Below are 144,179 nucleotides of genomic sequence, written 5' to 3'. Positions count from 1 at the left end.
CGTACAAACACGGTAGTAATTAAAAGTGAAATCAAGTTGTGGCGGTGGGGTGTGTGTTTCTCTCTGTGCATGTGTGTAGATAGTTTGTGTGTTTGTGTTTGTGTGTTTGTGTGTGTGTGTGTGTGTGTGTGTGTGTGTGTGTGTGTGCGTGTGCGTGCATGTATTTGGGCAGCTTGAGGGACAAAAGACATGAGGAGGTTCTGGTGTCTGTGCCAAGGCCATAATAATAAGGCATGTTTCTTTAAAGAAGGGGGAGACAGACCTTTAGCTGAATTATATCTCCAGGGTATGTGTGTGTGTGTGTGTGTGTGTGTGTGTGTGTGTGTGTGTGTGTGTGTGTTAGACAGTCTGGTGACACAAGGGGGGTTAATGGCAATCCAGGATCTCTGCCCCTTTTCATGGTCGATGGGTCTCAATTTGGCGTGCAGGGGTGGAGAGGAGGAGGAGAAAGGGAAGAAGAGGAGGAGGAGAAAAGAGCTGAGGAGGAGTGCAAAAATGAAGTGGAGGTTGTCAGACGTGGCAGCTGCTCGGAGGCCCTGATAAATATAAGCCCTTATTGATCGGTTGAAAATGAAAGATCCCCGAGTGGCGTGCAGTATTTAGCTTCTTGTCTGCCTCACGTCAGCGGTGGCCTTGCCTTGGAGGGATAGATTTTCAGCTGTGCCTCCGGGCACCACAGCGAGCCAGCTTTGATTTCATCTTTAACCTTTTTCTGGCTGCATTCCCTTGACCTCTGCAGTGTCGCTTGCTGAATTTGTTAGATTTTCATCTCGACATTGACCCCCTGCCCCACCTCATCTTCCTCTTCCTCCCCACCCTTCACTGTCTTCTCCATCCAGTCCACTCTTCGCGTCTATATTTCATTATCACCTCTGTTTCTAATCCTTCCCCTCCACTGTTTCTGCTTCTAGGTGGTTCCAGTAAGCAGTAGTCAGTAGGGAGTGACAGCGAGAGGCCAGTTGATCCTGACAGACACGTTGGACTCCATTATGCAGTTGGGGTTTTAAGGTAAGCTCACACACAATTCATACCTTAACCCGCAGCAAATTGTTCTCGACTTGAAGATTTTTCTCATTTTACAAAACCCTGTATGATATTTGCTTCTCACACTGTAAGGATAAGGGAACAAGACACATACACATGAATAAAAGCACACAAACACTCACACACTCCAACTGTTCGTCATTCACTCACCATTTAGTCTTATACCCAAAGGCACTCTGTCTTAAACCAAAACACACACACACGCACACAGAGACAGTCACACAGCTACAGTACACTGCTTGCTATGTGCACAGACAGAACTTGTAACAATCTGGATTGTGATAATCTATGATAATCATCCACCACATGCCACCTAAAAACGCACATGGGTGGCATTCAACACCCACATTGGCACATTGCTTCCACGCATCTTGCCTCCCTCTGCTGCTCTCCCCAATGTCACTACCTCCAGCGTCAATGTCACTACTTTGTTCCTTATTTCTTTTTTATGTATGAGGAGGCTTGCACTATAACACACGGGAGTGGGAAATAGGAACGAATCTTGAACAATTTATGTTTGGCATTAGTGTAATTGAATCCCACTCATATATCAAAGAAAGAAAGTTGCGAGGTGTGGGTGATATAAATGCAAGCTAGGGATCCATGAAAACACAGATCTGTCCCTCCTCTTTTCCTCATCTTCGGAACAATGTCCCCCATCTCTTTTTTTATTCTCTCCCTCTCTCCCCTCCTTTAGCTAGATGGATGATAAATTCCCAGCCAGAGAGCCAGCAACAGCTGTTGGCAGACAGGCCTGATATGAGAATAGCAGCATAGGATGAGCAGGCATTAAAAATTAATATGCTATTTAGCCTAGGTGTATTTTAGGTATTTGACATTTTCATGTCCGGGACAGACAAAATTTATTCATAGTACAGAAAAAAATAATAAAATAAAAATAGGTAGAGAGGAAAAGGTGGAGGGAGGGGGAGGAGGAGGGGATAAGGGACACGTAAGGAGGATGCAGGGAACACTAAGTGGGGTGGAGGGAGGATTTGGCAACACCCTTTATGTGGGTAGAAAACTAGAAGGCTGTTAAAGTGGAAACTGTTGTCCAGCAAAACTCCTTTATTTCTAACTAATAATGGAGGATCCCCTGAAAGATGAGCGGATGAAGGTTCCATATCCACCCTAACACTCACATGTTGAAGACATGTTGATACGATATCCTCAGCCGAACCTGTGTTGTTCTGCCTTGCTGTGCCCATGTTTCATGACTTCAGTACTTAAATAATTGCTAATGGTGCATTCAAACCAAACACAAAGCAAATTTGTCACGTGATGAGATTTCATACAAAGTCAATGCAAAGATGTAAATTTCCCGTCACTCGCCCCAAATTGGAAATATTCTGTCTCGAATGAAAAATGTGCGTGACACCAAAGGGATTCAGCGCTGTGGATGAAAATCACCAAACGCAGGTCCCGGCACTGACCCAAGCTAGCAGGCTATCAAAACGGCCACTGTTCAGCCTGAGGTAACGCTGGAGTCATCCAGACTTAGCTCACTTCAGCCGGTAGTTGCCATCTTTTCTGGAGGAGAACGGGGAAATAGTTTTGGGTTGTGTTTACTCATGTTGCCTACGTGAGTACCCCGTGTAAACACAAATGATCCTGCGACCCAAACATTCGCTTTGCATTTGGTGTGAACACAGCATAATACCCATATGGCAAATAATGTGTACCGAGACGTTGCCATCACAAGGTCCACTGATGTTGTGTTTCTGAAGCTCCATACACATCTCCTGGCCTTTCTCCATGGATGGAGTTGCCCAGTTGTCATGGAGATGGTTTAGGTTTGATGGAAGTATATAATTTAGTCACTTGATAATAGGTAGTTGTACATGGGGGAAGGGGTGACAGCCTGCATTATCTCTGACCAACATCCCACACCTGGTTATGTGATAGTAAAGTAAGTGGAGCCTGTGATGAGATTTTCTTGTCAAACCTTAATTTATAGTTTACCAAGGGGCAAGCTCTTGAATGTGGTGAGACTTGACACCGAAAAACCTCTGCGGAAGAAGGTCAACTAACTGAATTGCTCAACCAAGCTTGTGACACAGGAGACTGATGCACGCGTTTTCCTCTTTTGAGTTACAGTCAATATTGGTTTATTTTAAAGGTAGAGAAAGCTATTCTGAAAAAGAAAGTTCAGAAAAATCCACCCCACCCTTCAATGCTCATTCAGAATCTCGCAGTTTAACTCTGCTGTCTCACTTCTGCAGTCAATTCTTGTCCTTCATAGCAGTATTAGAACATTTTTATTCTTCCGACCTCCTCTTTGGACATTTCTCTGCCACCTCTCCTTGACAGTGCAGCTATATCGTGTAGTATACGATAGAGTTTAACTCCATGCACTCGTGGCACTTACCATTGCTGCTGCTTTCTGGTCTGCCCTTCCAATCATTACTGACAACTCTATAGGTGTGGTGACTGGAGGGTGTGGAATATTACAAAAATGATGACGGTTTGGTTTAAGATGATTTATCAAGGGTTTTGGAGGCTGATGTTAGAACAACTCTCTTTGTAGACATTTCAATACAAAGAAGAAGACTTGAAGACTATGTTTGTTCTGGTTGATACTGGACCTCTAGCAAGATAACAAAATGGTTGCTAATGACTCAAAGTCCGTCCAAGAACAAATAGCCCATAACTCAAGCCCAAATCAGAAATATTTATTCCGTATTGAATCAAATTTTACAACAATTTGCTCAACAATATAAAGTTTACATTCTGTTCAGTCATAAACATCATTAAATATATCTTCCAAAATACACCACACATGCAGAAATGTTGGCATTAATTGAAACCATGGGTTTTTATGTTGTATGTACTCTGGTCCTGAATCTCTGACTGCCAGGATTAAGAAGGCCCTGTACGGATATTGAGCCACTCTTCTGCCGTCAAACACAAGACCCCTGGTGGTCCAGACAGTAAAATGTACAAGTCCCATGCTGAGCCAGGCTAGGACCTCTGTTTCTTTATCACTCCCTCTCTGCCTCTCTCACTGTCTCTGTCTCTCCCTCTCTCTCACTCCTTGGTGATTAATGGCTAATGCTGCTCTAGTACATCTCTATATCCCTCCTCATCCCTCCCTCGCTAATCGTTGTGAAATCTTAGACATGGCCTGGATTTGGCCTCCTGGAGAAAAAAATGGGGATTGAATGAGATTGCAGGAAGGGACGATTTCCACCTCCCACAGCATCCATATCTTCTGTTTTTTTTACTTCTGAATTTCTACTGCCACATATCTTTAAACCTTTACTACTTTTTCATCAAAAGGAAGATTTGGGTCAGTCTGGTTGGGTAGAGACATTCTCATCCTCTTTACGACATCTGGGTGCAATACAACTCTATTACAGTTTATGACACAATTTTCTACAAATCACAATTAATGTCATGTCTAGGAGCAGCGTGTAATGAGTAGATTGTACAATGTTTTCTTGTGAAAATGGACAACAATTCATATTTCATTAAAGTAAACTCTGACATCATATGATGGAAAAATATACATTTGGGCTACTCTTTATACTGATTTAAGGTATAAAATGTAAAAAAATATTCAAACAGTCACCTGACATAATATACAACATTGATTTTTCCGTATATATGGTCAGTGCAGGACCACTGTGAAGGGAAGATGTGGTTGAACTGACCATACTCTGCATGTTCAGTCAAATTGAAGCTGTTTGACATAACCATCCTAACTCAATCTCCACTTAGCTGTGAATGTGATTGGCCTCTGGGATCTTCCGGCAGCCTTCCACTGATTTCATGGCAACCCTAATGCTATGAGTCAACTTCAATTAGAAGATACAGATCCTGAGATGTGGTAAAAACCTAAAGAAAAGACAGTAGATGGAACTTGAGTTAAAGTGACTTTGTCAAACCACTGTTTACAAGGTCAAGAATTGTTTTCTCACTCAAATTGATTTAATATTCGTATAGCCTAGTGTATAGAAAACAGGAGTGGATAAATAGATTAAATGGCTGACAGGCCTAAAATGTGGTCTAATCACAAGCTCATTGCAACCAAATAATTGTTGTGACAGCATCACAACAGAACAACATTAGTATCACTTTCCCGTCTTTATTCATACCTCTGGTTCAGCAATTAGCCCTCTACCAGCTCTTTCCTGTTGCACCCTCATTGTCTGCTAATTATTTTTATTTTACTTCAAATTTTCTTCCTCTTTCACATCTTTCCCCCTCAGTCCCCACTGCTTCCACACTCAGCTGAAACTTCCTGTCGCCATATAGCGCAGCGCTTCATATACGCTGACTGTTATTACCTTGGGGAACGTTTAGCAGCTTCGTGTTTAACACCATAACCTCCGCTACATCGGCATTGGCAATGGAGAGAAAAACCTGGGAGGTGGAAACTAGAGACGGCTTGTGTTAGGCGAGCATTCCACGGATCAGTACGATAAAAATGACGAGAGAGAGAAAAAGAGTATGTGACAAGACTGCTTGATTTCAACCTATTGGATGATCAATGATTCTTAAGGGGAAGGATAATTTCTTGCGATATGTCTCACTACAAAGTAAACAGAAATCAAAGCCCTTCAAGCTCTGAGACAAAAGCACTATATGAAAGAAACTATCTTAACAACACCTTCATTTCTGCTCTTTTTTCCCCCTCAGTATGTCCCATTGATTTCACGTAACTGGTGTTAAGTGAAACTATTTGAAAAACAATGGATCCACTTGACTTTCTGTCTCAGATTGTCTCCCAGTATAGTCAAATAAAACCTCTAACAAACCTCTCCTTTGCAGTACTTGTGTTTTTACGATTCCTAATTATCTTATCTGATTCTTTTTGATAAGCACTCAACACATTGAAAGTTAAATTGAGGCATCAAGTTAAGTTTTCTCCCCCTCTTCCTGGGAGTTCACAGTTTGTGTCGGAGTGTGGTTTTTAATGTTTTCCAACGGCCAATATGCCTTTGGCTCTGCAGCCTCTTGGTAGATTACTATCAGTCCCGATCATTCAAATACACCCGCCCTCCCCTGACTAATATATTTTACACAACAGCGAGCCCCGCCTTGCCCCAGCAACCCTCACCGCTCCACACTCATTCCCCTTCTCCCTGATAGGGATCTGTGGACATTGATGTCTGTCTCATAGCAGTTTTAGAGGCGCAGGGGGCACAACTTGACAGATAACAGGACGACTATCAAAGGAGTCAAAATCGAGTCATGTCCATGTCCATCACTGTGCTGTGATGAGCGTGCACGGGAGAAGAAGTGCACACACGTGGACAAAACCCTGACAGCAGCTCAGGGAGAGACGGGGAAGGACTGTTAGATGATTACCAGAAGAAAAAAAAAAGAAGTGTGTTCAGGGGTATTGGGCTCTGAAGACAGGAGCGCTTTCTCACACACACAAGCACACACACACACACACACACACACACACACACACACACACACACACACACACACACACACACACACACACACACACACACACACACACACACACACACACACACACACACACACACACACACATCCATCCATTCAGGGAGGTTCTTTCTCCGTCCCATCCTCCTCCCAGGATATCAAGTTGTAATTGATATACGGGCCTGGCTGTCTCTCCCCTCCTCACTCACTCATATACGTGTGTGTGTGTTTAGGGCGACTTATCTAGATTTCACCCGTGATTCTTCCTATTGCCCACTAACCAGCGACTTCCCCCAGCGGGATGGACAGAGATGGATGAGCTGAGGAGAAAAAAAGGAAAAAAAAAGGTCCATCATTCCTCAAAAGGCCTAATGTGTTATCAAAGTAACTTCCAGCGTATTAGCAACAAGAAGCCCCAACCCCCTCATATCCTCTGCCCCCCCTCCTAGCGCCCTCCACCTCCCTCTCCTCCTTTGTGGCGTTGCTCGCCCGCCTCGGCAAGCTTCCTGAATTAAACTGCCGGTTTCCTGTTCTTTTATATGCACGGCCACATCTGGGGCGCCCGCTCGCAGGGCCCCGCCGCTTAATAACAATCACCTTCCCTTTCACTCGGCCCTGATTGTTTCTAATTCGCCCTGACAGATAGTAGCTGACAAGCCGCCCGCACCTCCCTCCCTCCGTGACCCGAGCTCACTCAGCACACTTATAAGGCCTGTCATTTTTAATATTTGATTTTCACTTCGTAAAAAGTTATGTGTTTTAGAGCTGCCACAGCCACCATCGCCGCCCCCACCCCCTTCTCCCCAGTTGTATGATGAAATCTGTATTTAACTGAAACCACGTAGAGCGACCATTCCTCCCATCCCTCTCCTTTCTCTGTCCTTTCATCCGTTTTTTGAGCCTCATGCTCTCCGTCTTTCTCCCTTTTTCATTAAGCGTCCTTCTTTCTTTATCTCTTTCTGCCATCATTATTTCCAACTTCTCCTGTCTTTCTGTCTCTTTTACTCAATCTCTTGCTCTTTCTTACTTGTTTTAAAGACAAGTGGTGGGATTGTACAGACTAATATGTAAGCCACTCTCTAACCCACAGTGAGCCACCTTTACAGTCACATTCATCCAGGCGTATATAGGACAAAGCCACACGGTTAAGAACAGAGCTGTGTGTATTGACAAATAACTGGCGTCCACATCCATCCGTCAGACATGCAGCTTACTGGCTTCCAGCTTTATTTGCTTTCCATTGATTCCCATTATAGGTATATGGAGCCATGTAAAATGCATATCAGGTAGACTGATCATTAAATGAAAGAATAGATTCATCGACAGGTTGATGGATGACATTTTGCCGAGCGATCCCTATAGACTTTCAATAAAAACACAATTTGGAGCTTAAGACAAAGGAAAAGAGAGGCGTTAAGCCATCTAAGACGGAGAAGGCGAAAAAGCAATGATTAGAAGATAGATTTACAAATGCATGGCAGCACGAAACCCATCTGCACTACCAATGGGCATTAACACAACATTGACACGATATAATAAAATACATAATCCCAGAACTAGAGGATAAATTAAATATGCACCGTCATTCATATTCCTCCATAATTGTTTTGTCCTTAAAGATATTTTTTTGGCATTTTGCTTTTATTTGACATTTGATATAGATTGAAAAATGATAGGAGACAGTTTTAATTTGGCTGGGAATCAAACCAATTTTCAGTGTCAGACCGTGCACAAAGTCTTCCGAAGGTGCTGAATGGGCCTTTAGGCCTGAAGGGGCCTCTTCCTCTTACAGGCTTGTAGTTTTTTGAGCTGTAGTTACAATTTTCATCTTAAACTTAACAAAGTGTTTTGGTTCCTTAACCATAACTGCACCTTAAGCCAGTAGCAGCTGGTTGTGATAAGGTTTTCCAACATCTACTGTAGAGAGTTTAATTCAAATGCTTAATACATTGTTATTAAATATTTGAAATTAGCAAATTAATAAGTTTGGGCTTTTAAAATCATCGTTATATTACTTGAAATTAAGTTTTACTTTATAAATTCAACTGCAAAAATGAACCCATTTTCTAATCTCATACCTAATGGGTGCCATCCAAGCTGTGTAATACACACTACTTCCTCACCAGCTTCCCCCTGGTCCTGCTTCCATCTATAACAAGTAAATGGGTGTAAAAAGGGCACAGAGGACAGAGCATAAAACCAATTAAACAATAAGATCCATGAGTGACTTGCTGAGTAGCCAATCAGGAGCTCACACAAGGGAATCTGTGGGTGCACAAAGAGCACGACTCTCACGCCACAAACCAGGGATTGTGTCCAGACTGTTGTCTGTGGTTCGGTTCAGGCAACAAAAGCTCTTAGTTTAAAGTTTTGGAAAAATTGTGGTTTCGATTGAATGTGAATAAACACAATGTAAAGACGAGAACTTTGCTGTTGTTGCTTTGTTGCACAGAAACATTTTAGGAGACAGGTTTATGGCATTGGCCTTTCTCCCTTAAAACAAACCAAGAGTGATCATATTTCAGTAACAAACAACTTGTGCTGCCATGTCTCTTATCTCAAACACTGCCTCAACGGTCATGTCATATTCACAGCACAACAAATAAAATATCATCGAATCACTTTATCATCCACCAACTCTGCAATCACTTTTTCCCTGTCATTGCAATCAGCCTTGTGCACCCAAACACTTTCTAACAAACACACTCCCCCCCTAACCCAGCCATCAAGACATACTTCCATTTTGGGACACCGAGGTGCCTGGGGCGTACCCACTGCCATTCTCCGTCTTTACCCGACGACAAAAACACAACTAATTGGAGTACCACTGCATGTTTTCACTAAAGGCACAATTTAATTACATTTGAGCTGGGAATGAGTATTTTGGGAATGTCTGTATGTTCATTCAAACAAATGGAGCGAATGAAAAGCAATATTTGTTTTGCTTTGATTAGCAAATGGGCAGGGTAATTTGTTAAGGAGAAAAAGAGTGAGGGCAGAAAATCTCTGTTTAACCCCCAGCTTTCCAGCGGTGGACTGCTCGCACACACTCACCCGCACACACACACACGCACGCACGCACGCACATACACAGACACATTTCATACCCTCCCTAAAAATGCCCCTTCCACCCTAAACATTAATGAACTTTTGCTCCTGGCTTTTTGACTATGACGTCCCTCTGCTGCTCTCTTTTTTTTGTCTCTTCCCCTCTTTTTGTCTGCCTTTCTTTCTCCATGTTTCTCAGTCTCTGTCCTGTGGTCCTCCTGTTCATAAATCCTTTATTAATAACTCGGTGAATAATGTAAAGAGTATTGTTTTCTCCAAGGTTGTATTAATAAACATGAATGAATTTATTTGTCTTCACCAAAGCATGATTAATGCACATTAATGCCTGGATATAGCTCACTCTGCCCTGCATCATCAAGCACACATCACCCACCCCCACGCTGTCACTCCTACAAAAAAAAGACCTATCAACATTAAATATTTATGGCATAATATTAATGGTTTGTAAAGAAAATAACAAGTTATTAATCCTCTGATTAACAACTGATTAACCTTTTTTATTAAACACGTGATCCGTGCATCATCGACTCTGGATATGTCGACTGACTGCACTGCAGAATAATTATTTTTGTGTCTTTTCTAATTGCAAAAATCGCCTGGCTGAACTATATGTGTGAGCGTTTCTTCCTCTCGCTCTTTTGCTTTGCAAAGACACACCACTCACACTTGTTCAAACAACATAAGATGTATGTAGCCCGAGATCACGGTGAAGGATAAAGGAAAGGAAGAAAATAAAACACACAAACATAACTGGCACATTCTTTCACATCGCGGGAGTACAAGAACTGCTCCTAAATTTAGCAGCAAATCTTTTTTAAAACAATGGGGTTTAATTCACATATCCGTTTATTCTGCAGTCACTGGCATGGGGTGGGAAATTGGAGTGAAAACACAGCTGAAGGACAAAACATTTTCTCTCCTCCTTTTTTGCCTCTGTTCATCTCAAAGCTATTGTCTGTATTTTTAGTTCTTGTCAACTGAAAGACAATTATGTTATGTTTTCTGACATAATGGTACTGACTTCAGATTGGAGACAACTGAATTAAACACAATATGAATCTCTCGTGTGAATCTCTAGTTCAAATCCAAATTATTTTCAGTAGTGTTTTGAAAACAGTACAGTGAGTGTTTAGTCAAAAGTTAAAGTGCTCATAATTCAAATGTTTGGATTAGATTTTAAATTATTTTAGCTTATTTCAGTTTTAGTGTGCTGTTATAATTTGTAAAAACACGTCGTATTTAAGGAATTAAAAATATTTGTTAATGGTAACTACATCTATAACACAACTGTAGTTAAATAAAAAGAACAGAAGAAATATAAGTGCAAATACTGGTTGGTACTTATATGTCCATACCGTAGGTTTTGAATATTTAAACCAAATGACGACTGACTTGCACATTCTGTTAGTGCCAGTCATTTCTTAAAACATACAGCCATATTTCAGCTCCTTTTTTTCCAAAGTAACACCCACCTTAAAATCATCCCTTGGAAACCTAGTAGCTGAAAAGGAGGTTCCACTACTGTGCACTGCGCTGACCTCAGGACGGCTTGTTGTCAGACATGTAGTGTAGTTCCGCTGCGTTACTGTCATGCTCTGATTTTTACAAAAGCAGTCCAAAACTAGCAGAAGCACCAAGAGTTCATAGGTTGCATGTCTCACACACAGCTTGCTGCCATCTGTTGGCTCCAGAGTCAGGTTGATCTGGTAATATAACAGCAGTGTCCCCTGTTCTTGACCTTTCACTCCAGCTCTTATTATCCACTGAGTGTGCACACCTGAATAAGATGAATGGTGGGTTTCTGTGCCGTAACTATTAAAATAAAAAATTCAGTGAGTTTAAAAAACCATTGTGGATTTTTGTTTCATTATTATGCATTAGCTATAATGAGCAAGTTTCAAATCTCTCCACTTGCATGAATTGGGAACTGCTTGTCATTAGTGATTAAAATTGTTAGAACATGGATAGAACATTTTCTGGACAGACAGTTGAAAATCCCTGGTATTGCCCTTTAAGTGCTGTAGTTTCAATCAATCAAATTTTATTTTTATAGCCCACAAATCACAATTTGTCTCATAGAGCTTATCAAGGTATCCCCTGTCCTTAACCCTCAACAAGATGAAGGAAAACTTAACCAAAATACACCTTTATCACAGGAATAAACATAGAGACCTCAGAGAGAGCCACATGTGAGGGTTCCCTCTCCCAGGACGGACACAAGTGAAATAGATGCCGCTTGAAATTCTATCAACCACTGTTATTTTAACTTCATGAGTTTAAATCTCAGGCCCTATTTTCCCCCAATATCCATCACATTGTCATTTGGCCGGACGGACTTCACAACATAAAGGTTTTTGTTTGTTGTACTTATGTGGAGTTGGTTGTTTGTTGAAGTTATGGGACTCCATTTCTAAGCTATAATGAGCTTGTTTTGCACACTCAATATTTGAATTCTTCCTGAACATTTGTCCTAAGCTCTGTACATAGAAATCAGTCCGTCGACTGTTCAGGGCAACAGAGTCTATTGTCGTTCTGTTTTTTTTATACTTTATTTTGGGACACACCTGTTCTCGCTTTGTCAGTTGAAACACAATTAATACATGTAAATTACTTAACACTCTTCCATGTTTTACCTTCAAGATATGTCTTTGTTTAAGCTTCCCATCCCTGCCATGATTTTTCCTTTCTTTTTTTGCTGCCCTGTACGAAGGGATACGTGTGTTGGCTAACACTTGTTGTGAATTCTGTGTATTTTTTTTCATGCTTTGCCTTATAGTGCCTTGCCTCAGTTCTGTCTCTCAAAGAACACACTCTCTGTGTCTTTCCATTTCCTCTTCTTTCTCTTTTTTAATTGTCTCTTTCAACTCCTGCCATCCTGGGAATCCTCACAAAGCAGTAACGCAACCGAACTGAAAAGAGAAAGAAAAAAAAGTACCTCTGAACTTGCTTTTAGTGCTATTTGTCCTAATTACAGATCATTTTATCACTGTCAAAAAAAGATTCTAGTCTTAGTGTTATGTTGCCCTGGATGCTGATCCTGTTAAAGTTCAACCCTATTTTACTGTTCTGGAACTCCTCCTAAGACCTGGATTCATCACATCTATTCCCCATGGCACTCTACTCTGTCTCTTCTGTTCTCTACTCTCTTCAAATTTCCTCTTTTTCTCTCCCTTTTTTCTGAAGACATCATTTTTTATGCTATCATCAAAATGAATTAGTCTGATCCCAAAATATGCAGAAGGACATATGGTTTGGCCCAGTTTCTGAGAAGTGCCGGGTTCAGTTTTTGGTCATCCCTGCAAAAATGGTGTCTGTGTGTGTGTGCGCACGTGTATGTGCACGTGTACGTGCACGCATGTGTGTGGATATGTGTGTGTGTGTGTGTGTGTGTGTGTGTGTGTGTGTGTGTGTGTGTGCTCAACCATTCAGGGCCATTTTGGGAGGGTATTTATAGTCTGCTCACACAGAGGTGGACTTCAGTAATTAAGAAAGCAGTAAAGGTGGCTAATTCTACTTTTCCAATCAGTTTTTTTAATCTGTCTGTTCTTGAAACACAGACACACGTAGACACACTTATAGAGCGACAGGTACATGAGCTTTAAGCCTCTTATAGCTTCTTGCCTCCATGCTGTGCAGACACAACACTGTGTCAGTAAAGAGGTTTAGACATGGTGCGGGCCTTCCTTAATTACTGGGGGATTGCTAAGTAGATATGGCTGTGCTTTCACTGCAGTAGGTGCTGGGTCAGTGGCAGACTATGGGATTAGCTGCACTGTCTAGCTTCACAAAAAAGTGAGCAATATTTTTCCTAAAGAAAAGGAAGAGCTTCAGTAAAGTTGTAGATTAGAGAGAGTACAGGAGAGAGTTTACCAAGTGCACCGGGCCACTGACTCCTCGTTGATTGCCTTTCATTGATCCCATGTTATAGGATTGGTATGGGAAACAACTTTTACATTTGTGTCTTTTTTCTGTTGTATCCAATGAGGAGAAAGCATTAGCAGCCATAATCGACCACTGTGAGCAAAGAGTGTGGCACCCAGGAGTTTAGTGGAAAAAAAACTGATAAAAATTGCACTCTATTCATTCAGTAAATACGTAGCTTCAGAACACAATAGCCAGCTATAATGTTTACACTAATACATTTTATTCTCACAGTGACATGTAATACAAAGGCCACTCAGTAGTTCTGAAAAAAGTTTAAAAAAATACATATAAGTACATGAGACTGGTGGGGGCAAAGAAAGGAGGAAAAGGGTCATTAAATGGTTTCACGAGCATGAGGTTGTGAAATATGAATCATATGCTTTGGGTCATAACTCTTGAATAGCACCTCTTCTCTAAGAAGGTAGAGAAGAAGTGTATATTTTGCCCTCACTCTGGAGCTCAGTGGTCTTCACTCCGCTGTGCACACTTTAGATTTGTCACAGAACAAATAGAGATGCGTTGAGTGCATTCAAAACACTCCAAACTGTGGTGGGTTTTTGGTGGGAGGAAGACATTTTGCCTCCTTGTCACCAACGTGAGTTTGGACGCACCATCACAGGAGTTTCGTGACAGCCCAGTGAAGGCTGCTTTGTTTGCCTAAGTCGTCTCCATTCCCTTTAATGAGCCATTATGGTTATGTTTTGTCTCAGTCGTGTTCATTGGCTGGTTGGGTTTCTGAGACGGTGAGACAGAGGAGACAATGGATAGGAGGGCAGCAGTGGTGGGGGTAGACCCGTCTTCAAAACCTCCTAGAAGTGTTCAAGGAAAGGAAAGTGAATGGAGAGATGAAGAATTGTTCAGGAAATGTACAAGTAACAGCTTAAGCACCACTTCAAGATAAAAGTGAGATTCAAGGGAGAGTATTTGGGCTCTGACAATGCACCAGTAATGATGCATATAGTGGACTTAGTAATACCATCAACCAACAAGTATAAGGACCAGTTAAATCAACGTGGCCTTACTGTGGCATTCTAATCTGGATATCTATGCTTTGTATTTCCACTGGCTCTCAAGAACTGTTGATCAAGTCGAGCGAAAGAGCAGTAGATAGCTCCTTTTAACGCTTTACCTCGACTGAAGACCTTTCTATCATCTGTCTTGTTGCTCCTAAACGTTTTCCAAATCAAAGCCACAGTTTTGAAGCCAACTTTTCCAGCACCTTCCCCCTCTTCCTCTTCATCCTCCTTATGTCTCCCTCATTTGCCTGGAGGTGCGAGCAGCTTCCTCTCCCCAGCACGTGGTAAACTGTAACAGAGCGGGATGGAACGTGATGGGATGTTGAAGGGGGGAAGATGAGGGGAGTTGGGTGGCTAAGCAGACACTATGACAACCCACCTGTCAGCAGGTACTCAGTATAATTGGTGAACGAAGGCCGCGGGATAGTAGCGGGGGCCCTTCTCTTCTCTCTGTCTGCTGCTCTGTTGTTTGTTTGATGGGTATTTGAAGTTGCCAGGTAGTCGTTGGAAGCTTGTTCCTTCCGTGTTTGGTTCGCAGAAAGACAGAGGCTAACCAGGAGAGAAGAAAAAAAAGAGAAGGAAAGAACACATTTTAAATATGAATCACTACCCAGGTAAGTTCCCTGAAAGTGATTCGTCAAGGAGTTGACAGTGCTGCGTGTACTTTTCATTTTGGATTGTGAATGGATGAATGTATTTTTCATCCATAGTAGACTCTTCCTCCTCTCTCAATGCCAATTCCAGCCATCAGGCTCTGTTTGCCCTCTAATGAAACATATTCATCTTCATCTTGCGCTCTCGCGGTTCTCAAACTCACTTTACAGCATAGTCAATTAAACCCTTAGGGGCCACTCTGTGCATAAAAGGATATATAATGCTTTGACATTTCAGTGAGTCCACATTAGGCACACCCATAGAGCATTCTGCTATGAGCTCGATGAGAAAGAGTCAAAGCCAAGCCTAGAGGTAGAGTAAAGCCAGTCAGAGGGATTGGGTCTCTTATAAGCTAGTTATCTCTTAGGATTCAGTTACTTATGCTGATGTAATAGGGCAATTGTAAGCTGATACTGAAGTCTTTCTGTGACCCCTACACTGGCTCTTGTTCTCATATTAGGCTACCTAATATATATTAATGCATATAAAGTGTAACAATAGCCTTATTAATAAATAACTCAAATGGTCTCAACTCTAAGAGCAGTCTATCAGTGTTGTAGATCATTAGAACTTTTGAATTTCAAGAATGTCCTTTAGGGAGAGTTTTTCATCTTGTGTTTTATCTAAATCTGTGATTCTTTGCTTGAGCTGGTCCCCATTAGATGTTCGTACAGTCATTGGAACAACTAGGGTCAGCAGTTTAACAACGCAAAGCCAGCTTCAGGGCTCTGTATGTGTAAGTGTGTCTGCTACAGGCTTAGTTGATCCTGCATCTCAGTGGCATGAAACAGCTTGACAGGGCCAACTTGTCCTTCAGGCTGAACTTCACCCCCCCCCATCCTCCCTTACTTGTGTGTATTCAAGTGCAAACATCACATGCCTCTCTTGAAGGCAACTCTGTACTTAGGTCAAGTGTTCACTGAAATCAGTTTAGATTGTAGTTTTGAAATTATTGTTGCATCAAATTTCATTGCAGGAGCTTTTATTTTAAGTGTGTTGACAAAGAGTTTGTCTGTGTATACTTACAAAGAATGTGTTGTATTTAGGTCATCTAGATTTACACTGGTCACATTTTCCTGAGTGTACCAGCGAAGATATGACGGTGTAAGGAGTAAAAGATCAAGGAGACTGTTGCCAATGAATCCTTAAACAGAGAAAGGGGTTACAAACATGGTCGTGATTCTAATCACAATGAATTACATCCATGTTGTTGATTGATTGATGATATAATGCTACAATCCATGATTGACATCTAATGCCAACCCTGTCTCCTACATTTAAATCTTTCAAATTAGTTTTTCAATTGTGTTGAGGTGGGAAATGTAATCTCTGCCTGCATTAAGTTCACTGGTCGCTCCTTTTGTTTGTGTGAAGCTCACTTTTAATGTAGGTTTGAAAGAATTTTTATGAAATTTTCTTCAGAGACTGTTTTTTTTAACCTAGTGTTTTATCTCATTCTGTGATCATCTGCCTTGTTTGCCTGAGCTGGTCCCTCCTATATGTTCATACAGTCTTACTTGCAGTGTAATGACGCAAAGCCAGCTCCAGGGCTCTGTGTCTAAGTGTGTGTGTAAGTGTGTCTGCTAGGCTTGCAGTTGATCCTGTGTTTCGATGGCATGAAACAACTTGACAGGGCCAACTTCTCCTCAAGGGCTGAACGTCACCCCTTCCCCCTGCTAAAGCTGCTCTGACCTGGGGGTGCTCACTTGTGTGTTTATTCAAGTGCACACATCACATGCTTCTCTTGGATTCAACTATGTACCCAGTTAGGTCAAAAGTGTGAACTGGAGTCAGTGATTTTGATTTTCGTGTTCTTGTTTTAGCATCACATCAAATTGCTTTCGTTTTTAAGAGGGTGATGACACAGTGTTTGCCTGTTTTTGTGTTACTCTGGAGATTTTTCAATTTGGATTGGTTCTTGTAGAATTACAGTGGGGAAATGTTTGTCAGTGTACCATTAGATATGCAAAGGTGTATGGGGTAAAGGATCAAGGAGAGTGTCTACATCTGACGCCAGTGAATCTTTAAATTGAGACGGGCTAGAGACATTATCATAACTCACATCAATATGATTTTAATCCATGTTGGCAATTCCACTCAATGCCTACTCTCTCTACTCTATTTGTTTTTCGCAATTTTGTGGTGAGGAGCATAATCTGTTTGTGTGTGAAGATCTCCATTTATGTGTGTTATGTTATATTTATATAGGTGTACAGAGTGCATGACTGGGATTTCGGAGATCAGGGTGCTTATCGTGAGTCCCAATTGTGGTTAGTAATACACAAGAAAAACTTCTTGTGGTTTTTATTAAACGTCAGTACTAAATATGTCCTTTCTTGTGATTTTGTCCCATTTAAAACAAAAGACGAACATGCTGAACCTCAGTAACCACCTAAAAGTGAAAATGACAATAGAAAGTGTGAAAGGAAATTTATTTATATATTTAAGATTAAAATTTAACTCATATTGAGGGATGATTTGAAATGCACTGCATATTTTTGTATGAAAACAGGGCCAGAGTGGTTTATTGTGTTTGTGTAAGTGAGAGAGCAAATTAATATGCAAACGGTCTAGTGGTTCCTCAACGTCATCACGACTCAGAATCCTTAATTTCTGAAGTATCTCCCGAAATCAGTAGAAATACTGTGTGCACAATAGGGTGCAATATAAGTTGATTGTATTGTTAGTAAATCAAATAACCAGTCAGATTAAATCGAAACAGTATTTTCCAATCTTTTTAACTATTAGCCTTCCAGATCCCCCAATGATTCCAACGGTCAGGAAATAAAATGTGTAAATGCTTTAAATTTACACAAGTAGGAAAAACAGTAATGTAATTTGTATTTTTTTATTGTAAAGTACACAATTTAAACACAACTCTTTCATTTAACAACATGATTTAAAAATCTAAATGTGCCTTCCACTTCTGCCTTGCCTTCTCAGTTGGCCATGATGTTTACGGAACATTGTTCATTTGGGTGCAGTCAGGGGACAGAAATTATAGTTTCATACATTCTATAAAAGGTGTGTCTATAGTTATGATCAAGGGACTAAATGATCGTTACCATTATAATGACTGGGGGAGCAAAAAATCTTAACTATGTCCACAAGTATAACAGAAAAAAAAGATAATTGTGCTTTTGTTCAGACAAATTGTTGGAAAAAAACCTTAATATGTTGAAAATGTTTTCGTATCCTGAAGTTGTCATATCAAGATATTTTGAAATATAAAATAGAAACTTAGGGTTTTACAGAACTATTAACTGTTGACATCCTGCCTCACAATAGGGTAGTATACAAAGCTTTCATTCTTTGTGAGCGGCACTACGGAGGCCTGAGAATGACATATTGTCTTACAACCAAATTTGTTGTCATTACAGCGACAACAAAATCCACCAAAAGCAGTTTTGAAAAGTCCTGCAAACGTCTTTCATTGTGCTTAGACATTTGCAGGACTTCTCTCTAATGGTTTATGAAACACAAGAGGTGTTGGGACTTGACTTTGTGGATTTTCTGTTCAATTCAAGCTACATGGTTTTCAACTTCATTAATATTGTATTCCTGCAACTATGTCCTGCTGTCACATTGGATGAGAAAGCTTTTAATTCACAGCGAGCCATCTAAGAAATTCTATTGATAGAGGAATAATGCAGTCGTGTGTTTGTCGAGGATACTAATGTGGACTGGTTTTTATGGTGGACTGTAAGTGATTCCTTTTTGTTGATTGTGTTTGTTTGCATCGGTAGATCTGTGTGTGTGTGAGTGTGTAAAGATGGGTAAACTCTGTTTGGTATGCCCAGCCACCAGTATGTAGAACAACAGTGCTAGGCCTCTATTGTCTTTTGCTGCTCTGTAGGGCTTAGTTGGCACTGCATATGAACAGATGTGTTTCAAATCATTGTTGTTATTTACCAGTGATAGGGTAGCTCAAGAACATATCCCACCCCACATTCTGATTTATTCATTCGGACAATGAATGTATGCAGATATGCTGGAAACCTGGATCTTTTCTGCATGGATTGACAGGGAAATTTATTATTCATAAAAGCTAATGCATTGTTTCTGTTGCTTTAAATCTCTTTTTGTTCTTTCACCCTGTTTTCCTTTTTTCTTTCTCGCATGCTTCTTGATGGTGCACTGAATTCTCTTAGGCAAAGGTTGGCAGTTAAATGTCTGTGTTGAAATGAGAAGTTTGAAAGACGAAATGCTATCTCTGTATATATGTGTGTGTGTGTGTGTGTGCTTGTAAACTGATTTAAATCGCTCTTTGAGCCCTACAGAATGGCGCTTTAAATGTTAAATGGGGGTTGAAGCCTGCCTGAACTAATTTGTAGGGCTTTGCACCGTGTTGACATTTAAATGTGATAAGAATAGCAAACTGTACCGCCGACCTATTTGGAAGATGCTTTCGGAATACATTCACATCAGCTGCGGCCTATAATTAATAAAAAAAGACAGGCCTCCCTCGCTCCAGATTTGATTATAATACAACCTTATAAACACACCAGGGATAGATGAGAGGAGACGAAGAAGAAGAAGAACTAGGGGAGGGAAGAAAAGAGAAGAATAACTGGAATAAAAAACAAGAGAAATGATGGGGGCAGGAATTAAGAGGGAGGTGGATTGCGAACACCTGGTCTTTGAGGCAGATTGCGTTGGCTGGCTGCTGTGCTATCACATTACTCTGATCCTGCCTCTCTTGTTTGTCAGAGAATTAAGGAGAGAGAGAGAGGGAGAGAGACAGAGAGAGACAGAGAGAGGGAGCGGGTGGGGGTCCGCGAAATCAGCATGCAAATAACACCACATTGTTAACTTAATCAGATGCAGGGGGAGAAAATATGGAGAGGGATGGGAGAAGTGTGGTGGGGGTTAGGGGCGAGGTGGTGCTGGTGGTGGTGGGGTGGGGTGGGGTGGGGGTGGGTGAGTGGGGGGGCAGTTGCCAGCGAGGTGAGGCAGAAAGGAAGAGGGGTTTTGCGGTGATGGGAGATGGCAGAGGGCATGCAGATTATAACCACCCACACCCCACATCCACCTCCCACCACTGCCCACATCCAACACCCTGAGGCGGCTCTGGAACTTATGGACTACATGCTGTATGTGTGTGTGTGTGTGTGTGAGTGTGTGTGTGTGTGTGTGTGTGTGTGGAGAGAGGGAATTTCAGCGAGACTGAATTTGAGCAAGGCTGATGCAGCCTCTTGAGCGCTCCATCAAGTGGCCGGCATAGCAGCTGGCTCCCGAGCTAGCTTGTCTCAGGCCGACCACTGGTGTCAGAAATGATGCTCCTGTACACGTAAAGATAATTCTTCCACAAACAACAAAGGTTTAGAGGGACAATCCTGATCAAGCAGACGCTGATGACGTCGGTCATGCCTCCCCTAAATACCTACAGGCCTAAACTGGTTTTGATTTTAGTAATTTAATCTGTCAGCTCTTGATTAATTGGAAAAACATATAGAAAACCTTCACTGTGCAGCATTTTGATTTATTCGCTTCACAGCATAGCATATCACTACATCATCACATAATCCACATAACCCAGAGTCCACATGTGTGAGTTAGGTCAGTGTAAAGGGACAGTTACAGAAGAGTCTCTTTTGTGAAAGTAAGTAAGTACAGAAGTGTGTGTATGTGTGTATGTGTGTGTGTGTGTGTGTGTGTGGGGGGGGGGGGATGTCTCAAGGGACACATTCATACAGTGTATTTCAAAGAGGTCATTTTTCATTATAAACATCCACTGCCTTAATGAACTTAGCCCCGCACCAGAGAACCCACTTACAAAGTTGTGTGTTTGTGTGTGTTTGTGTGTGTGTGCATGCGGGCGTGTGCGCTCTGTCTTTTAATGAGTGTGTGTACTGTAACCTTTGTTGTGGAAGATAAGTCAGTTGTGATGCTGAAGGTCAGAGATGAGGAAAATCCAGTGTTGTCCGGTACAGACTCCTCCAGATTTAGGATGTGGTGCAGACAGAAGCAAGGAGTCGTGGGACAAAGCAAGCACATACCTCCACAGACTGACACATTCACATCACACACTGGTGCTACTATACTTGTGATTATCTTTATTTACTATTTACTGGATTTATTTAGAATACAACTTCATTTACGTGTATGCTTCATTCTAATCTCAACTATCATCCAAACATCCTAATTTGTCCCGTTATAGAAAAGAGAGCTGGCAATCTCTTTTTAAGTGATGTGAGGAGAAATCATTCACACCAAAAAATACAGACCAATGGGCTGGTTTCTGATTACGGTTTAGCATATGTATGAATTGTGTGCGAAAACACTACAGAGTTACCTAATGCAAGTGCCCAGGTGTATCTGCATATAAGTTGTACACTGACAGTGTGTGTGTGTGTGTGTGTGTGTGTGTGTGTGCGTGTGTGTGTAGCAGTCTGTTTTGTAGTCCGGTTCACAGAGAGGCCTGCAGGGGGGAAAAAAACTGCTCCTCTGAGGTTTCACCCAACTTCTCCCTGCTGCTTTAATCACGGCTGCCTTTCACCGAGTCTTTGGCACTGATGCAAATGCCGCCTCACTGGCATGTTTCTTCCTCTTTTTACTATTTTTTCCGCTTCATCCATCTTTCGTTTCTTTTTATTTTGTCCTGTAAATCTTTTCATCTCCACCCACCACCCCCACCCAACACACACACACACACACACACATGCTCCCCCACACATGCTCCCCCAAGCCCCATCTCTGATCTTAAGAGCAGTCACCACTGTGTTTTTCTGATAAACTCTGATAGATAAACATGCTCTCTTATGTCCTCGAGGCCCCTCCGCCCTCTCTCCCGAGAGCACACCCCTGTAAAGCACTTCCTCTGCTACAATTAGTCTGTAATAAATACACCCTGGCCTTAAAGTAGATAATGCCCTCTCACTCTCTTTCCTTTTATATCAAGTGCCACATTTGCTCGCCGTTTATATTTGACTTTGAAACGAAAGGAGAGAAAGAAGAGCAAGTGGAGATTTTCTTCTTTTTTCTTTAGTCTTTCTCTTCTTTCACAGTTATGGCTAAAGTGCGTGAGAACAATAGTGGTTGTAAGGCCTCTATGAGATATTGTAACATATGCAGAGAATCGCAAGCATTTCCACTCAAGTCTCAGCTTCCTGATGGCTTTTACAAGATTAGTTAGCTTTCTTAAACAGGAAGCGTGCTGCTTAAAAAAAAAAAAAAAAAGACACGGTGTGGTTACATCATAAGTTTGACTACTTCTCAGAGAGCTAAAGTTCCCTTCAAACTCCTCAGATTAAAAGAGGAGACGCAGGAAGTGGGAGAGGGGAGAGATAGAAGGGGGGGAGTTTATCAAAGTGATGGAATAAAGAGAGATTTAACATGGTCATATTAAAAAGACATGCGGCAGTTTCAATATTTAAAAATCCCATTTGCTTCGACAGAGGAGCTTTTTCACTCAAGAGCATATGGCAGAAGTACCTGTATTCAGCAGCGCTCTTATCTTCCTCAAAGACAAAGACAAAGAGTGGGTAAAAGGGGTGAGGGGGGGGGGCTGAAGAGAAAGAGATACTTTCAAACAGACATTCAGACATTGAAGAATCATTCAATTATCGGCAGCATGATGTAAAATAATTACCTGACTCACTTCCCGTAATGAGGGCTGCTAATTAGCAATAGACTTTTGTTTTAGTTGAAAAAAGAAAGAGAAAGTCCCAAACTCCCCACAGCAGAGAAGCTGTGAAAAGATATTTTGTATGTTGAGGTAACACCCCATCTTTTCTCTAAATACACACACACAAGAAACACACACACTGTGATTCTACTATAGGCACACTTGGCTTGAAGTCACAATTTGCCTCCCGATGTATGCACACACACCTCTCAGTAAATAGTCGAGAGTGCACAAAAGAACCTTCTTCTCTTAATTAGCTGTGTAACAATTAAAGTCCCCTCTTAGTAAATTGAACCTTTGTCTCTCTCGCCTCCCTAGTTTGATTTCAGCACCTGTCACAACAACCCCTCCCTTTACCACCACCTCCACCGCTGCCACACACCCACCACTGTTACCTCCACCACCATCACCCCCCCCTCGACTGTAGTCATTATGCAAAACTCTTCCAGAATGCTCCCAGCATGAGTGGAAGAAAACAGCAATTATTTCTGATATTCTCTTATTTAGGCCATATTGACATTCAACTACTTTTTCTCTCACTGCCGGAGAAACGGAGTGAGGCTGATCTCGACTTTGCTTTTCTCTCGGTCTAGAATCTGACATGTCGTCACTGCAGTCACTCGACAAGAGACATGTAGGCAGCACCGCTCCATAATGTGACCTACAGATTTCTGTGCGTGTGCGTGCATGCATGTGTGTGTGTGTCAATGTGTGTGTGTGCAGCATTGACATGCAGTGCAGAGAGTGACCAGTGATGTAAGCCATGACAGATACACTGTAGTCATTGTCTCTGTGGCCTCTTTCTTCCTGCAGTCTAACCATGCGTGAGCCCTCTACACTACCATGTTTGTTGTCTCACACACACACACACACACACACGCAGAGAGAGAGAGAGATAGTATTGTGTCCTGGCTTTCTGTCTAAAATGATCTGAGAAATCATATCAGCACCTGACAGAGCAGACCAAACGACATCGGTCCATAACAAAACATCAGCATCACATTTTGAACACGGGCTGAGGAGAAAGTTGACTTAACTTGAATTTAGTTTTTGCCAATTAAGAGTAATGCCCAGTGGAAATAACACCACGAATTGACCCATTCAGAGACTGTATTTAAGGATTAGAAAACAACAAATAACAGTATACAGATTTTTTTTAAACTGTTTAGATTTGGGGCAGTCATTTTAAATTTTTAGCCGTCAAGAGAAAATGATCTCATTCATCCTATGCCAGCTTATTAATTAGTAAAAGGGCCCAACATATGTTTTTGTATGGTTCATATTTAATAAACTTTTCTTTTAATTCATAATGTTTTAGCGATTCAGATATTAACATATATGTCAAAAGTCACTTTTTTTTATATAATGTCCATTAATCTTACTACAGTGGAAATCAGTGTGCAGATATTTGAAGCTGATTTGTTTGTCAATTTAACCCTTATTTTTAAAGCAAACATTTTATCATTCACTGTTTTTCGTAGAGCATATAAACCAGCTTAACATCTTTTATTGTAGGTTTGTGGGTTAACTCTGCAACACTCTTGAATCTGCAGAGTGAGGAAAACATTTCTTTCATATCTGCTTTTAAAGGCTGATAATGAAATGTTTCCCTAAAGGACAAGCTCCTATGATTTTGATTTAGTTTTTGCCTTTCACTCCTGTCACTGCAGCCCACTAAAGAGACACTGCTTTACAAATGTTTGGCACTATTAATCCTGTGCTCTTCGCTGCGCTTTATTCGTTGCTGCAGGGGTCTGTCCTCACCACTGTGACCACTATTGTAGCACACACAGGAGGGGAGAGGTGTTCACAGATGTACATGCACACACACACAAGCACGCTCGCACACACATGCACACACACACACACACACACACATAGAGACAGAGACATCTGCAGGTCATCATCATCATCATAGTGGGAATAATACCAGGGATGGTTATCATAAAGGGAAGCTTTGAGCTCCCGGCCGTCTTGGGAAGATGATTTGGCTGGCCCAGAACAATGAACTGTGGGAATCCGCTTGTCCTGCATTGATCTTCCTCCCATGGCATCCCCTGCAAGGCTGTCAGAGCCGACGGACGGATAAAAAGACCGAAAACATTTTTCTTTCTCTCTCTCCTGCTCTCTCCCGGTGTCTTTCTTTTCTCGCTGTCAGGAAGGCTCCCACTGATCAGCAGGGATGAGCTGAAAGTTGAACTACCTGTTGACAGGACCTCTTAAACAGCCCTCAATGACATATTGTTCAAGAGACAGAGGGAGAGGCAGAGGCTCCTGTTCATCCACTCATTTGTCACAGATCTATTGAGTCCGTGCTCTCATCAAATCCCGGATCCCTTGCTGTTATTTTCTGTGTGTAAAAAACGAGTGCGGGGGTTATGTTAATTTAGTGTCATTCACAAGTTTTAACTTGTTGGATGTCCTGTCTTCATTTAAAATGTTATCCCTATATTTTGGAATTGTCAGTGTTGTGTATTTGATGGTTTAAAAATCAGTTTATATGAATGTGTTTTACGTGAGGAAACACATTCCTAAGGATCCAGTATTCCTTTGAGAAACTTGGGACTAGGCACACATATTTCCTTTTTTTTATTGTACATGCATGTAATGCATCAATTTTCATTTCAAGTAAAGCTGAAAGTGTTTGCATTTATTTGGAAGACAAACAAAACAACATCCCCATATTTCAAATCAAATCTGATTTCTTATCTTGGTCATGTCTGAAACTTTATTTCCTCACCTTCAAAATAGAACAATCAATTTTTGAAACTTCACCTCAGTTTGAGAGCGCAGAGTTATGAGTTTTGATCAAGAAGCTGGAGGCATGGGATGGAGTCAGGATTGAATCTGGTCTGGGTTGTGTGACTGCCTTCCATGCACAGTTCAGAGTGTTTTCGCCTCATTACAGAAAGTAATAATGCAGCGAAGTCAAAGAGAGAGCGAGCGAGAGGAAGAAAAACATTGCAGGATTTTTCATTGGATTAATTAAATGCCTTGCAAAGACCACCTGCAACAGAACAAAAACACAAGCCAGGAGGAAATGTGTGTCTGGTCTGTTTTACCTGCTAATCTCTAATTCTGACTAAACCAACTTTTCCCCAAAAGATAATTGATCTTTGAAAGGCTGAGGAAGCTCTGTTTGTACTTTGAAAGCATATTTACAGCTCTTGAATGGATCCCCGCAACTCTGAGTACATGTAACATATGGTAAATGTCCCCATTGTCCCCTCAACATTAGTTTGCTGTGGCTGCGTCACAGTCGTCTCATTAATGATTTGGTGCAAATATGATGGAATTCAACACATTGTTAATAATGATTGATTTGTTTAACGCAATGAGTTTGTTCATTAGGACTTAATGAGGTATTGCATTGTGATTAATCGATGGCTTTTGTGTCGATACATGCCAAAATAACAAAGTAAAGTCCAACTAATGGCGTTTCGATCCTTCAGCTTCCCCACATCTTGTCTTAAATGCCAGAGGAAAGTTTTATGACAAAACTCAGACCTGTAAAATTCATGTTAAGTAAAATTCAACACGCACATTCAGAATAATTTCAATATGAATTCATAATAGGTGTCTATTTCTAATATTGAAATTGCTTTTCATATACTTCAGTCATTTATGTGGTTACAATTAGAGAGGATCACAAAAAAATCCCATATGCATTTATGATGCTTGCTACTATTGATAAAGACAGAAATGAACCGAGCACATTCAAATGCTGAAATACACTTCCATTGTATTACAGATACCACTTATAATTAAGCTGAGGCTTGAAGAGAAAAAGAGCAGAGAAGAAAAATACATTAAGAGAAGCATAGTGACATCAGTTTCACTCTCTCTCGTTCTCTGTGTGTGTGAGAGTGTTTATGGGTGCTCGTAGTGCTTCGCTGAATATTAAACCACATACTATAAAGAAAACAACTGAGCCATCGTGTGAAAATGCTAAAGGAAGTCTTTGTGGTTTTAGAGGAACCAGAGGAGCCAATAGGTTTAATGAGATAGCACTGCTGTACACACCAGGAAATAATAAGGTTTCACAGGTTAGAGTAACGGCATAACTCTGAGATACAGTAGGAGTATGAAGCAGAGTGGATGTAAGGCTCTTAACGGAGTCTTGGCAAAGTGGCCCACGGTCTTTGCTTAATACAACCGGTAAGAATGACAACTTTGAGCGTCGATCTTCTTAAAGCACAATAATGCTACCTTAACAGCGTTGTTTTCTTCTGTACATTTGAAGATATTTTGCACCAGATTTGTAAGAGTAACAGTCACGATGATGTCAAAATAGAAAAGTTGGTGACGCCATTACTGTGAGCCGTCATTTGATAGTGCGGGCTGGTTTGCAACGTACTCGCTGTATCTGTTAGAGGGCATTCGCATATTGAATTGTTGTTGTCAAAAGGCTGTGTCTGAATGTGTGTTTTTGCCTGTGCGTGTGTCTGTGTGTGTTGCTACTTTTACACCACCCTCAAATTCCCTCGCATGTGTGTGCTGATATGAGCAGAGGGGGGATGTCACATAAGAAATGTCCTTTTTAATCAGGGGAAAAAATATAAAATGACTCGGGAGCAAAGCAAGCATATTAATGTGCCTCATTTGCATACGCTCGTCAGCCAGGATACGTTTATAAAAAACACAAACTGGATTCGTCAGTTCATTTCACATTATTCCATTGTCTATCTGCCTTTGTTATATGTTAAAGATAAAGGCAGAAATCAAATTGAAGAAAAGGGCAAGCTGCTATCTCCCCAAATGAGCAACAGCTCATCAGCCTAGTTTAAATCACAGATTTCTATTCCAAAAGGCAGCCGCCTCTGTAAAAAAGGCCCATTCAAATAAGGTATTTTCTGATATAAGCACGCCTGTGTGTGATGGAAGCTGGGGTGTCACATAAATAGAATTTAAAACCTAAGTCATTCAAAGCCGTCTAACAAAGTTTTATCCTTACTAGCAGTTCTCGCCTAATATTATTCTCACAATAAATGTACACATATACCTTACAGTATAACATACTAATGATTTATTTGTTATAGGTTTTATTTCTTAGTAGAAAACACAGTCATATGATCGGTCATATATTTGAGTAGGCGTCGACAGGAGCATATCAAGCTGTTAGACGAAAGCCTGCAGAACATAGCATGGCCATTATATTCTTGATGAATTCAGTAGAATCGCTTTATGATACTTGTGGGGAGAATTGAAAAGGCAGCCCACTCACATTCCTTTAAACACCAAGTGGAAGCTGGTCACAGTCTCTTAATTCATGTCCTCTAGATAAGAATCCACCATCAACAGTGTGTTGGAGGGCCCAGTCGCAAAAAGAACAGGCACCCCCTATGTCTACTTACGTCCTACTGACAGGACAGAGAGTGGACAAAAGAGAGAAACAATTCAAACGATTGAGAAAACAAATGAGCCAGGCAGAGCTCTCTGTGCTTTAGAAACATACTGTAGGTGGAGAACAAGAAAAAGAAAGACAGAGTCTAGCAGGACTTTGGTTGCCCTCCATGACTATAAAGTGTATACTGAACATGTGTGACCGTGTTTTATGTGGGTGAGGCTCATTGCTGCCAGATTGGGTCCATAAGCCGTCTAAAATGATGCCACTTTCCCTTAAAAAAAGCGAACTTACCTAATGCCACTGCTTTACATGGCCTTTCGATGAAAGGATTTTTTTTTGATGATTATAATAATGTGTAACAGCACAGTGGCTTCCACTGTTACCAGGCAGCATACTAATCAGTGTAAGTGACATTATACAATATTTTGTTGACCAAAGCAGAACCATGGTTATTGTTTCTGAGGTTTTGACCCCTGCCAGCAGCCAGAGGAAGTGTGCAGATAGATGTTTATACCTCACCATCTGGGAAGCAGATGGATCTGCATTAAAATTAATGTTATTGTTTTTTTTTTATTGTTTATTCACTGATGTTCAACATATGAAATGAAAACACTTAAAGTGATAATTGATAATACAGCATGGTCAGAAACTCAAGATATATTTTTGTTATGTGCCATGCAGTAGGTAGAACAAATACAGCAAAGTAATATATAGACTGGAGGGTGTGCTTATATATTCAAGTTCTTTCTTGTTTTTATAGAGTAACCGCTGTTTTTCTTCCACCATGAAAACTGTGAAAGACTTAGATGGAGAGAGGAGGACATACGGAAAGATAATTCAGGGATAGAAAAAAAAGCAGGGATTCAGATATAGTGTCATTGTTTGATGGAATATTGCGTCAAGACAAGTGTCATTGCACCGAGATAAGAGTGTTGTGTTTACTGGAGTAACCCCTTGGTTTTAAGTGCTATTGTTAATGTCATAATTGTAGTATTGCGGTGGCTTCCTGACATTGTCGTCGCTCCATTTCATTAAGGCTTGTAATTGGAAAATTCTGATAGGATGGGCACAAGTAGCTTAATTATATACTGCTCACTGTGTTTACAGAGTAATTATTCCTTCCAAAATGGTGTTACATTTTGAAAAAGTTCTTAGGAGTCACAGCTTTCCCCAAGCCCTTGGTACTGATAATCCATGACGTGATCTGTGCATGAAAGACAATATCATTTTTTTTCCAGTACTGGGAGATGCGACACAGGTGTTGTTTGCCTAAATGAAGTAAAACCTTCAGTCTGACCGTGTGATTGAACAACAATCCATTTGTAATCTAGATAGTAACCATGAGCACATTACCACTGAATAGTACTTTTTGTTTTGTTTTCTAAAACCTACTGTGTTTTGAAATAGTTGTAATTTTGCAACTGTTTCATTTCTAATATGATTTGTTCTTTCTCTCCTGGTTTGCAGGATGGAGGATTCAAGTTTGTGTCTTGGTGTGTCGTCAGCAGTGGCTGATGCTGATGCCCATCTGAGTAGTGCAGTCTTGAATGGTCGCTACCCCATAAGTCAAAAGCTTCACCAGCTTACTGCCCAGCTAGGACACGCCTTTCCTGACCTGCACCGCCCACAACAGATACCTGAAGAGAAAGCAGCAACACCTTTGGACGAGAAGACCCACCACGCAGCCCTGGCTAGTCAACCCATCAGCAGCCAGATGGCCCTCCTCGCCAATCAGCTCAACCGAGACATTGACGCAGGGGCACTGAGTGGGCTGAACGGGCGTGTTGACCTGCAGCAGTTTCTCAATGGCCAGAACTTGGGCATCATGTCCCAGATGAATGATATTGAAGATGATGCCCGCAAGAATAGGAAGTATCCCTGTCCATTGTGTGGCAAGCGCTTCCGTTTTAACAGCATCTTGTCTTTGCACATGCGCACACACACAGGAGAGAAACCTTTCAAGTGCCCCTACTGTGACCACCGAGCAGCTCAAAAGGGCAACTTGAAGATCCACCTCCGCACCCATAAGCTGGGAAATCTTGGTAAGGGCCGCGGCCGTGTCAGAGAGGAAAATAGGCTGCTTCATGAGCTGGAGGAGAGGGCCATTTTGAGGGATAAGCAGATGAGAGGCAGTGTCAGTATCATCCAGACGGCTCAAACACCCCAGCTCAGCCTCAATAGCAGCTCAAACTCCCATCAGCAGCAATTAGGCTCAGCCTGTGGTCTCCTTCCCCCTTCTGGCCTTGCCACTCCAGAAACAATTTCTCAGCCTTCCTCTTCACCCAAGCCAGCCGGCACCCAGGATGAACAGTCCCTGAACCCAACTACAGGCTTCCGTTGTACCTTCTGCAAAGGGAAGTTTAAGAAGCGTGAGGAACTGGACCGTCACATTCGTATACTTCACAAGCCCTACAAATGTACTCTGTGTGAATTTGCCGCCTCCCATGAAGAGGATCTGATAAGTCATGTGGAGAAGGCTCATATCACAGCCGAGACCACACTGGGCCAGGGTGCTGGTGGCGCCGGTGGCACACAGGTGGCCAACGAATTCCGTTGTGAGGTATGTGGGCAAGTGTTCAGCCAGGCTTGGTTCCTCAAGGGTCACATGCGCAAGCACAAGGACTCCTTTGAACACTGCTGCCAAATCTGTGGCCGTCGCTTCAAGGAACCCTGGTTCCTCAAGAACCATATGAAGGTTCATCTCAACAAGTTGGCCATCAAGAACAAACCACCCCAGCCCACTGAGCAGGACATGTCTGTCGTCAATAGTATGAGCAGTCTGGCTCAGGAAGCTCATGCCAACCTTTATTCCCGCTACATCTCCTGTCTTCAGGGGGGCTTCCTTTCACCAGACAAACAAGGACTGAGTGAGCAGCACCAGATGTTGGCTAAAGCTGGTATTGCCATGAAGGAGAAAGAGATGTTAGGGAAGCTGTTGGGGCCAATGGCAGGGGGTATGGGCCATGTACTGGGCGAAAATGAGAAACGATCACTCCTTGGTTGTTTAAACCTTGTTCCACCACTCAAGTCAAGCTGCATGGAGCGCCTCCAGGCCGCTGCAAAGGTGGCAGAGATGGATTCCCTCAGTAGCTATCAAGCCTGGCAGATTATGGCTCGTGGCATGGCTATGGACAGGGCATTCATGCCTAAAGAGCAGCAGCAGCACCATATACCCCCAGGGCACGAAGATGAGATGGGTGGTGCTGGGGCTTTGGCTTCTTTCTCAAAAGATAAACAAGACTACTCCTTGATTCCTTCCAATGATAGCTCCAAGCAGAAGCAACTCTCAGAAGCCTTACAGGGATCCAAGGCCTCTAGCGGAGCCCTGATGTCCATGAAGGAAGATGGAAGAGGCTTTGACATTCACTGTGACTTAATGTCACACCATAGTGCTGAGGGTCCTGGAGCCCTGGCTGGCCTGGGAAGCCCAAACATTAACTACAGCCTCTCAGGCCTAAAGGAGAAGCCCTCAGAGTGCCCTGACTGTGGCCGAATCTTCAGAACCTACCATCAGATGGTTGTTCACTCCCGTATCCATGGCAAAGACAGGAGAGGCATTGAAGAAGTGATCCAGCAACAAGGTCTGGACGAACGCCGGGGTTCAGCCAGTGACCCAGAGTCCCAGTCCATTAGCCGCTCCACCACTCCTGGTTCATCCAATGTGACAGAAGAGAGTGGAGCTGGAGGTGGACACTCCCAGACAGGAAGCGTCCAGGATGACAGCCCACATCCATCTTCACCATCTTCAGGTTAGACCAAAATCACAGATAATGAAAAGTACCAACTTTTTTGGTTGAGACATGCACATAGTAGACTTGGGAATTATAACCGATACTTTGGTTCAGTTTTTAATGTATTAGTTTTCTACAGTTCTTCATTGTTACCACGGAGAATGTCTTTCATTTTAGGTGCACGTAGAGTATGTATTGTGTCACATATATCCATGTAAAAGGGGAGGCAAAATAACCCAAATACCTACCAAATAATCCGAAATTACAGATATATATAGACAGTTTTACCCAAGATAACACATTTTACTGTACATATCATATTCAGATATGTCCATGTAAATGCTGTCTAACTTGGAAGTTCCTTTGTTGTAGTTAGTAACAATTGTCCCCTGACACAACTGTGTGGTTGCTACAATTCACATTAAGTCAAACACAAGACTCCAGGACAATCCAGGAAGAGATCTGCTTTACCATTGCATCCACGTTTGCAGGTTAGCAGTCTAGATCCCTGTGGAACATGAGTAAAGACTGGGAGCGTAGGGACGAACTTGTTTTAACCACAGCGATTAATAAATGTCTTTAATAAACACGTTGGAGACAACTATACCCCTCCCCTCTCCCTTCCCAGCAAATACAGGCCGGCCGGGGCTAGATAAGTGTATGTTTAGTGGGATTAAGGGAGGCTCGTTGCTAATGATTACACAAGTTTTTAAAGGTAACTTTCGCTTGCTCCTCAGGGCACTGTTCTGGCGTTAAGTATGTGCGTGGTAATTAGGTCACGACTATGCGATAATCAGTCGGTTTAAGCTAAACAAGACACTAATTAAAGTTATACATATAAAACAGGTCAAAAAAAATTGGTGAACTTCATTTGCAAAAGCAAGGATGTGCTTTTAAGTCTTCTGAGGGAAAAATATATAAATAAATATAAATATAAATCAGAGTGGCTTAGCTTAAGGCTGTAAGCAACTTAATTCCACCAGTGGAGACGAAATTGTTTATTTATTCACAGAGGCATAAAGTCCTTATCATGCCCGTGTAGTGTGATGGGTTTGAACATGGGATAGGCTATGTTTATTTTAATCTAAGAAATAATAACAGACAACCCCCCACCCCAATTAGGAATTAATGAAAATGAGAGTGAGATAAAAACCTATTTTCTTTATAGAGACTATTAAACATAACACTTTCTCAACAGGGTGGGGGTGTAGCGGATGTAATTATCTTCTGAATTTTAATGCTGGAAGTTTCTCTCTCCATCTGTCTCTCTCTCCCTCTCTCTGTATGTCTCTTTTGACTCAAGCACTTTGAATCTGATGGCTACAGCTTGTGGCGTTTCAACAGCTTCAGAAGTACTGTATTAACAATGAGTGTGCAGTATACAAAAAAAAGCAAATTAAAAATAATAATTTAAAAATAAAACCAGTAGAATTTACCACAAAATGATAAAACGGCACAAAGGGATGCATTAGATTTAATTAAGTGGTTAAATATCACCCCTATTCAAAGTTTTATTACAAAAATAAATAAAAACTGGTACTGCCAACAAAGCACCAAAAAAACCTTTTGGTTTTCACAAAATGTTTGTCTATGTATGGTTTGCATACTGGTAGCGTGTCACACCTTTAGCCCAGTGCTCAGTCAAAAGCCTACACTGCTTGATGTAGTGGCACTATTCAAACTCCTTGCAAGTCCACACTGTCATATCTCAAAGGCTGTCCTTACTTGGTAGAGATTTGTGAGTGAATGTGCCAAAACTGAATGTTAAACTGCATCTGGCTGCTATAGAGCATGGCAAAGCTGTAAAATAGATTTGGGAAGAAGAGTAGAGTAATATGATTAGGCATGCAGTGATCTGAATAAACTGGGATATACTTTTACTGGAAAAAACAGAATGCGAATGAATCACAAATGTTAACTATGCTTGTTTTGCTACTTCTGTTTTTGTACTAAGAAGTGGTGAAACTTGTATTTTTTCACAACTTACCGAATGTGATTCACATTTGGAGCTCAGGGACTCTCAAATTAGAAGCTTTGATGTGTGAGAAAAAAGTGTGTATGAGTCTCATGTGGAGAAAGGTGTCATGCTTCTCCTGTGCATGCATGTTTTGCTGTATTTGTGTTCATGTGTGTGTGGGTGTGGTGGGGGTTGCTTTACAGTATGTGTGCATATCACTCTCCTGTAGTGAACAGGATGTGGCTATTGTACCATTGTCTTTATCTTAATATCTCACATAAAAAAAAGAGCTCGTTCAAATTTTTGTGCACGCACCTGCAAGTATGTGTCCTTCTACATGTGCGCTAGGCTCTGCCCCACACACCTACCCACAGCAATTTTGTGTTAAAGTTAAATTATAGTAATCAACAATAACATCTCAACTGTGAAAGAAGGTCAACGCAGCCGCTTTTGTCTTTGAGACGGCACTTGTTTAAAAGCAGTGTGTGAAAAGGGGAGAAGTGAGGAGGAAACAGAGCAGACTAACAAAGGCCTCTGTCAGAGATGTCCTTTAAAGACCTTCCATGTTACAGCATGAGCTAACCTTGAGCATCATTCTCATTCAGTAAAATTTGTATTCTATTTATTCATTATTTATTCAAGAAACAAAGGTGTAATTAAATTTACGCCCGTCTCTGTCTTTTATTTTTTGTTAAGTTATCCTTGGACTGACTTCACTACATCTTCATTGTTTGGTTTGACGATCAGGCCTCAAAGACGCTGCGTTCAGAGAGAAAAACGTTGTCGTGTGGTACAACAGGTAGACCTGGCGGGAATACAGCTCATCACATCCAAAATAGAATTGGAAAGCATTGCCTTTTTTTTAAACATGCAAATAACATACCATTAAAAATCCAAATTTTGCACGATAGTGTCTCCCCATTCTGTTTCCGTGGCACAAGCTAAATGTAGCTGAATGAGTGAGAAAATAGGCTTTACTGCACAAATACAAGGCCTTAAGCAGGAGTATTCCTCCTTACATGAGCTTCCACAACCTCCCCACTATCCCTAAACCTCACTCCCACCTCTTGGCTCCGGGCTGTAAAAGACTCTATACACTCCTCCTGGCTTTCTCTTTCTCTCTCCCTCTCTCTTTCTCCAGAGAATCCCCCATGTCTACATTTATTTAAGAGGAACAGCATTTTAACATGGTGAGGATTAGCCTGCATATCCCTGGTCTTTACCGTGGCTCAAACAAGCAGGCAAAATGCTTGCTTCTTACAAATTGAAATCGGATTTGCCAACTTGACGCCTTAGGTTATAAAGCGTGGATATTCATCTAATTGCAACAGTACAATGGGGGCGTAATTACACATGCAGACAAACTGTTACAGTGTAATTACTGTGTCATTAAAACAGGAATAAAGTAGACTTGAACAAGATCCATACTGTTATGAATATGCATGTTGAGAAATCCAATCTAACGGCTATTATCAGCAAATATTAGTCAATTGTCAGTGTTGGCAACATTAAGGAGGGATACGTTTAACAATTATTTTACTGTAAATGACAGTCCGAAAAACGTTACTTAACTACAGTGTATTTCAAGACATTTTGGGGCGAAAAGAGTATAAGCCTCCCATGAACAGTTCATTCATTATTTATCATTTTAGATCTTTGCTCTGAACATTTTCACAAGTGTGTAAAAATGATTTTGTCTGCTGATGTCAGAGTGTATACGCACTGTAATTAAACATTTGGTAATACTTGCATGTTTTTACCCACTATCACTACATGCATAATCTATAGTCAGACTACGATGATAGTTTATAAAAGGTAAAATTGGTTGTCCGGCCCGCCCTGTACAATAATCCTGTACCATCTGTAAATTATATATGTTTTCAAGGCAATTAAATGCCACATAGATTATATAATCTGCTAACAAGCAAGTTGTAAAAATGTTAATAGTGGACATTATGATTGCAACTTTTCACAATATGATCTCACATAAATGTTTCTGTCGCCCTTAACATGCTTGTGAATTCTGACAAAAATCGACAAAGATCTCCAATTTTATAAAACAATATCAACTTGTATTGAATATTTTTTATGTTAGGCCACTGGAAAAACTGAGGTTCAAATTAGGAAAGATCCTTGTCCTAATACATTTACTAAGAAAGAAATTTAAAAAATCACAGGGCATTTGGCATCACAAGGTAATGGGGAAAACAATTCATACACTAGTTAAAGTAATACTATCAGGCAGTTTAGGCCTCAACAGTTTTTGATATCAATAAGTAATCGAATTAAAAACAACTTTTTTAAGAACGACTTTAGCACATAATAATTAAAATTATTAAGATTTTTCCGAACACATGCTATTGTAGAACACACCTTTAACATTGTATATTCCTAATGAAATTAATAACTGATCAAGTGACAATTTGACATCAATTTGATATGATCTGACATGTAGTTGTTCTTGGCCATGTAGGGCCTCTCATGGTCTGGGTCTTACCTGGGTTATGAGCCAATGAGTTCGCTCCAAACTAAGAAACTAAATGAAAAAAAACAGAGCAAAGCTGAAGTTTAAAAAATGTTGGTAAAATGGATGAAAGTTATGGTTTTGACATGTCTGCAATTACAAATATAAAACAAAAAAGTATCAAATCTAGAACAAATTAAAATGATCTCTGAAATCTTAGTGGATAGGCCTATCAACTAGATGGCAACATTAGCCACATTTAGCTCATGATACGTCGAAATTAAAACCCAGAGTAGTTAACATACATCTCCTTACTGTATGCTACATTGCTCCGACATTCCCTCAGACTGCAGCCAACACTTTGAAATGAGGCCAGCCTTCTGTGAGTGTGCGCACCATATTATATGTGTGTAAAACTATGTGTATTAAAAAATAATGAATTATGTCTTTTCGTTTTTTTTCCATTCTCCCCTCTGCATAAATTATTTTGTCTTTGTAATTGACATCCGTTCCTCTTCCACTCCCCCTCTGCACTATTCTTCTTTTCTCTATAATCACAGAACTCAATGGTTACAAAACCTGAGCTTTCTACCCCCCACTCATTTGAGGGAGCCTGGCCTGTCATATCTGTATTTTTTATGTGTCACCAAACTTAAATAGACAGTCATTGTATTACAGGCACATTCATTGCCTGAGCTGTATTTTTGTACAGTAGGTCAGGACTCTGGTGTCTGGTAAATGATAAAAGTTCTATTCAAACGCACTAATTGTCAGTGTGCTGCGCTGACTGACATGTCTCGGATAAATGCAGACTTAGTATTTTTGTACACGCTTGCACAATATAAAAGGGCAATTTATTTCTCTGTTCTTCTTTCTCTTTTTCCTTGCACAGTTCATTTGATTTCTTTCTTCCTTTCTTGCTCTCTCTTCCTCTCTCCTACCCTGTCTCTCAGACTCAATTTGTAAATATTACCCATGGTGGGAATTAGCCCAGGCTTTTTAGATATTTTAAAATTCCAATTGTATTCCGACGAGTGTGTTTGAACGAGAGAAGGACTGCGAGTCTCTGTCTGCTCCTCAGTATTCCTGGGTGGCTATCAGTGGCTAGTCTTGTTTTTATGAAACATTTATCAGTGCGTTTTATGTCTTAATGATCATGTTAGGATTCCCCGTTTGCTTATGAGGTCGGGACAGGACGAAAAAAAGTGAGAAGCAGCAGACTGTTGAGAGAATAAATCAGAGGTGAAGAAAAAATGACAGAGAAAGGAAAGACTGAGTGTAGTGAGAAAAATGGAGAGATGACAGGGCATCACATTCCTCAGTAAACAGCATCGCATTATGCCATCCACTCTTTTCAACTCTAAATCTTCGCCAAAACACAGCGTACCTTTCTCCTAGAACAAGATTCCTTGGCTCACACACACATACGCAAACACACACACACCTCCTCCCTCTTCTTCTGTCTTCCCCATTTCTGTTTTATGTTTTTATAATTAAAACATAATATTTATCTTTCCATAACAGAAGGCTGCCTTACTCCGTCAGGTAGACTGTTTGCATATTAATATTCTTAATACATCAACAAGCTATCTTCTCCGGTGTCACTGCTAAAACTGAGCAAAAATAGAGGAAGAGACTCACGCGTACAGGAGGAAAGGAGAGAGGGGGAGATGTGGTGTCTTTACTACAGTTTTTAAAATGTAGGAGAAACTTGATCGAATGCGCAAGAGCAGAGACTCACAAGTAATGTGGAAATCCTTCAAAAAAAGGAAAGCAAGCGACAGTGAAAGAAAGACGTGAATTAACATCACAGTCACAACTTCGACTAGTATTGGAGTGTGTTTACCTAGTCTCAAACTTAGGATGCGCATAAAAATGCACAGATCCAGACTAAATGAGTATTTGTTCCTCCCTCAGTCAGAACTACCAAGAAAAACTACACTGGCAAGAAAAGTTTCTCTTCCCTTGATTGTTTATGTGTGTGCTTAACAGAGGGTCGGAGGGAGGGCATAGCTGAATGAGGGCGAGCGCCAAGTTCCCTTTCTCTGTCTGGTGACAGCTGTCTGACTCCGTCAATGTGGGATTCCTGTGAAATGAGGCAGGGTTCTCGGTCAAGGAATGCAAATGGATTGCGCTGGATGGTAGGCGGCTGAGCCGGACCAGGCGGGGGTGTGAAGTGGATGGTGGTGGCTCGGGGGTGGGGCGGGTGCAGGGGGAGCTTTGTTTGAACAAGTTAACTTGGGCATGATTGGGGTTCCTCTTGTAAGTGAAAGAGCAAGAGAATACATTGACCTTTGCCTCATTAAAGATGGAAGCCAGACATTTGATACCATGACTAGAGGATCACTTGCTTGCCCTTTTTTCATCCTTTCTACTTTTTTTCTCTTTCTTTTTTTCTTCTTCTCTCTCTCTGTCTAATTTTTTGCACCCCCCCCCTCCCTTACCTCCCAGCCCACCCCCCAATCTCTTCCTCTTAACCCCATTGACAGGTCACATAAAAAGCCCTTTGTATCAGCATCAGGGTGCTGACATGAGAGCAGCGAGCGACATGAAAAATGTGCTTTCTCTTTTCTTAGTTGTAGCTATCTCCTCATCACAAAAGAGAGAGAGAGAGAGAGAGAGAGAGAGAGAGAGAGAGAGAGGGAAAGAGAGGAAGAGGTAGAAAAGTAACAGAGGAATTAAGTCCAGGGATTAAGATCTCTGGCTTTGAGTTTTTTTCCCTCTCTCACCCTGCCACTTTCCAATTGTTCTTAAAATATTTGGCAATGTCAATTAGTAAGTGAGCAGAGCTAGCTGATGAACACAATTTTCCAGGCGACTGAGCACCCTATTGTTGTGGAGCGAACAGCAGATTTCTGAGGTCATTATCATTCCCTGTTAGCCGTGCCCAGCTGCTCTCCTCTTGGCTCCAGCCATCTCCGCTCCCTCTCTCCTTGTTCCTCCTACTCCTATACATCTCTCCTCTCCTCTCCTCTCCTCTCCTCTCCTCTCCTCTCCTCTCCTCTCCTCTCCTCTCCTCTCCTCTCCTCTCCTCTCCTCTCCTCTCCTCTCTCTCCTAACCCCTCACCCCCCCCTTCTTACACCATGTTCACCAGTTCAGAGCTGGTTGATAGCAGGCAGCAACAGGGGGCCTTTCAAAAAGGGGAGGGATGGGAGGAGCTTGCTGGGGGAAAGAAAAGAGGAGAGAATGAAGGCCGGCGCATGCTTCTGCGTTTTCACGGGAACGGAGACGCAAGAGCCCTTCCGGGCCCCTCACGGCCCTTCCTACGTACTTACGTGCGTCGGCCAATTTTTCTAACTAGACGGCAAAGCCCCGCAAGCGTCACCCGGCCGCGAGGGCTGTGATTGGTCTGCTGACTACATAATTTCCGGAGTCGCATTTCCGGTTCATGCCCGGAAACCACGGAAGATTTAGAAGAACGAATATGGACCAGATAGAAGAGCACTTGGCAGAAGAGATCCGACACTATGTCCACTAGTATAACCCGTCAATAACCGGCGGATTTTTCCGCCAGAAAAAGGCTCTGCGGAGCCGCCGTGGCGATGTAAATAAATCGCTCTTCTTCGTGCAACACACGAAGAAGAGCCGACTTCGACAAAAAACATTACTGCGCCTAGTGTTCTGGCGGGGAATTGCATGGCAACACGCGCAACGGTTGGAGAACCATGAATGACAACGAGTCCGGCGTTACAGCTGCGTGCCTGCGGGCCCCTGACGACGCAGAAGCATGCGCCGGCCTTGAGATGAATATAGCGCAAGAGTGTGTGTGTGTGTGTGTGCTAGGGGGTACAGTAAAAGCAAACGAGTGAGTGGAGGGTTAAGTGAGGAAGAAGAGAGAAAATACAGAGGAGGGCATTGAGGCAGGCTTGTATTAGGTGTCGCCCGAATACAAGGGGGATGCGAGGAGTAAAAGAGAAAGTGAGGATAGAGATAATCAGAGGAGGAGATGATCTGATGTTGTAGTATGGACATGTAGTCTGAGAGATGGTGCCATGGAAAGTGGAGAACATGAGTCTGAAAAAAGGCAGTGTTTTCTGAGCTCCCCGGCAATGTGGACACACATAACATTTATCCAACCTACCGTTGATTTTACATTACATTGCGCATTTTATCATTTAGCGCAGAATTTTTGTAGCTGATAGTTTTGTAAAGGATGTGATTGTTCTAAAAGAGTAACCTCAATTAAAAACAGCATATTAAACCATCGTTTTATACTTAAAGCTATTCTTTAAAGAACATTTCATACTGCCTTCACATTGCTTCACTTTTCAGTGAACATGGTGCCAATGAGCTCTGAGATTAAAAACAAAAAAACACCTGCCTGCTGTTTTATGAGAAAGAAAGGAGTTTCCTTTCATTCTGCACAAAGCATCCAGGTATCTGCATCTAAACATCCAAAGGAGTCTTTCTTTTTTTTTTCCTAAGAAATGATGAAAGATCCCTTTGACTCAAAGTACAAAAAGGAAGAAAATAAAAAAAATCCCAGACTTTTTTTGTATGTGTCAGTTGTACATCTTAATGTGATCCCAGAGGCCTTTTCACCCCTTCTTTCCCCCACCTTGCTGCAACCCCACCTCTTCCACCACCATCAGCATCACCTCTCACCCATGGGTTCCTTCCCTCCTTCCATCCCCCGTGCCGTCAAGTTTCCGACAGCAGATTCGCACATTTTTGAAAGCAGAAAACTTGAATGCTTTGTCGTTGCTTATTACAGGGTAGGAGGGAAATATTGAAAGACTTGCCCTTCCAAAAAGTTTTTGAGGTGTTAAAGCTAACTATATGAGTAAATCTACTTTTATCGAGCTAAAATAAAGGAACAGATCAGCAGGATTAACCTCTCTACTCTTTGCAGTATATGGCCAGTCACACCTCCTGTTTCTGTCACCTCTTATGTCCAACCTGTAGAAAGTTGGAGTTACTAACACTGGTTGGTAATGGGCATGTGGGTTCTTCTTAGAGAGAGGAAGAGGAAGAGAAACAGACAGAGAGAAAGTGAAAAAGGGTGAGCAGCATCAAAGCGTTGCTCTCAGCTGCAGCTGCCAAGCTTCCTCGTCCCCAGTTAGCAGCCATCCAGCTGTCAGGCTGCACGAAGAGGAAGAGAGGGGGGGGAAATCTCTCACCAGCCATATGGTCCCCAGTTCTGTCGGAGACACTCCACGCTCCGTGGGCAAATGGCAAACTCATATATCTAATCAACACTCTTAATATCCAGACCTGAGACCGAGGATATTTTCAGAGTCTTGCCTTTCAACAGTGTGGCTAAAGGGAGTAAACTAGATATGACCAGGCCTTTAGCGTCTGTATTTGTGGTAATGTGTAAGCTTTACTAGCCCCCTCACTGTACAGAGGTTACAGCGGAGTACAGAGGCCTGTTTACATTGATCTCAAAAGATAGTGACGGCTTAATTTGATATTTTCTTATCAACAGTGCATTGATTGTCCCTTCCTTGTCTGTGGCTAAAAAAAAAACCGTATGAAACAGGCCATAAATATTGTCTAATATTGTAAAAAAATACTCAATGATTTACTGAAGCAGCTGTAGTTTTTAAGCTTCCATTACTCAAACAGGAGTGAGTGGTGAATTTGTTGGGGAATATTTCCAGCTGCTGAATAATACACATTTTGGTGGACTAGTGCGTATTCAAGGCAGTAGGCGGGGTAGAACAGCACTGAACCACTTCATAGTGTTTGGCTGGCATTCTTTATTTTTCTTTAATCTTCTTTCATCTTTGAAATTGTTTCTCTGCACTGTTGGGCTGGAAGTTGTTCCGCATTTTTGCCAGACAATAAAGAAGTACTTAAAGTAAGTTTGTGCTGTTAAGTAGAAATGCAGTAGTAAAACAGTACTCATCGTTGATGTTAGTGTTGTTGTTTTTTACAGAGCTTGAAATTCCTGTTTCTTGTACCTTCCTGAGTAGTTCCCATTTTTTCTTTGGCTCATTGGTGTTCCCTGTGTAGTTTTTAACATATATTTGGCTTAACTATACTTTTTAGGAGTATAACTTCATTATTTTTTACTTATTCCTCGAGCAAAACTCTTTAGGAACTTTCCTTGGTCTCGTGCTATTTGACACAATATCATGACAGTAATATTTGTAGTTGATTGACTTGAACACTCCTTTTAGCTTAGCAGACGTTGCTAGCTCTAGCATAGCTAGCCCCAGAGAGAATGGCCTTGAATGTGGCTTTGTGCTGTATCTGTTAGCGGGATGATACACCTGCTCGTTTAATCCCGGCAGGCCTCTCTGCCTCTAGTCTCTCCAGCTGCAGAGTAGCGGGCGCCTTATGGCACGACAAGCCGCACTGAATTATGGGGAGGTTTGTCGGTATTACAGCGACATGGCTATGTAAAGCTTGGAGACAATCATCGTTGCCACCCCTTTTGCCTTGTTGGGACTGAAAGGACAAATCCCTCCCCAGTTTCTTTTCAGCGCACAGTTACTAGTGTATAGATGGATCATGTAGCCTGGACTGCACATAGTGAATGTGGGAGAGAAATGTAGATACAAAGAAAGTGCAAGAGAGTGAGTGACATGGACGAAGAGCGACAGTGGTGAAAGAAAGAAGGGGAGAGAGATTTAAATAGAAATCAGGAGATATGGACGTGGGTGGCTGGGGGAAGACGGGAGGAAGGGGAGTGATTGTAGTCCCACAAATCTTCGCTCAACCCCACAACCTGAAGCAGACGGCATTAAAAGGAGGGAGAGCTGGGTGAGATAGCAGCATAGATGGATATGGTGGCAGCGATGGTTTGGAGGGATGGTAACTTTAATGGCCCCACTGGGTTTTTAATGAGTGTTGTGCCCCAAACAAAACGAGCTAATTAGTGTTATCATCCATACATCAGACCCTACACACACCCATTCGTTCTCAGGCACGCACATCCACTCTGCTGTACACACTCACAACAGTCCGCTCAAACAATACTCAGCCCTTTTTTTTCTATTTCACCTTCTTTTACATGTAACTTCTCTATACAAAAATTTAATGAAATTTAATTCCCTTTTCTTATCAAAGCAGATATTGTAACATCACCGTTTTACTTCATTCCATTCTTTTTTGATTATCGCACTCTCATACAGGGCTCTTTCATTCTATTTCCGCCTAGGGTGAAACCCCCACCACCAAGCCCCACCCTCTCGCCCCCAACCCTCCCAAAAGAACACACGCTTCAACCCATAAGGCCGTGCCCTGATTGTAAGAGGAGCGATTATGTCTACACTGGTTTAAAAGCAGGATAACATTGCCATGAATGGGCATTTGGAAAAAAAAAAGGGTTCAAGCCAATATCCCGGCATTTGGACTCAAGCCACTATTACCTGCCTGTAAGCCACGTGTTTGTCACGCCATCGCCTGTGGTTGACCACCCCACCCCACCAGCCCCCCGCTTTATTTCTCTTGCACTAAGCCTATTATAAAATCAATAAACAATTGAGCTTTTTTCCAGTGCTTTTAAATCTTTTTTCTCCTCTATATATCCTCTGAGATGGAGGAAAGGCATGCAGGCGGTGGCAGCGCGGGAGAATGGAGGGGGGAAGAGGGGGAGTGAAGGAAAAAAGGAGAAACTTGTAACAAAAACAGCTCAGTAACCCCTTTCTTTCACAATCTTGAAGTCAAGTGAGTTTTTAACTTGCTTCCGTCTGCGTCAAAGTTGTTTTCCAATCGTGAGCTTCTTAGATTTAAACACAGTCAGCGCAGCGTGTGTGCAACTCTGTTTAACTAATGCACAGACACAGAAATAATCTCCCCTGTATGATCTGATATTTGTGATGTGGACACAGTATGTTGTCTTTTCCTGTTTTCCACCTAATGCTACCAAATGAGGTTCAAAGTTTCCAATTGGAGTTTCATCTGCTTTTGTCACATCACTTTATATCACTTTTCAAGTTTGCTTGGTTATAGAGGGCTCATGGGAATGATTGAGGGATTTTTAATTGTCACATTCTTGAAATGTAATAACCCTTGAGTTGATAAAAATCAACAAACACCAACTCTGACAGCTGATTTTCAAATTAGGCATCAAGTAACGTGGCGTTTACAGATTTTAATTCCCTCTGTCAGTTTCAACTCATGTTTCAAACTCAGCAGTGAGGAGATGTCAATATAAACTTTTTATTCCACCAGTCACAGAGAAGTTGGAAATTACAAGCCACAAACACGCACACTGACACACACAGACACACACTCTCACTTTGTTTACTTCACAAGTCTTCTTGGGGTGCAGATACAGTAATTATCAGTGATCAAAAACAGCACAGGTTTTTCTGCCGATGCTTTTGATGTGTTCACGATATTGTGTTGCCACATCATCTATCACACTGAATCCAAGCAATTTGTGGGAAAAGAAAGCCTTTGCCTAACAACCTTTAGTAGATCCTTTGTAGACAGCGTACAAAATATTCCACAGATTATACCTAATTGTAATGATCATCTTTACAACAGCTGCAGCTCAGCTGTCCAACTCAAAAAAGAGTCTTCCTTTAAACGTTTATGTTGTATTTATTTCACAAACTAAGAAAATAATTCACAGTTCTCATGTGTAAATATTTGGGATTTTTATAATCAATACAAAGTTACCCCTCCGTTATTAAAGCGGACAAATGTATTTTTGCAACCAGCAGGTCAGGGAACTGTGAGTGCTGCTCCAAAAGCTTAAACTGTTGTCTCTTGAAGTATAGAAGTGTGAATTTTGAGGTTTGCATTTAATCACCACCCTGTTGTTGAAACCAGACATTTCCACACAGCATGACATTTGCAACCATAATCTACTGATATTTATTGGTTTCCTGTTCCACTGGCTGCCACACATCCCCATTTCCACTCCCATTATTAACAGATGACAACGTGTTCTTTTCATCAAATGCAGCTCATTCTTTCTCCAGACACACCTTTGGAGATTGTGGGCAATAAACTAAATTTGAACCTCATCTGTCCACAGCACTTGTTTTCCAAAACGACTCTGTTGTTGAATCCAGATGTTGCTTTGCATGCCTCAGATACTGACATTTTATGATGAGGATGCAGATAAGGTTTCCTCCTGATGACTTGTCCATGCAGACCCTCCTGCTTCAATACTCCATATTTGAATGATGCACCACCACTCATTTGTTAGCTACACATTCCTGCAGCTCCTCTGCAGGCATATCATTTGTTTGTTCTTTGTCTTTCTTCACAGTGGAGGTGCAGGTGCACTTCTATTAGTCATCAAGATCTTTACTTGACTTAAGCAGTTGCTCTTATCTTTTCTTGATGACATTTCCTGATGTGGAAATTTCTAACTGGCTTTTTTACGTCCTTATAACATCACCAGGTTTATCCATGTCTGTAATTGACATGAACTGACTCATCATTATGACTTACCTTACAAGTCTTAATGAGACAATAATACTTTAATATGTAGTCATGTGCATGTGTTTAACTTTTTCTATTTTTAAAGTTAAAATACAAAGCGACGTAGCATATGCATTTGGAGATCTTTTAATGCTTATTGCAAGGTTGTATTTATTTGCTTCCACTACAAAAATCAACTTAATGTGATTTGCTGAAACATATGCATAAAGCAATATCGTCACAGCAATACTTTATTAACTTACGCTAAGATAATTCTCGCTTTGTTTTCTTGGCATTAGGCTTCCACTCATCCAGTCAGCCTGCTGTATACAGTCCACTGACCGCACTTATGACTGCAACAGATTTCAGCAGGCTGTTGATTGAGTCATCTTTGACTTTATTCTTCTAACCAGCCTCCATGTTGGCCGACCCTCCCCTCACCATGCCTGCTATTGGCTGACCCTCTGCCCCCCACCACCTCCACTATCACCATTAGCATCATCACAACCCAACTTCCAACACCACCCAACTACCACCAGCCCACTCCTCCACACGGCCTACCGCACCCTGGCCTGCCTTCAGCCAAGCCTTGATTGGATGACTCAAAAGATCTCTGGAAAGCCCTTATCAGGATGCTGTAAATGAGTATAGATGTGGACTATCATGGTCAATCGTTCGCGCTTTTCTTTGGCTGCCATTTGGTCTTTGGAGAGGCGGCCCACAATGCACCCACAGTTTGTCGATGCTGGACAAGCATTTGGCCGGCTCGGGTTTGTCCCCGACAGAGACCCTGTGTGGGCCACGGCTAGTGACTGTTCTTCGGGCCGCATGGTGTGGCCATGTGTGTCACATCCCCCCTTGTCATACCACCAGACGGAGGGCTGTATCATGGCTATCGTCCTGTCACACTTGGATGATGCTTCTTCGCCTCCGAGTTTGACAGTGACTTGCCTTAGTGACAATTACCATCAGAACCAGCTTTCTTATCCACCTGGTTCAAAAGGTCTGTGTGCTGGAGATTGGCAGGCGTTTCATTTTCCCTCTCTCACTGCTGTCACGCTGTTCTATTCATTTCGGTCCTCCGTTTATGTTTCTATCTGCTCTTCTTTCACTATGGCATGTTAGCCATTCAGTCCTTTTGATACCTCTATATATGAAACCATTCCTGTACTGATAGCAGGAAACTCCAGTCCCTGTTTGCAGGGCCTCTTGCCACTGTATCACACCTCTATTCACCAGGAGAGCTGAAGGAAAAGAAAGCCACTCTGTAAGCATCCGTCGTCCCTCCCTTTACTCCCCGTGTTTTGCTCCTTCTTCCCCTTATTTCCACTGGGAGGAACACTGACCTCATTTGTGAGGACAATAACCCCCTTGACTTTGGGGATTAAGACATGAAACCTTTGTGGATTAATTAGGTTCAGAGCTGAATTCATTTTGTCGCCATGGAAGGCAAAGAGGAAAGAGGCGGATATGTGCTGTGGGCTGTATTATGAATTTGCCGTTAGCCTAGATAGATATATTAAAAACAAATGTTGGAGCTGATCATGTTTAAATCCTCCAATAGAATGGAACTGCATTCATTCACTAGGCTAAGCATTCGAATTGGAAGAAATTCACCTAAACTGTCAAATCAGAGCAAGCATTATAGAGTCTTATACATCACGGCCGACTTTAACCCGGGTTTTGCAATCATGGGGACAATGTTAGCCTGCTCAGCTTAACTCTTTGGCAAGGTTACCCGGACTCTCCGGAATCTGCAATAGGCTGGAGTCTGGATCTGTGCATTTGTTTTTCTAGATTTCTCTTAAGCTTGTCACGCATAATGTAGCAAGTAGCAGTCCTGACAATGCCGCAGGAATCACATTATCTCAGTTGTCTTGGTAACAAAGCAAAGTGTTTGTTTTCCAAGATGTGGTGCAATTGCAATTTAGATGGTTTACACCTATTGTGTTTATTGTGTTTATTTTTTTTTCACTCAAGAACATATGTTATTTGAATGTATCTTTAGCTCGCAAAAGGGGCTGTTAGTTAGATGTTTTTGTTTACAAAATAACAAAGGTGTTTGTATCACCAAAGGCACAGCAGAAGATGTGTTAATGCATGTTTCATGTCACCTTGTGTTCGTTGTAAATAAATGCGACTGTTGTCTTATTAGAGTAACACCTTCTGAATGTGACAGCCCCAGGTATAGCTCCCTTATGGGCCGAGTGTTGAACATGTGCTTGATGAGATGCCTTCCTGATGAACCTCTACGTCTCGTCATCTCTGTCGATTTACTTATATTCTTCTTATCTGCCCTCAAGTTATCACCATGCCATGGCCCACGCAGCGAGCATATGTTTATGTTGTTGTTATAGGAGGTAAATGTCTCTCATCTCCTCTCAGTGTAAAGCAAAAACCCCCACACGAGGATCTTAAGACAGTCGTTCCCGAGCCTAGACCAGGCCTCAGATTCCTAAGAACAAAGACTGCACATTATGACCCCAAATCTTCCAAAATCTGAAGGCTGTGAACGAACGGGTTTTACAAGAGCACGCAAGCTATACAGAGACACTCTAGACAAATCTACTTCTACCCTTCAAAAAGGTGGGCAAACTTACAGTTGTTTGCCTCTCAAGTAGACCAACCAAGGACACAAAGGTGTCTGAGTTAAGACTTTCTGGCGACATCAGTGTAGCCCTATTCTGAGGTTTCATTTTTTAACCCCCGGGCCCCCATCCAGCTGCCAGAAGTTAGCTACTTTCCTCCAGAGGACACAGGTTTATCCCTGGCTTTCATAGAGAAAGACTTGCATTCCTCCCCAGTGGTCCTCCTCATTCCTTCTATCTTCCGTCTTAAGACATGGAGCTAAATCGAGGCTAAGCCACAAGCCACCCTCATGGGGGGACGGATCGACCAAATGCCACCTCTCCTGGCAGGCCTTGCATGTAAGGTGTAATTGTGCTGGTGCAGTACTCTCTGGGCCAGAGTCAGGTATTTCCTATTAGACACAGAGATGATGAGTGGATTTTTGGGAAGAGGATGGGAAAGCTGTCTTGGTCAATCCTCCCTCCTCCTCAGTATCTCAGTTCTTTTCCCTCATGCTCTCTGCCTCTTTTGTCCCTTCTCCCTTGCCTCCTGATCCTTGAGCCTAGCCCCTACTTCACAATTCTACCTGTTTTGCTGGTACTTGACAAGACAGGATTTTTTCTTTTGTCTTCCTTGGCATTCCCTCTTTTCATCTTTTGGAGAGAAGGGCAAAAAGAGGATGAGGGATTGAAAGTTTGTGGAGGAAAGTTTTTGGAGGACGTTTCTGGATTATGTTCACAAGGCACAAGCTGCTCACAGTGTGAACATGGCACGTTGTCAATGAGATCTATTTCCATGACGATTATTTTTATACTCCAACAATCAGGGAGCCGACAGCACAGTACCACAGGAGAAAAAAAAGTCCTTCTTCCAATTCGATACACCCTCTGTATCATTTTAGCTGTAAATACTAACAAAGTCGTGTGGGAGAAGATAATGACAAGATACCAACCTGCTTTTCTGGCGTTAAAAATTCCCATTCTAGCCTAACAAAGTGTCCTGTTGAGTTTTCAAGTGCACCAAAACCTCAGACTGCCTTCATCTTGTGATCAGATGCTCTCCACTGCTCAGTGTTGCGGCAAATGCAACATCTGATGGCTTTCTGAAATCCAGTGTGTTGGACAGGTGAGATGCTGCAGTCAGCGTCACTTTTGAGATGTGAGTTAGCACCATGTCACCCCTTCCCATCTGCAAGCTTTCAACGTTGTATTTCCGCCGCATGTGTGTATGTGTGTGCGTATGTTTCAGGTCTGAAGTAAATTAAACCGGTTTTATACACTGCGTGTCTAAGTATTGTGTTAAAAAACTCTTGTACAAAAAAAAGAACATTTGTGCAGTATCAAGAATATGGCAACTAAACAAGTGATTTGGAATTCACTGCCATATTCAGTGTCACTATTTGACTTGGTGTTTGGCACAGTAAAGCAGGGTACAGATTGAGAGACAGTGTCACAGAGAGAAGGGAATGTCTTGTTCTGTATCTGCCATTTAGATGTCTTCCTCGCATTGCTTTCCTAAGCTTTTTGTCTTTCTTTAGACCTTAAAGAAATGATCAGTCACCTCTCTACTTTACATGAAGTCAACGACAACTGACAGGACATGTCAGTTTTCAATGCGTGTGTATGACTCCTCTCCCAATGTCTTGTGTGCTCAGTGGGCTGTTGGAGGGCTTTCTGCTAGACAGAAGGGCTCGGCTGCAGAGTGGGGCCAGAGCCAGGCATCTTGATGATTTTTTCGGGGTGCATCACCATCTCTATGAAAGCGCCAAGTGTGCACCAAGGCCATGCCATCGACTGTAGAGAGTGTGTGATAGGGGCACGCCATCTCCCATCTCTTTCAGGCAGCGCGTGGTCTCTGAAACAAAGATGAATCTGGTTGCCACATTAAAGATGAACACTGTGATTTCTGCACGCAATAAAGTTGTAATTCAGTGAAGCTGTAATGAATGCAGTGAAATGGTTGTCTAGTGAAACATTTTGTGAACTCGATTAGAGGTGCTAAACCATTTATTTGTGAAGTCTGTTATTGCAGACATAATTTGTGGTGGCAGCACAGTTTACCTAATTTTATTTATGTATTCCCTTGGTCAACGTTGTTGGTATAAATGTGAGATTTTTGTACTGTTGTCAAGCACTAATGCTTAGATTTTGTTTTTTACTCAAAATAAAGTTACACAAATAAGGAGGCTGTCTGCTTTGTATTAACTAATCCATTCATATGAATAAAAGTAAAATATATAGATTAAAATAGATTAATATATAGATTAAAATAAAATTCAGTTTTAAAGGTCTTACATGAAAAGCTTTGCCATCCTATGATTTGACCTGAAAGAACGCGTGAAGCTTATTTCACCTGTTTCTTCCCTCTCTTTCTCTCCTCCTCCTTCCCCCGCTCCCAAGTCCAAATCAACACCACATAACAGCGATTGATGGATCCCTGCTAATCGCGTTAGACGTTTTGTTTTAAAATACCAGCGCCCAGCTGGTGGCTCCTAGCACTCATCTGTTTGTCTCTGTACTGCTGATCTCTGTGTCTTCCTCCCTTCCCCTTCCTCCATCTTTCTGTTGCTCATTTTTACCTCTGTCTATCCATCCCTCCCTCCCTCCATTTCTTTCCCTGCATCTCTATCTTGCCACATGTGTTTGTTTTCCAGGCTGGAGGGACGGGTGGGGGGAAGTTTTTGGCCCAAATTCTAGGTATCACATATCTGACCATATTTCAAACCCAAATGAAGCATGTAAAAAAAAAATCCCTTTTTCGCTTTAAAGGTCAGACATTAGTGCTGGTAAAAACTGATCTGTGGATTTATGAATTTAGCCCTGTTGTTGGGGCTCCTTTGTAATGGAAGATTCAGTGGGGGAAGCTTAACATTGCATTGTTTTGCTTTGACAACGCAGCCACGAGAGCCCGTGCAGCTGTTCCCCATGCTCACAATGGCAGATTAATTAACACAATCATGTGGCGCTGGCTTGGGCTCAATAGCCAGGTCTGCTCAGGGATAGATAGGTAAATCCTATACATGCATTTCCAGACTACCACCGAACATTCTTGTGATGCTGTGCCATGACTAGATAGATTTGGTCACTGACTGGTCAGCTGTAGGCATACAATTAAGGTTGAACAGGGAGAATCTTTTCCTAATTGCACTGTTGTTGAAATTGAAATTGTGGTGTGAAGGGGGTATGTGTGCGTGTGTGTGTTTGTGGCAGCAGAAAGCAGCCGTGCTTTTTTCTTCTTTTTTTTTGCACCTGCTCTGTGTGTCGGTCATAAAATTTGTCCTGTACATTTCTCTGCACTCCTGTGAATGCGTTCACGTCTGTGTGCTCATGTACAGATTTAAGATTTGAAGAGTATGACAAAAAATGAACACGTATGTATTTATGTCTGCACCAATACTTGTACTGTGTGTGTGTGTGTGTGTGTGTGTGTGTGTGTGTTCTTGCTAGACACTCCTCCCATCATCAGCGCGTCTAGAAAGCCATCGCCATTAGACAGAGCTCCACTAATTAAGATTCTGCCGGTCGACCCGTCTCTCTTACTTACTTAGTTCCCTGACATTTTAAACTGTCTATTATGCTGTCTGACTTTCAGGTGCAATGCTGTGTAAATGGCAAGTCAAAAAATTATGTATCTTTAACATACAGATATCCAACTGGGATGGGGGGCTGGGGTTGTGGGACTCTGTAATCTTTCTCGATTGATCATGTCACTTTGTGTCCTCACTCGTCTTCACTCAAACGCCCATCCATTATCCCTTCTTTCTCCTTCAACCTTTAAAAAAATATATACATGTATAATATTTCAACCTCCTTTACCACACACAAACACCCACCTCTCATCAATGTGTTGTATAAACATGACCACAGTTTGTCAATATTTTACCCTTGGACCATCCCCTGTGCTGATATAATGATCACTTAACAGTCAGGAGTAAGGCGAGGAGGAAATTAGGGCGTCGGCAGCAGAGAGGACAACAACACTGAAGCAATTATGTTTCTTTGAGCCCAAGCATTCTCACGTTAATGAAATCCCTTATCGTTAGGGGAAGAGGAAGGTGGGGAGGGGAGGACAGGTGCACGAAATGTACGTCGTTCATTTATCTTATTCTCTGAAATGAACGGAAGGAGCGCTGAGAATAATGTAGAGATAAAGTCCGGGCAACAAGTGTGTGTAGTGTTTTTTTTTTCTTCACATTGCTGGTCCTGCATTTTACAATGACAGAAGAAGAAAAGGGAGAATGGGAGAGGAGTTTTCTTGGAGGAGGAGGGAACAGGAAGAAGGGAGGGCACGGTGTATCACACGTTATCACCTTGCTAAAGGACAAATCGAAGAAACTCCCCATGGTAACATTTGAAGTATTTACCTTCCTGCAAAATGCCTGCCCTTTTCTTTTGATGAGATTATGCAGCCTTCAAAAGTGACAGAGATCCAACCAAAATGTGTCACTTTTCGTTTCTTAGTCAAATGGTGAATAAGATTTGCAGCAGAAATGGTCAGCGTTTTCTTTACAAGTGAAAACTCCTGTGACATTTTGCAGTGCTGAGCCACCTTCTTAACACTGGGTTTGAAATCAGCACGACAGGACAAATCAGTCGTGTGATAAATTAGGAAGGACACAGTACGTACTAGAGCCTCTTACTGCAGGGACTCTTTACATTAATGACTACTAAAGCAATAACCTTGCATTTTTAGCTAAACAAATGGTGAGTTTGTGAACTGTTATTCGTTACACTTTCTAGATGATCCCTGAGTATGAATATTATACTAAACACAATGATTTGAATGTAATGCAAACTTTAATAACTAGTAAAATAGAATTGAGGAGACGACACCCTTAGCCCCTCAAATAACCAACAGCAGATGTGTCATGTCAAATTGTTGCTGGTGCTAGAGGAAAACAAAGGGATCAGCAAAGTCGTTGGGCTTCATCCTCTGGGGACTATGAACACATGTATAAAATGTCAAGGCACAAGTTGTTAAGATATTTACTTCTGAGCTGACAAACACATTGACGTCACCAGCCCTAGAGGCTGTGCTGGGTGTGCGCTGAGTGACATCTGAAATTCTTCTCATGCACATCTCATCAACAGAACAATAAACCCGAAACATTTCCCCCAGTGTAACTGAATATTCTATTTATTTGATTTTACAATTTAATAAAAACTTTTGGTAGCACTATACACTTTATATATTTAGCAATAATTTGGGCGTGTTACTCATGGTCAAGTGCATACTTGTACTTGTTTCATAAGTATTTTTTGGGACTGTGCACGAAAGCAGCTGTGGAGTGAATTTTCTATGAAATCCACGAGGGACATGACTGAGCTTACCTCTAAGATACCTTTGGGATAAGGTTGTATAGATAAATAAATGCAGCAGTCCTTGTTAGGAGCTGCTATTAGTAGCGTCGGGCTGCAACGACACTAATGTCTGCTTTGGGCTACTGTGCTGAGTTCCTTTCTGTCTCTCCTGTAAAAGAAGGCGATCTGACTGGAAACAGATCTGGGGCACTGGGGGGGTTGGCCCCAGCTCGTTGGATTTAATGACCCATTTCCTCAGCTGCCTCGTGCCACAAGCAGTTAAACGACAGTCAAGGTGCCCAGAGGTTCCCTACCATGGGACCGGGGGGAGTACAGAGTACACGAGCTGAAGAGACAGAGTGAGTAATAGAGAACGACATACCCCGGCTACAAGGCAGCAAATCAAAGCTCATTTCCCCAGCAGGAAGTTAACTAGCACCCACGACCGTCTAAAGTCAGATGATTACTACATTCCAGGAGTTATTTTCTGATCTGAAGTGTTGGTGTTTAATACTTTTGGGGAAGTCAGGCTTTCAACAGCCCTCAGAAAAAGAGTGGCCACACCTGTTGCATGGTGCATGAACAGTGACAGGCTTTTTTTTTGGTTTCCTTGAAGAAACTCAAAATATATATATATATAGTTTTTATTGATGCATGATGCATTCATAAACACTGAGGCTGTTCATCCATTTCTTTTTCTTCTTACGTTTAAAAAGTGTTTCCTAAAATCATTGGAGAAGAGTTCAGTTTCATAAAAGATCAGAGATACACAACGGTGGCCTGATGGCTAAGAGCATCTTAATAAGCTCTGGTACCAGCCATGAAAATTATTGAAGCTGCCTCTGGTTTATTGTGACCTTAAAATAGCAATGTCAAATCTCTGACATTTGCAGCAACATACCCTGAAAGAATGCTTTATTGCGTTTCTGTTATAGCTTCACATTAACACAATTTAGTTGGCAAAATGCAAGTTCACTCTTATTATGAAGTAGTCACAGGGAATGAAATGTGTTGATCAGGGAGCTTGGCCCTTCCACTGGTGCTATTGTCTACAAACAAGACAACGGTCAATCCGAGCATTTCCTGAGAGGCGATCAGTTTGAAATACTGCAGGGAGTAATAGCAGAGTCCGGAGCAGCCACAGAGAGCTGTTTAATGAAGAGCTGCAGGAGACAGGCTGCACACCTCCAACTTCTCAGAGAGGTAACCAGCTCCTTTCACTGTGTCCTGCTGTTCACAGACTCACGCCGTCTGCAGCATACAATTACAGTTGCTCACAGAATGATGGAAAAAGGCCAAGTATTCTCTGACTTCTTTATTAAGACACAAATTGTGCTGGCAATATTTGTTTTGCTTCTTCCAGAATTAACTGACCTGTAGTGTTTAACCACATTTGCCTTTATCACCAGTAACTACACTAAACCACAGACAAAATCCCACCTTAAGAGTAACAGCTGCCTAAAGTATCAGCTACATTAGTGCAAGCTTGCTTTAAAAAATTAGTTACACCCAGGTATATGAAATATAGTGGTCAGCATGCTCTGACCTGTGGTCTATTTACAGGTCTTTAAGCTATTTTAATGCTCAGCCAGTATTAAATATTATTTGTGATGTACAGTTCAGTATGCAAAGATCATTTATAGTGTGTGCAGCATCATCATTGGCCCCACACACCACCTAAAAACTCTTAACTTGGTGCACATGCGCTCAGTCTTCAGCGCTGCTCTGGAAATGCAAGAGCATATGTCTACTCCCAAAGAAGTACACACTCTTACAAATCAAATTTGGAGAGAAACTCTATATATTATTATATATATATATCATATATATTACCAGCATGAGTACCAATGACAGGCATACTGGACTTTCTTCATCATGGTAACAATAACATTACCTGTAGAACTGTGTTTGTGGCAGGTGAACTGAATACTTGTCATCATAGTTACACTATAAAACATGCAGTTAATGTAGTTGGTTGTTTTTATTTTTTTGACTAATTATTAGTTTCACAGAGGAAACGAACAGAGTATGAGAGTGCTTTTGTTTGCCGACTCGCTCAGTATACCATGTCACCTCATTTTCTATTTGCTCCTGTCGTAATCATTACAACTGCTTAAGGTCGCCTACCAATAAAAAGTAACTATAGGTTGTAATACAGATGAACTTTGGGGTTGTTTTTTAGTCTCATTTATTGAAGCGTTGGTCCTTTAAACTGCACACCCATTGCTCCTTAATTAATTCTGTGGACATTTATTACTAAAATTATCCTTCAGGCTCTTAAAAAAAACTGCAAAACACACAGGAAAAACACAATTTGAAAATCATAATGCACAACAGATCATATTGATATGACCTCCTGAAGTTTAGGACAATAGTTTTTGATTTATAACAATGAGTTCACTTGACCTTCTCCACAAGTAGCAACAGTGCTCAAGACCCCAAGGAGAGACCTTAAACGGCCATCAAACTTCCACCGCTAAAAACTTAAGCACGTGCTGCCCTATCAAGCTATTGATCAATTATTAATATCCGCAATCCTCAGCCTTGATGTGGCTGCTTGGATATGGAAAAGCAGGCAATTATGTGCTACTCTCTTTTGGGTTTTGGCCGCCTGCATCTGCGGCCTGCCTCTCCCTCTTCATGCGTTGAGCTCCCCTATAAATATATAACAGATAGACCCTCTTAGCACACCACAAGTTCTTATTGGGGCCCTCTTATTGCAGATATCCAGATCCAGATTAATTTGTAATTAGTCTTGAGTTGTTGAGCCTCTGAAAGATAAAGGATTCCAGCTTCCATTCTATTCGGCCCAAACGCTGACGATCACTTAAAAAGAACAAACGCTCTTGCGCTAGATAAAAATAGCTTAAGCTCGGACTTATTTGTTTGGCGACAAATGCCAGACACATATGTCTGAATGGCTTGGGTGATGCTAAAGCAGAGAATAAATGAGTTGGTCTATAATAAACTTGTCATTGTGTCTCTCTTGCGTGTTGTTTGAAAAAAGGGGGGAAAATGCTTAACAATTCATCAGCTCAGTGCAGGCAGCGCTGCTGTTTTCTTGGGCACAACACATCGCTGTTGAAGCACAGAGTGAGAAACAAAAAGAGGAAATCAAAAGCTGTCTGCTTTACTTTTCTTTTTTTCATACAGTGTAAATCTCTTTCCAGGAGATGCCCCCTTCGGCAGGTTTCTTTTAGGCTTCCCATTAATTTGCCCCCAAATGTCACACTATATCCCTCCACAGATAACAAATGATAATTTTCTAGGCGATATGTGGGTGTGGGGGGAGGGGGGGGGTGTAAAAATACTGGAATTGTTTTTAGTCATTTAAGAGGATGGGGTGTAGAGGCAGGGGGCAAGGGTGGGTGGGTGGGTGTGGGTGCGCTTCAGTCTATTAATAGTTGAGTCATCAGTGCCTCAGTGTTCTGAAATGGCAAATTGTTAGATCCCCAATGGTGATTATTACTTTCTGTCAATGACCTTCATAACAAATTAAAATTATGCGACTGGGACAGAGCGTGCTCTTTAATAGGCGTTATGCATGGGATTGTGTGTGTGCATGGTACTCTGTGTGCATGTCAATGTGTGTGTGTGTGTGTGTGGGGGGGGGTGGTTTGTGTGTTTATATGCTGGTGGCCAGAGGGTGAAGGCCTCCAGCATTTAAAAACTTCCCTGCTCTCACTAAAATCGGGGCCTTTCTCTCGTTTATTTTTAAAGTGTGGCTCTATCTCTTGTGCTCGTTGTCATACATACACCGTGGGAGGATGTTTGCAGCCACAGTATAAATCTTTTTATTTCATTTTCCAAGACACTGGACAAGTTCATAGAAGAGGAAAACGGGACGTGTCCTTGGTCTCTGGATTTACAGCCTGACCAGGCTATGGTTGGAGCAATAGTCTCTCTTTCTTGCCCACGCACACACATGCACACACACACATACATGCACACACAGACGCACAATATGTATGCGCGACATGAAGCAGATTTACCCACTTTAGCTCCCCCTCCGCAGTGGCCTTGTTAAAAGTGTTCATTGCCTCTTGTGGTAATATACTGTATGTCTTTAAGTGCACATTTATGCTCCAGAGCTATCGATCACTGTGCATTCCCCACCAGATAATTACTCCACCTTAATATGCACCCTTAATGAGGCTTAATTGATTCATTTTCATTGATGGAGAATAACGCCACTAATGGCTGCGCAGTGCAGAGCATTGAAGCCACGTACAGTAAAGACTCTGACCAGTGCCAGGTGGATTGAGCGTGGGAGAGACGTGATAGTACTATAGCTATAGAGTTTTATGATTGGACTATTGTGCTTACTGTTGATTTAACATGCACACGAATGAATAGGAAATCAATGGCAGCTTAGGGAGGAGTCCTTCTTTTATTCAATGTTAAAGGGGCAGTGCAACAGGATGGCTGGCGTCTTTAGGTGACACTTTATACAGGTCCAGGACCTGGAGAGGAGTTGATAGTGTGGCCCTTTCCTATTACCCGTTCAATTGTTTTCCCTTTTTTTGCCAATATCCTGAAAATCTTAAGTGTTTTAAGCATATCATATCTGTTTTACTATTTGTTTTCTATTTCTGCTTTTTCGGTTTTCCTGTTGTCTCCTTCCCCTAAGTTGTGTATCCTTTTCCTGTCGCATCTTCTTGCATTTCCTTTTTCATGCTTTCTTCCTTTCTCATCTTCCCAATATTGCACTGTTGTGTCGTGATATAACATCTCTTTCCTATTTCCTCTTACTTCTGTTTTCAAATTTTTTGGTTCACTTTCCTATTTTTTTCCCTTAATTTCCTTCCCTTCCCTTTATCTATCAATATAAGGCCAGCAGTATCCCAGTAAAAGACACAGCAACCTAGTCATCCTTCACTAATGGTAACCACACCACTTCCTGCCAACACAGACTGAGAGGGGGCATGATGAATATACACCCTAATTATTATAGCACAACACATTCAAGCACACACACACACACACACACACACACACACTTTGGCAAGTGTGTGTGTGTGTGTGTGTGTATGTGTGTGTGTGTGTATACAAATGCACAGACAAACACATTAGTAACTGCACTTGTCTTCATGTCCTAAAAGACACCCACCTCTGTCCCCATCTGCCTTTTGTGCTGTCATGCAGACAGTCTGTGGACAACACACACACATAAACGTGCACGCATACACAAATGCAAACAAACGCGCACTCACACTCATACACCCTCGAGCATCATCCACAGCCTCTCAACGAGGCTATGATCACCCTGCTAGAATGATAAAGTTAGTGAGACATCAGTGCTCCTCCATTTGTATGTGCATGTGTGTGTGTGTGTGTGTGTTTCTGTGTGTGTGTGTGTGTGTGTGTTTGTGTGTATGTCTTTTTCCAATGCTCTTTGAAGCCTGAAACAGACTTGAGGAGGAGGAGGGGGGGGAACAAAGGTGGGCCGGTGCCAGCCACCATTCCTCTTCCTCCCCTAGCTGGGCAGAGGCATAGCCTTTACTGAGGGAGAGAGCCACCTTCTGTCAGCATGTGAGCAGAGAGGAGGAGGAGGAGGAGGGATGGAGTGAGAGATGAGAGTGAGAGAAGTGGAAAGAGAGGGATGGAGAAAAGAAGTAGCATCCTAAACAGAGGAGGCATTCGTCAAGACTGTCCATCATTTCCACCTGTGTATTGAGAGGGACTGAGGTTTGGTTCCTACAGAAATTGAATCACTTGGACGTGTTTTGCGAAGCATCAGCTGCTACTTACCGCTGCCTTCTTGTGCAGCAGTGCCCTTCACCTGATAGTTTTGGAGAAATCATCCTCACAGCATGAAGATCACACTCCTTGAATGGATATCATGCACTCCAACAAACACCACCCTTTGACTCAAGGAAGTGCTTCAAACAAATGGCTTTAACACAATTCTGCACAAACTAAACCACCACCCTTTCATTAAACAGCTTTTCCCATCCTCTCCTTTCCCCCCCCTCCTCCACAACTCCAGTTTTAATACGGGCGTCCGCTAATAAATATAAATGTTTGTGATTAGCATCTCTGCAGCACAGGTGCATGTTTGTTGCGAGGGGAGGCTTGTTCATTAATTTTCAGCCATGAAAAGTGCAGCACGCCATGAACGGAGAGTCCACATCGCACACACTGATAAATGAACGCACAGATTGCTAATGTACCATTGTAAGGCTGCTGCCTCCACCGGCTTTGAATAGAAAGGGCCTGATGCCAACAGCAGAGCTCTGGGCGCACACACACACACACACACAAACACACACACACACACACACACACATAAGCACACACTTGGTCTGAGAGGTGTGGCAGGTTCCCATTCAGTGGTCTAGATTAAACCAAATAGAGCTTTAGATAAGGTGTTTTTTTATCCTTACACATATAGCCAGGGATTATTTGGCTTATATAGACAAGACACCCCCCAGTATGAGGCCTCTGGATTGTGGTGTCTAATTAGATTGGTTAGAACTCTGTCTTATGGTGACGATGGCACCGAGGACCTTGTGTCCTGGTGCATGTGTATTGGCGTACTTGACTTTGTGGATTGGGACGACGAAATACAAAAAGGACATTTATTTGGGTCGTTCTCAAGCATGCACACCCTTCACGAAGCAGTCATATGGAAAACTGTGGTCAGTAATCCTCAAAATATTCTGTTTATTATCATCATGATGGTCATAATCATAATTTCATATCTGAAATAACCCCTTAATCTGGGTGGACATACGTGCTGGGGTGTGGACACAGCATGTGTGCATTATCAGAATCCCCACATATTGTATATTTTAATTAGATAATGCACATTAAATCGAGAGCTGATTCTAAGTATGTTTTTTTTATTTTTAGTTATAGTCGCAACTGCAACAGAGGAGAGAAACACAGAGAAAGAGATAACAAAGAGAAAATAAATAAAATTTGCCTCAGAATGGGTTGTTTTTCGGGAGCTGCAAAAATGTTTTATTAGGGGATTGCTGAACACCTGCCTTAAAATGTCGTTTCAACATCTCCCGACTGCCATTTTGCTTAATTGACTTGGAAATGGCCCAAATGTATTGCTGAATGCGGTCTAATTAATATTAATAATAAATGCCATTATTAACATCAAAGAACATCTGGTGCCCCTGTTTACCCCACCGCCTTATATGTAACACATTCTGCTGCTGTTTTCATCTCACAAACATTGCGGGGGTAAACAACAACTTGCATTTCCTTCATTTAGATTTTTCTTTATTATATTTTCCTTTTTTTTTGTTCTAACAATTTATTTTGTTTTTGGTCTTATCTCTGTTGCTTGACAGGGTCAGCAATAAAACAACAAGTATGATGTGAGGATGCTGTGTAGAATTTGGAGCACAGTTGTTCCCCCCCCTCCGTTCTCCTTCTTCTTCTTGGTCTAGACCTGGTTGTTGTAATACCTCAGAGACTTCTCATATCCCTGGTGAAAGAAAAAAAAAAATAAATAAAAAACCAAAAGCATCTGCACACTCAGAGAGGCTTGCATTAGGACTTTCTCAATGCCCATAAATCATGGACCAAATAACTTTAATCTGAAATTTCATTAAGTAGTCCTTGTCAGGTAGTAAAAGGAGGGGGATAATGCAGTGGTGTTTAATGATAATTGGTGTTTGGTTAATAAATTCTGCGAGTTCAGATTACGTTCTAGCAGTGGCTAGAATGCTAGCATCAGCAGTGTAACTAAACCTCAAATTGATTAACTCGCATGAACCAGACGCTCACAAAGATGGCAGTGGTCCAAATCAAAAAAAGAACGAGAGGGGAATGGGGTGCTGGGAGGTGTGTATCTGTGTGTGTGTTGTGTGTGTGAGACACAGAGGGAGAGAGTGAGCGAGAGAGAGAGAGAGAGAGAGAGAGAGAGAGAGAGAGAGAGACAGAGAGAGAGAGCGGGGGAGCAAGCGAGCATCAGGCCGGATGGTGTTGTGTTGCTCTGGTGTAAGGAAATCAAGTCCCCCCGGGCGCATTTTTAAAAGCCTAATGCCTTTCAAATGATGTCATCACATTTTACTCTTTCTCTCTTTCCCCTCCCGCCCTCCCTCTCACCCAATCTCTCTTAATATCTTTCCCCTTTTCAAACTGTTTCCGTCAAGCCCTCCCCACCGCCACCACCACCACCAACCCCCCTCCTACCCCCAGTCAGTTATTTGACTACGGGGAGAGGCCGCTGGGCTTCGACGGGAGTCACGTGACGCATTAGAATAATGGCTGAGCAAGACGCAAAACATCTTGTGTTTTTATGACTGATGTGCTTTTTTTTCCCCTCCAGTTTTATTTCCTGAAAGTGATATCATACTAATCAAAACCACAGAACGTTTAGAGTGCAAAGTGTGATTGAAAGAGCACCATTAAGGACTGGCAAACACCACACACACAAACACACACACACACACACCCAACACCCCTGGCACCATACATATATATATATATATGCACACAAAGACACACACACAATCATTGACTTTGCTGTTTATTTTTTGCTGTTGTTGTTGATGATGATTTTTCCTCCCCATATTTCTCCATTAATGGGAAATGGGTGTGGTCGCTGTAAAGGAGTAGGCAGCATGCCCCATCCCAGGGGTATCCAAAGGAGGGCGCACACACACACACACACACACACACACACACACACACACACACACACACAGTAATCTGTAGTTGAATTTACACAAACAAGGATCTCCTGTAACTGTCCCTTTTTTCATACACTCGGTCTTGTGTATGTGGACTGTGCTATGATGATAAGATACACTTTGCTGTTTGTTGAATTTATTTTATGAAATAAAAATAAATTCCATATCAATTTGCAATATATGAATTTGTTAAACCAACATTAAAGCTGCCCTGGTGGCAATGCATCGTTTCGTTGCAAGGTCCTGGTGACGTGAGGATGGGAGGGAGTAAGGTGTCTTACACACACACACACATTTAACACACAGTTGCACTCTTGCACACTGTTAGTCAGAGGGGAAGTGTGTGTGTACATGAGTGTGAGTGCAGCAGACAGCAGGCAGAGTGACTGATACTCAGCCTGCCTCCCAGATGGCCTGCTCAACTCTGCTCCAATCTGATCTCAGAGCCTTTGTTCTGGCATGTTCCATTATGCCGCCGCGACACCAGTAAAGGCAGAGGGGAGAGGAGCTGGTCTCAGATCAGATACAGTTGAATTATACATGTATTTCTCCCCCCGCCCCCTGTGATATTCTTGTACTAGCACAGTCACAGTTCTGCGTTTTGTCATGTTTTTCCTGGGTTAGAGGCGAGAGATGTTCATAGACGATAGATTAAAACAGTTTTGAATGTTTGAGCTTGATGGGAGAATTTGGGAGAATAAAAAAAAAGTAGTGGTGGCTTGAATGTTTAATTAAAAGATGAGTGGTTTTATTCTTGATATGGATTATGATCTATTGGGGGATTAATGCCAGAAAATGAGGTCTGTCTGAAATAAAACATGTCAACTCCGTAGGGCCCTCTGACACTTGCAACAAATTTAGATAAGAGAGATGCACAGCCTGGTAAATACTGATCTTTTATTAAATGTCAAATATTAAATATCAAATAATTCTAGGCAGAGTTTTTTTGCTTGTGATATATGAAGAAGAGTTACAGGAAAAATAGCAAAATGCAACGATGTTCTTTTATTTTCATGACCCTTTTTATTTAAATTTTCAATGAGAACATCTTCAGTTGGAGACAAAGATACACATTGGATAGTACTGATCACTGAATATGTGTACACGTGCCAATGCTGTCAACATAAAAATGATCCACGGTCTAATTGTATAATATTTGAGCAAAGTGGAAGAGTAATAGAAGCTGGCCTTTACAAGCTTGTATATGAAAAGCCAAAGGCTCACCTGTGACAATCACTTTAATGCTGCGTCTCCACAGTGAATCTTCTTTGCATAAAAAAAAAAAAAAGAGAACGAAAATCAATACTCAGAGGATAGTTACGGCTGGGTGTCAACAGAGTCTCTCCCCACATCACACACCCAGCTGTGAGGGATGATGCCTAACGCACAGGGTGACCTTCAAAATGTCATAAATGTGTTGTGCAATAAAGTGTCAATATTTGTGGTTATATGAAGCAGGATGACTTTTACAGTAATTGGAACAGCCACATTAAAAGCTTCGGATCAGTCAGCTGATTAAAGACAAGCGTGCTGGACACCCAGCTCGTGCCTGGGCCTGGCGTTCTTGCGCATGTGCGCACCTGTGGCCGTGCGTGTGCATACACTCTTGCCGCACGTATGCACAGATGTCAGAAGAGCAGGAGGCGCACACCAAAAGTTGAGGTTTACTTGTCTTTGTAGTGTGAAGTACGTGTGTGTAGGAATGTGTGAAGCCCATTTATTATTGAAGGGCTGTTATATGCCAGGAGAGCACACTCTCATCCTCTCAGTAGTGTGTCTTCCTCTTACAGGAGCACTATTAACCCTGACACACGAGGATGTGTGTGTGTGTGTGTGTGTGTGTGTGTGTGTGCCTGTGCGCGCGCGTGTGTGTGTGTAGGGGTGGATGGATGGGTGAGCGATAAAGACAGACATGCAGAGCTTTTGTGTGTGTGTGTGTGTGTGTGTCTGGTGTTTGTCCTGCTTCTAATCTGTGTTTTGGATTTTTTAATTTTATCCCCATCTGGGGTGGGCAGGTGGGCCAGTGTCTGTTACACGATCTGGGGAATCTTTGCCAAAAGGGGATCTGTACAGTAGACCGCTCAAAATATGTTTATGAGGAGGCGACTATGGCTACAGTATGGTGCAGTCCTGGACCACGCACTGGGGGAATTGATTTCAGTTTTATTTATTTTCTGTCTGCAGGAAGTCATTCAAATGAAAATGCAAAAGAGCAGGATGGCGGTGTTGGTGTGTTGTGGTTGGATATGTTCACGTTGTGCAGGAAATTATATTTTCACCTGTGATATTTTACATGAAATTTGCGTTGAGTGTAATTTGCATAGTATCAAATTTCCTGGAAGACATGGCAATTTATGTTGATTTAATTAGATGTAATGAAATATACTGCTATTCTTGATTTTCCCTTTTAACTACCCTACAAATTTTATTAGCTGTCATTTAGTCTAATTTTCAGACAGCCAATCCTCAGTCCCTATGTATGTACTGATGGAAATAATGGACAAAGTGTGTGTTGGATTTTTTTTCCATTCCACGCTCTTTCGTTCTAACCCATCCTCTCTTTCCACTTCTCCTACTCTCTGTCCTGTCGCGTATTGTCTAAATTTATGTGAAAAGCAAGCTCCACAGTTTAACATCTGCTTTTAAAAACCTGTCTCCCAGCTTCTTTCCCCTCAGAATTAAACCACACATTTGCCAAGCCCAAGCAGAAGCAGCTGGTATTTAGTGTCTGCGTATTGTCACAGACTTACATTTCGGTTGCCTTTCAGTTTCACTTGTGATAAATGGCCTTCAGCCTGATAGCAGCACTGCTGAATGGAGTTGTGTGTCTCGTGTCAGTGTGGAGGGGGACTTGCTGACTTGGGTCTTTCCATTCTGTAAACCTTATTTGACTCCCCCAAGTGAGAGGAGGGGTGGAATGGGGTGGGGAGCGACAGAAAAGAGAAAAGATTAGGCTACTGTTAAAAAATGTTCCTTATTGTGCGGCATGGTTGCCTAAGTGGGTTGCTCGATGTTGATTCTCTTTCTTTCTCTCCGGCTGCCGCCCCTCCTTTCCGCGCACGCACCAAATCATGTGCCAGATTGGAAAGTAAATAACATTTTCGACTGCATATGTGCGTATTTGGGTCGAGCACATAGTGCCATTTCCTTTTTTTACCACAGACTACCTATTGTGTATGGTGGAAATATAGCCAGACTGGTTTTGTCTGTAGGTTTCTTTTGTTCAACCTCAGCAAAGAAGAGGTCAGTGTCACTGCGGCGTACAACCACAAAGTTCATGACTTGCTGGTTCAGCCAGAGCATATTTTGCATGAATAAATGTTGACGTTCATGTGGCAGCCTGCACACCAAAAAGACGGATGCACCAAAAAATTAATCTTGATGTGAATTTCTACTTTACTATTAAATGTGTAAATCTGTCTTGACAGTTCTGCACTGCGTGAGTTGACGATGAACCTCCTTCACAGTAACGTCCATCAAACGCTACTGGAAGTAGATATTTTTAAATGAACGGCTTCAAGAAACAAGCTATATCAAACATCTGTTATGTATTTCTTATTGTTTCTTTCAAGATTCTTCTTTTTGTTCCATCTTTTACATGCTTTGAACTTAACTGTGCTGCTCAGGCCTTAAAACTCTATGCTCCCACGCACTTTTTCATGCCTGTCAGCACATCACAGGCTCTTAACCTTTAGTACAACAAGGCCAGTCTGTACAATCTGATGATGACACCCTCACCTCAGATTATGCTGCTGTCAACACATTCCCAGGTTGTTGCCACTCATCTCTAGATACACATTCAGAAGGTGATTGTGTTGATAACAGACTGCTGCAGCACTAAACTGTGCATCATCGTTTTTCTTTTCTTTTTTTTTTCCTTGAGCGGAGGATGTGGCAGAGGGCGGGGTCAAAACCGTTATCACCCTATCATATCTCTGACAACTACCTGTCAAAATCAGGTCGCAGGAAGAGGTGCGAGGAGATCCTGCGATGCTGACATAGCCCAATTTATCTCTCTCTCTGATTTTCTTCTTTCTTTCTTTCTTTCTGTCGTATTTCGTATTGTTAATTTTCACGGCAATCTTGCATGTGCTTAATAGGAATGATGATGATAGCAAGGATAAAAAAAGCAAAACAGGAGGAGACATGAGAGGCGGCGGTGCAGGTGGCGGTGTTGAGGGAGGGTGTGTTTGAGTTGGGGGGGATGGAGGCGGGGGGGGGGGTGTATCTCAGGACTATGGTGTTTCTAAAGAAACTGAAAAGCTTATGAACTGTCAGCGTTCTGTCAGCGGGGAAAATAGCGCGGCCCGTGAACCTGTTTGATGTGTTTGACTTTGTGTGGCGTTCGCACATTTGAGCAAGGAAAACGAGGGACAATGAGAGACAGACAGAGGGGGGAAAAAAAAGAAAAGAAAACGTGTTGTGTTGTGATGTGTGGAGGGCTGGTTTGAAGTGGCACTCAACACACCTTCCATTTGTCTCTCCCTCCTTGTGCTGTCTCTGTGTGCGTGTGCTCCAGATGTTGGGGAGGACTTGGGGAAGGCAGCAGGGAGCGTTCAGCCGCCTCTGCCCCAGCATCGCGAGCGGAGCCTGGCCTCAGCCTCCAAGGACTGCGCCTACTGTGGCAAGTCGTTCCGGACCTCCCATCATCTCAAGGTCCACCTGCGGATACACACAGGTCAGTATTTCCCAGGATACCACATCCCCAGGCCAAGTCCAGGCAAAGTGCATTTCTCCAACAATTAAACATTTATTGTACGTCATGCAAAATGTACTTTACTACTTGTGCCGACATTCCCTCTGGGTTAGACTGACATATTGGTTTATGAATATCGGTCTAATCAGATATATGATTCAATCTGCCACTAAAATGATGGATACGATACAGATTAATTGATTGTATATTAGTTTTGTAATTGATGAATACTACATTACCTGTCTCTGGGAAACCCTTCATCTGGATTTATTTAATGCCAAACTAAAAAGTAATATTTTAAAAGACCTTTCTGCATGTCAAAGAAAAAAAGGAAGGAAGGAAAGAAGAAATTTGCTAATCTCACAAACAACAAAATTTAATGCACAAATAATCAGAGTTTCTAAATCACGTGTACTCACCATAAGCAGTTTATGCTGTGATTCTCACTTCAGTCAGTCGCTGAGATATTATCCTACATTAATTTTTCCGTGCAGTTTTATCAGATTTTTGATTGCATCAGGGTTTTTTTCAAATTGACTCAAATACGGACAAATAAAACAATTAATGGGAAGGAATATACTGTACAGTTTCTAACTGTGTCCCTCACTGAGGCTTTAGGCCATTGTTATTCTCTTTTTTGTTCATACTCATCATTTCATTGAGCTCTAATTAACACAACAAGGGTTCAGTGTCCTCCGATGACATCACTCAGAGGGCAATTTCACACTCACTAACTCTCAATAACTTTCAAGCCAAAACAAAGCCAGCCTGTCCACAGTTTAGGGATATGCGTGAGATGATGTCCCTAATAGATCCAGTTTTATTTTTCAGTCACGCGTCCGAACCCTCTGAGCTGTGTTCTCTCTTCCCGCACATACACACATACACTGGCCCGAGGGTCGGGAACTTCTCGATAACCTGTCCGCCGGTCGTCTCTAGTTGAGGTTGAGGATACAGTCAGAGTAATGATGTGGACTTTAGCCAGGGTTCTAACCCTCTGCAAGGTACAAACGCCCCACTGACTATTCAGGTTAGAGTCACAATTAGACCACACAGAGGACACTTTACAACAAGGACACCTGCTTCTAGCTGGTGGGCCTGATGTGTAAAGGGTATGTTCATGAGGTAACCCCCCCACCCCACCCCCTCTCACAGGGGCTGGATTCGAATTTGGAAAAAAAGGGAATCTTGATACCTTGTAGTCTCAGCGCTGGAGAACACTGACTGATGCTGATCATTTAAAATACTTGCTTAGGGCAATATCTATTACAGTGTGGTTAAGGTTAAAAAAAGATCTCGGTTATTGAAAATAAATAGGGCTGAGGTATCGGGTTAGACATTACACTACTCCACCACCCTGACTTTCACAGATTTACTATCTGCTTCCCTACATAAAGGTCCCACTACTTCATGCTACGGCACTGAACACCAGCATCGGACATAAATCCAGAGGTGCAGAATCTTCCAATATGGACGTAATTCCTTTAGATACTGCGCTGTCTAATAAGCGCCAGAATATACATATAGAAAAATGTATTTAAAATTTGTCATCAGAATTTTCCAGAGCCGAGGACGATGCCTGTTCAAAACCCTAAAGACATAAAAAGCTACAACCTTAGAATCATGTCATTTTTGCTTCATAACCACAAACAACAATTCATCAATCATTACATTTTTGGTTGAGAAAATGCCAGCTTATAAAATGCAGGATATCCCATTGAGAGGACCTGTAACGGAACAGTCAAAAAATATTTCTTCAGTCAATGCATCTTTAAGTAAGGAATTAATATACTTACCTACAGATTACAAGGATCAGCAGCTTAATACCTGTAACTTACATGTAAATGCTTTAACAAGTGGAAGTGACTCAATAGTTTCTGTATTATTTGTGTCCTGCATTGATACTATACATAATGTTAAGTAAAAGAGGCATGAAACTGAACATAATCACATGAACACAGATACAGGGGGAAAAAAGACTCACGACTTACAGAAATTTCTTCTTAAATCTATCAAACATTTTTAGTCCTCTGTTCCTCAAGATGTTCTTGAAAAGCTAAGTTTGACCGTCCTGACCTTTTCGTTAGTTTCTACACTTCACTGGAAAGTAATCCTTGGGTGCCAGAAGAGACGCAGGGGCTAAAACGCTCACAACTGAAATTGAAAATCCCTTACAGCTGAACAAAATCAAAGCCTGTTTTTTTCTTTTTATTTTCCTTCTCTGTCTCCTTTGCTTTCTCCCCCTCTCTTCCTTCTCCATGCACGCACTTAAAAGGCAGAACGCGAGACCACCAGTACTGTAACCCCCTTTTTGCTTTGCTTAATAAGAGACACACATACCGTACCTCAAATCTGGAAAGGAATTAGAGGTAAAGCTTTACGCTATAGCATGATAACACATCTGGTGTATACCGCCATAATTAAGATCCCTATGTTAAATAGTACATCCAGGTCACAGCCGGGCTGTGATAGAGATGGTGGTGGTTTTCGGGAAGCATCTGTTATCTAGTGGTGAGAGAGCTGAGTTATGTCTGCTTTGAGTAGTACAGTAAGGATACCCGTGAGGGCCATATTTTATTATGGAGAAAGCAGAGACCTCAGCCCAGGCCTGGCGTTAGCTCATTCAAAACACACAGAGACAAGCAGGCCTGTGGAGGTGAGTCTTCACAGTGTACTGTATTTTACATTATATATCTCGGAGATACAGTAAAATAAAATGCTTAACGTGGAGCCGTCTGCAGCTGGCAGCAAAAGTGAGAAAGGTTAGGAAGTATGTTGTCTTTTTGAAAGGAATGTATCTTTGGATGGGAGCCCATCCAAGCACAGGTTCAGCATAGTTTTCTCCACGTGCACAGAGGAACAGCTTGATACATCCCCAACATGTGGCCTTTAAATCATTCCCATAACCTAATCATACAAGCTCCACTGTGACATCCTGATTACATCCACAAGATGACTTTTACAGCAGCTAAAGATCCTCTCTGTGCTCTGGTGACAATGCAGAGAAATGCACAGATGACAGCCGAGCTCCCCTTCATCCTAATGCAACGTGAGTGACACAATGGAATTGCCTACCAAGCCGGTCGAGGCAGCATTGTGCAACACAACATGGAGATTAATGAGCGACTAACACCAGCTTGAAAGGAATGAAGTGAATTTAAATTTCTCCAAAAGTTAAAGAGCTAATGTTACAGTATTAATTTCCTCTTGAACAGTGAGTGGGAAAATATCCATTAGCAAAATTAACCACAGTTTTCTAGGTAGCTAACATTGTGCTGCTGTGGCGCTACAGTGTGGGGCCACAGCTAATGAACACACTGCAGAGGGTGATATTTCATTATACAAATTAATGCTCACATTTTAATGGGAAAGTCACATAATGAATCTAGGCTTCAGTGACAGCAATTAGAGGCCCAGATTGTCCCCTTCTGGACAAGGCACTATTTAGCAGTAAGCAGCTGTGTGTAAAAAATAAAAAGGTCCTCGCTCTTGACAATAGCCACACATAACTTCAGGCAGGGCTGCATAACCAATAAGAGTCCCTGCTCACCTTTAAACGATGAGAGCGTGAGACAAAGAGAGGGAGGAAGAGAAAGAGGAGAGGCAGGACTAGCCCATGTCACTTAACCTTAACCTAACCTTGTAATCAGGATGAATCAAGAGGGACCTGTGGTCTCCCACCCCCATTCCTCTCAATCCTGTGCCCCCTCCTTCCTCTCTTTCCTCCTCATTTAAAGAGTATTTTTCCTTACATACTTTTTTGCCCAGGGCTTTTTTCCATTCCATATATTCTATTTAGATATACCAATGAGCTCCATTTATTTGTCTGTTGCTGTAAATACTCACTAAATTAGCAAATGTGTATTAATCCATGGCTGAAGTAGTCTCCAACAAATGTTACTCATGTTTCAGTGATATTTGCCTTAAAGTTGGTTGTTGGTTTTGTTCCTCTCATCAGAGAAATTCTGCGAGTAGCCTGATCCTTGAACGCACCATATTTGCCATTGATGGACATAATAATCCAAAACGTTCTTAGTGCATACATTGTAGAGGCACTGTAGAGGCAGTGTATGTCCCTCTTTTTTCATTTTATTTTACCTCTGCAATTGAAATGTTAACCCTGGAAGTATTGTGAGCTTTTCTGTATTATTGCACTTTTTCTCATCCTTGTGGCCAAATGGAAATTCATTATCGAGCATGTCATATCTAGCCAAGTCCCTTTAATAACCCCTCTGTACAGGTTGTAACAGGTTTTAACTTGTTTCTATGCTGCTGTCACACTTCACACAAAGCCAAATGAAGTAAGTACATGCAACATGACGTGAAAGAGCAGGCCCCAGAGGAGAATGATGTGTTAGGAGCTCTATTTTTCTAAGTCAAAGACACAGCAGGTGCTCTTCTTATCCATCTATCCTTCACCTCCCTCAGTAATCAAATGTCCAAAGTAATACAACAAGGTGAAGCAGGAACAGCCCCCCCAAAAAAGTTTACCCATCTATTTTTAACTCCCAAATTGCAATTTCCTGGTTTTGTGGTGGCAGCGATCTGTCATGTGGCTGGGAGGTTGTGCTGTTTGCGCTGATATCAATTAAAAGTGGATTAACGGGTACATAATGACCTTTAGCAGTAAATTGTGTGTAATGTTGCAAGGCAGGATACAGTATATTCCCCAGATGTCACACCAGGCCCCTGACGTATGATGGAGCAGATGTCTTAGCCAGTCCAAATGGCCTTCTAAGACACACACACACACACACACACACACACACACACACACACACCGACTCAGGCTGACACACATGCATAAACATGTGTTCACACACTTTCCAAATGGCACAAGCACACACGTAAACACAAGTCGATGCAGAAATGCTCTTGCTTCGGTCTCGCTCACCCCAGATACATTTAAATTCCTAATTTTAATAGAAGATTGAAATAAGACGATCACTCTCTAAAGGCCTATGTATTTATTTTCATTTTAACTTACTCTATAAACATCAAGGGGGTCTGTCACACATATTTGCTTGAATTTCCATTATTGCTCAGATATGTATATGTGGCATTAATCTTTATTTACCTCTCATGAACATTAACAACCTTTTATAAGGAAAGAAAAAAAAACAGAGGAGGGAAAAAAAGATCAGATCAGTCTAATTTCTGTCTAATTTGGCTCCTAGAATATCATTTTGTCCAGTTAGAGGAATTGAGAATGATCATTTGCATCAGGGACGTTTCCTTATTAAATCAGCACTGAGCCTCTGTTCAGCAGCTCACAGGAGAAGCACTTATTGGGTTAAAAGCTCATCTCGTATGGTTTATTTTAAATATACTCTATGCTTCATAGCCACTCTAGTGTAAGAGAAAAGATATCAAATCACTGTCTTTCTATCTATAGTCAAGGCTATCTGTCTCTGCATGTGCCCCCTCCTTTTTTCTCTCCCCCATTCTTTGTCCGTTCTCACTTCAGCATTTCCACCTTCAATTTTCTTTTGTATACCCTCCTATTCTTTTCTCTCCTGTATCAATATTGTATTGAGTTGGTGTTTGTGGCCCTTTATTTGAGAACTCTGCAGTAGGTCTGCAGATCGCAGAGTCTTTTTCTGGAATGGTGCCCTCTAAATAATGATAAATTACTTGAGCAGTATGCCATTTGCTAATTATATCCATGATTTACTACACAGCCCGACTTAAATCATTCAAGCCAGCCTTGCGTAACAATGCCGTTTTTTCCTTTCATAAAATGGTTTCCATGTGTATAATCTGAACATTTTAAGGCCATACACTGAATAGAATAAACATACAGAAATACTCATACACAAAACTCCACAGCCAAACCCTTTATTAAATGTCTTTTCCCACCCTGTTTTTTTATACAGTCGCTGTTCTCCCTCGAACAGAAACTGCACTCTGGGAAATTTTTATTGGTATACTTTATAAAAAATAAATAAATTTATCTTGAAAAAATCAAGCTTAGCATTTTCCCCCTCTCTGTTCATTGTTTAATGAATCCAAAGCTGGCTCAGACTCCAAGCCTATTATAATTGCTAGCAGGATGTGTTCTATTTCAGCCTAAGTATCATTGCGGTGGAAGATCCACTTCTGGCAGAATAATGCTGGTGTTATATACCATTACCAAGAATGTTCATGAATATGGGTGAGCAGCATAAATAAATATATGTAAATGTTACACAACAGATTTACCCCTCTTTTACCGTAATATAAATCACTTTGATCTGTGTATTCTGCAGTGAATCATATTGTTCTTTAGCATATCACTTCACTCACTTCACTGTTACAAACATGTGGTTCACATATGTCGGCCGCACATTTCTTGTCTTGGTTTTTCTTTTTTAATACTCATTGAGTTTTCGTTGTAGTGTATCTTCCATATTTTCTTCTCAGTGTACTTCTGTGGGCCGTTGGTTTCCCAGGTCTTATGCCGAGGCTGATTTATGTTTCTCAAGATAAACTGCAAATAGGGAATATCTGAGAAATTGCACTCTCATCGCCAGGGCACGGGCCTGACAGCAAACAAGGCCAGAACAGAGGCGGGATGACCCCACTGGCAGCACACACACAAACACGCACATGCACACTCACACCCACGCACAGTTGCACAGAAACACACACAGACAGAAGCCTCACCATACCCTCCGCCACTGCCCTTGCTTGTGCACACACAGATAGCATCAAGACAGTTTTGTTGTCAGTTTAAAATATTATCTCTTACAGTGGACTGAAAGAACCATATGGTGAAATGTTTTTTTTTCTTTTTTTATTGTGCTGATGTGAGTGATGGCTCACTTGGTGGGGCTGGATCAGGCTGGATCGACCCATATTTAGATGCCTACCCCACGCCCACATTGCAATACAGATGCAATAATACAGACACACACAAGTGGAGCAGAGCCGGAAAAACATGAGATCTTTGGTTGGATGCAGGATCTTTTCCACTTTCTTCATTAATCATATCGTTCTTTAGTTCTGCAGTTTATTTTATTTTATGCTGTATTATTTTTTCTTCCTTCATTTTTTTTGAGGAGTCAGACATTTAATGTTTTATTGCATTTTTTGTGAGCTCTACTCATTTGACCTAATTTTCTGTGTTCAGGGAGGCTACATGACCCTAGGGTCCACATTCCCTGCTCTAATAAATAGATTTTGATATCCAGTCAATCTAATAATCAGGCTAATTATTCACTGTCCCTTTCTCTGTCTCTCTCTTGACCTCTCAGGAGAGAAACCTTACCGGTGCCCTCATTGTGACTATGCTGGCACCCAGTCTGCCAGCTTAAAGTACCACCTGGAGCGCCACCACCGTGAGCGTCAAAATGGTTCCACCATCTCAGGCCCATCCTCTGGCCACACCCCCTCCTCCGACCACAAAGAGGACCATGGAAAGACAGCGGGTGGCGGCATCTTTGCCCGACCAGATGTCCTTCGTAGTGTTTTCAAGGGAATGCCTCCCAACCTCGACTTCAGGGCAGGTCCATTACTGCCACATCAGTGGGCGTCAGCTGGCATGATATCTCCACATGACAGAGATCGTGGTGACCGCCGTTTTGATTCTGCCTCCTCATCTGAGAAGATGAAGACTGCTGATGCCCCGTCGGCCCTTGTCTCAACAGCAACAGATAGTCCTGCCAGCTTCTCTGACTTAAGCAGGGCTTACCAAAGTATGATGGGGAATGGAGTCCACTTTCAAGGTTCTCTTCAGGCATTCATGGACAGCTTTGTCCTCAGCTCCATGAAGAAGGATACGAAGGACAACCAGAGTCCAGTCCAGCTCCAGGCCCAGCTCTACCATGATAATGGTGAGCCCAAAGCCAAGCGAGCCATGTCTGCTGAACAGGAAAGAGAGGATAAGGCTGATGCCAAACAGAACTCACGCCCAGGGAAACCTGGATCCCAGTATGAACCACTTGATCTGTCTGTGTCAGTTCGGCCTGAGTCTGCATCCGGATCTCTGCCAGGCTCCTCAGTCACCATTCATGACAATGTGGCATGGCATGGCTGCCTCTTCTGCTCCTTCTCAACCTCCTCAATCGAGATCATGGCTCTGCACCTCCAGGCCAACCACATGGGTAAGGCCCAACTGCAGAGGTCTGACATAGCCAAGGAGCTTCATGGAGACACTTCTCCCACAACCTCCACTATTCACTCTTCCAACACTAAGACCTCTGGTGTGGCCCTTGAGAAAGATGGAAACAGAGATGGAGAGAAAAACCATGGAGGCTGGAACAACCACCTGGATCAGCCCTACAATCCCTTCCAGAGTGACTTCTACAGAAGGTTTGGAGGCTTGTATGATGGCTCACCAAGTGCAAACCAGGCCCTTCAAGGTTTTATAGCCCCACCAGAGCAATGTCTTGACCTGCCTAGCCAGGCTTTTGGACCCTCCTCAGCCAGAGATGAGCAGATTGGTGAGAGGAGCTCCCGTGGAGGTGTTGAAGAGGACCAGGTAGGATCAGATGATGAGGTTGTGAAGGCTGGGTTGCACAGTGCCGCTGAGACCCCTTCAACCACACCCATGCGACAGCAGCAACAGAATCACTCTGAGGAAGAGGAAGAAGAGGGAGGAGTGGCTGAAGAGGAGGAGGAAAGAGATGAGGATGGGCATATGGACATGGAGAGAGAGGAAGAAGGAAGTTCGACCTCCAACCACCTCCGAAACCACCCCAAACATTTCCAAGACGACTCCTCTTTGCCCCAAAGAAATGGAGCTGGTATGGCAGCCTCTTCCTCCACAATGATGGCACTTTCTCTGGTTCCCCAACCACAAAACCAAGCTTTGCCACTGGAGAAGCAGTGGCAGCAAGGCTTGGGCCTCCTGTCTCCCGGAGGCCCTCCAGGACTGTTGAAGGCTGAGCAGCAGACCCACCTAGAGCAGCAGATGAACATGCTCTCTGTCCTCAGAGCCTACAGCAATGACAACATCCCCGCATTCAATGGCCTTGGTGGCGGAGCAGGAGGAGCATCCACAGGGGGCATGAAGAGGCCAGATGCACCTGGTGAGTGTGTTAAACCCCTACAGACACTGTACCTGCTGTAAAGCTCACACCCACACACATATTCACAGACACTTTTGCCAGCAGAAAACCCCACGCATAGCCACACTCGACTCCAGTTCTCCAACCACTGCTTACACACATAAACACTAAACACGAAAGACAAACATATATGTTTTTCTTTCCTGACACCCACGAAGGAATCTCAGACACTCACTAAAGGTCTCCAGATTGGCTCTGAAGTGATTTTAGTCTTATTTGAAGCAAGTTTAGAAGCCATCAGCCTGGCGACTAGCAACAGATTAATCTTTATTACACGTTTATATTACTGGGAGTGCAGCACCTCCCTCCCACCCCACAGCATGGAGGGAATAACCCTGGATGAGTCAGAGCAGGACCTCAGCTCCCCATGCCATCTCCTCCACATGTCTCTTAACTATCTTAGCTCTCATAAAGCTGGCTCCCAAAAGCCCATTACTTTATAAGACTCGTCGATCTATGACCCTGTGAAAAATGAACTGTCAACTTTCATGATTCTGCTAAGGTTATAGGCGCTCCTTGAGACTGAAGAAGGAAGTCCATTTTCTTTTTTTTTCTATTTTTACATTGTTCTTTTTTTGCTTAGGGGTAGCTGCTAACAGTGTCTATATAAGAAGAAAGAAAAAAAATAAAAGTTTGTGTTGAGCTTTGAAACATTGATGCTATACAAAATGCAGAAGGCGGTTTAGCTTGGGCAGAGACTGAGATCCAATCAGTAACAACTCCTTAAGCCTGGAAATTAAGACATTTGCATTTTTTGTGCACAAGGTGGAAGTTAACAAATAATAATATAAATAATTAATTGTGCAATTGCAAGACTCAGTAAGTTGTGGCTCCTGTACGTCAATCAATTTACCAAATTTACCCATTGTCTCTCTCCCCGCTTGATGCCTGCTGATTCATCTGAGAACTAAATATGATTATCTTTATTATTATTATTGTTATTATTATTATTATGTCCGAATACAGTTTACAGACATAGTTGTTTTCTTTTGGGTCCAACAAAAGAATTTAATGCAATTTCCGATCACGTGGAAAGCTTGTGTTTATGGGCACACATTTATGAGAATACAGTAAAAGATGCATTAACCCATAGTGATAGTGACCTCTTTGATAATGAAGCAGTGCAGCTGCATGTGTTCGTCTGACCTTTCCATCTGACAAAATATCACATGCTGTGGTGGAACCAGGCTCTCTGCAGATAATGACATTGTGAAAGCATTTTTATGATAAAAGATTGATGTATAAACACAGTATATATTGTACGTTTTATTTATGTCGTTGTGTGGGAATGCCCTACTTACTGTCTAATAAGAAAGCTTGTGAAAGGAACCTATGTAATATGGGCAGATTGATTTGCAATTAGGAATACACAACCCAAATATACAAGGGTTTCTGAATGGAACAAAAGCTTCTCTTATATGTTAGTTTGTCCGAGTCTGAGTCAGCCATTCACTGTTATGTATTCAACTTCCTGGTAGTAGATATCTACCATCATTATTTCTGATGGCACTTGAGCCAGCATGTAAATATATAAAAGATTAATGGCAACACAAGTTAAATCAAAACCTGTGAGTTGTTGTACTTAGTATGACCTTGTGTGACTTGTGCTGCCGAACTCTACTCCTATCCCAGCCATCAGCTACCTGTGTGCACTGTTACAGTGATATATGCATCAGATCAAAATCTTACTGATTTAACAGGCTTTATGCATTTCATATCTTTGTAGTAACGAGCAAGCTGAATTTACAGTGAACCAGAATGGGGGCTCTTGGATGCCAATGAGTGTGAATATATGTACCACATGCTTAAGACTGCCTGTAAACCTATATCAATACTTAACGGTGTGTTTACTAGTATTACAGTCTCTCCCCTGCAGCCACAAGTACTGATATTATATATGATGACTATAATTATGACTAAAAACAGCTCTACTTCGACTTTTTCTATAACAGCAATGGCTGCATCTTTTATTACTACTTATTGATACGACTGCAACTGATACTCATACTGCACAGTTTCTTTTGTGAATACTGCTGATGCTGATACGAATACTAATGCCCTATACATACAAAAGGTACATAAAACTAGTTCCTCTCTTGGTGCTAAAACTGACATTTTGTGCAGTATTGGAATGTATTTAAAAAATCAATTAATCAAATAATAAATAACAGCACTAAATTGTTATATTACAATGTATAATATTAATTATTTAATAATAATAAAGCATTTGCTGGCCAAGGTGAAGCCATTTTGTGAATTAGCTTATTCTTAAACTTGGCCTGCTATTTTATCAACTGATCATTGGGTTTTTTTGAGCAGAATTTGAATCAACAATAATACCTGGCAAAATAAATAGTTGAGAACGTAGAAGAAGATATAAAAATTAAGTATCTCAAAAGTGTGCTAAAATTCAGGTCTTTGGTGAATTTGCTTCTACCTCTATTGTTTATGACATAATATCAGTATTGGGACAGCTACTAGATTTGCAACACGTTCTACAGATATAACATGAGAAAAATAATGGGCGCACTTGTTTCATAGGAAAATGCACTATTGCAGTATCTTTTTATGTGTCCACTTGTAAAGCCCTTTATGTTGGTGGAGGAGGTGGGGGTGGCAGAGATGTCCCTAAAACTCAATTCAGACCTGGCAAAATGTGATTATCTGGAGTGGGTTTGCATTAGGTTTGTATGCAAATACAGCATAAATCATTAATATCGAAATTCTCCTCTGAATCTATGGGACCTGTTGTAGGGCACGCACCGCACGTCTGGAGTGGCCGTCTCTTCATTTGTATGCCCATAGGAAACAGGGGTGCGGTGCACATGAATCTACTTGCACCTTGACATATGACAAATACACACATCAAGGCAATCCACACACACATATTCACACATTTTTAATATTAAACCACTCCTCCCTAAATTGCCCCAGTATTTATCAATAAATGTCATTAACAGCAGCAGTGGCCCTGAGGTCTCTGTAATCAGACAAGGTATCTGGTTACTGAGGTCCGACATACTGTGTAAAGACTGATATGAACCCGCACCATTTGCTGTACTGTAGATGTGCTTAACACAATCAATACTTGGATGCAGTGCCGACCTATCCATAGCATTGCATTATCCAACATGAGGTATTACATTATTCAAACAGTGCTGAACATGCCATGACTGCTCACGAACGTTGCTACTCACATCGTATTACTTACATTACCTCAAACCCCTCGTTCATTTAATATGTTTAATGTAGACCAGAGCTTCTGAAGGTTGCGATTGACAAGCTGGAGAGGTGTTGATAGAACTGTAGGACTTGGATTAGCATGCAGAGAAATCTACTCATGGCTGAGCACCTCTTGCAATTTGAGAAGTAGGCTACACAAACAGAGAGTTGGTGGACAGGAGAGAGAAAGAAGAGAGGGTAACGCTGTATATTCTCACATCACTTAGAGCCATCACTCCCAATTTACAAGTGCTCTCACACCGTGCTCTATAGTTCTCCTCAAAAGTGCTGTTGTTTACTGGTGTTTGTTGTTGCAGATGAAAACTCTCAGAGTCACCTCATGTACACACAGGCGATGACACTGAGAAGAGTCGTTTTTGTTGACTTGAGTGGACGAACAGACATGCCTCATTGTCACCATGTAACTACTAGAATTTGTATGCTATCGTGTAAATTCATATTAAACATTTCATATGGTCACTGTGCTAGTTTTGTTTTTACTGTCAACAATCGTTATTATGCTACAACACAACGCTAAAATATATAAATGTGTAAAAATATCAGTTTAAATAAATTCTTACATTTAATTACAATGTATAATAAGCATGAATTGGGCTTCATTGTAAAGTAAAAAAACGAAGGTATTTTTTCTTAAGCAAGAATAATGCACCAGTCTTACAACAAGTTTTTAACAAAATAAATCCAAAAACTAGGAGGTTGAAGTAGGGACACTGGAAGGATGATTGACATGCAGATATCACAATTAATAATGAGTCACATAATGGCCGCTTCCCCCTGCTGCAGATAAGAAGCAGCCATTTTAGACTTAATGTTGGGCCATTTGCTTGTGCCGTAAATGGAAAACCCTGCACATATAAAATGTAAATGAATTAATAAGTTTCCCCTGTGTAGCCTTGATGTGGTGTCAGTAACCTTTGTCCCACAACACTGTTCTGCTAGTGTGTGTCTGTTTGTGTGTTTGTGTGTGTGTGTGTGTGTGTGTGTGTGTGTGTGTGTGTGTTTTTGTTCGATGGTGCTTTTAGGGTCATTGCTATATGAGGTTTAGGTAAGAGCTAGAGTAAAGGGTGAGGGAACGTATAAGTAAATTATCGGTCCCCTCAAAGATATGTGTTTGAGGATGTGTGTGTGTGTATGTGTGCATGCGTGAAACAGGTTCTGTACAGCAATGATGATAATTAAAGACATATGGTGGGATTGGTGGGCTCGCTGTGAAGCACAGATGTAGTGGATTACAGTTGGCATTACTGGTGTAATTTTCACTTTTTCTGGGTTAAATGGAAGAAAGGTAGGCCTAACAAATGAAGCTTCCCACAAACACACACACATGCTACTTAATGCACTTATGCTGCTAGCACAGATACTGTAACCAAAATTGCCTGTTTGATTTTATTTGTTACGTCCCACTTTTGACACAATTGCAATACATTCAAAAAAAAAGTAAAACCTTAAAAAAAATTATTTAGTTTTTGCACAAGAAATACGTATATTTATAATACTAAACAATGAACAGTGGGGCATATGTAGTGTAGAGTCCTTACTGGACTGAGTGGAAACTGGGGCGCCCGCTTAAAACTACAAAAACCTGCAACATGCAGACTCCCATATATACAAAAAGTAATTCCCAGGCATAGAACGCCTTCAGCTGCCAACAGGGTTACTGACACTAACCATCACTTATGACACCAACCTTTTATATTTGCTCTCAGTGTCCGATATAAGCTCTCTGTCTGTCTCTCTATTTCTCACACACACACACACATACGCACACACATTTTAAAACTGGTGATAATGCAGAAACTGGCAATTGCCAATAATTCTGTCCTCATCTGGTCTAGCAAACTCGTAGGCACGCACATAAATATTCTCACAAAATGCTTTGACGAGTGAAAGAGGGCTTGGGTTCTCTTTGCTCCCAGACGCTCCTGTGTTTACCTGCATAGTGGTAATTATTCGGAACACTTAAAAGCAGGTCTGCAGGTTCAGAAAGGTGGCAGCTGAGAGACCTAGTGGGAGCAGGTGGCGCTTATGGTCTAATTCACAAGAAATCTACATTGAGGAGATTAGAAAAAATTCATATAAGAGTTGCCCTCATCATTTAAGCAGCAAAGTTTATTTCGATAAGGCACACGGACTGTCAGATTATAAAAAATGTAACCGGATTATTTCGTTCCCTTCCTATGTTCAGTGTAGATAGTTCTACAATACAGCACTACATCAAATAACAGCAAGGACATACACTGTATTTACTTTATATCTATGTGGTTTGTATCTTTGAAAACAGAAAATCTGTTGTTATCAAATTGTATTGTTAAATCTACAATAGATTCAATAAGTTGAATCAATCCTCCCTGAGAGCGGTCTTGTGGTGAGCCCCATGCAAAGAGCAGTGTTTCTCAGTTAAAGAATACATTTGGTTTATGAGAAGTTGGGTCGTATTCTTCTAATAGATAAGGTCTGGGAACTGTGACGCTTTGAGTCAAAACACATGAGCAGTCTTGCAATCAAACAGGTTAAAAGAAAATGTAATAGTTTAACCAGATCACTGATATGAGACCCCCAATGTGGAAATTAATTACACATTGAACAACAGCCACAAATATGGCAGGTCACTTTTGAAACAGTGATTTGTTGATATTCTGAACAGACATATTGGATAATAATTACATGGTTTTTTTCTTCCAAACACCTTCAGCCAAAGTGGAGATCTCTGTTTAAAGCTTTATTATAATTTAATAATAAAAAGCCAGAATGCAAGATCTTGACAAATGCCAAACAAAAGTTTAAAAGTAACACGTAGTAGAAAAAACATTCTGAAATCTTAAAGAATTTATGCCACATCCCCAGATCTAAAAAAATTAAACCCCAAAATGCTCCTTTGAGAAATCCTCCCGTCTTGCAGAACCAGCCGTCTGTCTTCACAGTCCTGGATCAGAGAGTGTCGCTGTCTCGTGGTCCTGTCACTGCACCAGACTGTTCAGTTAAGTCGTTTATTCACAGCAGATTCAATTGCAGGGTTGCAAAGGTTCAAGTAAACATCTTAACCTGATTAAAACTTCAACCAAGATTTGACCAATATCTGACTTCCTGCGCAGTGAAGCGGGCGACGTCTCTGTTCAGACCAAAGCGAGTCCACTAGGACTCCTCCCTCCTTCTGAGATCTCTGCCTTTCACTTTCCCACACTCTTGGATCCTCCTTTTTTTTACTTCTCTCACTCTGCTGGAGGGCATGTGCTCTTCCAGTGATTAAGACGTCTGTCTGTCTGTCTGTCTGTAACTGAGAAGAAGAGGACCACTGTTGGTGCTACACCTCAGCCCTCGCTCTCACTGTCTGCCTCCTCCAATGCCGAGACGACAGCTCTGAAGGCTGCTGAGGTCGAGGTGCTGTTTCACATGTGCAGCAATATTACCAGCTTAACTTGCAGAGGTGAATTATCACCTTGTCACCCAAAAGTGCAAATAGTGTCATTTTCAAAGAGCAATTAAGTGTAATAGCTGCTGTCAAGCCCTGAGGACGGTACCTGTTGCTCACTCTCACAGCCTTTCTTTTCTCCACGGCAGATGTGATAGCTCTAAAAATATTTTCCCCCTCACTAATTCCCCAGATATCAGCTGCTGCGCCTGCTGAAAGGTCCTTTTTTGAAAAGGCTTCATATTCTTCCCATGATCCTCTCTCTCAGCCATCTTCACTAATAACAGCGTTGATGATGGCCACATCACGTTTCCTGGAAGTGAAGTACAGTGAATGAGGGGCAGTATCAAGTTGCCCTTGATAAGGAAATGGAGACGAATGCTGGATGATTGCAAAGTTACATGACAATTATTCTATTCATTATTGTAGAAACAGGAGCGTAGACAGCGTGGGAGCGTGGAGGTTACAGGGAGCTGCAGACCAGTGTGTGTGTGTGTGTGTGTGTTGTGTGTGTGTGTTGTGTGTTCATGTGGAAATCAGGTGCTTTTAAGTGTAGAGTATAAGCAAATCTGTAACCCTTTCCCCCGCTGTGCACTTATAAACATGTTATTGCGAATTGTATACGATATTGCAAAACATGAAACAATGGGTTATAAATTGGCCTTCCAACCCAATATATTTGACATGATCTCTGCCTCCCATCTCGTTAGTTTGCTGTTTGTTTCTTTTCTTCCCAGACTCCTGTAGACTTTGTTCAGTTTGAGTTCCTCCTCTTAAGAATGCAACGTTCCCTTCCCCAGGCGCCCTGGAGATGTGAAGAGGGCGCCTCAGAGGAGTTGTACTCATAAAGCTCCTCATCCTCCGAGGGAGCGCGAGAGAGAGACAACAGAGAGAGAGAGAGAGAGAGGGGAGAGAGAGAGAACTGCCAGGCAAGACGCGCAGGCATAATAACTACACTTACACAGCTAGTCGACACATAATGAGACAATGCTGCAGGAACTTCAAGGAAGAACACAGATATATAAAAAACAACAGAGAGCAAGGCAGGGGGAGACGGAAACCGGGGGTTGGGGGGAGGAGAAAAAAGAGAAACTATGTCAACTTTTATTTCCTCTGTTATTCCACATCAATGGATGCATGCCGTGATACTAATAAAAACAAAAAAATATACACAACTATAGACACATAGGCAGCGAGTTGGCGTGTTTGAAAAGCTCTGTGGCAATTAAGGACAAATAACTTGCATTATTTCCTGTAGTGAGGGATGATCCCGACCACTCGCTAAAAACATGTTTGATTTAAACATCAAAAAGAGCCAAGAAACAAATAAATAAGACTCAAATAAACAAAGTTGCGCTTGGAAAAAAAAAGAGAAAAGGGAGAGAGAGAACACAAACCGCAGGGGGAATAAGAATAAGAATAGCGAGCATCGAGACAAATAAGCTGGCAACATTATAACATTAGCAGTTAGAAAATACACTTAATTCCTCGGCAGAGATGGATATAAACTGCATTGTTGCGTTGCAAATCCCAGCGACCGGATTTAAACTGCTGCATTGTTTTATTAGGGAAATATGGGGGTGGAGGAACGCCGCTTGTTCTAATTACAGTGATTTAATCAGGATTAGAGAGGTTACCTGGATGAAGCTAGGGGGCATCCATGGCAAGGGCACATGCTCTCAGACAAGCTGGTTCCATGCAGTGGCATGTTTCTGAGAGCTGGTCCTTATCGAAACTCATCTGCCACTGTGACTTCAGCTCCTGAAACAATGACTTTCTTTGCTCTCGCATGAGTCAACACTGGACTATTGTTCTGCCTCCTTTTTCCCTCCTCTCTGTCTTTACTTCAGCCCCCCCCCCCACCCCCTCCCTTTCCCCCCTCCTGCCCAGTTAAACAGCAGGCAGAGGGAATCCATTTTAATCTGATTAATAACTTAGTTGATCACACATAACCCAATTTTCATTCTGTGCCGCCCTTGTCTGCACGGACACACCCACGCTGACCTTTGGAGTTGCCACAGTTACAACACGGCACAATAAGCACCATTGTCCTGTCAAAAAGCTGAGGATGTTTTACATCATTGCAAAAATTTAATGTTGCCATCTTTTTAAATTGGATGCTTTCAAGAAAAGGCCAGGCCCAGGACTGAATGCTTGTGTGTGTTTGTGTGTATGTGCCTGTGTGTGTGTGTGTGTGTGTGTGTGTGTGTAGAGGAGGGGGCAGCGAGTGAGATTCCAGTTTCCTGAGTTGCAGGGATGGGAACAACTTTTGTCATGCATTCACAGTAATATGAATCGTCCTTTTAAAACAGATATGGTTACATATTCGTTTTGAAAGGTACAGTAACTGCCTCAGCGTTAAGCTGGCCTCCAACACTGGGGCTCTTTGTTCCTCGGCCCAGCTAATAACTGGCCCCTGATCCTCATCTCTTACTGGCTGCGGAAGAAGACTCAACTTTTTTTTTTCTTCTTCTTCTTCATCTTTTTCCCCCCTGAATGTATCTTTGATTACAATGTTATATGAGCTTCGTTTTGTCATTTCAATTTCACTCAATGTGTTTAGCGCTGAGAGATTTGTATTCAGGATTGGCAATTATGATTAGAATGCCACAAAGTAAGCCTTGTGAGTTTTTGCAATGACAAGTGAAAGAGAGTTAGAGAGAGAAAAAATATCCTTCCTCTCTCTCTCTCTCTCTCTCTCTCTCTCTCTCTCTCTCTCTCTCTCTCTCTCTCTCTCTCTCTCTCTCTCACACACACACACACACAGGAAATATGGATCAAATATTCATGAAGTGGGCTGAGGTTCTCATACACCCATATGCTTCCTCGTTCAAGCAGCTTGCAGTGGACAAGAGGCATCCATCCAGCTTGTATGACACAGCCGAGTGTGACAGAGAGCATGAAAACACCCCTCCGCCACCTATCACCACAACCTCTGCCATCATGATAACCATCAAATAGGTCACAGCAAACATGCACTCCTCTTCTACCCGCTTTCCTTCTCCCTTTGTCCTTGTTGCCCTCCGCTGTACCCCATGACTTCCTCTTTCGTTTAATAATCTGCTGTGAGAGAGATGAGTCCTCCGAGCTCTGTGATTCACTGGCCAGGAATCCTTGTAAAATCAGGGCGCCCTGCATTTGCCAGTTTCCAGAAATTGTAAGAACTTTATGGTTTATAGTTTTTTATTATGTCTCGGTAGGAATGAAAAGGGTGCTGTGAGGGGAGGGTGTGTGCGTGTGTGTGTGTGTGTGTGTGTGTGGGATTAAAACTGGAGGGATTAGCACCATACTTTAAGATAAATCTTTTTAATGTGAAACCTCATCCCCGCTCATTCTGGGGTAACCACTCTTATTAACTGCTTTTCTTTCACTCTCTTTTATGCGGCCTATTTTTGCGCTGAGCAACTTTAAGTACGGGCTTTTGGACACGGCCGCGCACTGCTAACTCTGCCAGTTACACAAACACACAACGTCCCCTTTTTAAGCTTTTAAACACAGAACAATGGCAAAGCACATAGCTGCGCACATTAATGCTTTTGTATATGGGAGGGGAGGGAAAAAAATAGCAGGAAAGCAGAGGAGAAGAAAAGAGATAAGCAGAGCTTGGCTGCGCTGCCCCTCCATCCATTTCTCTCTGTTTTCCTTTTCTCCCTCAGTCTATCTGTGTGAAAAAAAAAATCTCTCTTTCCATCATCAAATCCAGGCTGATCTGTATGCGTCGGGGGCTAAACAGACAAACATCATATTCTCAGTCTCCAGACTCTAATTGACTGAACAAGGATTGGTCACACTTTTAAGAAGCGTTCCATAATGGATTTCCATGTTTGTGCCTCTTTTAACTGGCAGCGCAAATGGAAGGCATAAATGTCGTCTTTATTATCAAAAACAACAGCCCTCTCTCTCTCTGTCGCCCTCTATCTCTTTGCATCTCTCTCCTTTTCTCTAAAAGATGATATCAGAGCAATGGTCGGCATTCGTTGCAAGGTCACCGCTGTCCGACAGATGACAAACGATCTCAAGATGGCCACATCATCTGTCCTGTAGTTGTTGGCCACAAAAGAGATGAATATACACATCAAATTTTTCTTTTCTTTTTTTCCTCACTCTCTCACACTACTTCTTTAATTTGATTTTCACGTCGTGGGGGGCAAAGCAACAAAAACAGCCACCTGATTAGCCACAGTAACGGCTAGATGTGCTTTCAGGCCAAAAGCAAGAGAGGTGTGTGGAGGAAGGGTGAACAAGTCTTTTCAAAAAAAAAGAAGAAGAAGAAAAAGTCTGCACTTATCGTGTTTCTGTATCAGGAAGCAGACTTGGCAAGAGATTGGGATTCAGTATTATGGACAAGCTGCTCATCAGATGGGAGCTGGGTTTATTCCTGTGGCCCACCCTCTCTCCCCCTAACTCCATTCTATCCATCCATTCCTCCCTCCCATCCTCTGCCACCCCTCTTGTTTGCCTCCTATCCAAGATGTGTCTCATTTTCCCTGACTGGACAGCTACATCAGAAATGCCCAAAAGAACTTGGCGTCTTTGTGTGGACAGAACACAACTTTTGAATTATTTGATTAATTAATTTCTCTCTGTTTACTTTTTTCTCCTTCCTCCCTTCATCCTTTCATTTTCTTCTCTCCGGGCTCATTATCTACAGTATGGAGCGCAGGGTCCCAGCAGCCCGCACACACACACACACACACACACACACACACACACACACACACACACACACACACACACACACACACACACACACACACACACACACACACACACAACTAAACGCCATCACCAGCACTGACGGCCACTTTTGACAAAACACTAAGTGCGTTTCTTAATTATCTGACTTCTGTCTAATACCGTTGTCATCTCGGAGACAATCCCTCTCCACACTCTCTGATGTTGTTATTATGTTCTCATTTGGATGCCGGCTCTCGGCAGGTAGTCACCCCCCACCTCCCGTTGTCGTATCCCCCCTCCTCTTCCTCACACCCGGACTCATTTCTCGTCACTCATTCTCTCTCTGATAAACTTTCCTTGGTCCCCTTATAAAGTGTTGAAAAAAATTGGAAAGGCTCATTTGTTTGAAGTAGTATAATTTTGTCTATAATTGAAAAATAATAATTTTGTGTAATATTTTTTAATGCACAAATATATGTATTTGTGCATACACATCTCCACATAATTGATGACCACAGGGAGCAGTCAGTTTAGGCTGAAGATTCACAAATGAATCCATCCTGTGATCAACAACATCAATCCATCACTGAACACACACACTCATCCTCCTCTTCCTTCTCATCAGGTGACAAAAAAGCAAATATTCTGTAACTTTATCAGGAGGGAGGAAGCAGGCACAACTACTCTTTTTTTTATCTCTTTGTGAAAGAGCGCCGTCAGCTTACCTAAAGTTCTAGAAGAACACATCTTTCTTCCAGGCTGTTGACTTGAACACAGCGCAGTGCTTTTTTTAGGAGGGGGTTGTCTCCTCATTCCCATCAAGTATGAAAAGTTGAGAAAGAAAAAGCAGGACGGTATCAATATTTTATGCAATTACAGGCCTTTTTTTATGTTTTCACTGACTTCTGTATGTTGAACTTAGCTCCTATGGTAGATTCACTTACACAATAAAATGAGCCGAACTATTCTATTGGTTTTTTTTGGGGGGGGGGCTTGAATGCAGAGGTTGCAGTATTGGATCTTACACCTATTGAAGCTGACGCAGTATAACAAAGCATGCAGGGCCAAAAGTAATGATCATATACAAATATCAATATGAGAAAGAATGTGTGCTAAAGAAGACGCATGGCTATTGATGTTTAAATAACTGTAGTGTCAGAGAGATGGAGAGAGGGGGAAAAATGTGCATCATATTTTCTCGCTGTGTCTTGTGAAAAAAAAAAAAGAAATAGGAAAAAATAGAACCACCTAATCGAACACACCCGGCGAGGCACAAACAGTGAAGCCAAGGGCAAGATAAAAAGAGCACCTCTCCGTCTTTTCTCTTTCTCTCTGCCGAGTGAACATAACGACAAATAAATATATAATCACTTAGTATGCCATTTTTGCTGTGAGCCACATTATTCTTTCTGTCTGGAAAGATGAAAAAAGAAGGGAGTGTTTGACAATGCAAACTCCGATGATAAAAAACAGTAAAAAGTTATATCTTCACTCCTGTGTGTGTCTTTTAATTTCTCTGGGCATATTCAGCTGTATTTGCATTTCAAATACTCATATTTGAAGAGGGTGGTTTAAATGCCACGACGCGAATGGATGACAATCACCTCGACTCAGACGCATCGGCGAGAACCTTCTCTCCTCGCCGCTGACATTAAAACTAAAGCAACGGCCGCAACGCAAACACAATACAAATATAATTTTATCTTCCCTGCCTCCCTTCTTCCTCTGTCAGTCTTATTCTTGCTCTTCCGCTCCTTCCATCTCATTATTTTAGTATCACTTTACATTTGAATATCAGTTCCTATACTCGCAGGGCAACAGTGTGTGAGCCGCCTCTAGCAAACTAAAATAAGAGAATAATCAGCGGGGTTCAGAATGAGGAGGAATTGATTCAGCAGCAAACAGTCGGGGTGCATACACACTTTCACACACACAAAGCTATATATGCACAACCCCCCCTGCCCACCCCCTCCCTTTTTGCTGCCTTTTCATCACTTTTCCATATTCATTTCTGTAATTTACGGTAAATCCAATAGCTGTCAGTCACACATGCACACAAATACACAAAAGGAAAAAAAAAAGAGAATTAAAAAACACTGTAGATTTACAGCACTGGGAAACAGCTGCTGCAACATTTACAGCAAAGACCACTCTAAAATATTAAAGATGTGTCATCACCGGCGTTCAGCCTCTGCATCTGTAGCCATCTGCTTTCTATTAAAACATTACACCCAAAAAAGCACATGCAGCCCACTCGCTCTGTGATGCTATTTCCAGCACTTTTTTTTTATCTTAATCTGGGGGGAACGGCATCCGTACAGACCTGAATCCTGTTGAACTCATAAAAGAAGTTCCTGAATATCTGCTGGAACTGTTATACAACCTGTGTTGTCAAGCAACTTAAAGTGAACACCACAGATGAATGACTGCAGAGGAACACAGTTCACAGAAGACACTTTATCACCTGTGTGGACTGAGATAAATCGTCCCCAGCACAATCAATAGTGTGTCATCGTGATTTTTTTAGTTTGGATACTTTTATCTGAAATTGTAATTTTTTCCTTTTACAATTGTGTTTTCCTTGTGATGAATAATAACCAGAGGCAACATTCATACAGAACTCTCCTTTTGATTTATTTTATTACATTACCGGTCCTGTCCGCTTGTCCTTGAGCAAGACACTGAACCCTCAAGTTGCCATGACTAAGAGCATCAGCCAAATGTCTAAAATGTAAAATTACAGTCCTCTCTTCCCTGATGTCCTTGGGTTACTCAGGGTTGTGGAGGCGTTCATGACTCAGACTGTTTGGGGCGGTGACATCTGTCCTGTTAGAACGGATAGAGAGAAAAGAAAATACTAAAAAAGAGGAGAGTGAGAGCTGGGCTTCTGAAAGCAGCACCGCAAAATATTATGTTACAACCGAACAGGGAGGGATGGGAGGAGAGACTTATGGGCCAAGTCAAAGGTAAACAATTACAACATCGTGAGTCACTTTGTTGGAGTGCGCCTAAAGGAAGATCATCTCCCCCACTTAATAGGTAATTTCCTTTGTCTTCTGAGGATCATATCACATGCTGTAGACTTCGACGGGGTGGTCTGCCGAGGGAAACGGCAAAAGAGAAAGAGAGAGGGGAAGAAAAATATGACAGACTGAAACTTGGCTGGAAAACTTTCACAACAGCGCTCCTTGAGAAACATTCTGTTCAAATGAAACAAGCGCCTGTTTGTGAGGAATGTAATGACAGATTCAGAGGGACATTTCCAGTCAGTGTACGTCTTCTTTTTTTATTAATATTTTTGCGCTTTCTGTCATCTTTTCTGGGCAAACCCAGTTGTCCATTCTGGGGCTGTCATCTCCTCCTCCTTCATTTGCAACCACTCTCCCCCTCTTGTTTCCTCTCTCTCTACATCTCTCCATCACTTCCCCTTATGATGTCACTATCTCGGTGTGAATCATTAGGATATCAGTGTTCAGCCAGTGACAGAAAGTGCCTGATTAACAAGCTCTCTTGTTTTTCCTCTCCTCTTTATCCTCTTCCCTTTTTTCTGAAACGAGGACTCCCGCTGTTCCCAACGACGTTTCTCCTCGTTCCACCTCCCCCTCCTCCTCATCCCTCCTTCCCTTCCCTTCTCTTCTACCCTGTCGTGGATGGCAGGGAGTCACAGGTGTGTGACAATAATTACACATACACTCAGAAAAAAAATAATGTCGTTTCCTCCATTTAATAAGTTTGCAGTAAAATAGGCAGCGAGAGAGCGAGGGAGGCAGAGAGCTCAAATCTTATCGGATACCCCAACCTCTAACTTAATCATATGGCTCTTAAGAGCAGCCCGCCACCAGCTGGGGCTCCGTAATATGCATGCAATATGTGTGTAAAACGATACGCTTTAATTTTGAGCCCACTTTAAGCAGCAACAAAATCTGTTTATATGGGAGACATTTAAAAAGAAGAGAGGGATCGAGGGAGGGTGAGCAGGGGATTGGGTTAACTCTTGCTCTCCAGGCCTGACAAAAGCCATCTGTTGGGTGTCAACTAGTATCACCGCACACACTGTAATGTACAGAGTGGAGAACAAATGGGATAAAAGTTTGCTTACTTTTTGTGTTAAAATTAATGAAAACGTAGTTAACGCTGGTGCAGTCCACTGTGTCCTGTTTCAAAAGGTTTTCTCCTCTTCTATCCGCTGCAGTTGCTTTAAGGTCAGACTGCATTGGTTGTCTGTTTCCGTCCATCAAGCCCTGTCATAACTGACGGGTGAGCTGTGTGTGTGGTGGACTACGGTGACAGGTAGCGTCTCTGTCAGAGAGGAAAACAAACAGGGAACCAGGACTTTTCGTCCCAAAGTTTAGTTGAGATCAGCTCGAGCCCCTCAAGGTTCAGCAGGTAGAGCTGATTAACTAACCCTAATTAATGGATGGGTGAGGTAACAGAGTCAGTTTGGTGACCTTATCACTCTGCGATACTTGCCCTCAACTCAATGTTTTAACCAGTAAGTCCTCCAAATTGAATGACCCGTACTGACATGTGACATGAAGCTTTTGCAAGTTAACTTTACACAAAAGGATTCATATAAGTGTCCTCTGCTCTGTCATCGCTATATTTTTATTTGGTTTAAGCACAAAAAGCAGAGTTAATGTTTTAGAAAGGTTTTGGTTTTGTTCAGAATACCCAGGAAAAATTAAGAAGGTTGCATTTTGGGTTAAAAGGAAGTGGAAGGTTGAGTAACCCTCATCACCAGGTTCCAAAGAAAAACTTAGTTTAGAACATGAGGAACAGCCATGACTGAAAAAGAAAAAGTTGACTGTTGATAGGAAATGGAAATGAGACATATTTTCCTGGATCAAATGCTTTGTTGACCCATCATCCACCCCAACCATTCATAATGAGGATTGTGAACCATCTGGTTCCATTCAACCTGACAGTATCGTATATAGTTCATCATAGTTTCTGTATTGACAATACAGTGGTTTCCACTCTATATGTAAAGCTATATCATGCTTGCACAAAGTGAAATAATTAAGCCTAATAATCCATGTTTTTATTTGAGAACAAGTCCATCAAATTTGACCACAAAATACTTCTTATAAATATACCTATTTGATATCTTCTGAAACTTCGGGATCTCAGCTAAAATTAAAAATAAACTCTTGAGGCTAACCCACTGCTGTTCTTGGGATTGAAGATGTTTAAAATCTCCTTTCTTCCTCTGACATGTATTTAGGGAGACTGACCATAAAAAATATCCCTTCAGTCGTTTGTGCAAGCTGATTATTACGATCCATAGTTTCATCACCGCTGAGCAAAAATCTGGTGGATGTGTGAGACATTGCCAGTCTCAAGTGCCCCATAATGTCATGTTTACATTCAAGTAACACAGCCCTCTCTTGGGCTATATGACTGGAGCAAAGTTATTTAACATTGTTATATTGCAGTCTGCATGGAGAAGATAGGGCCGGGTCAGCAGGACATTGGTCTTTAACATGGAAGATTTATAAAAGTATCAAATTTGATAAACTAAAGAAAATGTTCATAAGCGTAACAACGAGGAGAGATGTTTTCCAATTAACTAAAGTTGACCAAACCTTTCCGTAGATTTGAAACATCATAAAATCTCTGTTATTTATTTTTGAAAAGTGATTTATCTCAGTTTATATGTGGCGTGTTTATCATGTGGTGCTGTAGAGGCGCGGACACTGGAAACACCCCTATGTGTTCTATTAGAGGCTGAGGACAAATGACGTATATGGTCGTTTAGGTTGGAGGACTTGCTTTGCATTTGTGTTGATTGATCACTCAGGCTGATTTGTAGGGTTACAGGAGGGCTACAAATGCAAGACATGAACTCGCCTTGCTCTTTCTACTCAAAGGGAAACACCTTGAACAAACTGATAATGGGTAATGTTTGCAGTGACATGGGTTTTGGGAATCTCCAGGGAACGGGAGCATGGTAGTCAAACTGAGCTGCCATTTGCTTGTTTCGCCCCATCTAGGGTATCTAGGGTATTGACCTGGGGAGTCGCCAAAGGGTGGGAAAGAGAAAAGGACAGAAACAAGCCAGAGCAAGGCATTCAAGGACAAGGGAAGCAGAAGACTTCCAGGGGAAGGAAGGAGTTGAACGGGAGAAAAGAGGAAAAGAAATGGTGGGGAGGGCCATGTGTAAACTTCAAAAAGCCTCTGACGGCTGCTGCCGCTGCTGCCGCCAGCCCTGACCACTCTACAGATGCTTTTGTTCCCCGCTCGGTCTCGCTTTCTTTTGCACCCTCCTCTCTGTAACCCCCTCCTCCTCCTCTTCCTCTTCTCTCTTTTCCGCCTGGTGTCTTTGGTGATCTAGTGCAAGACGAGCGGGGGCTATCAAAGCCAGCGCTGTCTGTTACAGACTTCAAAACCCGGGGCCCCCGTTCGTCCGTCAGCCCTAATCATCATATCTGCGAGGCCCCAGTAGAAAGCCTCAGACACTGGAGGAGAAATATTTGATCTGTCCTCTTTGCAAGGATCAACAGTCACACAAATGACAGGGGTGCCCCGGCACTGCAGAACAAGGAGGAAGGAGGAGGGAGGAAAAGGAAGTGAGAAGACTGGAGGGGGGCAAGAGGGGGGGGTGGCGGAGGAAATGAAAATGGGTATCAGGAAGAGCAAAGAAATCAAACAATTTAAATAAGAGTAGAAATAAGAACACAATTCAAATCAAAATCTTTTTCTTAATCTTAACCCCTGCCCCAGTGACTGCTTTCAGATATTATATTTGTATCCTTTATTATTTATATATATAGTTATTATTTGTTATTTATATCTGAGTAGGGTCCATATGGGAAATTGACTATAATTTGCGGATGTTGTTCATCATCATAATCTTTAGTATTTTTCTTCTTGATTTTCTTAATTTCCTTCTTTTGTCACAGCTTCTCCTTACTGTCTTTCTTCAGTCATGAGTGTGTAGTAAATTTATATAGGAAAAATAACTAAATTTCACTTTTTGTTCAATATTAAAATACATATAATTATAACATACAATCATATAGGATCCCTGGAAAAACTCTCTGTGATTATTATTTTTTTCTTTTCACTCCCCATGACAAATTTGCATTGATTAAATGTAAAAAAAAATTGAGACTATATGATTTTTCATTTTGACAGAAAAAGTAATCAGAGCGACTGATTAGTCATTTATGAACCATACATACCCAGACATTGCTGATGGCAGCTCCTTTGTGGGAAATGTTTCTCTATTTTTTTCTCTTTCATCTCTTCATTGGCATTTTCAAATTATTTTTACATTTTATAATATTATAGATGATAAATAGAAAGACATTGAATTTACACATTGATTTTATTTTGAAAAAAGCATTACACAGCTGCAGTATTATATATTAGCATGGGATGTCCTATTTATTTATACCTACCTGACGACTGACATACTTGTAAGTAGGATCATGGTTTAGCCAACTTTTTATTTGCCTCTACATAATAACATGTAAGTGCTGACAATAGACTAATAGGCCTGTACATATATCCTTGTATCTATCAATCTATTTAGCCATCTATCTGTCTATCTTACTGTCATATGACAGTTATTTATAGACATCATCATGTGTGTCTCCAGGAGACGGCTGGTATAGTTAGCTCTTAAATCCTGTATGTGAGATCAGACTACATAATTACCTATCACATTAAGTCCTTTATGTCCACCAGATTTAGGCCTCTCTCTCTCCCTCTGTCTGTCTCTCCTTCTCTCTCTCTCTCTCTGTATCTCTCTGTCTGTGTGTCTCCGTCTCACGCATGCACACACACACACACACACACACGGAGCAGCAGCAGTGGAGCAGCTGGTAGCATTATTGACACACAGTGTGCCTGGGGGTGGGGGGCGGGCAGAGAGAACGAGAGAGAAAAAAATCAAATGGGGTGAAGACGAATATGTGATTGGAAGGAGAGTCTAAGTTAGTGTAGATCACCAACTTCAAAGCTTTCTTCCTTTTTTCTTTTGTACAATTGACCTACGCACACACGGAGCAAACCACAATTTCCGAGCTCACAACACACACCAGCCTCTCTGGCGTGGATCTGTTCAGACAGACTGCTATCAGCGATGCAGGCATGTCACTCATCACCCCATCGCATCCAACAGAAGAATCAGCAGGACGTCGTGTCAAGCTTCGTGGAACACACACACACAAACACACACATGCACACACCATCAGACATGTGTGCACGTGCCAAGCTGCAAATCCAAGGTTCATAAGGTTGAATGTTTCCAGAGCTAATCAGTGTACGTCTTATGTCTTAGTACGGTACATAGTGCGATGGAAGATTGGACCAGAATGGACAGTGCTAATCTGGCAATATAAAGTGTGTGCGTGTGTGTGTGTGTGTGTGTTTGTGTGTGTGTGTGTGTCGTCTCTTATTGTAAGATCAAGAACATAAGGGATGAGCCACACAGGTGTAATTAAGATTAACAGACATACAGGCATTCACATCACACACACACACACGTCGCACATTCACACTCACAAACACACCCTGAGGAAAATGTTTCATATTATTGGATACACAGTGGTTTTAAAATGACTAAAGTGAATGTCTGCTCCCTCTATTCCGTTCTATTTCTTCTCTAGATTGATTCCATTGTTCGGGCTCACCATCGGCTCCACTTCCAACTCTATGAATTTATCATGTTTTACTAGAAGCACATTTTGGCATTGAATTTCCCCCCTTATGTTCAATATAAAAAATGAATATCTATATACAGTAAGAATATTGCAGCAACACTAACGCTTCTTTTATTGTGAATGTGCAGAATTAATTATGCATCAAAATTAAAATCCGTCGTGATGAAAAGAGTTTTTTACGAGGGCTGTTGTTGGAACGGTCGGTCGTGTACTGGTTGTCATATCAGGTCTCTAATCATCAGTGTTAACGGGGGTGAGGAAGTGGAAGTTTGACTTACCTCGCTCAGCTGTAGGGATGAAAAAAAAGGGTCTTTTCATTTTGACAAGTAGAGACTAGTCCAACTATTTCAGTCTCGGGGGAATTGGGTAACGATGGCAGGTGATCTGCACTGTGTGTGCATGTCAATGGGAATGTGTGTGCCATTGTCATCGCTTTCAGCAACAACAAAACAAATAAATTATTTTCTTCTTTGAACATAGAAATTTGGGGTGTCACTCCGTACATCTGTGTGTGTGTATATTCATGTGTGTGTGTGTGTGGTAACAGATGTCCACCCAGTGGCTGCTGGGAAGGCACTTTACATTCTACATGTGTTAAGTGACAGTGATGGACAGCAGGTAGTCCTTTTAATAATTCAATATATTTTAATCTTCTCTCCTCTCTCTCTTTCTCTCCATCTCTCACTCACTCTGTCTCTTGTCAGAAGCCAAATAACACTGTTGACAAGCATATGATTACACAAATTGGTATCAAAAAATAGATTTTGATGGCGAATGTGAAAAACATCTTATATTTTTTTCCCTCACACTCTTTAACATACTTTGATGAATTCATTGTTTGATTAAATTATCTCGGGGCTTATAATAAAACTCACACAAAGAGGCACAGGAGCGCATGCACAAATCAGAAGGGCATTTTTCCTTTCTTTTTCCTGGCCTCTTCACATCATTTCATTTTTTTAAATAATTTAAAATTAGAAAAAAAAAAGTCGGAGGCAGGGAGAATGAGCCAGATCCAGTCAGTCAGTCAGTCAGTCAGCCAGAGACAGACATTTCCCCAACATCAGGATGCGGGTAAGTGAGCCTCAACTGACCAGAAAAAATTTGCCTCTGTCTGTTAGACACGTAATGGAGTCATTTAACTAGTCAAATTAGGAGCCGGCGAGATGCCGCATGCTTCATTACTGGGTTCCAATGGGCACTGCTCTACATTTACGTCAGAAATGATTTCAGGGCAAATTAATGTTTTTATTGTCCTGTGGAAAAAAATAATAATACACCCACATACACAACAGAGACACAGAGTGACTCTCACACATGTATGTCTGTGTTCTTGTGCACACATGGCTCAGAGCTCAAAATGCAACACGACAACACACACAGGTTGTTTGCACACACCGCGTGGCAGAGTCGCACATCTAAAAGATCAGCACCATCTAGAGGTGAAACTCCGGTACTGTCCCTGCTTCACTAATACATCGAAGCGCTTAGTTGTCTCCCTTCTTTGGAAAAGCATTGAGAAATGTTCCCGGGCAGCGTGATTAGTTTCACACCAAATCATTCTTTCGTTAAAGCCATTTATTGCGAAAGAGGGCATTTGTGGCCACAAGTATGCAGCCTGTGAATTATGAGCAGAGCTTAACATTTGTTGAACAGACACAAAAAAAAATTTCTAAGGAAAGAACACACTCAGTATAGGTGGGAAATGAGCTGGAGAAGAAAAGAAGGGGGTGTTTGAAACACATTTCAGCAGCGAGGCAGCTAGTTAGCTCTGCTGGTGAAATGAGTGACAGCTATTTAGCCTGGCTTGATCCAGCACTCCCTCTCCTGACCTCTAAATCAGAACCAGGTGATGACGGAAATAGGAAATAGAATATATCCACTGGGGAGAGATCAAAGTGTGTGTGTGTGTGTGTGGGGGGGGGGGGTGTACATGTAGATCTGCTCCTTGTCGACAGGGAGGTCTGACAACTGGGATTATTGATGACATGCAGAACCCTGTTAGATTCCGAGCATAGGCACAGACCTCTGGGATTTTGAGTCCTTGTGGTGTTTATATGTCCGGCTGCCGCGCAGACCACCGACTCTCATCAGCTCCGACCGCACGAGATGCAGGCCGAGCTGGAACTCAAGCAGCCTTACAACTTCACACTCAGATTTCAGTCTCAGTGCAGACGTGGTGAGGTTTGCCTTTAATGGTCAGAACAGGACGAGGTTCACTCAGCGCTCTTTTCCCGTGGCAGTTTTTTCCGGCTTCCCGCAGCTGCTTGTATTTATGTTATCAGAGATTACAGCTGCATTGTTTGAAGTTGACTGACAGCCAGTGATATTTATGCTTATGCGCAACTGTGTATTTGGATTCCTTTGTTTTTCACGAGGCACGCGCACACACACACACACACACATAAACACACAAAAACGCACCGGTGTAAAGATGCTGCACACAAACCGAGCCGTGCAGGCAAACACACATGGACACACACTCCACCGTTAGCTGCTGTTGTTCTTGACATTCTGTCGATATCATTGTGTCTCGGTTTGTTTGATGCGGCTCTCGACTGACGGCGGCCGCAGCACTTTGACACGAAATCTCTCACACACACATTCTAAGACTTACGCATCTGTCTCTCTCTGTGTTTCTATTCCTCTGGTTCATCATCCACGTTCAGACTTCATCGCTGTCCCTCTGTGATAACCAGCCGTCCGGCCACATGGACAGATACGTTTCATATGCAGTCAGAGAAGAGCGTCCACAAAGCATGACACATTCAAATGTTACGATAAAAGAAAGTCAGTTGGTTGGCATGAGGTTTAGCTGTAGACAATATTATTTTGTGAAAGATTTTTAAAGGTGATACTATTATATCACACTGGTAAAAAATTAAAAGGGATTCTATCCCTAACTCTAAATATGTCACATATTTAGAGTCACATTTGGGTAACAATATATAATATTTTTAACATTTGAAGTTGGGCTGTCACTTGTATTTGAAATTCGAACATCAAAGGTCATATAAAACTATGACCTGCTGAAATACAAAGTATACAGTCCCGACGTATGTCAGAACATCAGAAGTAGTTTGCCTTGTGATCCAGTGGAGGGCGCTCACTATCAGCTTGACCTAACACATGCCCTTTTGACCTTTCAACAGAGTAAGCCAGTAATGTCACATTTTTCTAGGAAAACGGAAGATTGTACCAAGTAGAATTGTCCTGAGGAGATAATAAAAAAACTAAAGAAGCTGAGAAGCAGTGCATGGAAGTGTCTTAAAACGGTTGGAGGCAAAGGAATGAACAAAGGGACAGGCCTACCTGGTTGTCCCCCTGGTGTGGAGCCTTGATGTTAACATCTATTCTGTCTACACAGTCGACATAGTTCAGAAAGAGAACAGCTTCTCATTGGACGACTGAAGCGTAGAGAAGGAACTCTGACTCTGGCTACTCTTCATAGAGCTTATCAAAGTCCATTCCCTTTTAAAAGCTGATCTACAAATGAGCAAGTGCTCCCAGACGGATACATGTAGTTAAGATCAAAATGTTTTAAAATGACCTCAAACAGAGAAGATTTAACATTTCTGCTCTACGACTTCTTGTTATTTGTTTGTGCAAATATACATTGACACCCATACTTAAACTGACCCATTCCATATTGGTCCAGTGATTTACTATTTTCTAATTTAGATTTTATTACTTACTGTCAAATGTTGAGCTTTTTAAATTAGATTAAAACAGAACTGTTAAAAAAGTCTTATTCCACAATGTGGAACTAAGTTGTTAAACTGCTTTGCTGTCCTAGCAAGTGCATGTAGGATATACATATGTTCATGCTTTTGTGTTTAGAGAGACCTACTTGCCTCGACACATGTCTCATTTGTTCGAAAGCAGAGACGCACAGATTGATTTCTTCATCCATCTTTGGTCAAGCAGACCCAATCTCTCCCGGGTCTCTCTTCCTCCTCCCTATCGAATAAACACAGACATTTATAGACACAGGCCTTGATGCTGCAATATTGTTTTTGACTTTCTGTGTGTTAAGTATTGATCTCTTGCCTGCCTGTTTATCTGCACAGCGTAGACACGAGAAGAATACGTGCACAAACACCCCCCCTCTGTCTCTCAAACACACCAACATAGAGGCACATACACTCATGGCTTTTCATTTGGACAAGACATCATTGTTGTTGCCACTTTGCAGTGAAGGACGAGACGTGTATTTGTGTGTGTGCGCGGGACATTCAAACATTGACATCTGACTACTGATTCCTTGTCATCTTATTATTACCCGTCCACTCTACATGAAGGCACCGCGTTGTAGCATGTTTTTTGTGCGTGGCTGAATTACTCAGGCAATGACTCCATCGCTAATTATAGCTTTCCACTTGAGCAGCGACACAGAGACACGGGCCCTTGTGTTAACTTCTTTGAAACTCAAGAGTGTTGTGGTTATCAGATACATGCATTACTGCATAGTCTTCAACTTTGTCTTCAAGACGTCCTCATAACTGAGAAGAGGGAGGAGGGTTTCTATATTGAACATGACATACAAACTTTTGTAAAAAAAAACATATTTTTGTTACCACTTTACCAGTCTTTTTACCCTGTTGCTTCCTAACACAACGAGGATACTTCCTCTCCTCCCTTCTTTGTCTTATTTTTATGCATTTTATTTTCTGCTTCTCACTCTTTCTGCTTGCCAGAAACTTTGAAAGCTCTACCTCAGTTTGCGCTGGGAGAGCATCCCTTTTAAAGTTATTTTTTGTTACAGAAACAGTGTCTTTTTGTGCCATAAACCAATATGGCTCACAATGTAAAACACATTAAAGATACCGTAGAAGCTGCCAATCTCATTGTTTGTGGTAATTACGTTTATGTCTACAAATGAAGGTGGTTATGATTTATTGATGTTGATAATGCTATATGTAGATTCAACAATCTGAGTTTTGCTGTACTCCTTACGTTATGCTATAGAACTTCCACTCTCACCAAAGAACATTTGAGGATGTCTCTTTTGTCTGGCTGTAGAAGTGGCTTAATACACGATTGAATCCCGAGCGCCGATCGAGTCCTGGCTCAGTTGTCCACTCCGTCCAGAAGGCAACTCCACAGGATGTTAGCCGTCTCAGCATTCTGGGATAGCTGCCCAGGGGTCCCGGATGACCTCAAGAGTTAAAAGCAAACAGCGGGAGAGATAGACGAAGGCATGGAGGAAGCATGGAAACTGACACAGACAGAGAAAGGAAGGATGGAGGTATGTGGATAAAGACAGGCAGGGGGAAGGACATGGGAGAGAGATAATAAAATAAAATTATCCAAACGTTTACATTGAAATGGCATACAGGACTGACATGAAAATAAACTGACAGAGAAAGAGGAAGATGAGGATGGGAAGGAATCTATATTACAGGGGTATCCATTGACCAATCATTACTTGTTTCCAATGAGGTCTTAAAGCTCCAGCATGCAATGGTATCTTATTGCACCTAAATTTGGGACATTCTGTGTTTGTCTTCAATACTGAAATGGTACTTTAATTTCAGTGTGTTTGAACTGCAAAGGGCTCTGACATTAAGACCACCCAACAGCTTTGGGATAGCGTCTTGGCCATAGCTTAGTTATGAAATCCTACTGCACCTCAAAGCATCGCTCCAGCCACACTGCTGACGGTTACAGCTTGGCATCATTTAACAGTAGTTGCTACTTTGCTGTGGCCGCTTTCCTACGTAAACTTGAGAAAATTCGAAGGCCAAACACAAATGAGTTGCATTCCTTGATGATGTAATATAAACTGTTAATGCAAATCATTTTCAAAGGGTCGTAATCAATTGTAAAGGTCCAACGTTCAGCTTGTTAGAAAGGTCTAACTTTATTTTTGTCAGTCATGGACGTTCACAGGTGTAGCTCACTTCCACATCCACACAAATGGCCTATTGCTGTGTGCAGCAGGTTGATTTGTCAGAAAGTTACGAGAAAAAAGTTGACTGTTTCAGATGCTGTCCAACCATCTGACAAGCGTTGAAATATACTGTCTCCTTTTATTGTCCAACCTTTTTGACCATCGTCACTGATGTTCCTGTGACTGAAGGGGAGCAAATTCCTGGAGCCACGTTCCAAAATCTTGAAATTCCCAAAACCAGAGAAGTGAAAACTGCAAGAGCAGTGTATTAAAGCTCAGCTTGAGAATAAATGCACAATATCTAAATACCAGTGTAATGTCTGCATATCCACATACTTTTGTTCACTGACCTCTTGGGACCAAACCTGGTCCTAATGGGAAAAGAATCTAATTTCTGAGGTTCTAGTTCACATTAGGGTTTAAGTTACAGTAGCTACAATGAATGGGAGTCAATGCACTGTCCTAACAAGGATAGCTGTGTAAACCGCATGTGTGTGAAGAGAGAGAGAAGAATTGAGCATGTCATCCCTCAGATGGACCTGGCAACATGTCATATCAGTCATTTCCCTCATTGGTGGCCCCACCCGCTTTCCCACAGTCCTCCTCTCCTTGGCCTGATAATGACGCTTAAGAAGGTAATGGTGTAAATGAAAGCTGCTCCCTATCTGCATGTCTCTCTACCTCTCTCTCTCTCTGGGGAACAAAGAGGCCTTATTATACCTCGCTGTCAGTGTCACTCTGTGTCTCACCACTGTACAATCACTGTTTTCAGCAGCACTAGCAGCATGGGGTGAATGGAGACAGAGACTGAGAGAGTGGGCAGGACAGGTGGAGAGAGAATGGGAATGTCTCTCTCCAGCAGCACGGTTCAACACTAGTTATCTAGAAGTGCTTTTTCGGTCTGAAGCGCACTGTGCGTTTGTTGAAAACGTCTTTGTGTGGAGTTCTTTTTTTCTTAAAGCTTGAACAGGCAGTGTAATTTATTAGAAGCGCTTATTCACATGACACACATAAGAACACACACACACACACTCCTTAAGTCGTGCGATATCTTCTTATTGGGGAATCTTTCAATAAATCAATGTGACTTTAAACACATTTCCCAGGCGACGCGGCTGACCTGATAAGAAGTGAACTAATCTCTTTTGAGGCTGCCGGGAGAGCTTTGAACCAAATCTACTGTGCATCTATCACCAAGGTTATTTGTCAATGGCTGCTAATCCCAGGTAAATTTCCCTGGTTTTATATCAGGGGTTCTCATGTCTGAAGTTTCTTGGCCTTGGGAAAATAAGAGAGCAGGCTTTACAGAAAGTAGGGGAACAAAAGAAATGTTATGGATTTCAGCAGCCAAACAATGGTGGAGCGAGGGAAAGGGAGCACAGGCAAGGAGGTGCAGAGAGAGAGTGTTTCCTAATCATTCCTTACGCATCAAAATCAGAGGAGAGTTGCTAGGATTTTATCTTTATAAAACTATTTGTAATTGCAAAGCTCAAACTAAATCAAACGAAATGTTGCCATTGTGTAAGTGCACACCCTAGACCTGTTGGTTAAGTTTTGGTTATATTATTATTATTTGTAGTGAAAGTACACATTCTACAACTAGCAATGCTTTTTCCGAAATACAAGGCAATACAAAAACATGAGAATAAAACATTATACAAACATAATGTATCTTTTCCAGCAAGTAAAATGTAACAGACATCATGGTAATGCAAAGTCACCAGTGCAGTATTTGTAGAACTACAATTTTTAACTTGTGCTTTTGTGCAAGTCTCTTTGACAGAAATATTCCCTATAGTCTGAAAAGTTTTTTTGTTTCAAATGCAAGAAAACAGTTGAGTCTGGAAAAACCCTTTGGGCCAAAAACCTCCTTCCCTTGATTGTGTTGAATAATAAGTACTAGTATCATAAGTATCACTCGTAATTTATTATACTTTATTGTTTATTGCTCACTTCACTAATAGCACAGTATCAGGGCATCACGCTGTCAATATTTGCATTCTATTCATTATGATTTTTAAAATAATAATTAATATTTAATAAAGAAATGTGTCACCTTTTCCTGCCTAGAACAAAAACTTTGTAAAAACAGTTGAGACCCCTATTGTTGTTATTATTATTATATTTATTTAATTTTATTATAAGGGGGGGGGCAACTCGGTGCTTGAGGTTGATCAGTCGGGTGCAACCATTCTTTTCCATGAAGATGTCATATCTCAAGATGTATGTCCATGTGTGTGGGTTAAATACATCAAGGTACCATATGCTCACAAAGTTTTAATGTCATCTGTCATGTTCACACCCACTCAAGGTCAAAGCAGGATTCCAGGAAGCCGGGCATTTGTGTAATTTATGAGCACTTAATTAACAGAGCCCACAAACTAATGATTGTGACCAACGTCTGGTCCGCAACATGAAAAATAATGCTCCGCCTTCGCAGCGTCGTTATCGTTACAGAAGACGATAAGTTTCTGTGTTTCTGCCTGTTCTTGCTCTGCCCTACCTCATGTGGAAAGAAACCTTTCATTGATTTCCTCTTCATTTCTTCCTTTTTCATATTCATCCTGTACCCCCCCTCCCTTCATGTTTTTTTTTTCTTTCCATTCCTTGAAGTCCCCCCCATGTGCGCGAAAGATCATGGAAAATCACTTGCCATATCTGTCATCTGTCACGCTCTCTGATGAACAGTTTTGATCTCTCGCTCCTCTGTTTATGGCCGTTGTCAAGCGAAAAGAGTCATAGCCGAAAGTGCTTACACCAGCGCGTAAATAGTTTGACGTGTGGCTCTGTAACAAAGTTGTAGGAGTAAATAAGGAACCAAACAACCACAGAGAATTGCAATTAAGTTGTGCGTCTGCATTATGAAATGTTTGGAGCAGCGTGATTTCTGCTCCCTCTTTTTTGCACATTTGTGATCCTTGATATCAAAAGTACGTACTTCCTTTGTTCCGGAGAGACTCCTTAGCTGTGGAGATCAAAGGGTAAGCACAGTATATTATGGAAAGTAACCAGTTACACTGCACACACATGCAGACACGCTGCACAGTGGAATGGTGGAGGAATATGTGGAATATAAAGTGATCGCTGCTCAGTTCTTCCATTGTGAGGTCATAGTGTTAAGGTCCAAGTGAGATGAAGGATTTGTCAGGAAAGAAGATTTTCACAGCTGAATGGAACAGGCTTGAAATGTCAACATTAAAATCTACCCAGCCTGAACAGTCAGTCAATTAAAAACACCCTTTTTATCCTCCTTAAGTAGAAACAGTAAGAGCTGGTTAATATGTCACTTTGAGTTTAAATATTTTAGAGGTCTAGAGCATCATTTGATTCTATTTCCACTTTTTCCTGAAAAAATCCAGCCTTATTTTTTTTTTTCTCTGGCATTTTTGCTCACTTTGAAATCTCCTCTAGGATTTAGGATAAACTTCTGTGGGTTTGAACAATGTTTGGCTGCATGGCATAGGTTTGTAAAGGCTGCACTGCCAAGTCAATGCTTGTGAGAGGTTTTTAAGTGTGTCTTAAAGTATTTTATTTTTTGAGTTAGCAGAACACAAAACAATATGCTAACAGGGAGAGACAATTCCACATTTTTTTCCTCATCAACCTTTTAAGAATTAGCCACGACAACCTGTAAAAGAGTTTTAATCTCAGTGGGGCCTTTGATAGTTAAACACACAGGGATACAGTGGGGGATAAGGAACTATATTGAGTTTGTTTAATTGTTTCTGGTAGAATATGGTGGTTAGAAAACATTTCAAAGGGACTTTAGATAGAGATGGATGCAAAAGATGTGTTGTTAAACAGGCTTTTTAATAAATCAGATGGTGTTGATATGACTGAGCTCAAATAATTTACCGTAGCTACAGGAAGAGACAGAATTTTCATGACAATTCATTTTCCTGCTGTTTTATTTATTCTCTTTCTCCATCTTTTCTCTGCCTTTTTAATTGTTTATTTTTTCTTTTAAGTGTTTCTTTTGCAAATTTATTATAAAGTTAATACACAACCTCTGGTTTTACTTGCATGAAGACACCACTTTAAGGGTCATGGAGGGATTCAGATAAGTTTTCGTGGCAGACCATGGACTATTTGCTTCTTTCACAAGCGTTTCCACAATGGCCAGAATTCAATTCCTGTCGACCACTTCTTACCCAAAAAAGGGGTTGGTGTCACCGTTTGCCGTCAAGAAAAACCATATCATTTGATCCTAAGTTCGTGGTTATTTTGGACATCTCAGACACGTCAGTGTTACTGTCCAACAGAGACAGAAGGCAGAGCAAAGGCCTGACAGGAAATGAATGAGAGTGAGAAAAAGAGAAAATGGAGAGAAGGCGAAGATGAGGAGGAAGAGTGTGTGCGTGTGTGTGTGTTGAGGGGGGGGGGGGGGGGCTAATCTTGGAAAGGTTTCGTATATCATAATTATCCCGTTAAGTAACAGCGGAGCGGCCTCCCCGGGGGAATTCGTCTTAAATGGAAGATTTGCAAGGAGAACGGGTCAGAGAGAGAGAGAGAGAAAAACGGCTTCTAGTCGGCAGGAAATCCTGTTTACATTTACATAATCATATCAGCACTCACTCCTTCTCCGTCGTCGTCGTCTTTTGAGTACTGGGTGCCTCTTTTTAAAAAAAAAATGGGAAAGAGGAAAATAAATGAGGGAGGGCTTTAGGCTGCTGCTTGTCAACATTTGTTTGTTTTTTTTGCTTGCTCTTATTTTCTTAAATGTGCTGCCAGTGTTGGCAGGAGCATCTCTTTTCTGAAATCTCTTGCCAACACCTCCAACCTCTCCTCCACGCAGCTCTGTCGTTCCCCCTCGTACCTCGTAATGTCCTCTTTGAGAGGGGTTTGTCAGACCTTTTGGCCTCCATCCCTCGTTTGGCACGTTGAAAAAAGAAAAGGAAAAAGAAACAGCTTAAGCACAAATAAGGTATGGTGTTGCCGGCTGTGTGAGTCTTAATTGAGATCTGCTAAGAGCAGGCAGCAGATGTTTATAGCAGCAACTGTTGAATCATCAGAGACTACAGAAAGCCTGTGAAACCATGTTAAAAAGAAACCAGGTGCTCCACATATTTCTTTTTTCTTTTTTTTATTTCTCATTTTCTCTGCCTTTTTTCTCTCGTTAGATCATGGAAAGCTGAAATGGTGATGTGTCAGTGTGTGTGTGCCGGGGGTTTGTTGGAGGTAGAAAAAGAGAAATGAGAAAAGCAAATATATATGGGTTAATAGCAACACTTAACTTGTGTCAAGCGCCAGTATCTTCATGTAGCTGCCAAAAAGAAAAGAAAAGAGAAGAAACACAAAAATGTGACTTGATGTTTACCTTATACCTGGAAAAAAAGGAGAACGACATTAGGTTAGAAAGAAATACATTTGAACTCTAAGGAACCTCTCTGTCAAAGAACCACTTTTTTTTTTTTAAATGAGATTTCACTGCTTTTGTTAAATATAAACCAATTCAAATTTAGCATGACATGGATACTGAAGCTAACTCACCTTCATCATTAAAGAGCAGTAACCACACAGCTGTGCTCTGATGAATCTTACAGATTACAACAGTCTTCAATCATAGCTATATGACATTATACTGGAAATTAAATGTATTGTTTGTTTTTATTATACCGACAGTTTGGGGCCGTTAATTAAACTGGTGTTTTTTTATTCATAAATTTTATATGAAACTATTAGTTTATGCATGGTGGGGATGATTTTTTTTCTTTGGCGTCCCTGAAGCATCAAGATAGAAACAGTTTGAGAACCACTAGATTGACCTGTTGTCATCGGGCCCTACTGACACTGCTGTCACTGCACCCCCCCCCTTTTCTTTACCGACAGTGCAGATACGTTGTTCTGTCCTTTATTAACTGGCCTCAGGTTTTCTCTTTGTGAATTATTTTGAATAAACAACCCTTCTAGAAATAAGCCACAAAATGTGAGCTCAAAATAAATCTGAATAAAATCATGTGATAGTTGTTCCCTCACAGATTGTGAATTAAGAACTGTCTCCATAAATCTTGACAGTCTTGCACCTCAGTCCACTAAACTGAAGCATATGTTACAATTGTACTCAAGTACTCCTCCTCTTCCTCCTCTTCCTTCTCTTCCTCCTCCTCTGTAGCTGACTCCAACTCTGGTTTCTGTATCTGTAGCACTGGGAGGTTTGGGGGAACTCTCCCCATGCCATGGTAACGCTGGGGATTAGCCACAGGTTCTCCGATGTTATAAATGATGATAGGTGGGGCTGGGTTGCTATTACGCTCCAGTCTCTCCGTCTTCTTAACCCCCCCCTGTAGAGACTTGACTTCTTTTCATCTCACTATCTGCATTCTTTAATCTCTCTGTGTCTCTGCCCTGCTCTCTGCGTTTTTCCAGGGTTTAATTGATGCAAACATTTCAAATGATAGCATTGTGCTGAGGCCACTGATGGTTGAGATTTAAGGAAGAGTCTCCGGAGGTGTGGGGGTGGGGGGGGGGGGGGGGTACTGACTCACCATGTGTGCAAGTTTAATAAGAGCCCTGATATTTTGGCTGCGTTACTTGAGGTTGAGATTTATCACTCTGCTCATATTCTCTATTTTGCTGTGTGTTACTGTCTTTATGAGTGAGTATATTATAGACTTTTAGCAGGGCAACACACTTACTGTTGCCCTATATATGCATATTGCCCTATATAATATTGCCCTATTTGCTGCCGTGTCTCTAGTTCATTTTCTCCTCCTCCTGTGATCTACATACATCCTCCATACTTTGTCATCACCTTCCTTTTGTCTGTCCTCCTCCTCTTCTTTTCCCTGTCAAGTAGATGAGTTTGGGGGGGGACACATTTCAATGGCACTGACTCCTTCTTCCTCTCCGTCTCCCACTTGGCTCCATGCCACACTGAGTTAGTAACTAGATATGTTACCACCCCTGTGCTGGTGTGACTAAACACTGTACACTTCTGGGTTGGCCTTGGCTTGCAGATTAGCGACTACAATTAAATACAGTTGAGTCTGGATGTAGCAGTGCTCTCCTGTGCACTTGTGTTGGTGCTGCTCTTCAAAACCAAACAAGAGCTCAGAAGTTTGCAACCAGTGACGGAAACAGTTAATCTGTGTACACTATGAAAACTCCATTTCAAATGTCAAGGTCACAAAAAGGTATCACAGAATTAAATACTACTACTGTTACACATATTCACAGTTAAATCAAAACTTCTCTAAAATGTCAAAAAGGCTTATTTTTGGATTAAACATTTCACAGTTTTAAAGGGTTTATACTTTCTATCAGCTCATAGAGCTAATCTTCACATTACATGAAATAAATCAACACGTCCTTCTTCTTCTTGTAGCAGCACTGTGTCTTTTTTAAGCACAGCTATTAAGAAATGAAGCAGGCATAAAAATGTAGGCTCAGAAATGTATGAAATAAAAACCACCGCAAAAAAAGACACAGAAGCACTTTAGTGCACGTTGAAACCTTTAATAACAGATAATCACATTAAGGAGACTGTGACGTGAGATTATGCTGCTCAGGCACCTTTTTTTTTACAAAGCTTACAAGCTGTTATGGAAAACACAAACGCAATTTGTTGCTGCTTTACAGCACACTTACTCAGAGTGAACATCAACAAAATGAACTCTGCTGCTAATGTCCACTGGAGTAGCCTTTAGCCATGGTCCATATCTCAGTGAATGACAGAGGGTTCTCCAAAAGAAAAGGAAACCGTGAGGTGACGTAAGATCTCACCTGCTCCTGCCTGTTAAACTAAATCCTTCTTTTCAGAATATGAATGGAGACGATTAGGAAACCTAAGCCTTCAGCCCCTGGTTTTCCTCGTGAGAACATGAGGGCAACGTGGAGTTACAAAGTGACAGACACAAGAAAGTTGTGAACACACACAACCACACCCAGAAGAGACAAAAAGAAAATGAGTTGTCCAAAGTAGCAGCCGTCATTTGACCTTGATAGAAGCAGGGCACATGGGTAATCTGGCAGTTTAATGATTAATTCCTGTCTTTTTAAATTTTTAAATTTTGCTCTTTCCCTCTCTCTCCCTCTCTTTGTGTGTCACAAGCATTTAAGATGTGGCCTTTTTCCCCTGCACATTCCAACGCCATTATGTTACATTGTTGCTGAATAAAAGGCCGTATTATGTTCCATCCCCCCCAGTAAAAGGGCAGAAGTGGACCCAGTTTTTTATCTGCTGAACGAATCAATCAGGATTATGTCAGCTGAAAAGAATCACAGACAGCAGTCGCCAAGCACTGTGTCTCTGGGTGTCTGATTGTGCGTTTGTGTGTGAGTGTGTGTGTTTTCCCCTTCGCTGTGAATAAAGGATGGGAAATTTGCAAAGAAGGAAGGCACTTGTTGGTTCTGAAAATGCCCAGCCTGGTGACAGAGATGTCATTTTAGTTTTATAAAGCAAGAGGATTGTTATTTTTTTTATGTATCTACCCACCCCCTCCTCAGTCCAGCCCTTTCTCCTCCTCTGCGGGAGGATTGGAAGGGCACTAATTATCATTTCATCAGAAATGATTAGGAGATCAAACAGGGATCGAATGCCATTTCCTTCCATTAATACGGGGGGTTTAGAGTGCCTGTCATGGCTTGGCTTGTCCTACGGCCTGTGGAGAGACAAAAAAAATAATAGGGGGAAAGAGAAAGTGGGAAGAATGGAGAATGGAGAAGAGGCTTAAGAGGAAGGGAGCGAGGAGGGAGGGACAGGACGGGACAGGGGTTTGGCACCAGAAAGAGAGAAGAGCTATTCAGTTAAAAGGCCAATGGATTTTGCGAATGTAAGCTGAACACCAGAAAGCCATCATTTGAATAGGGAAAGATAATTAGAACTACTATTTTTCTTGTGTGATTTTGTGGAAATCTGCACCAAAGCTGAACTCAAAATTCAATCTGCAGCCCGGCCTTTTAAGTGTTACTACAGAAGGTCGGTCTGCCAAGTCCCCTCTTCAAACCCCCCGACGCAGCGTTTGGAAGCTCTCTCGTGGCGACTTTTTCTTTTTTTTCTATTTGACTCTGTCTGTCATATGACTTTCCTCTGATATATCCTCAATCACACCCTCCCATTAAGACACATCTTTGAAAGTTTCCGGCTAAATGCAAAAGCAGAAGATAAATAATCGACGCTGAATTGGCATCTAACAAAGTTAGATGTTTCCATTAGAAGATCAAAGAGGCTGGAGGTGGATATCTGGAAGATTACCGAGAAACAGCGAAGCAAAGGGGCCGAATGGAGAGTGTGGATGAGGCTGTGATTGTTTCAAGCACGTCAGATGAGAGAAATGTCAAAGAGAATATGAGAGATGACCTCTGTGTTCATTGCCCATTAATGACCCTGCAGCTCCCAGCTTCATTTTCCTTCTCATCAAAAACATAAAAAAAAACATTTCCTCCTGTCTCCAATAGTCATTTCCCCCCGCATTGTATTTATGTATTGAAAAAAAAAGGTAATAGATCAAGCACATTCCATTATTCTCTTATAAGATCATTAGCAAATATAATTAGATATGAAAGAAAGTAATTTGGAGAGGAGAGGGGAGAAAAGCGCTATCAGGCAGAGAAGACAGATTGTAGCATCAGAGTGTTTGGGCTTAAATTGCTCAGCGGAGGTATTATCAAGCCGGCAATCTTTTAGCCTCAGAAATAGTTTTGGAGACAGAGAGCGAAAGATAGAAAGAGGCCACTAACATTCTCTTCATTGTGTTTCCCAACTGCGATCATTCCTTTTTACGTATTTCAGGTTTTTTTTTTACTCCTCTGAATCTTTTCATCCTGTCATATGCATCAGCTCATACCAGACCCGAGAGTTTGCGGCAAAACAAAACAGAGTTTATAAAAAGAAAACAAGTTGACATGGAGTCATCACACACAAAATAACAGATTATCACAGACAACAGGAAACAGGTAGCCTTTTTACCCACTCCTCGCACATATTGATTTTGGCTTTTGTATTATTTTTGCAACTTTAAAAAACAGAAATAACACAAATTGTGTTCCACCTTGAAGTCTCTTTGTGAGGAACCTTTTCGCTGCACATCTTGTCTCGTCTCCCTCTCGCGCATGCCCCCCCCCCCTCCCCACACTCTCCACCCGCACACAGGAGTTTTTCGTCACTCTTTGTTGCACCTTAACACCACACTCTGTTTGTCTAATAGGGATCTGAGCCGAACGCAGACTGAGAGCACAACAATCCTGCTGCGTTTCACCACAAATTTGCTTTTTTTTTCTCCCTCACCCCTTCTTCTCCTTCCTTAGTTGTGCTTTGAGGGATTGGGGGAGAGGAGGGAGGGGGAGGAGGGTGGGAAGGGTGCAGAGGAGGGGTGGCAGGGTGGATGTGGATTTTTCTAGTCTTTTGTGCGAATCACAGGGAATGGTAACTATAAACATCCTGTATTCATTAAAACCATCTAAAAATACAATTTTTAGCTAAGGGGAGGGTGGGGGTGCGGGGGGGGGGGGGGTGGCTGTGTGCGTTCACTTCCTCGCCGCTCCTCCTTGGTGTATACAAGTGAGCCGTGTTATGCCTGGTGCCGCTCATATTTACATATTTATAAATACTGGGCTGTACAATGTGACGGGGCTGTGCCAAGAACAACACTTTGCTGCTAGTGCAGGGCCCGGAAGCCTGGGGGGGGGGAACAAAGGAGCCACAGCCACCTTCAGTGGCACAGACACGGCTCACTCTTACACTCTCTGTTCAAGTCCATATGGACAGAGAGGACCACAGATGATACACCATGGCCACTGATATACTGTCATGTATAACATAGTATTTAGCGCCGTAAATATCAAACAATCAGCCAATCGTTTCCATCCAGTTCAGTGGAGGAGAGGAGACGGACTCAGAAGAAAGTGTTTCACCCTGAACTCCTTCTTCTCCCACTGGTCTCGTCCCAAACTCTGTCCAGGATGAAGCAACATTAACTTGTGACCTGGTCGTCACCAGTTGCACATACAGTAACTGCAGGTTTTATATTGACTATTTAAAGGCTTGAAGAGAGAGATAATAAGATCCAGCCATTCAGAAAAAAGTTTATGAGGCACAAATGTTTGTTTTAGTGCATTGCCTTCAACTAATTACAATGGAGCTGAGATTTTAAGTAATATCCATACGTACATGACAACATGTTGGTGTTGAATTATATCCAGTAACTATATTAAACAGTACCATTCGGAGAAATCCCCGTCTGTGATAATAACAGCTGATTGTATGTTCAGTGGATTATCAGGAGTAACGTGAACCCTGTCTTTAGCTCTTTGAGCACCAAAAACAAAATTCCATCTAGCCGCCTGCATTGGACTCAAAACAGAAGTGTCAGAGACAGATTCCTCAAAACCTGGCAGAATTAAAGCAAAACAAGCTGCTGTGGCGTGAGGTAAATGAGAAATGTAGATAATTGGGATGAACTGAGAGTCGGAGCATCTTATGATGTCGTTTTGAAAGCGTGAACTGAGAGGAAGTGGAACAAAATGTCTGAGGGCAGGTTCGATCCATTTTAAATTACATATCAATCTTCAAAAATCAATATGAGTGAAACTCTTAACGATCGGCCAGGAAAGAGTAAAGTGGAAGCTGCTGATACATAAGCGTCAGCATCCCTTTAGTTATTTGTGTTGACTTTTATATCAGGAAATCTCTGTAGAAACGTGCCACACTGTCACACTCATGCCTCACAGGGTTCTGCACCGCACAACACCAGCTTCTACTGGTGAGAGCCTGTTGTGTGATGTGTTCACTGACTGCTGTTAATGTCAGGTGATACATCTGAGACCACACGGCACACACACACAGACACACACACACAGACACACACACAGACACACACACACAGTCCCACCGTATCCTAAGGCGCTCTCGACACATGCTCAGAGTGCAGTTGTAAGCCATTGTTCCATCCTCCTTCCCATTTATCCGTTCTGTTAAGCATGACACATGTATTAACAGTGGATGGATCCTGGAGCTGTGTGTCCTCGCACCATATGTTTTCCTTTCCTTGGCCCTCTCCTTCCCAATAACTACCCCTATTGCCATCTGCTATTTCAAAACACACCACAGGAGGGCGTACTTACTCCTTCACATACCTTGTGGGGACACGGGGTATATGGGTTGGTGCGTCGGTGCGCTTCTTTGGCTCGATCGTCGGGATATACTTTTTATCATCAACATCATAATGCCATCATGTTTCTTCATGAATACATCAGCCTTCTAGAAGGGCTGAACCTTCAAGAGAAACAAATACATTAGGCTTGAATTCGTATGATAACCGAATGCCAGACAGCCTCTCTGTCTGTGAGGTGCATCTGCCGCCTGCCCGAATGGGAAATTAAAAACTGTGAGAGGGAAGTTATGCTAAATCTATAAAGTTGGCCGGGAAATCTCTCCCCCTTCGCAGCGGCAGTTGTTTGGGGAGAAGGAGCACCGTGCTTAAATAATAACATTCCAGGTGGCTTAGTTAATGAACAGTGAAAATCAAATATGGGGCCTAATCTGGAGCTCGTTACAGGAAGTTTCTTTACAGGGATGTCAAAGGCAAGACGTGCCCTTGGGGGAGCGAGACACTTTTCAAACTAAAAACCAAGGAAACGTTATTGTAAGAGAAACTTTATCTGTATAGGCTAAAACAATTTACAGCCTGATGTTTAAAGATGTGAAATATTTGCATCTTTCATTGTTTTAATTTTTTAAGTACATTTTATCAAAAAGCTTAATTTTTTGTTCTGACTCTATGAACCAAAGCTTGACAGCGAATCTGTAAATGGCGAAACGACAGGGCTTATGTATAGTGACACGTAGACTCTTTGACAGCAGACAGCAGAGCTCTCTATGCAGAAGCCCCGTTGCCCTATTTACTGTCTTAGCTTGCCATCTAGTGGCGAAAGCGGGTTATGCACTCAGATCCTTCTCTGAGCTGCTCTGTAAATCTGATCGGGAGTGAAACACACCAGTTAGACGACTGGAGAAGAGACCAGCCCTTCAGTGCACATGTACCGACATTTGTATCATCAAGATTATTGTGACTTCAACATTAGGAGTCAGATTTTATCTTCTATGTTTTTTAGTGGCTCCAACAGTATATGAAAATGAAAAAAGGCTATTGCAATAATCCTTTAATATCCCAGTAACCGAGTAACAGTGAGTATAAAGAGCAGGAGCCCAATGAGAGTAAAGTAAATGTTGGTTGCACAGTGATGTTGGGGTCGTTAACTCCACGCACAGACAGCTCCAGAGTTATTACTCCGTGTTGAATCTAAGAGATGTTTTATCACGTTATTAGCTCTTTATTTTCCCTCTGTTACCGTGGCACTTCCCTTCATTTCGATATCCATTTCTATCCTCGCGAAAGCACAGTTCAAATAAACCCGTGTTTTAATTTGGTTTTGTCAGATTCATAACGCCACTTTAAAAGAACATGACATGCAAATGTGTTCGGCGGTGTTTTATTGCAAAATAAGTTGCTGAGGGAACGAAAGCGCAGAAAGAGGAGGGGGGGGGCAGTTGCATTATTTAGTGGCCGCTGCTATGGGACCTAATTACAGTTATGCATTTCTTACTGTGTCATCGAGTCTTAAAAAGTTTTTATTAGAATAAATCACTTCACTTCTCACCCACTGTCACACTCCGTGTCACACTCATTGAGCCGACCAACCTGCCGAGCACCCAGCACCCAGCTCCTCCCGTTGTCATAACACTGATGTGTTAGCGTCTCGCATTGTCGTAGAAATGATTATCTCTCTGAGCGAACGGCTCCGGCTCCTGTGTGAAGGAGAAGCAAAGATTAAATGAGGGAGAAGTAAACAGTAGATCTGCAGATTTTCCGATGTAGCGATGTAATGAAAGAGCAGCTTCATATAGACTCAGGTGGTTGAAGGAGGGAGCAGAGGACGGACAGAGGAACAGGAGCGTGAGGGAATGAAACGCAGACCACATACAGTGAGAAGGTTACACTTCATTAATCAAGTCAACACACAGAAGGAAATATGGGGAACTGTTCCAATGAATGTATTTAATTCATGGTGTTCGTGTTATTTTGTCCACCCTGAGTGTGTCATACTAACCACATATCACCAGCATATTACTGTACTACTGTATTAACAACACACAAGAAGACAGGGACAGTTCTTTTTCTGTACCTGGATCACTGGACAGTTAACACCTCCAACAGCAGCACCAACACATGTCCCCCCTGTATTTCAGGACATGTCTCTGTCCCAACACACACACTGCTGACTGTGAGGTCTAGGAATTATAACTTATAAGTGCTATTTCAAAAGCAGTTGAATGCTGTGAGCACACAAGTCCATCCACCTCCTGGAAATTTAAACCAAATCTTAAAGACAATCTGTGAATATGTTTTTTTCTGTAATTTGGCTGAAAGGACTCTTTGAAGTCTTCACAGTCTCAAATATTCAATCTATTCATTTGGCCCTGCTGACAGTGCAGAGTGCGTCTGTGTGTGTGTGTGTCTGTGTGTGTATGTGTGTGTGTGTACGTGTGCATTTGTGCTGCAGGTTGGGGTTTGTTGGGCCCGTGGTGCTAATCTGCCTCTTGTTCTCTCATTGGCCGTAGTGCATCTGTGGGTTGGAGACGAGGACCAGCCCATGACCCATGACCTCGCGCTGACCCACGACCCCAACCATCTTAACAGCGACCTTATCCACCCTAACAACCATAACCTAGGCAACCCTGAGGGGCTGGATGCCCAAGCTGTAAACAAAGACTAATGGCCCAGACCGGAGCAAGGCAGGAGGATGAGGATGAGGATGAAGGCGATGATGAGGAGGAGGAAGATGAGGATGAAGGATAAATGAAGGAATACACTATAACAAAAGACTTTATTTAAGATGAAAAACACATACTACCGTCAGAGTGAAGAGAAGGTGAGAACTATATGAAGGACAGTTTGGGGCTGGATTTACGTGATGGACCAAACGGCTTTTGCAAGCGTTCTTGGACACTAAACAAAGTGACAACAATTTTCCTGTTTTGTCTCCTGTGGTCTGAATGCCCCTTGTCTTTGTCGTCTTATCTTCTACAATGTTTTTTTTTTCTTTTAATGAAACTACCTGTCTGAGTAGCAACTCCTTTAACTGGCCCCACAGTTTCTAAAACATTCCTTGAGCTAGAAAGGTATGTCTCTCTCTCTTTTTTTAGTTAGGACTGAAGTGTTGTGCTTAATCAAATAGGCTTTTAAAGACCTTTCTCTCCTGTAAAATGAAGACGACAGTTATTTCACAAGTCCACGGACCGCCATTATATTGTACTGGAATGTATTCTACTGTAGAATAGCAACTCAATGTTACCGGACTGTTGACGGAGACCAAGCACATTTCCTGTCAGACCAGCCACTTTGGGCTCTCCTATCAGCCGTTCTGTCTCTGTGTCCCACGGCCATGCATCCCTCGGATTCTGGTTAGCAAAGGACAGGGGCACCACACGACAATCTACAACAGAAGTTTGTTTCCAGAGATGATATTGCTGGTAGAAAAAAAATACACATGTAGCTGACCTTTGATGATGGTGGTGCTAATGATACTTGTGAAGAGGACTGAATATTCCCTAAATGTACTTACAATACTAAATCCCCTCTGCATAACCAGGCCAGTACAGGCCTTCACCCTGCCATTTGGCTTCCTTTGTCTATTTTTCTTGTTCTGTATCATCCATCACAGCAGCCATAGATGCTTAATGTACATAGAGAGATATACAGTAGTTTAAAAAAAGAAAAGCAAAAGTGAAAACAAAAGTTTTAAAAGATTCGTGACAAGGACAAGCAAACAAATGACAGTAGATTGCACAGCCACGTTCTGAAAAGGTCGGCATCCTTCTAGAGTTTGACAGAGAAGAATTCAAAAGAAAATGAAAAAAAGATCTGAAAAACAAACAAAAAAAAGGTAATGTGGGGGAAATGTTTCTTTCTTTATCACCCTCCAACCCTTTCGCTTCATCCCTCATGTCAACCTCAAGAATTCTAGTGTTGCAGATGTTTGTAAGATACTGCCACCGATCATTGTTGCACAGTGTTAATGACTACTGAAAATGGTTTGATGTATTTACTTTAAAATGAGAATAAAAAAGAACAAAAAACTGGGAAAAAAGACATATTGTGTATAGCCTTAGATACAAGTCATCTGTTATTGCTTCTACAAAGCTATGTAGCTGTGCTAGACTGTAGGATGTAGGGTTGATTTTATTTTTTATTTTATATGTACTGTACATTAATGCCTTCTCCATTTACTGATCAAAAAAAAAAAAAGAGGAAAAAGATGACAATCGTCTCCTGTGCTGCAAACATATTTGCCCCCATATATACAGGATCCATTATGAATAGAGGGACTTTATCCTTTCTTATTTCTTTCATTTGTTTTGGTTCTCAGAAGTATTTGGCACTGTGATAGTATTATAAATCCAACCTATACAGTATAAAACTAGATAACTAACTGAACTGAAGGTGTGTGTTTGTGTGTCCCTTGGCTTTGTGAAATGTTTCTACGTCATTTTTTGTGAACCCAGAGAAAAATTCTAAGTCGGTATATACAGTCCAAATATAATACCTCCTAATTTTTCTTTTAAGTTTGACCAACCTCTATACTGTATGTGGCTTTGACAAATTGTTACCCAGATTTCTTTTGTATGCAAATCCCCTTTTGGCCTGCAGCATCGGCCCGATACTTCTTCAGCAGCAGCATGAATCTGTGCTCAAACTCCAACGCCAAGAGATTTCGCTGCAGTACAGCCTGTTTTATTTTGTTTTTTTCTTTTTTTAATTTGATTCATGTAGATTACAATTAACCATTCTTTCATTTTCAATATACCAGGAAAAGAGGGGATTTAAAACTAAAATAATAACAGCGAGACACGTGAAAAGTGAGAAGCAGTGGTTGTTGGAAATGTGACAGGGTGTTGGAAGGGAGGAATTCAGGAAATGGGGTCTGAGGGAACCAATCAGATTCATCCTGCTAGAGGCACTGTCCAATGGCTTTGACCTCTGACCCCATCTGTTTTCCAGGGGTGTAAAGATGAGAGATGAATGGCGAGAGTCTCGCCTCTGAACCAGCTATAATAATGAGCATTCCACGCCACATGTTATGTACAAAAACCTGTCTTGTGAGCTGAACACTCTTTATGTTTTGCTGTATCCTCATGGCAGATGCTTCGTTTTGTAACTACTGAACTGTACTTATAATAAAAATAAAATGTATTCAAACAAAAAAAAAAGGATTGTCATAGAGCAACGGCCTGTTTCATGTTTTTAATTTCTTCTTTTCTGACAGAGCGAGAATCAGGAAGGTGAGTGTACCTGTGCCAGGAGAAGTGGGGAAACAGTTTGGAGAGTAGTCCTTCACTTCCAATACCAGTTATTATCTCTCAGTCAGTTTGATGGTGAAGCTTCACGGAGCGTGATCACGATGTGGAATATACACAACTAAATTATTGTCTGCACCACTTTGTGTGACCGTGAGGAAGATGTCATGAACAGTGTGTGGATGATGGGAAACACATGAGCATGCTCTGAGTGTCCCACATGGAAATATGTAAAGGGAAGATTTGGAAATTCCATTTACATCAAATCGCTTCCAGATCAGAGATGTGCAGTGATTATTTGACTGCTTTGTTTCCCATCCAGTTTCTACATTATGTTTTTTATTCTCTAGTCCAGTTCACATTCGACCAGATCCATAAAATCTGCACAGACTATGGAACAGCTACAAAACAGCATGACAGTCAGCTTCATTATCAAAGAGAAGAAAAATATAACTTCAGGTTAGTTCCTCGGCAGACAAGTCTTGTTTTAAATGAATGTAGCACCATGTGTATGAACCACATCATAGCTACAGGTGGTGACTGGGGGGGCGGTGAGAGTATAAACTCTGTTTGAGCAGAGACCAGGGTTCACACCCACATTTCTGTTCCTGGGTGGGTCTTATTATGTAAACACAACACTGTGGTTAAGGTTGGGATCATGGTTTTGGTTAAATGGAATTAAATTGAACTTTAACGTTATGACCTTTACCTAACATTAAGTGCTGTGAGTGCTCAAACATTACAATGAAAAAGAAAGAGGATGAGACATTTATTATGATATCAGTGAACGTCCTACCAATTTATTCATTATCAACATTTGTGACTCACCCATTCCATATAAAGTACAAATATATTAGTATGTATTTCAAAACAATATAGTACAATCCTTATATGTATGTTTTAATTTGGGGATAAAGAGGTCAGTAAGTGCAGCACCATGCATGTTCTGAAATCAGTTCTAAGCAGAAGGCTCTCAGTAGAACACACACCTCCACCGAGGCACAGATGTCCTTTTAGATTCAATCAAGCTGCACCACATTTCACACACTCATAAATATCAGCTCCCTAATGACGTCTGATTATTTATCAAGCTGCATGAATTATTCTCTAGGAAATCAGTGAAAATGTTGAAAATGTTCTCACAATGTAAAAAAAAACATCATAAAATTCCCCCGATCAACACCAGAATGTCATGGTCTCTTCCCCCCCCCCCCCTGAACCACTTCCCTCCACAGAGTGTTGTGGAAATCCATTAGGTTGTTTTTGTGAAACAGACACAAACACTAACCAACAAACAAACAGACGAGGGCTGAAAACATGAGGTCCTTGGTGGAGGTAAAAATAAATGTGTAGCCCCCATCAACAAGTAAATGAAGATTTCTATAATGAAAGGAAAAAAGTTATTCCTCCTTTTTATAAAGTGTAAATCATCCCATTGTCTTCTGAAATGGAATAAGTTCAAATATTAATCAGATAATCTATGACTACATGATGTCGTCTTGTTTATGTGTTCTGCCGTGATAATTCAAACTGGTGTAGCATCTAGGTCTGCAGTTTACACTTGTTGTACTGAACATCTTTAATTAGCTATATTTAAATGCTGGAATCCACAAAAAGTATAATTATATATTTTACCTTAAATGTAGTTTCAAATTATTGAATCAAAGGAGAAGACGGGTCAGTGGCCTTGACCTCTGTTGGTCGAGGTGACAGTCTGAGGTTAGAGGTCAACGTGAGTCATCAGACTCTAACAAACACCGAGCTGCTGTGTGTGTGTGTGAGGACACACACACATAAATAAGTGTTGCTGCTCCCGTATCACAGCAGTTAAAGATGACAGCAACTCTCCCACCTCACATGAAAAGTTCACTCCAACACGTGGGTCCTCCCTACACAGCCTCACTTCAGCTGACTCTGCTGTTCAAAGGAAACAATATTTCACACTTTCATTGCCCCCCCCCCTGTCACATGAAACCTGATCCACACTGCACTGATGGAATCCGTATTGGAGTTAACCTAACGTCAGGACCCCAAAGGCTGCTGGGCCGCTGGGAGGCTGCCTAGGTCAATGCCTGACTAATTTTTAAACGGATCAGCTGCACTGCACCAGATGTGTGTGTGTGTGTGTGTGTGTGTGTGTGTGTGTGTGTGTGTGTGTGTGTGTGTGTGGAGGGGGGCTCATGCCTCAAATCTGAAAAGTCTGTTCCCAATAACACTCACATCCGGAGAAAGTAACTGTTTGACTGGTTTATATCAACACACCCACCCTCACACACACACACACACACCCACCCTCACACACTCACACGCACACACACACACACACACAGACACACACACACACACACTAACACACACACACACACACACACACACACACACACACACACACACACACACACACACACACACGTATACATATAGCCAAAAGAAGGATGCTTCCAATGGCTAGATATGAGAAAAGAAACAATCATCACTCGCTTTGCCTGTGTGAGTCTGTGACTGCACTATAAACTTTGTATGCAAATGTGTGTGTGTATGAGGGGATGTGGGCCTGCATCACTCTTTAATGTGTGTATCTATATAAACAATTGAGTAGGTGTGTGTCTCCATGTAACAGCACACATGTGTCTGATTAAAGAACACATTAGGTCACCTTTCCGGCCTGTCCTGTGTTTGTGTGTGTGTGTGTGTGTGTGTGTGTGTGTGTGTGTGTGTGTGTGTGTGTGTGTGTGTTTGTGTGTGTGTGTGTGTATGTCTGTGTGTGTGTGTGTGTGTGTGTGTGTGTGTGTGTGTGTGTGTGTGTGTGTGTGTGTGTGCATGTTGCTCAGCTGAGCAGTTTCAACATTTAAGCGACTCCTTTCACAGAGTGATGAACACCACTCTGCCCTTCATTTAACTTCCTCTCTCATCATTTGCTCTGTCTTTTATTTCTCTCTCCCTCTCTCTCTCCCCCCCCTCTCTCTCTCTCTCGCTCTAGGATCCATTTCCCCTTGTTTCTCTCCATGGCATGTTGTGCAGCCATGTGTGTAAGCACATGTCTGTGCATGCATGCCAGGGTGTTTCATAATTGTCTGCGTGCGCCTGCGTCCACATGTGGATCAATGACTTTGAGGTGATGCTCTGCGGCGGCCGCAGCCTCTTTGCATTGTGGTTGGTCGTCAGGCAGATGGCGACCTGCAGATGAACCCATCTTTCTGCTCATTTGTTCAGCTCCCTCTAATTTACCCTCCTTTACATTAGAGTGGCTGGGGTCTTGTCATGCAGCTCCGTTGTTACGCCACTAGAGGGCGCCGCAGACCAGGTTTTGGTGCCGAGCTGGAGGCTGGAGTGTTCATCTCTCAGAAAGTTGCGTGTTGCACTGCAGAGATTGTGTGTGAGTGTGTGTGTGTGTGTGTGTGTGTGTGTGTGTGTTTGTGTGTGTGTGTGTGTATGTGTGTCTGTGTGAACCCCTTATTGTTTGAAAACAACAACTTACAACATTACATAACACCAACAGAAACATTTATAAATAAATCATTTATTATCCGTCACAGTTTTATTTGTCACACTGCGTTAAAGGCCTTTTAAAAACCTTTTACAAAGAAAATAACTGATCAATTAAATGAATGAGCATTAAATAAAACTATAATTAATATTCAATTGCTGATCAAAAACAAATATAAATCTAATTTTCCCAGCGAAATAGGGGAGTTTCCATTCTCTTCAATAGGAGGGACGGAGCAGGACTCAGAGTCACTTTAGCAAAACAGTGATGTTGTGTTGTGCTGTTGTTCGTGTTGTCGTTCGTTTGCTCCCTCTTCGTTGTCTGTTCTCCACTATCTTCAAATCTTCAAATCTTCTCCCGGACTGATCTGACACTTTAGTTGCTCTCTCCATCTACTTGGTCAGAGTAGAGACTTTTTCTTTCCTTCAACGTGTCAAATCTGACCTGCTCTCAGTGCTAAGTAAGACTGGTTTTACACTATGTGATATTTCTGTTAAACACAAGTTTAGAGGTGAGTAGTTTTCTTTACCCCCGTGCGTTTATGCTGTGTGAAGCTAAATGAGTTTTCCTTTCTTTTCTCTAGGTTTTAAGAAAACTATTGATTACACTACAAAAAGTACCTAAAATCACTGCATCATTTTTTCGACGTCATGTTTCTTTATTATTTTATTGTAACAGAAAAACTGGGTTAGTTTTGTTGAAAGCGTCGTGGCAGTGGATTAATGAATACACCGCAAATGAAAGACTTGATTTTAAAAATATGAATTGATGTTTTACAAAATATAAAAAGTACAGCACAAATGTGATATAATCAATAAGTGAATAATACATAAAAATAAAAAAGCCCAAATGTGAGAAAATGTAGTAAGCAGTTCTCACTATTGTCTAATCCCTTCATCACAGAACCATGAATAAATGAATCAGAGAAGTATTCAGTAGTGTGATCAATAAGGGAAAATAACCGAGTCACATACCTGATTTCAGCAGATCGTGTACTAACAAATGCTAATGTGACAGCTTGTCCCCTCATTCTCATGCATCCTTCTGTTTCCTGCTCAGCATCTGTGCTTATGTATGTGGGTGTGTGTAACGTCTGCGTGTGAGTCAGTGTGGGCCCAGCAAAGTGTGTGTTTTCCTGAGTGTGCGCTGAACGCGGTGCGAGTGTCCTGTGGCCTCCCTCTTCTTCTCCCCGGCTCTTATGAATCGATGATCATGTGGTGTAAGGGAGATAGATGGCCCCCAGCTCCATCTTGTCTCCTCTAATTGTAAAATATTAGTTACATTAGACTCTGGCCCATGATTAATGGAACTTATTTGGAAGGTGGACTCTCACTCACACACACATGCTTTCTTGTTCTCTCTCTTGGTTACCACCGGTCTCCAAAGTCTCTTCCTGAAAGAATTGAGTGATTTCGCTTAAAGCAGACAAATAGGCTTCCCCTGGTAAAGAAAGTGAAGGCAGAAAGAGGAAAGTCAGGAAAGAAAGAAGAGGAGGAGGACGAGGAAAGGAAATAAAGAGGGGAGATAAAAAAGAGGGGAGAGCTTATGAAAGGGGATAAATAACAGCTCTAAAGGGAGAGGTCTTAAAAAGTTGTGGTGGTTGGAAGAGAAGGGATTTAAGCTCCTTGGTAGATAATTCAGAGTTAGATTATTCTGCACGCAGGCTCCTATTCTAAAAATGCAAAACATGATCGAGTCCTGATCGTGTTTACAGGCTGATCTCTGTGAAAAAGAGTTATTCTTGTCTAATGCAGATGTTACCTGCCTCGCAAAAAAAACAAAAACAGAAGAAAACAGCACCCGGAGACGAGTTGATAAGTTCAGACGGTGAAAGTTTCTAAAGCTCCGTGGCACAGGAGCAGTTTTCCTTTGGTCTAGTGCATTTTTCAATCATCCGCAATGCGCACACACACACACACACACACACACACACACACACACACACACACACACACACACACACACACACACACACACAGACACACACACACACACACACACACACACACACACATAGTTATTCACTCATTAATTCATACATGGAAGAAACATAAAGACACAGATAGGCATGATTAAAATGATGGTGACATTTTTATTTAACAATGCCTTAATCCCATTTGCACAAATTACCAATCCTCGATTAGCACCTGGCCGAGACAGTGTGACTAACACACACAGACACACACGCACGCACACACACACACACACTCACACACACACACACACACACACACACACACACACACACACACACGATCCACGATCAGCATGAATCTGCTTCCTGCCCATCTGTGTGTCCGTGCACAGAAAAATCCCCTCAAACGCAGCATTCAGTGGTTTCACAATATCTTACAGTCTTACACTTGTGGAGACTGATACTTCATACAAACAAAACAAGTAAAATCTTCTGGTTTTATAATTTTATCTATAAAGTTTTTCAGCTGTAACAAGAGGAGGGAAATTAACAAGTGGGACAATTTCTTTTATTTGTCAACCACACCTGTATTGATTTACTTTCTTTGACTGACTTGATTCCTGTTGGTCCCTCTCAACAAAGACTAAACTAAATAAAATAACTTACTTCATATTCAGAAGGATCTGTCCTCCAATAGGACAAAAGTGATATAGGGACTTATAGATAAATAGATTAGTTACAGAGTCTGTTGTAACTGTTGCGTTGAGTTGACAACCAACAGAAAACTGTGTTCTCTGCAAAATTTTGGCCTTAATCTTACTCCCTGCTCCATAAAACTAAAAAATCAACAAAGAAATGTGCAACACATACAGCAGCGTCCACCTAGTTCCATAAGCAGTTTGTTATTTTACCTGCTACATATTTACATGTGGCAGCTGCACACTGTCTCCTGCTGCAGGCCGGGCCACTCTGGTTACTCCCCTTCCACAAATCTTAAATAACTTTTACACTGAACCACAGGGACGTCTGTGAGGTCAACAGGTTACAGATGCTCCTTTGTCCTTCAACACGGCATCATAAGATTATCATGTGAGCACAGAGCATAGCTCCTGTGTACTTCAGTATCTGATCCTCCATCCACATGTGCTGTGCAGAGATTTTATACAGACAGACCACATGTGTAGACAGGCACCAACAGTGATGGTATTCAGATCTTATTCTGATAGAAAACTAGCAAAAGTACAATGAAGAACTACTCAATGACAAGCAAATAAAGATACATTAGTAAAATAGAATAAAGTACAAAATAATAACAATAAGACTATAACTTCCTAAGTTTTAAAACCAGAGTTCTGTCAGAAGCAGCACTTTAAGGTCACAAACAAAGATTTGAAGTGAACCTAAATAACTGTTTTATAAGTTGGGTAGTTTAATCTACACAAATGTGTTATAATGTACAAAATAACATGTATTGTGAAACTGAACATTAAGTAGTTGTCAGATTAAGGTCATGGACCAGACTATTACCAAACAAACACACTGACTTTTCTGTTTTATCACACACTTGTTGTTTGGTCTCTGACTTTTTTTTTTAAACACAGCAGCACTTTGGCCGTGGCAGTTGACTGTAGGTGTGTTTTCTTCTCAGTCTTTTCACAACCTTGATAAATCCAACATAGTTTGAAACTGTGTCTCCTTATTCTATCTGTGCAAAACGGTTAAGGGTCCTCACTTATATATATATATATTTTGACCATGTTAATGTTCCTGTAACTATGTCTTTTATACTCATTCTGACTTTGTGGGTGTACAATCCGAGGGGTTTCTTTAGGGACGCAGTATGTCTGTAATTAAACTGTATCGTTTTTATTTTACATTAAGTTGATCTCTAGCCCAGCTCTGGGCTCCAGAGGCCTCAGTGTTTAGTTCACTTAATTTATATAATATATATCTATATCTTTATAGATATATGTATATATATTTATAATGCATATTGTTCAATTCTTGATTAGCAGTAACCCCCCCTCTCTGTTGGGTTTCCGATGGCAAAGTGCTGAGCGGCCGGTGTTTTGCTCTGCGCTTTCTAACTGTTTCTCAAACTTTTGGCTGTTATCGCTGTGTTCCGAGGTCAGAGGAAGTTCATGATGATTAATGCAGCAGAGCAGCCGATGCTCTTTGTGTCAGAATGTGAGTGAGAGGCAGGTGGCCGGCATATCTATCAACCCCCCACTGCATCCCCTCTTTTCCTTTTTTCTTACTTGTTATTGCTGAGAAACACTGATGACAGCCTTTGCACACACTCACACACACTCAAACACACACACACACACACACACACACACACACACACACACACACACACACACACACACACAAACACACACACAAACACATGGACACACACATGCAGTTGCATCCATTATCTGTGTACAGTGACAGGTCAGCAGCAGATTGTGCATCCCTCAGTTCAGCAGGGACTCTGAGGAAACATAAGGCAAAGTTAGTGATCTAGTCCGTACACACATACACGTGCATGCACACATACACACACTCTCACACACACACACTGAAAAGACTGAAAATGATGGCTGCCTGAGTGAGGGAGTGAGCACACATGGATGAGTGAGTAGATGATTGAAGGAAAACATGACTAAGCAAGCAAATAAGTAAATGGGTGAAAATGTGAGTGAGTGAGTGAGTGAGCGAGCGAGGGAGCGAGAATAGGTAAAATGTCTAAGTGATAAAATGTTGTAGCTTTCGACTGGGGTCTTGTTTACCTTGTGTCCATATGAAGCCCCCCTCTTGTGTATCCTTGACCTTCAACCTCAGAATCTCCTGAAAGCTCCCTGTGCTCCCTGTACTGTGTGTCACATGTCATTTTCAAAAATGCCTATGTTGATACAATGTAATTTTAGCAGATTTAGTCATTTGGGTATATATTTGAGGATTGTTAATATTCTTCAGTCTGAATTAAATGATTGATTGTGTCTTTAACAGTCCTGTGAAACCCACAGACATCTTTGGGACAGGAAGAGAATTTCAACAAATAGTGTTTCTGAAAGAACTGACCTAACCTACCTTAACCACAGCTTGAATACCAAACAAACCAGCTAACCATTGTGAGTGAGTGAGGCAGAGCTAGGAAATGTGTTTAAGAAAGTGAAAGAGTGAATGAGTCAGTCAGTAAGTGCTGAAAAATTGTGAGAAATTGTGAAGCATTGATTGAGAAAGTTAGAGTGAGAAGCAGTGAGTGAGTGAGTTAGTGAGAGAGTGAGGGAATCAACATTTGAGCACCAGCATAAAAAAAAAGAACAAACGGACGACTCCAGAAAAGAGAAGTGAAAATAGAACAAGAGATGAAGACAGAAAGGAAGGAGCAGCTATTTTAGGTTCTTATTAACAGGTCCTACTGGTACAGCAATTAATAATCTAGTTCAGTATTTAACATGGGACCTGGTCCCTGGTGGGGACGTTTTAGAAAGCTTTGATGCTGAAAGAGTTCCTTCCCCCCCACCCCTCTCCCCCCACAGTTCCTCTCCTCTCCTTAAGTGCCTCCCCTGGTGTTATTTGTGTGTTGGTTTTCTTTAGTTAAGCTTAGAAACAGACCAAATTTTTATTCCCCAAACTTCAGGCCAATTTTCCATCAACACGCCAGCTCGTTGAGGGAAATGCTCTTAATTCATAAGAGGAAGTCGAGAGAAGGATAAATTCCCTTCAGGCTGTTTGAAGTAATGTAAATGTATTTATTTTTGGAGGGGGTTAGGGCTGGTAAAAACAATCTCCCCTCTATGTGTGCAGGGTTTCCTGTGTCAGTTGGTGCCACACAACCCAATTACAATTTCCCTCCCAATACGCAACAGTTGACACGATGTTCTTTCACTGTCGACACAGCCGTCGGTGGCCAATAGGGTTTAGTATCTTGCCCAAGGACACTTAGAGGTCGTCCACTACCTTTTGTTCAGTACACGACCCACTCTACCTCATGGGCCTCAGCTGACACAGGGCTACAGTGCACCACCTCTGCTTCAGCTTCCTTCAGCTCCTCTGCAGTCACATGGTTTTTTTTGTTACCACTCTGTCCAGCAGATAATGCAGCAGGGAAATGTTCAGTCTTACAGATCCTGTCTTGGATTCATTAGTTCAATCTCTTGTTGACAGTGCCATTTTCAAACTAAAAGTACTGTAATGTATTTTCATAAGCCTCCTCTGCTTCGTGGGCATCAATTAGCTCATTTTCAGATTCTCAGTCAGTTGCTAAGAGAAGCCCACATTTGTTGAGTGTTAAAGCAAAGGTTTGTAGAGTCAGAGAATTTATTTATCATCTGAGTAACTGTCATCTGCTGATAATTCATAATGACAATCCTCCACCATGCCTTATGAGTCCTAATTAGTCAATTAAGGCTTCACAAGTACATTTAGTGTTTAGCAAGTAGAAGGGTGCATGTGCCTTTGCACGTGTCAAAAGATCCTTAACATTTGGAAAGAATAATATTTAAAGTCTGCAGTGTCTGCATTTCCGTTCTTTAACTTTCAAATGAAGCTAAAATAATATAAAAAATACATCTAATAATGTAAATTATAAATATGTAAGTCGCCCCAGGATGCCCCCAAACATTTGCATACAGTTTTTCATATTTTCAGTGCAGAGTTGGGGAAAAAACAAAACCTGAATGGTAATAATTATGAATATTGTTGACCCTGACCTGGTCACCTGATCGCACTTTTCCTCATTCGGATCAAAATCCTCTGCTGCAGCACCACTGTTTACAGCGTGTGGCAGACTCAAGTCTCCAATCCATGGAGGAATCACTCACAACTCCACATACTCATCTGATTCAAACTTTTTTATCATCATAGAAATATTATTATATGGTCCAATAAAATCTCTCATTATATTTCCATTACCTCCTTTATCCTGGACCAGTAACAATTCCACACCACTTAAATAGAGTCCGTTTCATTCTTCATTATTAAATGAATCTAGGTACACTATTAAATTAGTTAGTTTAACATTTTGAGAGGAAAAAAACGTAGGTACATACAGTCTGTATGAGAAATATAAATCGCAGCATTAAACAGTATAGGATATCACCTATTTTAAAAAAATTTAATTTAGCCCCACCCACCTCGGTTTAAAATTTTAGTTCAGCTATTTCTGTGACACATAAGCACAAACAACACATTTAACCACATACATGCATGCAGCCTACTGGACAGATGGTTTAGAACATTTAATTACTCACACCTTCTGTGAATCTCTGCCTTCAACCTCTATATTACACTGACAGAGCTCCACTTTACCTGATGTCCTCTCACTTTGTCTCACTGAACAGATTTAGTTCTAAGTGTTTACTTCAAGGTCTTACTGAAGCTTGTATGTAGTTCCTCAGCCGTGAGTCACTTTGAATAAACAGTGCATAAATGTCCATAAATAGTTCATGCTCTACACATGCTTGCATTGTATTTAAACGTGTATCCTATTGTCTACTATACAAACGGTGTAAATGAATGTATGTGTGTGCACAGAACCTGTTGGTGTGTGTGATGAATTCAAAACACAGAGAAGTTGTGCTCCTGCACTAACACACACACATCAAACCATCAACCCAAGCTGATGGACTGATCACGCCTCAAACCCACAAACACACATTTACACACTGGAGAGGCAATAATGCACAAAGTAAAACACAAGGAATGTTTGAGGTGCACATGTGCAAACCCCATGCACACACACATACAAAGACACACACACACACATAGTGAGGAACATAAAGACCAGGAACAGCGTGTTGGCATCCAACCAGAAGCAGCCGTCCTTAAATGCCATTTGATGCCAGCACTGCCATCTGTTGCAGTCCTAAGATAGCTCTTCCCACAAGACGCAGACGAGACCACACTTTCCTGAGATTCATGGTGTGTTTTTCACATATGGCCACAACCCATTCAATGTAAGAGCAGTTTGGGTAAGTTACAACTTCGACTCAATAACCGCTCGGCCTCATGTCCTTCCTGATGCTGCTCCCTGTCACTTCACATCAAACACAAAGCCAAACGAAAGAGAAAAACTCTCGTAATTCAAGCTGGAGAAAGACACGTTTTCTCAGATACAACTGCTAATAATCTACTTGAACTGTGAGCTCAATATAATACCCATGAATTATTGTCCTTTGAAACCTAAATGTTTCCGAAATTATGCCTAGACTCAGGATGAAGACATCCCTCTTCATTAGATGAGTAGATTACTAAATATCAGGAAAAAAAAAAAAAAAAGAACTGGACAACACAAGAGGAAGAGAAGGATTTGGGATGTGACGTGTGTGTGTGTGTTTATGTGTGTGTGTGTGTGTGTGTGTGTGTGTGTGTGTGTGTGTGTGTGTGTGTGTGTGTGTGTGTGTGTGTGTGTGTGTGTGTGTGTGAGTGTGTGTGTGTGTGTGTGAGTGCGTGCGATTACAGTGAGTTAGGGGGTTGGGTGAGGAGTGTTGTGTGTGACAGGTGAAACATGGGCAAGGCTTTGGCACTAGTTTGATTTCCGCCCCCCCACCCCACACACACACACACCCAGACACACACACACACACACTGAATCCTTTCCTCTCGCCCTCCTCCCCACTTCCTCAGCCCCTTTCCCTCTGATCTCCCCGCAGAGGACCTGAGGGGGTTAATTAACAGGCTTAGATAATACCACACTAATGAAAACAAGACCACTGTTTCTCCCCTCTCTTCCTGTTTGTCTCGTTCTCTTTTTCTCCCCCTGCCTTTATTACTCTATCCATGTACTGTACCTCTTTCCCTCCCTTCTTTCACTCTTTAAGGCTTTTGCACATGGCAACCCACCCAGTGTCTGGAAACTTAATAAAGACAAAAAGGACAAACGACTTTAATAAAGCAAAGTACAAATGCAAAACAAAGATTGTACAATGTGTAGCACGAGTACGTGGGGAAAAATAATCCGGAATGAGAGGAAATGAGAAATTAATTAGTTGATAAAAACATCAGTATTGGATTATTCTGTGTTGTTGCCAGCTGTGGTTGGACTTATATTGTGGTTATGACACATAAGTTATTGTTATGGTATTGTTAACACTCGGTTGGGTTATAGGCAAACAAACTATTGGTTCATAATCGGGAAGGATCATGGGTAATATAAAGACAGGCCTTCATGGCAGGTTTGTGATGGGGCACAAACTCCGGTCTCCAGTATCAGGGTCCAAACTGGTGATGGGCATACACCACGATTACTTTCCACATGAACACCTATAGGGCACACCAGCTCCTGCATATCACCACTGGTTGGTAACTCTTTAGGCATAAATCATCCCATATCAATATGATATATGGATAGTCAGTGTTATCAGGTCAGGTTTCAAGCTCCTGATTGACTGAAATATTACAAGAAAAAGAAGTGGAAGCATCACAGAATTGCTTTTAGGACCTTCATTTCGCCGGTAGTCAAACCACTATGATATTAAACTGGCGAAATGAACATAGTGAAATGGTTCATTCCCTTTCTCAATTCAAACAGAAAACACATAGGTGGTGACAACATATGTGTCATAAGAACTCTCTAGTTCACTCCCTAAATTGCAATATGAAACCAAAAGTAACCCGATCAAATGTATCAGGTAGAAGAAACAAGAAAGAACAAACTTCATTTGAGAGAATGCTGGTGAATGTGGTGCTGCATGTAAGCTGCTTTGGTTACTGCCACAGACCAGAGGACATGGATTAATGAAGGCAGGTTTGGCCCTTCACGGTGGCTGGACATGTGGATTGTTAAATGCCTCTGTTTGTGTGTGTGTGTGTGTGTGTGTGTGTGTATGTGTGTGTGAGTGTGTGTTTAAAAAAAAGACAGAAAGAAAGCGAGACACAGTCTCTTTAATTTTTAATCCATAACAAAGTATTGCCTGTGTGTTTCTAAGTTGCTCTGCAGAAGTCAATTTCAATCTCAACACTAACTCAAGTTTATACATCCCATCTTAACTTCTTTCAAGCCGTTGAATTCAAATCACAGCCTCTCTCTCTCTTCTTTATGTGAACATCTCCCCAGAGATACCACCGAGCTTGATTTGTATTTATTCAGTCCATGGAGACAAATAGTATGGAGGGGAAACAAACAAACAAACAAAAAGAGAAAAGTTGAATTGTTTGGGGGCATTACTCACTCTCCCTAAGTGTAAAATGGGATGAGATATTGTGCCTCTCGGACTTAACGTAATGTAAGAGAGTGTGAAATTAAACTGCACCCAAATAAAAGCAGCCCTTCATTGTGTGCCGCCGACTAGCTTATCTGGAAATTCAGACAACTGGAACATCCAAAGCCTCCAAACTTGTAGCAATCTCCTTTGTCTGGCTCCGGAGCAAACAATGTAATATCAGAAAGCCGGAGAGGCTCCAAAGCCTGTGTCAGATTGCCAAACACAAAGTAGCTGCTTCCATGCATCCTGCTTCTCCTCGCGGCACACCTCTGTGTGTGTGTGTGTGTGTGTGTGTTTGTGTGTCTGTCTTTATTCGCCATAAGTAGCCTGTGTACTCTCTCCTGCTAACCCCGTGTGGATGCCAGTGAGTGCTTCAAATGGAATGTTTCCTCTTTAATTCCTGGCCTCTTACCTATTTATATTCCCTGCACCTACCCCCGTGCCTCTTTTAAACCCCCCCATGTTAATTTGATTTAGAGCATCTCAAATTGAATAAAAGATAAAGAAAAGGAAAAAAAAGACGGGACCTGCAAATGTACTGTTATTAATAACCTAAAGTACTAGATGAGGCTCACACACTCCCTTCATTCTGCCGTCACATTTCTTCCTCCCTCCCTCCCTCCCTCCCTCTCCATTTTGCCCTCTCTGCCTGTCTGTGAGTGAGTGAACTAAGTGAAGTGGGTTATGATGGCGGTGTAATCGGCATCCCTCAAACAAACGGCTGGTGCTATTAAGGGCCATTGTGTTTGCTGCGGTGATGATCAGATTCAATCTAGGGAGAACATTTTGTGCTGGAGCTGTGGCAAGGTGGGGAGATAGAGAGAAATACCCTGGCTCCTTCTGCACTGCTATTGTGTTCGGGGGACTAGATGTATGCACGCTTTTCATGAGATGCATATCGACTCGGGGAGCTGCAAAAGTTTAGTTCAGATGAATTTGCGAGAGCTGACTGGCTGCACAAAGTGAGACCAGTTATTAAGTGCTGGGTAATGTTTTCAGGATGTGTTTGTATCAATAAGGAGCTGGAGCAGTGCTGCTGGGCTGGTGCAGATGAGAGAATCGCTCTTCCTCTTCTCTGTGTCCTCAGATTTACCCTCTTCCCCCGGTCTCTGTCTCTCAGTCATGTTGTTAACACACAAGAGTCAGTGGAAGCCTGATGGCCTGAAAGTGCTGGAGGTTCAAGTCAGTGCTAGAAGGGTTAGAGGTTTGAATACATCAGCCAGTGGCTTTTTTATATGCAATTGGCCTTTAGAGGTAAGTGTGAATGAGATGTGCACGCCAGTCAGCTGATTATTATGATAGTGTAGAATTAATACATGTGATACTTTATTAATTAACTCTGACACCGCCCACAAGGAAACGTGGTGCTCACCCCAGCAGTGATTTGGAGGTACCTCCCCCCCGATGGCAACACAGACTCAGAGCCTACAGCTGAAGATGTGGAGTTTTTTTACATGCTTTATTAGCAGCAGCAGCACGAGCACGCCAAAACACAACAAGTGACTTATAGAACTACAGGGAAACATTTTCCTCAGTCTTTGAAGTCATCATGGCAGAAAACATAATTTCATCATTTAAAAAGAGTAACTTAACAGGACTGTGCATTGTGTGTGTGTGTGTGTGTGTGTGTGTGTGTGTGTGTGTGTGTTTTCCTTTAAAATAAAACAGGGTTGATTTCCATGTGAATTTAATAACATGCGTCATTAAGAGTTTTACTGACGCATGGTTGTGCTCCTTTAAAAAAAGAAGTCCATAAACTTTGCTCTCAGCCCTTTGAAAACGTAAGGTCCTGTGTGAATTCTTCACCGCTGATATGGAGCAACGTTTCAGTGAGTGAGTTTTGTTGTGTCGTCAACTTGTGTGGACAACACTTTCGCAAAGCTAAACAAGTAACAACGTACCTACAAAATACAGAGAGCCTGTTAAAAATCGATGTAAATGATCTGTGTGTCAAACTTTAAAAAAGTGTCAAAGTCTTGTTTAATGCATTCAACACATTTGTTTGGCCTCAAGGATACACAACAGGTGACTCTAATAAGTGAATAAGAAAACAGTCTCTGTAGCGTTAATAATACTTTTACAACGCAAGTATCTGTTGACCCTAACCCTAACTGATCTGTACAGTAAATAACAATGTTGGTAAAGGTTAGATTCCAGTGCTGGTAACTCCAAGCTGCTCTTAATTCTGGCAACTGCTATCGTGGGAATTTGTCTGTTTGAATCATTGCTTCTTAAATGTTATGTCCTATCAAATGTTCTCATGTTGTGAACCTGTAACCACAGAGGTACCAGCCCCCCAATCTATTGACCCAGGCCCCAGTGTGTGTTCATCTGCTTACACTCTACATCGAGAGAAACCTCTGATTGAAAAATTATTTTAATCCCATGGGGTAAAACTCAAGCAAGTGATACCATAGTGACGCAGAGAAGGTGAGATTTACCACTTTTGGATTGAAATGGTTAAAATATTTTCTTTCTCTGTTTCTGTCTCCAGGCCAGAGATCATTCAGGTGCAGTTACTGCCCCTACAGCGCCTCCCAGAAGGGCAACCTGAAGACCCACGTGCTGTGTGTGCACCGTAAGCCTTTCGACAACACCCAGTACCCCGACCGGCGCTTCAAACGCTCCCACACAGAGTCAGACATCCCAGATAAGAGCCCTGATCATGTCGTTGCCGGTGTTTCGTCTGATCAGCCAATGACAGAGGCAGACGGAAGACATGGGAGGAGCTTTGGGCCATTTGCCGGCGAGGCCTCATCCTGTCACCACGAGTGACACCACCAGGAGGGAGGTTTGAGTCTGTGTTGGACATTGCATTTATCTCATGGTAGCATCATAGCCACACACTCCCCAATGCACATAACTGTTGGTCACTATATAACTAATCTCCAACTGACTGTGGACAACCTTGAGCATGACAATACAAAGAGATTAACTAATGTCTGTGGGACAGCAGTGAGTTACACTTTTTACATTGTAAACACATACAAAATCTTCACAGGTTATTATATGTCTGTGGACATTTACCAAGAGATCATTATAATGTATGTATTTGTGATTAGGTGATTCAGCATTGACTCTGATTGGCTGTGAGCACTTTGAGAGACACACGACCAGGCCTATCACTGGTCGCATTGACTCTCTCTGGCTGTAAACACAGCAGGTGGTGGGTTCAGAGGCTGGACCAGCAGGTGCTGGGTAGAAGACGAGTGCGAACCAATATGACATCATACGGGGGAGGAAGTACGAAACAAAACGTTTCAATAACATATTTCTTAGAATGGAGTGACTGTTTTCATACATTAAAGCTCCCTACTGACCCCTTCAAGTCATTACAGATTGAAAAAGCCCAGAAAATGTATTTGACTAATATGGGCCCTTTAACGGAATCTTTTAAGACAAATCATAGAGGAGGGACACCATGAAGCGAGAGTGAAGTCTCATTGGAGACTTTTCTCTGAAAATAATGTTAGTATCGGAAAAATGATCCATGTGAACGATTAGCCGAACAGTGACAGTATGGATGATGGCCAGCCTAGAACATAACACCAGCGGCTGCCATTTCCCCAGTGCGAGTGATGAGCACTTTATGAGTGTTTGTGTTGCAGGGTCAGTGGCTGCGATAGTGTGTGTGTGTGTGTGTGTTTGTGTGTGGAGGGGGGAGGCAATGGTGCCAGCTTGACTGGGGCTGCCATCGCAGAGGAAATCAATTCAACAACACACACAAACACACACACACACAGTGGTAACCCAACACTGGACGGTACGCCAGGAGGTCAAGTTGAGTCCTACCAGCTGGCCGGAGCCCCTTCGAGTCACTTCCCTCCTCTTCTCCATCCTTCCTTTCACTCTCACTCTTTCGAATATGAGCCTCCAGTAGAATGGCCTGGGAAATACAACACAAATCAATCAGCGGCATATTTCAAGCGTCCATTAGCCAACGTTAAGGCTCGTTCTGCTCTGGTTTTGGCAACGTCAATGTCTGGACGTCACCTTACAGGCTCCACATGGGAGAAGGACGGGGAGCTGGAGCTGATTGTGCTTTAGCTTGAGCCCCTTCATGATGACAGATGAGCGTTTTGCACATCAAAGGAGCTGGACTTTGCTGCAGGGGATTTTTCTACATGTGCTTTAGAAGGAAAGATGGGATATAAGCAGCTGCATCTGTACATGTACAGTAGATAGGTGTGTGGCCTCTGAACTAAAAGATCTCTCATGAAGAGTTTGACAGAGACATCGTGGCATCAAGGCAGAAAAAAAAAAGGATTCATCTCCGGGTCTCAAAAAGCTGCAACACATGTTTGGACATGATGTAAAATTTGATAATCATTCACTTTACCCTGACTTATGTCTCTCTTATACTGCCTATCTATATTACAAAGGTTGTGTGTTTAGTTTCAAAGGAACCGTTCTTTTTTCTGTGTATGGAAGGGTTTTACTTTAATCATATGGGTTTTCTTCCTGAGGGCAGAAAAGTAACATAAAACATTGAAAAAAAAGAATGTTTGATATCGTAAAATCACGCTTGACTGTTTTAAGGGCAGAATAATATCAATGTTGATTGTACAGCTGTTAGCTACTGGGCTGGGAGAATGAGAAAGAATGGGACTTTGTGTTGTGTTGGTGGCAGTGGGTCGGGGGGGCTGGGTGTTGTTAATGTTTTTCTGATAAAGAGAAATGATCCGTACTTTAGGAAAGTCAATATCTTCCCACACAAACACACATGCAGCAGAGGGGAGGGCTAAACGCTTAAAGCCCATTGGGGCCTTAGTGGCACAGCTCTGCCAGAGGGAGTGCAACACAATGTACACTCACACACAAACACACACATCAACAACAACAACAACAGGGTCAGAAATAAAATCCTCCTGCATTAAAGGAGGGGAAGTAGAGGGAAAGAGGGTGAGCAGAAGTGTAGGTTGGAAAGAGGGGAGAGAAGAAGAAAAAGAGACAAGTAAGTGCACAAGGTTGATAGAGTGTGTTCAGTATTTTGTTGGACTGCTACAATTATGGTTTTAATTGTGTCACTACAACTTAAACAGTTTTGACCTGACAGAAAACAACAGTATTTGCAGTCATTTTTGTTGTTGTTTTTAAGTAGCTAACATGACAATAGTTCTCACTGCCTTAACTGAGTGTGTAGGGTCTTTACCCAAATCACCCTGAGAAATCCAGATAACCTAATGTAGTATAAGCTATAGATTTCAATGTACTACTTTATTCTTGTTGGCTGTGGCTTTCTTTTTCTGGACATGTTCACGCGTGTGTGTGTATATGTGAAGTGAACATTTACATATATATCAGTAAAAAACTAAACCTGGGGAAGAAAAGTTTTCAGAAAAAATACAAATTCCATTTTGTTTGGCACCAGTATCCTGGCTTTTCCAGCTTAGTAAAGCATGTGAATCTGTATGTTTTCATCATCTCCTTCAGATGAGGCAAGACATATATTTTAGTTTCAACACTGGAGAACGCCATTTGTTGTCTTTCCTCTGCGACTTGTACTCTTTGTCCATCCCTCAGAACGTATTGCCATTTCCCCCCCTGCTGTAATCCCAAAATAATCCATTCCATTGTCCCCATTCTGTTTGATCCCCGTCAAGCTTCATATTGAAGTAGGACATTCAGTTTTCTCAATTATAATCACTGGTGCTCAAAAAAAGGGAAAAAAGTAACCATGCCCATTGATTGTAGCCTGCAGTGGATTATGTAGTATGCAACGTGTGTCCAAATATTGTCCACATTCCTATATGAAGAAGATGTCTATAGCCTATGGAAAGAAAAGTTAGGGGAGGGGTTTTATTGCATACATACTCATTTTAACAGTATATAGCTTTGTATTTAAAAGAACAATATCCTCAGTGATTATTTATTACTGCATATCTGTTTAACAGAAGACGAAATCTTTCATTAAAGACATGTGTCAAACATTTGACTGTTTTCTCATTTTTGCATTCTACAAGCTCTGATGTACTTTGAAGCCAATTTGAAGATTTATCCAGTCTTTAGATTTTTTCCTGCAATAAAACCACTACCACTGGGAAACACTGTCTAAATGTCTGGATCCCTTCACAGCATCCAGCTCATCTACTCCACTGAGGAAGAGGAGCCATTATGGCTGTGAGGTGACTGCTGTGACTAATTGTGTCTTAATGTGTAAGTATGACATTTTATATGATTAAGTTTGCTTTTAAATACTTACTGTGTCCACAACAAAAGTGATGGAAATGTTCTTGTTGCGTGATTAGTGCAGTTCTTGCTGCAGGATAATTTAGGTTTATTCCTGTTACTATTGATTCGCGTGAGAAACAGGAATAAACACAATCGCCTGTTTTCCTCTGGACAAGAGGAGAGGCGGACCACTGACTGAAGTGACTACAGCTGCTGCTGTGGACCTGTTGTGGGAACACTGGGGGAAGCCTGTAGAAGAGAGGAGATTGGAAGTCCTGGCTGAAGTTACTCCACCTGACGCATTGTTAAGAAGCCACAAGACCACAATTCCACCCGAGAGAGTACAAACCTTTTGGAATTTCACCAGCTAAGGGTTAGGGTTAGGACAAGGAGCTGGTTCAGGATAAATGTTGTTTCAAGCACAACCTGAGCCGGAATTTGATGCTGTTAGCCCAGGTCGGTGCCAGGATCTGATCTCGGCCCAGTCAGTTTCACTATCAACGTTGATGGGCCTTCACTACATTGTGTCATGCTACTTTTTTGCCCAAGTTATAATATTTAAACTCCAGTGGCAGACACAAACCTGTCACCACAGGTGGAGAAAGGGAATGTCATTCATTTGTCATGTTCTTGGTCCAGCGAAGGATCACCAAAGTTACTGTAACCTCAAAGAAAGGAAAACCATGAGTTTGTTAATAGGGTTGTTGTCTCCTCATGTTTTCGTCTGGCAATTATTTGTTTCTCTTCTGGAAGCTTGAGTGACCTTTAAGTCATGTAATTTCTGTCAGCATTTATGTGCTTCCATTGGTCGTAGTCAGGTGAACCTTCTATCAGTACAACAAATTTCACTGTTTTGCCCCAAAATGTATAGCATTTGCATTAATATACAATTATTAATCCTGATGCAAATAGGTGTAAATGCAGTGACAAAACAGCTGAATTGAAACTCATTTCATGAACAGCTGCAGTTGTATGTTTTGGATATCAAATGAAGAACTTACTCTTTCTAACTGAGAAACTTAAAATCAAAAACTATGAATGATATTCAACAAACTAAATGCTCAGTTAACTCACATTTAAAACCGCAGGAGAACTTGTGTTTTTAAGATGAGCAAACTTAAAAAACGATTTCCAGAATACTCTGCAACTGTTGCAATATATTAACAAAATGCATGAAATATATCCGCAGCCACCATGAAATCAATGTGTCATATTGTGCAATTGTCAAACACTTAAAAATGTGTTTTTCTTTTTCCCATCAGTTTGGTCATCTTTTCAAGTGTCAGTGCATCTTTGTTTGCTTTACAAGAAGCAATTCAGCACACACAGAAATGTTGAAAGTGTAACCTAGAGATTTAAAATATAAAAATTAAATTCTGTTGTGTATTTTTGCTGTGTAAAGATTTCAATTTGAAATGGATATGCATGCATTTCAAAAGAGGTGAATGTTCATATGAAATGCCTTGCAAGTGTGAGGTGTGAGGGGCAATGTAAATGCAAAGCGAGATAAACTGTGGAGAAAAAAACAACCTATGAAAGGACAAAAACAGGGAAAAAGCCAAAGCAGCCGCTGGATTTGAAATGTTGTTCCCAGGATGAGCACTTTTTACTGTTAATAGAGAAATAGAGTGTGTGGCATATTTAATGGGTATTGTTTTTATTGTACAGCACTGAATAATTAACTGGGACGCTGCATGTCACATAGATTTATCTTTTAATTAAAATATCGTGGCTCACACATATTTGAGTGGTAGTCCAAATAAATGCAATATACAAATTTATGTTTTGTTTATCTTCCTGTTAATTATCCGGAGATTGTTCACTGACCAGCTCTACATATTCCCTCTCTCTCCCTCTTTCTCTCCCTCTTTCTCCTTGTAATAACCAGTCAGCTTTTATTAATTTATGGATAATTGTGGCTACAGAAATAAGGTAAATGGCATGAAACCGGCTAATTCTTATAAAGTGAGATAAATGAGTCGGGCGTCCTGATGCCTCCATCCGACAGCAATAAAGAGAAGAACATTTTTTTGTTATATTTGTCTCTAGAATCATACTAATTTCCAATATCTGTTTTCCTATTAAGAGCTGAGACAAGCAGAAACAACAGTGACTCCTTCAATGCATGTTACTTGCAGTAGAAACAACCTCAAAGAACAATGACAACAGTGTTTAATATTACTCAATATGCATCAGTTTATTTCTGAAATCAGAATGGATGCCTCACTTTGTTATTAGACATTTAAAGCACAACTGATTTTCTATATCTTACATTTGTATTTATAGAAATAATTAAATTTTCCATTCATTCATTTATAAACTTGTTTTTAATGGTCAAAAATGTTTCAATCAATCAACCAGATTTTTTGTACAGTTCACATCACAAATCACATTTTGCCTCATATAGGGCTAAACATGCAGGCTGTCCCATGGGACTTCCTCTGCTCGTAACCCTGAGTTAGTGACAGTGAGTAAAAACTACCAAAAGCGACTTTTAACAGGAAAAAAGTGTCAGATGTGAGGGATCCCTCTCCAGGATGGACAGACGTGCAACAGACACTGCGTGTAACTGAACACATACAAACTGACGATGGGTCATATGTGGACCCATAAGCCGTCCAACAGAAAAAAACATAGTTTTGCTCGAATTAACATTGATACACCTCATTTTCATGAATGCTGTAAGTCATTTTATTTTGTTTTTATTTAGTTTGTCTGTTATTTACAAATGTTTAAATAACATAAAATAAGTGTTGTCTTTTTAAGTACCTAAAAGCATTTATTATTTCCCCGACTCTTTTAATGAACAAATGTGTCTATATCAATTTTACCCAATTGGTTTAATAATTAACTTTTAGCACACACACACACACACACACACACACACACACACACACACACACACACACACACACACACACACACACACACACACACACACACACACACACACACACACACACACACACACACACACACACACACACACACACACACACACACACACACACAGCAGGAGATAAATTACAGAAATAATGTGGCAACAAATAAATATGTATTACCACCCCTAAAAATGTATGCTAGTCTGTTAATGGATAGATTACACAACAAAGATACAACAGTGAGCTTTCGGAGTTGATAAGTGCACTAATTCATTTGATCTCTTAGCTGTGTCCCGGTTTTCCGTCTCTTTGCTATTGGCCATATATCCTGACCCCACGTACTGGAGCCCAGTAAGGCATTGGTTGATACAAATATCTGTGTGTATATATACATATATATATATATTGTTTTTGTTCAACTTTCATTTTCTACAAATATAACTCTTCAAGTTTTCTCTCCTGTAAATTTTGCAATTTTAGCCCTACATTTTCACTGCATTTTCAAGTTTAACATGTAGTCAGTTTTTAACTCTGTTAACACCTGTATGTGACAGCAAGCTGACTGTGCAGTGACAAGAGGACCAACATTCAATAGTCACATATTCATAGTCACCAACTTATTTAGACTATTATGAGATGTAGAGGTAGTTTCAGTTTTGTTTGTGAGACTTTGGAGTGAATCATTTTTACTCTGAAGTCGGATGCATTACAGCCTGTAATGATCTCGACTTCCACCCACACCACGGTTAGTTTCCCACTGAGTACAGCCATCAGCCTCCTTCAGACATGCAGCCTTCACATAAATGTGATGATTAATATGTCGGTGTCATGTGTATGGATCCTGGTTGCTTCAGTCAAAAATAGATGCTGTCACATTAACCTGCAGCAGCACAAGGCAAAACATACTTATAAAAACAACAATTCAGAAATATAAATGTAAATCCAATTTCCAAACATCACTGTAACTTCTGTGTTATAATAACGTTCTAATCTCTTAGAAAATCAATTGATAATCTGGAAAAGAATTCAAAACAATTTTAAGTAATGGAGGAGATTCTGCTGCTGCTGCTTTTAAGATGGTGGTTATTAACCATTGTATTTCATTAGTTTTACAGAAGCATTCCCTTGTAAATATTCTGAACTCAACTGTGCAGAATTTTAAGATGGATAGATAGATAGACCAACATGTAGTCCATATGATGTCATCAACACATCAACTCATTTGCTGTTAATTCTCCGTATAATGACCTCACAAGTCACACATCAGTGTGACATTACATGGACTTTGCACTATGAAGCTGGCAGAGTAAATTCTGTTTCATGTCCGGTTCAACAGTTTCAGACATTAGTGTTCTCACATGCAGCTCCTCTGGGTAATGTCTAGATAAGTTCAGGGTTGCAATACATGTATGAAAGCACCCATGTACACATTCACACACTCACACATTCAGTCAGGCATTTCCTATACAGAGTCCCTTTCCAGATAAGACCATCAAAAGGCTGAGTGGTCCTGCAAATGGAATCATCTCCATGGGGATGATGCTCATCTAACACACTGCCAATGTGCAAGTCAGACCCTGCCTGTGTGTGTGTGTGTGTGTGTCCAGCCTCACTATGGGATGTGGTGTCCCATCCGTCTGAGTGGATGAATGTCAGTGCTACTGGCTCTGTTACCCTGCTGACGTCTCCATTACTGTCGTCTGAGGTGGGACTTTAACCCTGTCTGCTGTCACTCTGCTGTCACACACAAAGACACACTCACACACACACACAAAGGATTTTAGTGATTAATCAATTATTGATTAATTTACATAAATTATTTAATTCATGCAAAGGTCCATGCCTAACATCACAGGAAAATATACGTACTACAACACAGAAGATAGGGACAGGGCTGAAACTGTTATGACATGCACTCTAACACATTCCTGTAGTTTCCAGTTCAAAGCCACAAGGGGTCTGTTAAGTGCATAATAAATGAAATTTAAACAAATTTCTTGCCATCCGAGGAGGGAGTGACAGTGCTCACTCTGGCAAAGGAGTTGATGAACACTGCAGCACAACTCAGACTAAGCGTAACCTATAGTTGACTGACAGCTGTCCGGTTAAGCTAGCTGAAGTCACACAGCTTATGCCTTTGTTCTGGGTTTAACACAATATATAACAACTAACTAAATGAAAATGGCATGGACAGAATATTAAAGCCCTAAATGCTATATTTGGTGGCAAACCTTTTGTGGCTCTTGTGTCATGTCCACACAAATGCAGATATTTTGCCAATCAAACTTTTTCCTTTGAGCTTGGGCCACTCATCCACACCCAAACTGCATGATCTTTCCTCGAAACTGGGTAACTATCCAACCCACTAATAAAGCTGGATTTAAGAGTAAAGGTCCATATATTTCACTTTAGCTTTAGTGAGTCCAGAGAATCCACTTCTCAACTTGTAGTTTGGTCCTATCTTCCTCAGCCACTGATGTGCAGAGTGCCACCAGGTTCAATTATTGGTA

At 41.6% G+C, this 144,179-nt stretch overlaps 1 protein-coding gene across 1 annotated transcript; it reads left to right on the top strand.

Annotated features, from left to right (window-relative positions):
• Positions 1–29,552: 29,552 nt before the first annotated feature.
• znf536 (zinc finger protein 536) lies at positions 29,553–135,391 on the top strand. Its single transcript, XM_061068851.1, has 4 exons — positions 29,553–31,833; positions 66,609–66,767; positions 74,021–75,796; positions 135,111–135,391. Exons 1-4 carry the CDS (start codon positions 29,553–29,555, stop codon positions 135,389–135,391), a joined length of 4,497 nt encoding a protein of 1,498 aa, XP_060924834.1.
• The last annotated feature ends 8,788 nt before the right edge of the window (positions 135,392–144,179 follow it).

This window comes from Limanda limanda, chromosome 3 (genome assembly GCF_963576545.1).
Source record: "Limanda limanda chromosome 3, fLimLim1.1, whole genome shotgun sequence".
Taxonomy (NCBI): Eukaryota; Metazoa; Chordata; class Actinopteri; order Pleuronectiformes; family Pleuronectidae; genus Limanda; species Limanda limanda.
Note: the sequence above shows the minus strand (reverse complement) of the source record. Positions and strands in the feature narration are given on the sequence as shown.

Bases quoted from the DNA above. Each gene is read 5' to 3' on its own strand.
- znf536 (XM_061068851.1), top strand. From the start codon at position 29,553: ATGGAGGATTCAAGTTTGTGTCTTGGTGTGTCGTCAGCAGTGGCTGAT. The intron at 31,834-66,608 runs GTTAGACCAAAA...CGTGTGCTCCAG, and splicing joins TCCATCTTCACCATCTTCAG to ATGTTGGGGAGGACTTGGGG. The intron at 75,797-135,110 runs GTGAGTGTGTTA...TTCTGTCTCCAG, and splicing joins GAAGAGGCCAGATGCACCTG to GCCAGAGATCATTCAGGTGC.